General features: G+C 43.6%; 5 protein-coding genes across 7 annotated transcripts; 3 read left to right on the top strand and 2 right to left on the bottom strand.

Annotated features, from left to right (window-relative positions):
* Window positions 1-2,788: 2,788 nt before the first annotated feature.
* Window positions 2,789-7,194, top strand: TMEM247 (transmembrane protein 247). The gene is made up of 3 exons (XM_054570207.1): window positions 2,789-2,905; window positions 3,642-3,962; window positions 7,006-7,194. Exons 1-3 carry the CDS (start codon window positions 2,789-2,791, stop codon window positions 7,192-7,194), a joined length of 627 nt encoding a protein of 208 aa, XP_054426182.1.
* Window positions 7,195-30,945: 23,751 nt separating this feature from the next.
* ATP6V1E2 (ATPase H+ transporting V1 subunit E2) lies at window positions 30,946-31,672 on the bottom strand. Its single transcript, XM_054565777.1, has one exon. It carries the CDS (start codon window positions 31,624-31,626, stop codon window positions 30,946-30,948), a length of 681 nt encoding a protein of 226 aa, XP_054421752.1. The 5' UTR covers window positions 31,627-31,672.
* Window positions 31,673-47,704: 16,032 nt separating this feature from the next.
* On the top strand, window positions 47,705-89,145 carry RHOQ (ras homolog family member Q). 3 transcript variants are annotated; one of them, XM_054566985.1, is made up of 5 exons: window positions 47,705-48,085; window positions 48,662-48,720; window positions 80,578-80,742; window positions 81,053-81,148; window positions 84,463-89,145. In XM_054566985.1, the coding sequence occupies exons 1-5, from the start codon at window positions 47,944-47,946 to the stop codon at window positions 84,616-84,618; spliced, it is 618 nt and encodes a 205-aa protein (XP_054422960.1). In that variant the 5' UTR covers window positions 47,705-47,943; the 3' UTR covers window positions 84,619-89,145. The 3 variants fall into 3 exon arrangements, 2 of the variants coding, with proteins under 2 accessions (XP_054422960.1, XP_054422967.1); XR_008528616.1 differs by lacking the exons at window positions 80,578-80,742; window positions 81,053-81,148; window positions 84,463-89,145 and adding exons at window positions 49,537-49,680; window positions 70,878-71,346 and having other exon boundaries at window positions 47,878-48,085; XM_054566992.1 differs by lacking the exons at window positions 80,578-80,742; window positions 81,053-81,148; window positions 84,463-89,145 and adding an exon at window positions 49,537-53,558 and having other exon boundaries at window positions 47,878-48,085.
* PIGF (phosphatidylinositol glycan anchor biosynthesis class F) lies at window positions 85,052-106,008 on the bottom strand. The gene is made up of 5 exons (XM_054567007.1): window positions 105,762-106,008; window positions 105,038-105,129; window positions 103,726-103,842; window positions 93,718-93,826; window positions 85,052-85,165 (listed from the first exon to the last, which is right to left on the bottom strand). Exons 1-5 carry the CDS (start codon window positions 105,987-105,989, stop codon window positions 85,052-85,054), a joined length of 660 nt encoding a protein of 219 aa, XP_054422982.1. The 5' UTR covers window positions 105,990-106,008.
* Window positions 106,009-108,016: 2,008 nt separating this feature from the next.
* Window positions 108,017-115,956, top strand: CRIPT (CXXC repeat containing interactor of PDZ3 domain). Its single transcript, XM_054566974.1, has 5 exons — window positions 108,017-108,111; window positions 110,253-110,318; window positions 111,097-111,151; window positions 114,643-114,746; window positions 115,051-115,956. The coding sequence occupies exons 1-5, from the start codon at window positions 108,096-108,098 to the stop codon at window positions 115,113-115,115; spliced, it is 306 nt and encodes a 101-aa protein (XP_054422949.1). The 5' UTR covers window positions 108,017-108,095; the 3' UTR covers window positions 115,116-115,956.
* The last annotated feature ends 27,451 nt before the right edge of the window (window positions 115,957-143,407 follow it).

The following is a 143,407-nucleotide window of genomic DNA, read 5'->3' as shown; positions in this document are numbered from 1 at the left end:
GAGGTTTTTATGAGGAGTGGAAGGGAAAGCAGAACAAAGAGATCGGGGGAGGAGGTAAAAAGTTCGCTATGGGGAGACCAGCACAGTCAATCCTGATAAGGACCTTGAAACTGGTCAAGCTATGGTCTGGTGTGTGTCATCCTCATTATAGGGTTGAAGGTCAGCAAGTCTCCCGGAGTTGAAATGCCTAAGGGTCTGAGGCTGTATCTTTTGAAGTTAGTTGCTAGGATTCTTACATAAACATGCTGTCTATCTACAAGATACAGAATGGTCAGCATTTACAGAAACCATGTCAAAAGAATGGTGGGGCAGGTTACAATTCCCCACCGCTTACATCACCTCACCCAACACACTGTCCCTAGCCGCTCCGGCCCTGTCAGCACTGACATTCTTGACCATGACGACAGATTGCCTTTGGGGCGCCGACTCTTCATCCTGTCTCCTAGCCACACTTTTTGTCCTAGGTCTTCGCAGTTCCTCCCACTAAGAGAACAGAGTACATTTCACCATCCTTTGACTTTGGATTTGGGCACAAAAGCATCTTATATTATTGGCCAAAAGTGATGGCGTGCCAGTTCCAAGACCTCTTGTGCTATTTCCACGGCCGTGAAAAGACCGTGCCCAGGCTAGCCCACTGTTCCCAAAAAGAGGACAAGGGACATGGAACACAGCTGCCTTGGCCAAGTCTCCTGGATGAGCCCAGCCAAGACCAATCAGCCAACTCTCAGATGTCCGAGCTGAATAAATGTGTGTTGCTATATGCCACTGAGACTTTCTGGCTGTTGGCTATACAGCTGGCATAATTACCCATAACACTCGTTGTACATTTCTATACTTGGTTATTCAAATAGCAGTTCAGCATTTCTTTGTTTCTTTGAGCAGGTTAAAATGGCCAGAATTCATGACTGAAAATACAGGATCCCCAGCTGCATTTGAATTTCGAGTAAACAATGAATAATTTTTGTATAAGTGTGTCCCATGCAAGTTTTAGAACATACTGATACTAAGAAGTATTTATCTAGGGGCATCCTGTATTGATATGACAAGCCTACTGGTGCTTAGGGCAGGATTGACATCTTACACAGTAGCTGGGGGGTAGTTTCCATGGCCACTGTCATAGTCCTGGGAGAGGGAAGTCACGTCCAGTTAAAGATTTGCAAGAAGGTAGGTCTGGAGCACTTTCCTCTCTCCAATGACAAACCCACCCCTTATAATTATGATATGCTGGTTACCATTTTTTTAGCCCCTGTATAGACAGGTAGTGGGCAAATATACATCTTATTTTTACATCAGTGCTCTAATGGAGGGGAGTAGCTAAATCCTTATCACCTTTACAAATAAGTAGACAGCTAGAGAGAGTAGCCAAGTTAGAATTCAAATGCAGCCCTTTCTCTTTCCATAATACAACCCTGCCTCCAACTACCAAAAATATTTGAGGTCATTTTCACAAAATTGAAAGCAACAAAGTGTATTCCCCGGTCCCCCAATCTCTTTGCTGGTCCCCCTCAATCCACTCAATAGATAACAGGGGTTACATTACTTTGCTACAGCTGTCGTAACGAAGTACCACAGACTGGGTGGCTTAAACAACAGAAATTGATTTCCTGAAGTTCTAGGGGTTAGAAGTCTGAAGTCAAGGTATCAGCAAGGTTGATTCCTTCTGAGGCCATGAGGGCAGAACCTGTTGGAGGGCAGAACCTGTTCCAGGCCTGTGACAGCGAATGTGTCCACTTGGCTGGGCCATGGGGTGTCCAAACATGTGGTTAAGCATTATGTCTGTGAGGGTGCTTCTGGAAGAGATTAGCACTTCACTTGGTGGACTGAGAAAAGGAGATGGCCATCCACAGATTAGAATTTTCTAATTCTTTGAGAGCCCGCAGAGGGGGGAAAAAAAAGGAGGAGGAAAGCTGAGTTGGTTCTATCGGCCTGACTGCCTGAGCTCAATATTGGTCTGCCGCTGGCCTTGGACTGAGACCTGTACCAGCAGCCCTTCTGGTTATTAGGCTCGGACTGGGCTCAGACTGGCTTTCCTGGGTCTCCCACTTGCAGATAGCAGGTTGTGCCACTTCTCAGCCTCCAGAATCACATGAGCCCTATAGTAAAGCATATGTATCTCACACACACACACACACACACATATCCATCCAATTGGTTCTGTTTCTCTGGAGAGCCCTGGTTCATACAAAGCCTCTCTTCTTGGTTTACAGATGGGCATCTTCTCCCTTGTCCTCACCTCATGTTCCTTCTGTGCATGTCTGCACTTGAATTTCCTCTTCTTATAAGGGCATCAGACAGACTGGATTAGAACCTACCCTAATGACCTTATTTTAACTTAAACACCTCTGTACAAGCCCTAACTCCAAAAAAGGTCACACTCTAAGGTACTGGGGGTTTAGACTTCAATCTCTCTACTGGGACTAGGGGGGACACAATTCAGCTCATAGCAGGGTTCCTGGAGCTCTTTGTAACTCACCTGTGTACAGTTTGCATTTAAAAGAGGACCCTAAGGGAATGGATTTCAAATGATGGAATACTAGACTTTCAGTGGTGGAATTCTAGCTTTCAAAGCGGTCCTTAGGGGTGGCAAAGGTTCGTCCTGCGGTTCTTAATAATGGCACTTCAAAGGTGTTACAACCTCTGCCAAAGGGCCCTAGCAACCTGTAGAATGTGGGTTATTGTGAGCACAGGGGATTGTGATGGTGGCCGGGCTGTGGAATCTGGTGAGGCCAAATGTTAGTGCCTCAGGAGATGCCCTCTGGCCCCAGTTGGCAGCATCGTGGTTTTCAGGATGACAACAGAGGACAGGGAGACGATGGAAGCCCGCGGGGCAGGGGAAAGCTGCCCGCCCATCCCCAAGATGGCGCCTGGTGACCCCCTATCTGAAGGGAAGTCCAGGGCTGCCTTGGTAAGGGGAGTGCCTCATCTCACTGCCCCGCCCGTCCCCTCAGGGGAGGGAGAGTGCTGTGGGGACACGTGACAGAAGCTGAGTGCTGTGAGGATCCAGGTTGCTGGGAAGGAGACAGTGCTGTGCGTCCCATCCCCACACTGGCACCCAGCTGTACCAGGGGCCAGGGGCCCTGCGTAAGATCGCGAAGCCACTTGAGGCTGACTTTGGTCTTTCCTCTCTACCTCCCCGCGTGGGGCCCTTTCCTCCCTCTGTGGGTGGGACCCAGCTCCTCCACAGCCCTTTCTTGGTCCCCATAGCTTTAGGTTCTCTCAGCACAGACCCTATGTATCTTCCTCCCACAGTACCCACCCCCACCCTCGCCCCGGAAAACTGGGCGTGCAACTCTTTTCAAAGTTAGATGGAGTAGGGAATGGGGAAGTTACCTCCATGGAGATTTGCAAGTCATGGGAAAGAGAGCTTTCTGCCTCAACTCCACGCCATCTCCTCTTTCACCCTGAGGGTTTCATTCCTTTGCGGCAGCTCGCCCTCTCCTTCTCCTTAACTCAGTTCCTGACAATGCCTGGAAGTGCATTTCTAGTAAGAACTCAACGTAGATCTTTGCAGCTGGCAGCAAGCACTGTTCAAACACTGCAGGGCGCTGTGGCCTGGGGCTCTGGCAGTGCCCTGGGGTGGGAGTCGGGTAGCCCCACACTGAAAACTCACCACCCTTCACCTTCCCTCTTCCCCACCTCAGGACGCAGAGTCCCCTAAGCCAGACTCTTCTAATGACTCCCTGGAGGAGATGGAAACTTGTGAAGACTACTCAGGGCCACCTAAGTTGTCGTCCCCCAAGGCTGGCCCCACCGCCAAGGGCCAGGCGGGCGATGGACCTGAACTTACAGAGCAGCCTCTGGCCCCAGGAGCGGAGCGCAGTGCCGAGATGGAGCTGGAGAAAGTGCGCATGGAGTTTGAGCTCACCCGGCTCAAGTACTTGCACCAGGAGAATGAGCGCCAGCGGCAGCACGAGGAGGTGATGGAGCAGCTGCGGCTGCAGCAGCAGGCGACGCCCCACCTGGTAGGTGACAGGGAAGCGGGGAGCTCTGCAGGTCCCACCAAGGGCCAGGGACCGACTCCCAGGGGTGAAGGGGGCCTCCGTCTCTGACGCCCACCCTACCTGCTTCACTGCTGCGTCCTGCCCTGGTCCAGAGCTGGCACTCGCTGCTTTAGAGCTTCCGAGCTAAGCCAAGAGTGGACCTGCCTGGGAGGGGCTCCACATTGTCCAGCCACCAGCCCGAGGCTCCCCTTCTCAGGGAAAAGTCTTCAACATTCCCTCTAGGACTGCATTTCCACCGTTCTCCATTCCTCTCTGTAGCTCTCTCAAGAGATGCAATGCTTGGGCGAGATCCAGAACCCCTAACTGCCGTCTGGCCAGTGGATTTTGATAAAACCATCACCTCCCCTGATCAGGGCTGCATTTGCTCTGTGGGATCACTCGGCCTTGTTGTTAACTAAAACTTAGACATCTTTTGGCAAGAAATGGACCGTTCTCCCTGATCTGTACTATATGGGGATGAGAGCACCTACTTGCGATTAAATGGGATGTGAAGAGCTCAGCACTGTGACTGGGCCATCATTAGCACCAAATAGTTGAAAGCTGTTATTGTTTAAAGCAATGTCCTCTGGGCTTTGAAACCAGACAGCCTTGGGTTAAAATCCTGGCTCTACCACGTATAAATTGCGTGACATCGAGCAAGTTAGTAATCGTCTTGGAGCCTGGGTTTGCTCATCCATAAAGCAGTGCCTATCCCATAGGGCTGTTGTGAGGATTAAATGAGAGAACGCATGCAAGGCACTTTGCAGTGAGCCTGGCACATTAGGTAAGCACTCAATAAATGTTAGCTATTATCATTTTTATGTACTCATGCAATTCACTTCTTGACCCAAATGCAACAACTCATGTTCATCATTTTTCAATTTTATTGAAATATAATGTATGAGCTATGCTTCCCAGCTCTGAGTCATCCTCAATTCTGAGAAATTGGCCTTCTGTCTTTATCCAAGTCATTGCTATAACTGTTGAGGAGGATGTGACCTAAAGGAAATACCACTAAAAGATCTCCCTACAGGTTAGCAGTGTTCCATTAATCACCACCTTTGTGTTACATTTTATACAGCTCACATTTCTCTACTTTGTCCAAAAAACTACCCTGAGACACACTGTCAAATGGCTTCTCAGAATTAAGATATTATACTACCTATAGCATTTCCCCAATGGACTGGTCAATATTTTTGTAAGAAAATGGGGTTGGTTTTGCATGAGTTGTTCTCAACAAACACATGCTGGCTGCTTTGCAATTATCATTTTTTTCGTGCTCAAAAATACCTCCTTAATTACACACTAAATGGTTTTATGGAGCCAAGTCAAGCTAATTGAATGGGGATTTCCAGAATCTATCTTCCCCCCCACCCTCCGCCCCGCCACTCTTTTTAAAAATCTAGAAAAGGTTTGCCTGTCTCTAAGATTCTGGCACATTTCTTGATATTTTTGACAGATCACTAATAAGTTCCCTTTCCAAACTTGTGGTTTTATCCTCAGGATCCAGGGATAAAAATTGTTACAAGCTGAAGCCCAAAACTATTGAAAGCAGGTATATATGGCATTATGCCTTTGATCAATGTCTCTTCCTTATGATATTTATTTTCACTTCTTAGTTTGAAATTTTTTCACCTTGCCGGATGAGATGGAAACCCTTGCTGTAGAGTGCTATCTGCTTTCTGTCTTCTCCTCGAAAGATAGACCATTGAAAGTGTTTTTAAAAATCTAAGAGGTTTCACAAATGCATGTTCTGTTATCAAAATCATACATATCATCCATCGGCATTTCAGACTGAAAATGCAAAAGGTGGCAGAAAGTTAAGTCCATGGATCCAGAGCCATCCGGAGTCCAAAGAGAAACATGAGATCTGCCCAGCCCCCAACTCCCACTAGCGCACTGGGATCCTCCCTCTGGTCCCCAGCCTTCCCGGCTATTCATTCCAGGGTTGGCATCGCTGGAGTCCTTTCCTTCCCCCTCAGTTTGACTTAGTTGCCCTCACATTTTATGTAGTGGTTTCAGCAATGCTGAGTCCAAAATCCCAGTCTCTAGTAATAGTTTACAAAAGTGTTCTACTGAAAGGTGGAGAGCTGACCTGACATTTAAACTTCGCTCCACTCCCTTTTTCTGGGTGGATAGGTGGGTAGGTAAATGTCATTGTATTGAAAAATACCTCTGTGAGTGTGTTTCTAGCTAGTTTAAGGAATCACAGTCCCTGTCACCTGCCTACTTACAAAAAAAAATATGGCATGATTTTAAAAGGTATTTTAAAGAAGAAACCACAGTGGTACCTTATCAGCTATCGTCTTACGTATATGTCGATGCTTTCTACGGTTCAAATGGGCTCTGTCAAACCTCAGCTGTATAGATTCCAGAAAAGAACAACACCCAGGCAGAATCAGCCAGACAACCCAAGACGCTGTCCCCCATGCCCAAGACTCCGAGAGTTTAGGGAGGTCCCACCATCACCCAATCAGATTCCCACTGCCTGTCCTCAGGAGAGACCAAGCCTCGGCCGAAGGACTGCGGATTGACCTCATTTGACGTGAGACAGGACAAAGAGAATCAGAAACAGTCACTTGTGCCCAAGGGACACTCTCTTATTGGGCTACTGTCCAGAAAACAAGGTGTTAAGTGTCAGGGCAAAACCATCAGAGAACCCGCCAAGACCTGGCCTCCGGATCTAGGATGTCAGGGCCAGGGGAGACTGCCTACCTGTGTGACTCAGAAACAGGAGGAAACAGAGACGGGGAGGCCTAAGTCGGGGGCGGGGGGCAGGAGCAGACTCCAGAAGTAAATGCCCATGAGTGCCCTCTATGTGCCAGTGACCTGGCTAGGAATTTCTGATTTCTTGCCTCTGCCTCCTCACAATCTTGTGAGGTGAGCACCATTTCCCCTCCCTTAGGTGAGGAAGACCACCTGCGGGAGGTCACGTTCAGGAAGGCACAAGAGCAGACTGCAGCCCAGCTCTGCCTGGCGCCCATGCCCTGGTTGTGCCAGCTCCACTCTCTTCTTTCCCCCACAGTTCTCAGGAGGCCTCCAGGACCTCTTGCACCCCCAGAACCAGTTTGCCCTGTTCCTGTACTGCTTCATCTTTATACACATTATCTATGTCACCAAGGAGATGATCTTCTTTCTCTTCTCCAAGCACTACCTGTTCTGCATCGCGGCCATTTTGCTCTGTTTGATTAAAACTTTATGGTCCTACTTCTAAGTGCCTTTGTTCTCTCCGTCCCTGGGACCCTCCGTGCTACAGTGCTGTTGGGACATGACCCAGGTTAGCCTGAGCTGCCCTGTCTCCTCCCTCCCCGGCCCCTCCTGCCTTAAGGTGGTGCCTCCCTGCAATCAGAACGTGGTGTTAGAAACGGCTCGCCGTTAGCTTTTTACACTTTGGGGTGCGTGACACCACTGGCAAGGGTCTGGGAAGCACTGGGCCTGAGCGGGACCGCACGCAGTCGGTCATACAGGCCTGGAGCCTGCCCTCGGGCCACACACAGTTCACAAAGAGAAACGCTGAAGCTCGGGGAGCCCAGGACTAGCCGGTCAGAGTCGGACTGGCACACAGTGAGCAGCACACACCTGGGTGAGGCAGGGGAGCAGAATCCGGGCATCCTCCTGGGGCCCTTGGGAAGGAGGAGCTGAACGCCTGACTGGGCCCAGGGCAGGTCAGCAAGGCCGCCGCCGTAGAGGAAAAGTGGGAGGAGGAATCAAACAGGCTGCACAGCCCAGCCCCCAAGTCACACACACACACTCATGCAGAGAGGGAGAGAACACAGTAAGTACACAGTTGTCCACAATAGAGTGGCACACACCTCCCCCCACCCCAAATAAATGACAACCACAACCTAAAGAAACAGCCTTTAAGCACTAGAGGACTCATGGGAGGCACAAAATGAAGCTGCAGCCCTGACCGGTGTGGCTCAGTAGGTTGGGCCTAGTCCCACAATCCGAAAGGTCTCCAGTTGAATTCTGGGTCGGGGCACATGCCCAGATTGCAGCCAGGTCCCCCGCTGGGGGCGTGCTAGAGGCAACTGATTGATGTTTCAGACATCAATATTTTGCTCCCTCTCTTGCTCCCTCCCTCCCCCCTTTCTAAAAATAAATAAAATCTTTTTTTTTTTTAATGAAGCTGCCAGGTGCATGTGTAACAAGGAAAAAAACTTCAACTCCCCCATTGCCAGCCCCCCGCCCCACCCCTTCTCTGTCACACACGCCCTTAGGCCACTGACAGCTGCACGGACCGGCAGCCGGCCCGGGAATGATGGCTGGCAGACTGGCTAAGGTATAGGAGACATCCGGGATCAGGCAGAAAACGGAATGAGGCTGGACAGCTGTGCAATCAATCAAGTCTTTAGAAACCCCCCTCTTCCCAGGCATAGGACTCTGCCTAAAGAGGGACAAAAGAGTCAGTTTCTGTCTCGGGCTCTCTGAGTGATGCTCAGTGAAGAAAAAAGCATAAAAAAAAGACGGCCTCTCCAGGAGTCAGTGTCAGTGCGTGTTATCCTGCCATCCAAGACTATGGTGACTTCTCTTCCGCTCAACTCAAGGCAGCCGCCCCCATTTGTAAAAAATGCCAAGTGCTACTTATAGCTCCATGCACCAGCTTACTTGGAAGTAATAAAGCCATCATTTCTCATTAAATGCTCAATGGTAGGGGTTTTGCTATGGGTCACTTCTCATGACCATCTTATTTGATCTGGGTTTCTGGGGTGGGATTGGGGCAAAAGAAGGAAGTCAAGATATCAATTTAAAAAAACAAAAACAAAAACAAAAAAACACCCAGATGGATGGTTACCTTGTTATAGCAGACGGAATTGGAAGTTTGCGAAAAATACCAAGTGCTATAAGGTCATTTAGTCCATCACCTGTTGCCAGGTAAAACAGGGCTTTAATACATGCATTCGTTTTCCTTACAAATCTTCAGAGAAAGACTTAGTTAACTCTCCTGAGCAGTTAGCACCTCATCTCACCCCCAAGCAATGGGCATGAAATCTCCCCTCTATGCCTTCTGCTGTGATTAAAGAGCCAGCAGCCTAAGATCTTTCCTGTGGGAAAATAAGAACAGTTCAGACTTGGTACATGTCTCCCAGTTCAAGTGCAAAGCAGAAACTCAGGAGAGAGACAAAGGTGGAGAGAGAAGCAAAGGATAGGAAAAAGCCACAGCTGAGGGGCTACCAAGCAGGCAATGAGTGAACACACAAGCACATCTTGAACACCTCCAGTGTGAACATCTCAGGTAGCTAAATGCTTTGGGGAGGCTGTCTTCACGGGGGCCCTGGGAGGCAGGGATGTACATCGGCCCCCTTTCACAGATGACAACACTAAGGCTCAGAGAGGTTAAGTGGCACACCCAAGACCATCTTAGATCTCAAGTCTGACTCCCAAGTACATGGCCTCTCTACACTGCTATGCTCCCAAGATCCTGACTTAGAGGATCTCACAGCCTTGCTGGGGACATGAGGCCATGACCCAGGAAAACATAAAGATGCTATCAGTCAGTGGTGAAGGAGAGGTCCCTGGAGCCCAAGGGGATGGGATTTCTTCTGGAAAGAGTGGCCCACAAGGACAGGGAAGCTTGGGACAGGTGGAAAGGAGGCAGGAGAACTCACATGAACTGAGATCAGGATGGGAATGTATAAGCTGTATTCAGGAGAAAGAGAAGGCTCACGCTTGCTCTAGTGAATGGTGTAAACTAAGTGTAACAGGCCTGGAAAAGTAATTTGGAGCCCAATTTTATAGTCCTAAATGTTGGTCTGAGGAATTATGAGCTCAATCCCTTGGAAAATAGAGAATTCCTGAAAATTGTAGAAAGAGATAGTGACCCTCCCACCCAAAAAAGAGGGGAGAAACCCCCTTTCCCTCTCTCTCAGGGGACCATATTCTTGCCTGGAGCTTTTCTTCCCATTTCCAATTTAGGAATATTCTTTGGAAAGGTCCTGTGTGTGTGAGGATGCATTCACTGTAAAAGAAACCCAGCCACAGTGGCTTAACAAAATAAAGGTTTATGATTCTCACATACTGAGAAGTTCCAGGTAAGGCAGTCCATGACTGATGGAACTGCTCTAGGAAGTCAGAGAGGACTTAGGCTTCTTTCTGCTCTACTATCCTTAGCGCACAGCCTCTATCCTCCTCACCCCGGAGCTTTTCAGTCTCATGATCTCAATATGGCTGCTGCAGCTCCAGGCATCAGGTCCAAACTCCAAGTCAGAAGGAGTGGGGCTGGTGGGGGGCCGGGGGGGGGGAACCACCTTTTAAAAGCTTTTCGGAAAGACTCACCTAGAGACTTCTGCTTACATTTCACTGCCCAGACTGGTCATGTGACTGCTCCTAGCTGCAAGGCATCTGAGATGGTAAGTTTTTTGTTTGTTTGTTTGTTTTGCATGGGCACTGTTGTAGAATTGAACAAAATTAGGATTCTGATAGTATGAAAGAAGAAGGGGTGGATACTGAATAAACGACTGTGTCTCCCATACCCAGCGTTTTTTAGGCCCAGTTCCCACCCCCTTCCCCAGCACTGAGCCAGAGTCATAGTGGAGGTTGAGACAATTGGGTGGAGTGCACAATTGCAGCCAATCTGGGCCTGGCCCACTTTTGTCTTAAGGCCTCATTCACATACCACAGCATGAAGGTCACGGTTTTCTCTGGACACGTGACTGGGACAGCTTTGCCTTCATCCTCCTGACCTCTGCCTAAGGCCCTATGACCTTACACAACCAGGACAGCAGCCTTGCCTGGGGACTTAGAAGGGCCTGCCCCTCTGTGCTGGGTACCTTCAGCAAAGATGCAAGAGGAAGCAAGTTTACCCCTAGATCCCTCCCCTTCCTCAATCCCAGATCCCCTAGAACGAAGCCCAGTACCCCGACACGTCGACATCTCTCGCCTGTCAGTCCATTCACACTGAGCTGCTACAGACTGAGTGTGTAACAGGGCCACACAGAACACCCAGGGAAAAGGAAACAGGCCATGTCTGTTTCTAATCCCACTTCAGCAGACGACTGACTGCAGCAAGCCAGTTAAGTTTTCTAGGCTTCATTTGGGTGACCTATAAGTTATCTTCTAGAGTTTAACTCAGTCTTTAAAAAATTTAAAAAGAACCAAAGTCTACGTTTGGATTCAATTGATCTGTGATGGTGTCCAGGCAGGTTGGTAGACTTGAAAGTGCCCCATTGATTATAATGGGCAGCCACATAATAAAACCTAAATCCTCATTAACTCAGCTCAACGTGCCCACCTGAGGACCAGCTGCATCTGCATTGCCTGGGGCATCTTAGAAAGTCCGGGAAGCTCTCTGTTCTAAGTGATGTGCCTCAGTTCCACCAAGGCCTTGTTGTGAAGACATTGCTCTTGGCCTGGAGGGTCTGCGGAAGGGAGGTTGCAGGTGTTAAAGCAAGATGGGCAGGAGGAGGGAGAGGATAACTGAGCACGTAGGCCCAGGAAGTGCTACGCAAGCCTCCAACAGCATCCGGCACTGCGGCCCAGGGAGGCGACACATCTGGCCTCCTCTTGCGCTGCTGCTCCGAAGTCCTTGCTCTGGGCTCCTAAGGAACTAAACGATTTCCCCCAGCGCTCCAGGATTCACCAGAAACTCCCGAATCTCCCCAGGCCTGTCTCTGTCTCCGTCCCTTTTTTGATTGGCCTCTGATGTGTGTAGCTTTGGGGAAATCTTGCTAATATACATTCATTCATTATTTAAAGGCTGCCACTGTCCCTTCAGGAAGGTTAAGCATGATTAAAGGATGGGATTTTTCTACAGGGCACAGCAGAAAAGCTAGGGCTCCCGCATTTTTAAGCTGTTTTGGCCGAGCCTTGTTGCATAATTTAAAGTCTGTGACTTATTTAGACTTAATTAGCCAAAGGAGCGGCAGCTGCAGGTTCATTAGTCAGTATTTATTAAGCACCCTCAGAGGGCTTGGTCGGCTTTTAAAAGGAAAATGGGGAATCAGCTCCGGACTTGCAAATTTCCTACACTTAAGCAGGAAGGGGTTATAGATGTGTCAGGCGGTAGGCAATTTTGTTCCTCAAGGGGAACAAAGGGGTGGCATCAAAGGGCCTGGGGTCATGGGACAAATCTGCACAAATGACCTTCTCTCAGCTGGAGAGCGGGTGATGTTACTGCCTCACAGGGCTGCGGTGATAGGTGAATATGATAGGGGGGTGTGAGCTCTTAATAAATGCGAAAGTATACAAATCACTGGCGCTAGTAAGAAATGACTAAGAAAAGTGTAGGGAATGCCCCCACCCTTGATTTTAAGAACTGGGAGAAGCGGAGAGGACCCCAGCGGAAAAGGACAGTGCAGGGGTTCAAAAATTTCAAAGCAGGGACAGCGGAGCCTGAAGCCAACTGTGCCGCCCATCCCGAATGCAGGGGTTCTCTCAGCTTGGGCACCCCCCACCGCCCCAGCACCGGGGGCCTTCTGATCGCAGGGGTGGGGCCAGTACCACTGCCCTGTGGTCTGCGCATGAGGCCAGCCCCGGGGGCATATGAAGGAAAGCCCCTGAGGTAAGGGGCTTTGGTGGTGCCTCTCAATCCCCCCCGCCAAGAGACAATGTCCTTGGACACCCCATCAGTGGGAGGGAGGGGAGCAGGTGCTGTGCATTCTGAAAGGGGGGGACTGCTGGAGTAGGCCCAGGGACGAGGATGCCGAGGCCTCCCTCCCAGGCACAGTGAGCCCCTGCTTCAGCCACCGGCTCTGGAAGCAGCGTCGGAGGGAGCAGGAGGGCCCTCTCTGAGTGCAGGTCACGCCCTAGGCTTATCACAGGGCTGGCGAAGCCTCAAGTTCTCCAACGCCCTCAGGTTCCCTCCCTCCTGGCCTCTGCCCTTAGCCCCATTCAGCTGATCATTTTGCTATGGGCTAGGAAATCCAAAAATAAAAGAATAAAGCTCAACTTTTACCCCTGTGAACCTCGTTTGTATCAAATGACACAGTTACTTTGCCTCAAACTTTTCATCAAAAGGGCCTTTGTAAGGTCCTGGGACAGAAAGCAAGCCTTGGAAGCCAGCTGCCAGGAAGCTGGGCAGAAAGTGCTGAGCAAGGCAACTTTTGAGTGAGGAGGTGGGGTGGGTAGCATGGGGGTCTCCAGAGTTTTCTTCCCTCCAACCCAGCGAGGGCCAGGGCTATAGCTGCCTACCATGAGCAGCTCTTGTCCTGGCACCCAGCTCTGGTTTTGGGCCAGGAGACGCCAGAGCAGCTAACAGTGTGGCTACAAGAAGCACTGCGGGATGGGGGCTCCATCTGTGCTTGAAGAACGAATGAACAAACCCTCCAGTGCACAAAGGAATGTGGTAGGCAACCTGAGAAAGGCTCTGTGAGCTCAAGTATTCTGTGAAGGCTGCCTGGGGAGGGCCGAAGGGAGCACACAATCCCTACTGTACATCCTGCCTGTCCAATGCACTTTATGTCTCCTCATCTTAGCCCATACCCCCACCCCACCTCACCCCACCCCTCCCCCATACCGGAGAGCAGCACTAGGACCACCCTCACTTCGCAGCTGAGAAAGCAGCAGACTCAGGAAGGTTCAGGCGTTGCCTGAGCTTCCTCAGCCGGAAGGTGGCAGAGACCAAGCATGGCAAGGAGCTGAAAGTTGATATAAAGGAAACCATACAACATACAGATGATGTATTATAGAAGTGTACACCTGAAACCTATATAATTTTATTAACCAATGTCACACCAATAACTTCAATTTTAAAAATAAATAATAAAAAAGAAAAAGAAATATATGTCTTGTCGACTTGGTTTGTGGATGAAAATTCAGAGCTGCTTCGATAACACATATGAAGAGTACAGTTACTATATTTCAAATAGTACTGTGTGGCCCCACTGTGTGTCTCTCCACGTGTACACCTAGCGGTAGCAGGTCCAAAGACGTTTGACTTATAAAATGTCTCCCCTTTTATTCTACCTATTTTCTAACTGCCTCCCACCAAAAAGCCTGTGGAGGGAAGTGTATTTCAAAGGGGACAAGGATGTTAGTCCTCACTCACTGTCCCAACCCATTCCATACCCGTCTACCATTTGCTTGAAAAGTAGGTGGGAGAGCCATAGTCAAAAACCTGGATAGCTTCCTCTGGATCCCACCTGACACCCTCTGCTTCGTCCCTCAAGTCGGGTGAGTGGTCTGTGGCTGGTCTGAAGGGGTCGTCCCTCTTGGATCAGCCGTGCCTAGCTCTCTCTCTGGAGAGCAGGATACTGTGGCAGATACCCAAAAACCCCTGGGATCAGCGCTGCCCCAGTGGGTTCCTTGAAAATGATGAGCTTTGACTGGAAGACTCTGGAAGCAGAGCAAAGTGGTCAAAAGCTCACCTGCTCTTAGAAACCAAGCTGACTTCAGAGGAACTTGAGGAGACTGCCCGAAGCAAAGCACACTCCCTGGACCCGACAGAGGTCTGTGGGCCCACCGGCTCACAAACTCAGAACCTGAGCTATGATTTCCCTTATGATAAAGTCTGTTTCACTCAGAGACCTGCTGGGGGATTTCTTTAAACAGAAAACACTCCCAGTACGAAAATAGAACGTGATTCACCCGACCACAAGGTTTAAGCACAGAGGCAGCAGTAGCAGACTCTTTGCAAATTGCCTCACCTTGAGGTGTTTCAAGAGACAGATAGACCTCTTAATGCATTTCAAATCAGGTTAGAGTGGCAAAATCTAATTTTCATATACAATTTCTTGAAGAAAGATGAGAATTTGGCTCAAGCCTAGACTAGGGTTAAAGAAGAGGCCTGGAAGCCGAGAAATGAGGAGGGAGAGCACGTCGGGGTAGAGGGCAGACCTGGGTGCCCAGGCTGAGTTGTGTAGAAAGAAGCTGGCAACAGCTCTGTGAAGTTGGTCAGACAGAGCAGCAGAGCCCGGGGACCAGAAACAGCCAGAGAAGGGAACGGGAGGAGGACGCATTATTAGTTGCCATGGTGATAAAAGAGTAAGGAAAGGGGGAGAAAGAGTGAGGGGGGATATCAGAGAAGAGCTCTGTTGTGCTGCTGTCTACAAACAGCTCTCTCCTCTCTACCAGGTACCTTGTCTATGACTTGCTGGCCCCTCTGATACCTGGCCCCCCACCCCCGGACTCAGCTCTTCCCCGGCATGCCTAAATTACTGTGAAATGATGTCAAGGACATTTAGATCCTAAACATGGGTGGGCTGGATGGGTACCTACTTACTGGGCCTCTGGGTCTCAAAAGGCCTCTTGAATTCAAAAATATTTTCTCCACTCTTCTACCATAAAGCCTATAACTCCACCATTAGGGCAAAATCTCTTAAACTAAGGTTTTGTTGGTGTTCAATTACAAACCATTAGGAATGATCATATCCTGAATATCAATTTCTAGAATCTAACAAGGAAGTAATTTAATACATGTAGCAGGGATCTCACCTGCACTACCCGAGTTCAGGCATATCTGAACATATAGGATAAACTGGTGGAGCAGACTCCCAACAGGCCAGTCCATAGGACAGTTCCAATGACATCTGCTGGATGTGTCCTGCACACATTTTGCCCTTGATTTTATTTTAGGGGTACTCCTTGTTCCTCAGTCTTTGTCTATGAGGTTCAATGAACCAACTTCCAGTCAAGGGTGAGCCCAAGACCCAGAGCTGACCAATTGGAACATTCCATCTCCTGGCCAAAATATTTGGTTCTTCTGTCATCGTGTGATCCAAGCCTGACCCATGAGTCTCAGAAGTAGGACTTTTCCTGGAGAAAGTAGACTGTCTTTCCCCTGAGTAGTAAGCTGATAGACTATGTGGCCAGAGCTGCTGGTGGCCATCTTGTTCCATTTGGGGAAAGCCTGTCTGAGAATAAAAGCAATACAGAGAAAAGCAAAGCCAAGAAAACAAAAGAAGACACAGGTAGGGAAAGGAAGATGGAGAGGAGAATGTGAGCCCTTGTTGGCATGCTTTCCGCCCCTGGATCCACCTAAACTAAGAGACATCCTAAAGCATTTCTGTGGCTATTAACCTTTATTTGCCCTGGGTTTCTGCCCTGGGAACCAGGAGTTCCCAGTCATGCGGGGGCTGCCCTGTTTGGCTAACGAGGGAGGATTACAGGTTGGAAGCTGGGCTCAGCGATGCCCAATGGAGGAGGCATCACGGCATCTGTCCCCAGCCTGTGCTATGGAGAAAGCTGTGGGGATGAGACTAAACAAGGGTGTTTGGGACACATGGCAAGAACTGTAGTTCCCATGCGCCCCTCAGCAGGAGAGGGACCCACCTCCGCATTTCTCGAGGGAAAACAGCCCTGCTCTGGCACCATGAAGGGTGGAGGCGTGGATGACAGTGCCAAGGGAGATGGCAGCATGGCCTGACTGAGAGGGGACACCAAGGGGGAAACTCCACAGATGAGCATGTGCTACGCACCACCAACATTACGAAATACTACGTTCAGAAGAAGGTCCATGAAAAGACCATGAAAGGTCTGGAAACAACCCCAATGTCCATCAACTCATGGGTAGATAACTAAGATGGGGAATATCTACACAGTGGAATATTATTTGGCAATACAAAGGAATGAAGCCCTGATACATGCTACAACACGGATGAACCTTGAAAACATTACACTAAATGAAAGAAGCCAATCACAAAGGACCACATATTGGGTCATTCCTTTTACATGAAATGTCCAGAATAGGCAAATCTATAGAGACATAAAGTAGATTAGTGATTGCCTAGGACTAGAGGGATTTGGAACCGACGGCTAAAGTTCAGGGTTTCCTTTGGTGCGATAAAATGTTCTAAAATTGATCGTGGTGATGGTTACACACCTCCGACTATACTAAAAGCCATTGGATTATACATTTTAAATGGGTGAATGGGTATATATATGAATTGTATCTCCAAAAAAAAAAGGCTCTTGAGGTTCCTGCTCACCTGCAAGTGGCGGGGGTAAGGATGGCAGGGCCGAGGGGGTGGGGACAGGGTGGGCCTCCAGGAGACCCAGGGCACATCACGTAGCTGCTGCTACTCCGGAACTGCAGTTCTGCCCTTGGGTCTGATAAGAGGGTCATCAGGCTGGGCTGGCCCTTTAAGAGGGCTCCAGTGTGACTCTTCTCCAGTCTCTCTCTTTGTCCTGGGGTGAGGAGTCTGTGAGGCCAAGCGGATATGTCCAGCAGGCTCATACCTTCTTCCCAGGCCCTGGGTACACAGGACCCAGGAACTCCTTGCCCAGAAGGTCCCAAACCTGTTTCTAGAGCCTGCAGGCCTCTTCCCTGGGTCCATCCTCCCCAGGGTAGACTGACTTGGTGGTGACAATACCAGAGGTGGGATCGGAACTTGGATACGTAGGCTGGAATGCCCTCAGAGGGTGGGGCGGAGCCGGGGGAGAGAAGAAAGGGCAGGCCATGCGTCATGAGTGCCACAGGGTCAGGCGAAGTCTGGGGCCAGCTCTCCCCTCTTCGCCATGTCCCAGCATGGCAATGTAAGAAGCGTGGAAATGCTCTTTCACTTGAACTTTGGGTCTTTATAGAGATATTTTTTTTTCAAGATAGGAGGCTAGAACATTGAAAATTTGTTAGCTAGCTTTAAAGTTATAAGATATTTAAACACAGGGTTTGCAAACCCCCATTTGCCCTCTTGCACTGGACCCCCACAAATAGAAACATCTGACCTGCTGCATTTAAGAGAGGAATCTATCAGAGCTTTCCCTTCTAATGAATCCTGGTGTGGGGTTAGTCCAGCCTGCATTTGCGGATTTAGGAAACGCAGTTCATGGATTCCTCACTCCAGGCTAAAGAGAAAGCTGACACATGCCTGCTGCAGCCTTGAAGTTTAATGATTTCTCCCAATGTTTTCTCAGCTGAGCCCAGGGCTTCAGCATGTAGTGAGGGGCAGGCTGGAGACTGGGGTGGTTGTATAAGTCACACTAAGAAATTCTGTGTCTGTCCGCTGTCTTGCTTTTTATTTTGTTTTGTTAAGGTATAATGTAATAGAGTCTGGTTGGCAAGAAGTTCTAGCAGAAGCTCCTGAGAAACATCTGGGAGCAGGCTGGGCAGGCCAGAGAGTACTGTTCGTCTTTCTTCTCCATCTTTCTGACAGCCCAGATTTGTGCGGGATCCTGCGCTAGCACCCTTGAGGTCGGGATCTGCAAGACACATGGTCTCTGTCCTCCAAAAAGTCACCATCTGGTTAAGGAAGGAACACTGACACTGAAGTCATTAAAACACATTGTAAAACACACACACACACACACACACACACAATATCATTTAGGGTGTGGCATAAAGTTTTTTCAAGGCTAGAGATCATCTCATCCAGAGTTTCTCCTTGGTACTACTGACATTTTGGGGCAGACAGTTTTTTGTTGGGAGGCGTGGGAAGGGGTCCTGCCCTGTAAGATATTTAGCAGCACCTCTGGTCTCTACCCACTAGATACCAGTATCAGGCTCCCTGTCCTAGCTGTGACAAAAATACTTCCAGACACTGCCAAACATCTCCTGGGGGTCACAATTGCCCCCTGTGGAGAACCGCTGCTCTTGCGTTACCACTCCCCCCTCTTGCCCCCCCCCCCCCCCCGCCCGCCCCCCGCCACTATTTCCAGTATAATTAATGGGTATAGACTGACAGTCTTGCAGGGAGCCTGAGGCAGGGGCGATGCTTGTGGGCCCGAGGAGTCTGGTTCTTGAAGGAGGAGGTGGCAGCTGACCGGGCCTCCAAGAATGGGTAAGATTTGGCTGATTGGGCTAGAAGGCTGGATGGGGGAAACTGCGCTCAGAGACAGAGAGGCAAGACCCAGCGGAGTACCCGCCAGGACCATGCAGCTGTGCAGGGCCCAAAGGTGCCCCGCTGAGGCGACAAGTGGGAGCTGCAGTGCAGCCCACCCTCCCTGGCTAAGCCACGCCCAGGCGCTGGGCTGTGTCTGTCCGGAGGAAAGGGAGCCTTTTCCTTAGTACAGAGGTGGTTTGTGCTCCCCACCTCACAGGCTCATGATGCTGCCTCTGCCCAGAGGAGGCCTTATTCTAATGACACAAAGGCACCAAGCACAGAGGCCAGCCGAGGCCCCGTGGATGAGCATGTCTTGCGATGGGGAGGAGAGGCCAGCGAGCAAAGGGGCCAGCACTCTGTCAGGGTCTGATGGAGATTCTAGCTTCCTCTGGCCCTCGTTGGCCCCACGATGTTCCTTTCCACTGACTGGCCCATGGCCACGCCACCCTGCCCTGCAAAGGCCCCACATAGAAGAATGAGAAGGAAGTTCTTCAAGAGCTCAAAGAAGGTTGAACCAAAAGGAGAAGGCAGGCTCTGAGAGAAGAGTCTGGATCACGAGACAGACTGCATCTAAGGTACCTGGGGTTCAGATTACTGTTCCTCTGCCCCCTCAGCAGAGAGGCCCTACAGAGAGTAGTCACACCCCAGGGAGGTCCCCTCCACCCGGAGAACCTTTCCCCCTGCAAATAGACCTTCAGAACCTGTAGAAATCCCTCACCCCATTCCCTTCCCTTCCTTTGCTCATCGATCCAGCAAGGGCCCAGATCAAACTAAGGTACAGATGCTCCTGGGGATACACGAAGACTCTGCAAATGGTACGTATTTTGGTGTGGGTCTTTCAAGAGCCTCACCCTCCAAGTCCTCCACTTCCACAAGCGCTTTCTCATACAGGCGTCCTGTCTGAGCACCAGAACCAGGGCCGGTTCTCGCGCACACCTCCCCTCTCACCGGCACCTTCCTCCCCCCTCCCAAAAGAAAGGCTCACTTGTTACTCATCCTACATCTGTCTACAGTGCATTGATGGGGGGAAAAAACTTACAGTGAACAAAGGGACAGTCTAAATTCTGGTATCTATGTTGGAAAAAAGGAGGGACTAATGAATGAGCACTAAGCCAGCTGCCAATTCTCTGCTATTTTAATTCAAAATGAAGGAGAATCTATTCCACTTGTCGACTGATAGATTTTTAATGATCTACTCAGTGATCTTTGGCATACAGCACAAAAGGAGCTTGTAAAATTGAGTGACATTACTGTAACAAAACTCCTTACATGCCTTTGTACTTATGTATGTTAAAAGGTTTCTGAGCTCAGCTCCTCTGTCTAGTAAGATAAAATAAGATAAAATAAAGTAAAGTAAAATAAAATAAAATAAAAAACAGAAATAGAATGCTGAACCCTGACCTCTTCTAGCAACGAATAATAGTCATCCAAGGATATATGAACTAATTAGTGTGGGAGAAAAAAATAGCTTCATCTCATTAAGAGATGCATTTCCAATTAAGCTTTATTTTTTATGCTTTCTTAGTATCTATTAAAATTTCTAATAGCATTTGTTTTGATTAATTGTGTACTAGTTGTCATAGTACAGATCCAGGCAAAATATTCTCTAACATTTAGAGTCTATGGTCGCAGGAAATTTAAAAAATAAATTCATTTTTTATACACAGCTTTGTTGGAGAGAAGTATGATAGGATATATAAAAGATACCCAATCATAAAAATATGTTGAATGAAAATATAAATTCAAGGAAAAAAAAAAGAGAGATGACATTTTTTTCCACATTTAAGAAAGAATTTAATGTATTTTTTAAAAGGGTGATGGTGGGTACCAATCACTATAGTATTTCATTTAGAAACATTTTTCAGAGTATTAAAACAGTTTTACTTCTTAAAATGTCAATATTTGCATATACCAGAAAGCATTCCCTATGTAGGTATTTATACAATGAAAAATTTTTGAATGTTTCCTTCTAAAACTGTGCAAAGAGGTACATAGATTTTCAAAATTCTTTTAGGAGTTTGCAAGAAAAATGTTTAGAGGACCAGGGTCACCGAGTCTGGCTCCTGCCTGTACGGGGAGTGTGCCTACAGTGAATGTGAAATCAGCAGCTTTGAATATTCCCTAAATCTTGGGGGACCTGTGGGCACCCTCAGAGCGGGACTCTAACTGGTGGCCAGGTGGCGGGAAATGGGCCAAGGGGCTCCCCCTTCATCCTATCAATACCTTCCTCTGGTCTTTTTTGTGTTGTTTTATTTTAAGCATTCCTCTAAGATCCCATGCTCTCCACTACAGATGCCCCATTATCAGGCCTGTGTGAAATGCGTTCTGGGCTTTCCCAAGCTGCTTCAAATCCTTCCTTTCTTCCGGAAGCTTTCTGGGAGGACAGGGCCTCCATCCCCACCTCTAGCCTTGCGGAGACAGTCTAGTACCCCTCTTCCCACCTGGCACCCACTCTTTCCTCCAGTTTTCTGTTGCTTTCCACTAGTCCTCACTCCCAGGTTAGGCAAAAAGTTTTCTCATCTGTCTCCAAGTCTCTTTCCTCAGCAGTAAGAACAATGTGGATAATAAGACTCAAGCGAGATGAAATTTGCAGAGTCGGGCACCAAGCCTGGCCTGCAGCCAGAGCTGGGCACCCAGTGCATTCAGCAATACTTGCTAATTATACAATTAAATTTTCTCCCTGGCCAGTGATCACCAAAGTCTGGACCTTCTAGCGTCCCCCTTCTTCGCCCAGGAAACCAAGGACAGTTACCAAATCCCCACGACTCCTGTAGGTAACTTGCTAACCGAGAGTGAGGAAAACGCCCTCCCCCTCCTGGTGCCACGGCGGGGTCCGCTGGGGGTGGGGGAGGGAAGCGGAGAGCTATGAGGTCATGCTCAGATCACGTGTCCGCTGCCGCATCTGTCAACTGTGGTACAATTACTGTGACAGTCAGGGCTTGTGACATTCAAACCAGTATCTCTCCTACCTCCCTCTCCCTAGCGCTGGCCCCTTTCACACCAAGGGACCGTCTCAAAAGTCTAGAACTCTGAAGGGTATGGCTCCAAGTGCTGCTACTTAAGGTCTTGGAAAAAAAGAAGTCAGTGGAGAGGGAAAAAGAAGTCCACTGCACTTCTTGCTGCTGCAGTTTGAACACCATGCTTACGCCCAGTTTCTTTAAAAAATTTTCTGCCAACCCAATTTGACATATGTATTAAAGGGCCTTTTAAAAGTCATCGTACTCTTTAACCCATTAATTCCAGTTCTAGGATGCTTGCCTACCGGAATAATCCAAACTGGGGGAAAGGTTTAGGTACACCAAATTCACTGTCTTGTTATTGAAACTAAAAAATATATTTAATGTAACTGACTAGACTACAATATAAAAGAGCAATATAATGTTGGATGATCATTATAGATGGTGATTTCCAGGAATTTTTCATGATACGGAAAATGCATGAAAAAATAGCCATAGAGAGTATTTGTCAAGCATTTATTATATGCCAGATGTTTTGCTAAATAGTTTATATGGATTGAGTCTTAGGAGACAGATACTATTATTATCCTGCAAAAAACTGTGGCCTAGAGAAGGTAAATTTCCCTGAGGTTGGCGACTAATAAAGGATGAAAATTGAGGCTTAGAGTTTATTCAAAGGGCTTAACTAAGTAAGTGGCAGAGGCAGGATTTGAACTCATAGTGTCTAAGTCTAAAGTCCAGTCTCTTAACTACCATGCTCTCAACTGCCTGCTACAATAGTAACTAGTAGAAATCAAGATGCAACACTGTGCATGTACATCATCAGGTCAATAATGTGTATTCACATGTGTGCCCTTACGCACAACATATAAAAAGAAAAAAAGTAGAAAAACAGACTCCACATTTTCATGATGGCATCCTTCAGTTGTACCATTACCAGTGAGTTAAATTTTCTTTATACTAGTCTGGGTCTTTAAATTTTTCTACAATGTGTGTGCATGAATTTAACAAATAGACATAATGCCATATACAGGTCAATTCTACTAAAAAGCCATGTGCCAATTACAGTATTATTTATTATAATGAAAACTTGAAAGTAGCTCAAATGTCAATTACTGTTTGAATGGTTAAATAAATTACAAAACATAACAGGTGCAATAATTTGCAGGCATTGAAAATGAAAGTAACAAATGAAAATAACAAAGACCAAATAATATCATTATGTGAAAGATCAAGATATCAATTATGAATAATATGGTAGGCATATTATGCATAATTATTTGAGGATATCACTGTGAAATATGAGGGAAAATAGAAAATGGTAACTGTATCAGGATGGTAAAATTATATGAGATTTTAAAAACTTTTTGAACTTCTAAATGTTTTTCTACTTCTTGCATAACAATAAAAATATTTTCATGGAGTTACGGTTCAGTAACCAAAATGAGCATGAAACACATGGAAATCTGTTTTGCCTTTCTGTTTTATCTCATTTCATGCCAAAACACCCCAATGAGAATAGGCTTTTTCTCTCTCCTTTTACTGATAAGAAAGCTAAGGCAAAGAGGAGGTGAGTTTCTTAGAGTAAACTAAGCAAATAAATGGCAACCCTCCCACCCCAGGTCTCTGGCCTGTAAACCACGCCCATCCTTACATAAGTGGCTGCAGGGCCACCGCCTGAAGAATTCAAGCTCCTGTAATTAAGACCCCAAACTCTGAGAACCAAGTGTGGATTCTCTCCAATGAGCGAGAGCCTGGAGGCAGGAATTGTACCCAATGTACGTTCTCTGTCTCCGGGGTGGGAATGCCTAAGGCTTCTTCCAGCCACTTTCCAAACCCTCTGCCCACACCCACACACACAGCCTTGCCTTGTCCCCAAAACAGGCCCCCAGGGATATCCCATCCCAGGCTTGCCCGTGAATGAAGAGGTCAGTAGATTTCCAGTTTACTCTCCCCCACTCCATTCAGAATACAGCCCTGCTCAGAGCCCTCATAAAAGGAACTGGGACCCCATAGGCTGGCATGTGTCAAAGGCCAGTTGCAAACCAGGTGGGCACCAGAGAAGCAAGCCTGGAAAGAGAGAGCAGAAGAGGTCAAGGGTCAACAACAATGGGTAAAGCTGGCAAGTGGGGATCTGGGGAACTGAGGTGCCCAGATCAGGCCTTAGTCTCTCACCTAATGGACAAAGTATGACCTGCCAGGGTCACACAACTGCCAGAGAAGGTAGGACTGAGCCCAATGCAAAGCCCCAGGGACTTGGTCCAAGGTCAGGCCAGGACCCCACAGAACCAGGCTCCATCCTCAGTTCAACATATCTATTGCCTTTCCTGCTTACCAGATCTTTCTGTTCTCATGAGGCCAGAGCCAGTACCCTATCCCCAAATCCACCTGCCTTGGGGATCACGGGCCCCATGGTTCCAGAAGGGAAAATCTGGGAAGTCACCGTTAAGGAGCCAGCTCCCTCTCCAGGGAAAAAAACCCAAACTCCAAAGCACATGAAAAGAACCAATGGGCTGAGAGTCCAAGGATGTATCCAAGTGTGAGGATTCCAGAGCCTGGTGGGGAAAAGTTCCAAAAGGCAGGAGGAGTCAGGAAGAGGCAGGACTTAAGTGGTCCAGAAAGAGGGGCCTGCTCTAAAGAGCTAAGAGAAACCAAAAGTTTCCAAAGTTAGGGTAATGTCACAGAAAGTTAAGAGGGGCAGCTGAGCCTAGGTTTACCAATCCCAATGGCAGGGTGGGCCCCTAATAAGGAGAAAGGGAGGTGGGAGAGCTGGGATGGGGTGATTTCTGCAAGTAGTGTGTTTACGTGCCTGTTCCCACCTTGGAGTGGAAACCATGGACTACCTGAACGTTAGCAGTAACTGCTACTGGAGATAAAGCAAAGTTAATGGTACTTCCTGTAAGAAAAGGAATGCCATTGGTCCCCAATGCTATTTACAGGGGCTTTCCTCGGTGAGGGTGGAGGGGAGTGTTGCCTATAAAGAGACCTGTGCATTTGTCTGCGCTGACCGATGACTGGCTGGTTTGCTTTGCTCTTTCTGTGGGATCAGTGTGGTTCCTCTGTGTGAAGAAGAGGGTGGAGCAAGTGCTGCACTTGGGGACCTAACAGAGAAGCTGGTATATTTTACACAGTAAAATGAGGTCATGGCCCTTTCATGCTTGCAAGCTCTCAATGGCTTCCCAAGGTGCATAGAATAAATCTAAACTGCTCAAGAGCCATTCACAAGACCTGTATAAAGTGGCCCTGCCCCTTCCCTGTCTCCGTCACTCACTTAGTGAAGCTCCACTGGCCTCCTCCCTGCTCCCCAAACTGGCAGAGCTTTTTCTGTCTTGGTGCCTAAATTTGTGGTTCCTTCTGCCCAGAATGTTCTTCCCTTCTGCCCACTCCCCCCCTCCTCCTCTGCTGTCCACACGGCCGGCTCCTTCTCAGCCCTTAGGTCCACAAGGCCCTACTTGAGCAGAGGTCAGGGGAGGTCTCACTGCGCCTAGCCCTGGACTTCTCCACAGCACTGAGGGCACCCCAAATCACCAGCCGTCTACTTGTTTGGTGTCCCCTTCCCAGGCCTGACTCTTCCTGCCGCCCCCACCCCTACACAGCCACATGAGAATGTGCCTTTGCGAAAGCTGGGCCCTTTGCAGGCCTGTTCCCTGCAAGGGATGCAAAGCCTAGCAGAGTGCCTGACATTTGGTAACCACTCAATAAATATTTGTGGAATGAATGAATGAATACATGAATAAGAGGTCTGCTGAATGGAATTTAACCAAGTGAAAACCCAGGGCTCAAATGCCAAACTAGGAAAGACAAGAGTCTTGGAAATCTTTACTGTTCCCCTTCCTCCAGTTGAGCCCCAGCACATCTTGCTTCCGCTTTCTCCCCTCCGCCCTCCCTCCTCCCTTCCCTCCTCTCTTTCACAGGGCTGTGCCGGCACCTGCCCCGGGCCCGCTCTGGGCTGGGTACTGTGCCACCTTCCTACCCACTCAGCTCCCCAACATGCCCCTGTTCCCTGACCTCCCACAGGGTCCCAGTCTTTCTCTGGTTCCTCTCCAGTCGCATCCTTCGTGCGGTTACCCACTGGTACCCCTTCTCTCTGGGCCTTCATTATGACCGAGGCCGGAGACCAGAACACCCTCGGAAAAGAAAATGAAGGAGGATCCAGCCACATCCATGCATTTGCTAACAAATCTGTCCTACAGGGAGCTGAAGCTCTGGAGCTTCTATACAGTAAGTTTTTCATAAAATGAATGGCAATAACAGTCTTTTCAGGTTTTTTCCTTGCAGTCCCAAGTACCTAATTAGGTGATTATGACCCTGGACTGTGTCCTTGCTTCCTCTGAGCTTCAGATTGAAGTGAGCCTTTGGCTTTCAAGATCCCTTTGAGTTTTTAACATTCTGGAACCTCCAGAATGTGAATCCACCCAGGTCTGTAGCCGCCAGGATGCGTTAAACATCACCCTGTATGGGCTCATGTCCCAGAGACAAAAGAATGTGCTTAATTCCCTCATCCCAAGGGTATGTGGGAGGGTGTGGTGACTGGGTCAAGGGTCTGCCAGGACTGTCTGCCACAGCTGGAGATTCCCCCACTGTCTGCAGAGAGGAGCGGAGTGTCCTGCCTCCCGTGGAAGGGCTGTGTTCTGAAGGAAAAGGCCTCTGGGCGAGCTGTGTGACGGTGTGGGAAAGCATTGGCCCTATGCGAGAGGGAGGGTTTACATGCTTTGGAACCATTTAGAAAGGTGGGGGTGGGAGGACTCGATTCTTTCCAGTACTGTCAATAACAGGCATGATTTCAGGATGAGGTCATGATTTGGAAGGGATAGGAAGGGGCAGGCTTGAGCAATTTCCCCCTGAGAGCTCTGTGAGGGGCTGCACTTTGGTGCAGAGTAGATCTGCTGACCCATTTCCGGAGGTCCTGGAACCCCAGGGACAGAGAGGAAGCCTTGCTACATTTTCTGTTCTGCTGGTCTGCGCTCCCTGCCTTCTCTGGGGTTCTAGCTCATGCTCAAAGCAATCTCTTTGTTTCTAGCTCTCCAGGAAGCTCTAAATCAGAACCAACTCTACTCTCTCTCACTACCAAGGTAGCCCTGCCAACAGGTGGAGGCCTTAGGGAGGGGCCCAGCCTGGCTGCACGTGTTTTCAGATCGTTCCAGCCCTCCCCGAGGAGGGAGTGAAACTCCCAAAGCAGTCTCGCCCCAGCTGAGCACAGCCTCTGTCTGCATCAGCAGCAAACAGCTTCTCTTGCACCTCGGGAGGAGGTGTTAATGAGGAAAGTGGCAGGAGAGGGTGGTACCTGCCTGTGGCTGTAACAGTTTGCTCCTTTTAGCTCGTGGGGATTGAGGGGGTGCCTTCTCGAGACTAGGGGCAAGTAGAAAAAGCTGCTGCCAGGAAATAAAGGCAGTGCAGGAAAGGACTCAAGAGGAACTGCTGTCCCGGCAGCCAGCCCTGCAGGATGGCAGGGCTTGGTTGGCCACTAGTTTTTGTTTTGCTGAGGGGACATTAGGAGGGAGGAGACTGGAACCCATGAGTTGAGAAGGCTGAGGAGGAGAAGACTGGGGAGAAAGAGAGAGGATCTGGAAGCTTTGGGAAAGAAAAAGTCGGGAGAAAACAGAGGTGTTTAAGTGAGACTGAAGGGAAATTTTGCCTCACAGGCGCTGACTTACCTGACTATCCATGTTTTTGGAGATGAATTAATATCGGCGCTCTAATAATGGATTAGGGCCCGCTCAGGGGGCCAGAGCTGGGGTAGGCCAATGGGGTCCAGATATTCCTGGGGCACAGCAGGAAGTGGGGTTCCAGTTCCAGAAGGAACAATGGCTGGGGGCTAGGGGCTGGGTCAGCTCGGAAGAGGCTGCTTTGCTGGGTCTAGAAAGATGGCCAGGGAAGAAGGTGGAAGGCTCTGCGAATAGGGGACCCTGACAAGAAACAGTCTGTAAGATGGAAAATACTATGTGGCCAGAAAAAAGAAGGAAATTTTATCCTATGCAACTGCATGGATGGACCCGGAAAGCATTATGCTAAGTGAAGTCATCCAGTCAGAGAAAGAAAAGTACCATATGATTTTACTCATGTGTGGCATCTAATGAACCAAATGACCTTACAAGCCAAATAGAGACAAACTCATAGATAGAGAGCAGGATGACAGCTGTAGGAGGGGGAGGGAAGGGGCTGGGTGGATCGAGCAAATAAAAAAAGAGAGAAAGAACTCATGAACGTGGACAACAGTGTGGTGGTGGCCGTCGGGGGAAGGCACAGGGGGATGGAGGGGGATAAATGGTGATGGACTCGGGGCGGTAAACACACAATACAGTGTACAGCTGCTGTGTTGTAGGATTGTGCACCTGAAACCTATATAATTTTGTTAGCCAGTGTCATCCCAATAAATTCCATTAAAATATTTTAAAAAATAATAATGTGTGAAACTGTGATGGAAAGCCTCAAGTCCTGGGCAAGTGATTCATTCGGGTGGAAGGAGGGGAGGTGGGAGTGGACAGAACATACAGGTCACCGATGCTAATCTCTTCCAGTCTATGCATCCATGAATTTGACCGACCTCACAAAAGAGCTGATTAGATTATTTATCGTCTCTCACTTGGGCTGATAAATTGCCCCCAAAAGAACTTATACCTCCAGTCTCTCCCTCCCTCCGATGTGTCTTCCACGTATAGTGACACTAAAATAATCCTGAAAAGCCCCGCTCCCATGGCTTCATTCTTATCTGAAGTCCTTCAGCGACCCTTCGTCACTCACCCACCAGGGTTAGTCTGGCTCCTCAGCAGGGCAGGCAGCACCATGGAATCAGGCTCTGTCCACCTGTCCAGCCTCATCCATGGTCACCCCCCTCCCTCGCGCTCACCACAAAGAACTACACACAGTTCCGCTTACACCACTTGCCTTTCTATACCTTAGGGCCTTTGCATATGCTTTTATTCCTTTTCCTGGAGTACTTTCCTCAGCTCCATTGTAAATACCCCAGAAGCCTCCTATGACCCTCTCTTCCTGATACTGCATTCCCACAGTACCTTGTATATAGCACTAGGCTGGCATGTCCACATTGTATCATTACCATGATCATGACCTGTTCATGTGTCTGTGATTACTGAAAGGACAGGACTAGATCATATTCTTTGCAGCCCAGAGCTTAGCACAGTGCCTAGCTCATGGTTGGCAATCAGAGAACGTTCATTGAATGACAGAATTTGCAACTCAAAAGGGTCCACCTAGAAGACACCCTCTGGGGCCTCTTGTCTACCTGACAAAGACCCCCTTTTCTCTGAGAACTGCCCCCACGCACCAGCTGGACCATCAGTGGACATCTGACCAGAGCTGGGCCAAACAGACTCTCAGGGAAGTGGAACTGACTCCAAGAGAAGAACATTTGTTTCTGGAGCCACCACATGGGAACCTGGAAATATAAATATCATGGGGCATGCTTACTCCATCATTTAAACTGGACAGTAGAGAGAGCCACTCTTTAAAGAAAGAAAATGACATGGCCTGAGAGAGGATTTCAGATGACTTTCTGATTCCCAAGTCTATCTCTATCCTAAGACCATGATGGAGTCCTGTCCTTAGGTTCTGGGAGACACCCCTGTTTAGTAATAACCTGTCCTCAAATTTGTGTTGGAGCTTCACAGGATTTCTATTCCTTATACAGTCCTTACCGCACAAGCCAGCCTCCGTCCTTGGCAGAGTTACTTGGGTTTTTTCCTCTTCAAAAAACCTTTATTTTAATACATAAATTATACTCAGACATAAATTAGACTTTAAATCAACATACCCATGCAGAACTGGCCACATAATTTACAGGACCCAATGCAAAATGAAAATGTGAAATCCTTTGTTCAAAAAGTACAGTTAAAGGTACTAAAATACCAAGCTTTTTCCCTTTTTCTGCAGTCTCTCTTTTGATTAGTCATGGTGTTTATTTGCTATTTAATGTCTAAGTAAGTAAATATTAAAATTTTAAATCATTAACATGAATTTTATTACTTATCTTTATATTGTGCAATGCCCATGTGGAGAATCATCAAAATTACAGCCTGCATTTCTTGGCTCCTCCCAGAATATTCATCAAGCTGGTGGGAACAGATGACCCCAAGCCTCCCCACGCACTGACTGAGCTATTTGATGACAACCTGTCAGGCACGGGGGATAATTTACAGGGCAAGTGCAGACCCTCATGAGCTGCTGCAGTTCCCGCCCTGAGACTCAGGCCCAGAAAGCTTGACAACTGCTGCGCCCTCCCTTCCCATAGATGTGGTTGCTCTGCCCTGGCTGGGGTCAGGGAAGCCCGGTCAGGGAAGCCCAGCCAGCCGTCTCCCATTACAGCAGGCAGGCCAACGCACCCCTCAGCAGACAAGGGTACCCTGGGGTATTTACACCTCCACACTGGGATTTGCTCAGCATCCGGTGGGAGAGAGATGCACCCTCATTGACTCATCTGCTGAAGGTACCACACAGTTGCCAGCCGGGGGTGGCGGGGCGGGGGGGGGGCAGCGGCCACCATTATCATGCCCAGTCGTAAGATTCTGCAGAGCATGCGCATCTCACTCAGACCCTCCCTGCATGCACACCAGGCCCTCACCAAGGGCAGAGGGCGGCAGCAGTCACTGAATGAGGGAGGGGAAGGCTGGGGCACAGACAGCTGGGGAATGGTCACCAAGAATGCATCCCAGGGAGATGGGCAGGCTTTGGGAGTTGGCACCGCATGTGAACCGAGGCTCCAAGCCCTTGGTGCACGCTCCAAAGTCCTATGGGGCTTCACTTACAAAATACAAGTTCAAAGATAAAATTAAGCATCTCAAGGTAGTGGCTATAGAGCATTAAACCCCAAGCACTATGCTCTTCTGAGCTGGGAACCCTCTGCGACTCCACTAGTTACGTCTGTCCATTAAGCCGGCCCTGTACACACAAGGAAGATCTCCAAAGCTCACTAAACAACAGGAGTACAGGAAGGCAAAACAAAAGAAGGAAAACACTTCATATACATATTAAAGAAATTTAGAGCGCTCAGGCTCATAAGCCAAAAATACTACTCACATCTCACCTGGAGGATGAGCTAAAGAATAGGTATCTCATCTTTACTTCTTTCATCCTAGACTGCAGAACTGACCAGAAGCTGTGCTATGTATGAATGAACTGGAATTAGATTTCTGATCATTAAGCCAGGCTTTATTCCAAAGTATAATGCTTTTAGCTATTCAAAGGGGATTTCATAAAAGATAGACTACTATCAGAGCAACAGAAAGGAGGAAACATGACTAGTTTCCTTTGCCTTAGTAACTTATGCTTTTGTGGCTTAGCAGTTCATTCCCCAGAGGTTTATATGAAAAACTTCCTGTTAGGATTGGCTCCAAATAAAGCCTTTCGTATTTCTGGCATCTTTTCCTGGGCTAAGAGATCCAGTCGACTTTCCAGGGTATTGGAAACCTTTATTTTCTGATTTCCACTGTAGACCTCCACACCTCCTGCTGCGTTCATAGCCAGGTGCACCTCTCGATCCATTTGGACTTTCACGCGTTTTCTGGAAACTGTCATGTATTCAGGAATGGCTTTTTGCACTGCGTGCTCTACCAGGAAGTGGTCCTGTGGCCTGCAGCGCACGATCACCACAGGCTCTAGCAGTCGGAGCAGAGCCTGGAGCACTAGTTTATACAGCATCCCCTGGTATACTCCTGGGTCTTCCACAATCTGGCTGAGTCTCAGCTTTGCATCATTTAGCAACTCTGAGACGAGGTCATTTTGAGCTCTCAGCACCTCCAGCCTTGCTTGATTCCTTACAGTAGACATCTGGATTTTCTTCTGCTGCTCTATCTGCTTTTCCTTTTTCTCATAATACTCCATAATCTTCAGTCGCTGGGTTTGCACAAGGCGTCCTTTCTCAATGTTGAATTCTTCCTCAGCCTTGGCATCTATTTCTTCTGCCTTCTCATTGGCTTCCTGCTCAATGAAAGCCATCATGTGCTTAATCCGCTTCTGCACATCGATATCATTCAGGGCCATGGCTGCTCCTGCAAAGGGAGATGGACAGAGAGGTGGCAGACCCTCTGGTTCCTTTGATCAGGGCAGAGTTTTGGGAGAGTCTCCAGAGTTCCACTTCCTTAGATGTGGAGTGCATAAGGGGAGGAAGGAGAGAGTCAGTGTCCAAAGGGAAGGATCTTGGAGACAATCTATCCACCACTCATTTCACAGATAAGGAAACTGAGGCCCAGAGAGGGGAAGCAACCTGTCTGAGACCATACCTTAGAAGGACAGAGACTTGAACTTGGATTCGTAGAGTCCTCTTTCTACTACACTCTCCAGCTTTTTGTCATAAATCAATAATAAGAAAATTATGGTAGACATAATCTAGAAGGTTTCTAGTGAGTGATGGCTCAATACTCGAAACATTACTACTGATGCCATAGAAATAAAAAGAATTACAAGAGACTACTATGAATAATTATATGCCAACAAACTGGAAAACCTAGAAGTGGATAAATTCCTAGAAACATACAATCTACCAAGGCTGAATCATGAAGAAATAAGATATCTGAACACATCTATAACTAGTAAGGAGATTAAATCACTAATTAAAAACCTCTCAACAAACAAGAGCCCAGGACCAGATGGCTTCACTGGATAATTCTACCAACTATTTTTTTTTTTAATTAATGCAAATCCCTCTCAAACTCCTTCCCCCAAAAACTAAGAGGAGGAAACATTTTTATGAGGCCCACATTACCTTGACACCAAAGACAAAGGCACTACAAGAAAACTACAAGACAATATCCCTGATGATCATAGATGTGAAAATCCTCAACACAATACTAGCACACGGAATTCTACAGTGCATTAAAAGGTTCATACATCAGGAACAAGCGGGATTTACTCCTGGGGAGCAGGGATAGTTCAAATATAAGTATCAATCAATGTGATACACTACATTAACAGAATGAAGGATAAAATTACATGACCATCTCAATAGATGCAGAAAAAGCATTTGAGAAAATTCAACACCCTTTCATGATTAAAAAAAATAAAGACTTAACAAACTAGGAGTAAAAGAAAATTATATCACACTCAACAATGAAAAACTGAAAGCTTTACCTCTAAGATCAGGAACAAAGCAAGGATGCCCACTCTTACCACTTTTGTTAACATGGCATTAAAAATCCTAGCTATAGCAATTAGGTGAGAGAAAGAAATAAAGAGCATCCAATTTGAAAAGAAGGAAATAAAATAATCTCTATTCTTAGCTGACATGGTGTTATATCTAGAAAACGCTATCAATTCCACATACACACATACACACACACACATACACACACAAATGTTAGAACTAATAAACAAAATCAGCAGTTGCAAGATGCAAAGTTGACATATAAACATCAGTTGTGTTTCTATACATTAAAAATGAATAACCGAAAAAGGAAATTAAGAAAACAATCCGATTTACAATATCATCCAAAGAACCCAAAATCGTAGGAATAAACTCAACCACGAAAGCTAAATACTTGTATACTAAAAACTACAAAACACTGCTGAAAGAAATTAAATAAGACAAATAAATGGAGACACTCCATGTTAATGGATTAGAAGACAATACTGTTAAGATGTTCATACTGCCCAAAGCTATCTACCAATTCAATACAATCTCTAGCAAAATCCTAATGACATCCTTTGAAGAAATAGAAAAACAATCCTAGAAATTCATATGGACTCACAAAGGACCCTGAATAATCTTGAAAAAGAACAAAACCGGAGGCCTCACACTCCTGACTTCAAAACATATTACAAATCTACAGTAATCAAAATAGTATGGTACTGGAATGAAGACAGGCATATAGACCAACAGAAGAGAATGGAGAGCCCAGAAATAAGCCCACACATATACAGTGAAGTGATTTTTGACAAGGATATCAAGACAACACAATGGAGGAAGAGTAGTGTTCTCAACAAATTGTGTTGGGAAAATTGAATATCTACATACATAAAAATCAACTGGAATGGTTTAAATACTTAAACATAAGACCTAAAATTATAAAACTTCTAGAATAAAACATTGGGAAAATCTTCATAATAGTATTATTGGTCTTGGCATGATGCCAAAAGCATAGACAACTACCGCAAATGGGACTATAGCAAACCCAAAATCTGTGCAGCAGAGAAAACAATCAGCAAAGTGATAAGATAACCTATGGAATAGAAGAAAATATTTGCAAACCATATACCTAATAAGGGATCAATATCCAAAATATTTAAGAAACTCCTATAACTCATAGAAAAATAAAAAGAAAGGGAAAAAAATTAAAGAATAGACATTTCTCCAAAGAAAATGAACAAATGCCCAAAAAGTATATGAGAAAATGTTCAATATCACTAATCATCAGGGAATTGCAAATCAAACCACAATGATATGCCACCTTAAATTTTTTAGGATGACCATTATTCCACCCCCTCCACCTCCACCAAAAAAGCAGAAAATAAGTGAGTTCAGGAGGATGTGGGGAAATTGAAACCCTTGTGCAGTCTTGGTGGGAAGGTAAAATGGTGTAGCAACTATGGGAAACAGCATGGAGGATCCTTTAAAAGTCAAAAATAGAACTACCATACAATCCAGCAATCCCTCTCTGTGTATTTACCCTCAAGAGATATTTGCCACCCTTCCCCATGTTCACCGCAGCCTATTCATGAAAGCTAAGAGGCGGAAACAACCTAAGTGCCTTTGAGAGTTAAATGGATAAAGAAAATGTTGTCTATACATACAATGGGATATTATTTTGCCTTCAAATATGACAAGGATATCCTGTCACATGCTACATCATGGATGAATCTTGACAGCAAGTGAGAAAAGCTAGTCAGAGGACAAATATTGCGTGTTTCCACCTAAATGAGGTATCTAAGTAAACAAATGTATAAAAGCAGAAGCTGGAAGGGTGGTTGCCCGGGGCAAACTGGAGACAGAGTTGGAGAGTTGATGTCAATGGGTGTAGAGTTTCAGTCATGCAAGGTGAAAAAGTCCTGGAGATGCTCTGGTTAGTAATGTGCATATAGCGTACAATACTAACAATAGTGTATTGTAACTTAGAAATTTGATAAGAGGATAGATTTCATGTTATGTGTTTTTTAACACAATAAGAAAATAAAATGCTGTCCCAGGAAGATGCACCACTCACCACGTTTGGTGGAAAACGACCCAGCAATGGTGACAAAGACCAAGACTTTGGGCTCAACCTTACAAAATGTTATTGGAAGTTCAAGAGAAAATCACCCCCCTAATTTAGAATGTAATTTTTTTAAAAACTTCACTTTTGTAAACAGAGCAAAACATTCTCTGCTCCTAAGTAAGACAGGTCAATGAAATGGTTAGGAAAAAATGGCTCCCTGGGTGACCCTACTAAGTCACCAACTTTGGGAGCCACCGTCAATAAAAGCAGAGAGAGTAAGAGATCCAGGAGGCCCCAGGTTATGTGTGCAGAAGAAAAAAATACACGAGATGAGCCCTCACCAGTCCGCTGCCAAGGGCCAGCCTCTGCTCCGGCGCCGGGAGTCTGCAGGCGGAACGTGGAACTTGGAACGCGCCCTGGAACCTGGCACTGTTTCCGCCTTCTTTCTGCAGACGACCCTCGCCGTCTGCCCAGGCAGCTCGATCCAAAGAGCCAGGCTGTCACTGAGGAAGGCTGGCCACGTCTGCGGGAGGAGGCCAAGCGGGATTTCCCTGGCACAGAGGCCGTGCGGGGGGCTCCCCCTGCCTGCTTGGAATCTCGATTAAGTTGGCATTTCGTGGGCTTCAGGTCTAGGGTGGGCCCACCTTAACCAAGCCATCAGAAATGGATGTGTATGTGAATTGAGCAGCCAGTTTATTAATTTACTAATGAAAAAAACAGCTGTCGTCTTGGCAGATCCCGGCCTTTTTTCCCTGTATGTGAGTCGCACGGGAAGGCGATCCAAAAGCAGTTTAGTGAGAAACCAGAGCAAGCAAAACGTGCCCAGTGGTCTTTAAGGGGCCACCCCCACCACAGGGGCTGGTCTGCTCCAGTGGCTGAGGGAGGCCGTCCCCTCCCAGTCCAGACAGCGCTGATCTGGGCATCGCCGGCTTCCAGGGGTGGGGCTCCGGAGTCATACTGTAGGAATTCAGATCCAAGCGCTGTACATACCATTTTGTACGACTTTGGCAAAGCAGCTCACCCCCTGAGGCCTTAGTTTCTTCATCCATATAATGGAAATAATAGCATCCCCATCATAGGATTATTGTGAGGATGAAATATAAGAAACGAATGTTTACTATACTGCTAAGCATAGAGTTGCCATGCTTGGTAGTTACTGTCATCATTATTGCTACTGTTACGAACACCTCTTTTCCTTTGCTTCAGGCCGCACTTCTGCTCAGAATTACTCTGTGTGTACAGAGTACCTGCGACTGATTTGGTTTCCACTCCCTAAAGGAAGTGGTAACATAGTCTAGTCTTGCATCCTTGTATTAAACTTAGTAGCCCTGCCTGGAGTTTGGGAAGCTCCCAGCATGTCATGGCATCTTTACCCACAGTCTCAGGTGGCCCAGCCACATCCTTGGTGATGGTGGCTGAAGTCCTACATTCCAGGGCTCTGTGGCTTGGGTGGAGTCACCTCATAGCCTGGTACACGTCCCACATTCCCGCTTCCAAACAGCTCATCAGCGTAGGGACCTGAAGGCAGCTGCAAGGTGGGGCAGGGTTAAAAGTCAGGATTGAGCAAGTGTCTCTGCAGGCATGTGGTGCCTGTGTAATGGGTCTGGCAGGTGTAACTTTCAGTCTGTCTGGGATGGGGATTAGGAGGCCACATGTGCTTGTGGCTTGAGCAAATCAACAAAGCAAACTGAGAAATGTGAAATCGCACATGTCTGCTCTTGCTTGAGAGCCCATTCCCCTCCATTCTGATAAGGCAAGGCTTGCGCTGTAAGTGGCATCAGCCTTGCCCATGTCTGAGAACCTGGGCAGCGAGCGCCTAGGGCCCTTCAATGCATCCTCACCCCCATGAACTATTCAGCACCAGGGTCTTTCCATCCCCCTCCCTCCAAACACATCAGGCTCCGCGCCACCTAACAGCTTCTGCTCATACTGTTCTCTCAGCTAAAATGCCCTCCTCTGTTACTCTTCACTTACCTAAATCCCGCCTGTATTTTCTGGCCCAGTTTGAGCCCCGCCACCTCCTTTGACCTCTGGACTCTTCAAAATAGTGACAGCATGGCTATTTCCCAGATATAATTCGGAGCTGGATTCAGTGTCTTTTTGTTTTGTTTTGTTTTGTTTTGTTGTTTGTTTTTGGTTTTTCCCAGTTACTTTGTTTCTTCCAGGAAATTCCTTGAAGACAAGAATCTCCTTCTTTAGCAGGGGCTGGGTGCAGATAGGCGTAGGTTAAAAAATGGATTGATCAGGTTAAGGGCTGGGGAAGGAGGAAGACTTTTTTTTTATTGTGAAATATAATACATATACAGAAAAGTGTACAGAACATAAATGTATGGCTTAATGACTTATCCTACACAAATATCCTGTGACCACCACCTGGGTCAAGAAGTAGAACATTGCTAGCTCCAGAAGCCCCTCTTTATGACATGAGGGAGACATTTCAAAACAGATGATTTTGCATTTGTGGGCATAGGAGGGTCCTTCGAGGAAGTGTAAGCTTGGAAATCTCTCTTCACCAGCCCTCATCCTTGCCTGGTGAGCCAGCGTGGGCCCTCTGGAAGGAAGTGTGGAACCCACAGCTCCATGAGACGGGGCGGGGGGTGGGGCGGGGGGCTGGCAGGGACTACAGGGTGGGCAAAATGTGTCTGTCAGCCTGGAGCCCTGCCAGGCCCTGAGGCAACTGTTCTTCATTCCAGCTAGGATTTGTAAGCAATCGAAGGGCAGGCGTCTGGGTGTGGGCTATCCCTGGCCAAAAGAGAGGCAGCCCAATCTGGGCCTCCAGACTCGTAGAGATTGCAGAGTGAGAAAGGGAAAGGGCTTTCCAGAGGCTGGGGCATGTTGCAATTTACAGAGCCCAGGGAGTGTGTGAGGAAGTCTAGAGAAATACTTCCTGCTTTGGGGATTTTCAAATGCTAAATATGTGGGAAGGGGCCATCCCCTTTATTGTCTCTCAACAAATGCTTGACGACTGTATATCACAGGCCAGGCACTGCGTAGCCACTGGAGATAGAGGAGAGAACAAGTGAGACACCAGCCTGCCTCTCCAGCCCACAATGCAGTGGGGGAGAAGAACTAGCAAGCGGGCAATCACCTGACAGTGTGGGGTGTAAGGAACCAGAGGTTTCACGAAAGTTCAGGGTATGCAGGGATCCAGTTTCTAAGTCCCCTTCCAAGTTCACCATGGGCTCTTTTATAATGCATTGCCCTACAGGCAAGGCAAATCCTGTAGTGGGTGGTTCGAGACATACCATCACTGACAACAGATGCCTTCACTTGGAGGCAAGTCACTTGGCAAATATAACAAGTTGGCAGTATTCATGAAGGAGAATTTATCCAAATAGACAAGAATCAATTGAGTCCTCACAGACACCTGACTCCATGCAGTACTTTAGAGTTTCCAGAGAGAACCTTGGTTCAGAAATGGGGAAAGGTATTTCACACCTAAAACGGGATGGGATAAGAGCCAGGAAAGAACACAGGGGGAGTGGCTGCAGGCTTCAGCTGGAGGAGCGGTCCTGCGGGCAAGGGGGAGAGAAGGGCACTGAGGGCCCGATCATTGCGATAAGCAGAAAGGGGGTGAGACCGGCGAGCTGTGGGGTAGGCTGTGGGCCACGGCACAGTGGCGGCAACACGTAGAAGGTCTGAGTGCAGAGAACAGAGCGGTTTGGCGGCAGCAAGCAGGCCTGCAGTGGCTGTGGGAGCGAGCAGTGTCCAGAGAGACAGTTGGAGTGTAGCTGGGGAAGGTTGGAAATGTCAGACTGATTGGGGCATCAGGCAAAAGAGACCCATCAAAGGCTTTTGAGCAGGGCTGGAAGTTGGCCAAGCCTGGGTTTAGGAAGATTAGCAGAGGCAGGAGAACCTGGCCAGACGCCAGATGCCAGGTGGAGACTGCGCATGGATGAGAGCTTGGGCAGGAACACAAGGACAGAGCTTTGGGGTGGAAGGAGCTGTGGGACAGAGCCAGCTGGCAGGTTTGATGAGTCAGGGTCAGCCCTGGCGGCCCGCGGTGGCTCACAGGGCCCAGCGGCTCTGGGTGAGGATGTGGGAAAGCAGACACTCTGTACCCTGCTGCCTCCCTGCAGGCTGAGGGAGGGAAGCATGAGCCAGGGAGTTCATTTGGTCTGGAAGTAAATGGGGACACCCTGAGAAAAAAAATCAAAAGTGCCCAGAAAGCTCCCTCTGTTTTTCAGTGCTGATGAGTAAGGGGACGCATGCCATTTTATTCCAAGAACTCCACCCCCCAGTGGCAAAGCCAGCTTTGATCAGGACAGGAGGAGCTAATGCCTGCAGGGGCCAGAACCCAGCGGGGTGAGGAACATTTTCTCCTCAAACAATTTACATACAGAATTCACCCCTTAATTTCTCCTTTTCAAACACCTGGAGGAAGCTTGCTTGAAAGCAGTCGGGTTCTCTCTAGGGGCAATTTGCTTCTCGGCTAAAAGGTTTTCAGATTATGGTTTCCCCCTCAAAAAAAGGGCCCAGACTTCTGCCACCATAAGAAATGTGGACTTCGGGGTCATAAGATCTGATATTTTAGAGAAACTAAAATTCCATTTTAAAAGAAAAATGCATCTTTTTTTCTACGTTTTATTGTGGTAAAAAATCTTTGCCATAAATTTGAACCACTTTAACCACTAAGTAACGTTCAGTGGCATTAAGTACATTCACATCATTGTGCAACCACCGTCACTCTCCAGCTCCAGAACCTTCTTATCTTCCCAAACTGAAACTCTGTCCCCATTAAACGTTAACTCTCCATCCCTCCAGCCCCCAGCCCCCGGCAACCACCATTCTACTTTGTGTCTCTACGAATTTGGCTATTCTAGGAACCTCCTAAAAGTGGAACTTTCAATATCTGTCCTTTGTGACTGGCTGATTTCATTAATGTACTGTTTTCAAGATTCATCCATGTTGTAGCAGGTTTCTCAATAAGGCTGAATAGCGTTCTCTCGAATGCACCTATCACATTTTATTCATCCACCTATTGACATTTGGGGTGGTTTCAGCTTTTCACTGTTGTGAATAATGCTGCCAGGAACGTGCATGTACAAGTGTCTGTTCCGACCCTTTGCTCATTTTTATGTAAATCAGGTTGTTTTTGTTGTTGTTGCACTATAGGAGTTCTTCATCCCTCTGTGGTCCTGAGCGTTGGCCTCCGGCTGCGAGCCAGGGAGCACTCCAGCAGAGCCCTAGGTGGGGGTTTTTCAAAATGTGAACACGCAACCAAATGGAACACAAAATTTAAAGCTTATCACAGAGTAAGGTTAAATATTGTGTAGTCAAACTTTTATATGTCATATATGTCTAGATGTATATGTGTATATATACATATAACATGTATGTATGCATATATTCTGACTCATAGTGAACAATATATTTGTTACTGCATTTTCAGTACAAAATGTTTGAGAAACCCAGCCTTCAGGTTAACTGAATCTGCCCTCCTCAGGAAGCAGTTAAGCAACCCTCTATTGTTACTCAGGTAGACCCTTGGAAGGCCTCACCTAATCCCCTATCGAAGTATTCACCCCCTGAAACAGGCCTCTTCTAAAGTGGGGATGGGAGTGGTCTGAGATCCTGGCTACATGAGTATAAGCAGTTTATATGGCTAATGTTTACTGATCATGCCCCATGTGTTGAGTGCTCATGGGACATCATGGGATAGTAATTTTTCCAAGGCAGGGCCCTCTTCTCTCTCTTCATACCAGGGGGCCTCTGAGGGTAGGAACCAGGTGGTCCCTAAAATAAGAAGTCCTTCTTTTGGCCTCAGGTGCTTCCATAGGCCGGAGCTTGGTGTGGTGAGAAGTGCGCAGGACTCTGTTCAGGTTTCGGTCCTGTTGTCACTAACAGGCTAGGGGACGTCAGTAAGGTTCGAAAGTCTGCCTGAATGCCCTCCAGCCCAGACATAAAAGCCTCACCTGTAAAATAAGGATGTTAATGAGGGATTCTGCTGCCCTCTCAATGGAGCTGCGAAAGCCAAACAATATAAGAAGTGAACAAGCTTTGTGAAGTGCTACGTAAATGTCGAATGCCATGCACAAAGCATGCTGCCCCTTATCCTGGACCCAGAGTCCTCCGGCTGCCTGTGGGGAGGGAGGCCTGGGCCTCAGCTCCCGGAAGTCTCCAGAAGGCTGGGAGTAGGTATGAGGTCAGCAAGGAGCCCCAGGACAAGTCTCCAGCCTGGGAGCTGTGGGCAGGAACAGCCCCAAGGGAGCGCAGATGCTCTGCTTGCTCAGAAACAGTCCTCAGCTGGGGACGTACTCAAATGCCAAACACTGCTTGAATGTTGACTTAATTCTCACTGTGATAGGTCCTGGCTGATCTCACTTCTGCTAACAGACACAGGTCAACCTCTGACACAGGGAAGGATCTGGTTTGCAAGGAAGAGAGTGTATTCATCCAAATCTGTCCCTCACCATGGGCAGGGATTTCTGCGATGACCTTACTGGGGAAAGTACTATTTCTGACTCATCTTAATACTTACCACAGAATCCAGCACACAGCAATCACTTAATAATAATTATTAGTTGAAACTATAGATGAAGAGATGTGTGGTGAGGGAATAGTCTCCCCTATAGATTGCCACAACTTTAGGGATTTGCAACTCTCTTTCAGTAGAAAGAGAGAGGAATGGGAAAGTGGGAAGAGTGCCGCAGTGGCCTGCCCCAGAGGGACACCTCCTGCTGTCCTGACCAATTCCTAGAACACAAGGCTCAGTGAGAACTTTAAGCCGTGACTGGTGTGGCTCAGTTGGTTGGGCGTCGTCCTGCAGAACGAAGGGACTCTGGTTTGACTCCCGGTCAGGGCACATGCCTGGGTTGCGGGTTTGGTCCCTGTGTGCGGGAGGCAGCTGATCTGTGTTTCTGTCTCACATTGATGTTTCTTTCTTTCTCCCTCCCTGCCCCCCTCTCTAAAATTAAATAAATAAAATCTTTTAAAAAAACCCTTTAAATATGTAAGTTATTTAAATGAACTTCTCAGGGTCCTCTAGTTGAGTCTATTCTACTCGGAAAAGCGAGCTGAAATCCCAGGTAGGTTCCCACAATCGTAATATGTCCCATGATCAGAGATGACACTCAACATAACAGCTAACCAACCAGCTGTCCTGCCTGACTTGCAGCAGCATCCTCAAGGCCCCTGCTCTGCCAGGCACTAGCCACTTATACTGAATCAGGTCAGCAGGAGCCAGGGGAAGGCCTGGGGGGACTGGGGCAGCTGAGGTGGTGGATTCAGGGCCAGGAGCATTTATTAACCAACATGAAATTATTTCTTATTTTTTAAAAAATTTTTATTTTTGACACTGTTACAGATGTCTCCATCCCCCAACTTTGCCCACCTCCACCCATCATCCCCCACCCCCTCTTCCCTCTGGCCACCGCACTGTTGGCTGTATCTGTGAATTATGAACATATGCTCTTTGGCTAATCCCTTCACCTTCTTCCATCTAGTGCCCAGCTGTCAGCCTGTTCCATGCGTCCATGCCTCTGTTTCTTTCTTGTTCATCAGTTTATTTTGTTCATTAGATTCCATATATAAGTGAGATCATATGGTATTTGTCTTTCTCCGACTGGCTTATTTCACTTAGCATCATTATCTCCAGGTCCATCCAGGCTGTCACAAAAGGTAAGATTTCCTTTTTTATGGCTGTGTAGTAGTCCATTGTGTAAATGCATCATCACAGCTTTTTTAGGCTGTTTCCAGATCTTGGCTGTTGTAAATAACACTGCTATGAACATAGGGGTGCATATATTCTTTTGAATTAGTGTTTCAGGTTTCTTAGGATATATTCCCAGGAGTAGGATCACTGGGTCAAAAAGGCAGTTCCATTTTTAATTTTTTTAGTGGATACTCCATACTGTTTTCCACAGTGGCTGCACCACGTTGCATTCCCACCAACAGTGTACAAGGGTTTCCTTTTCTCCATATGCTTGCCAGCACTTGTTTGTTGATTTATTGATGGTAGTCATTTTGAGAGATGTGAAGTGATATCTCATTGCGGTTTTAAATAGCATCTCTCTGATGATTAATGACATTGAGCATTTTTTCATGTCTACTGGCCATCTGTATGTCCTTTTTGGGGAAGTGCCTATTCAGGTTCTTTGCCCATTTTTTAATTAGGTTGTTTGAATTCCTGGTGTTAAGTTGTGTAAGTTCTGTATATATTCTGGAAATTAACTCCTTATCAGATGTATCATTGGCGAATACGTTCTCCTTTTCAGTGGGTTCCTTTACCTGTTCTACTACATTGTTGTAAAGGGGTTAAAGGTTAGCCCTGCCCCTATGGAATCTTTTGGAAATTTCTACCTTTACTAAAGGCCTTAGAAATGCACAGTTTAGGACACTGCTATTGTGTTTTTTGTTTTCTATTCTTAGTCTTTCTCACTGTGTGTTTTAGTTTCGGTAGGTTCTATTGTTTTGTCTTCAGTGCCATAGATTTTTTCTCCTACAATGTCCAATCTTCTGTTAAAAATAGCTAGTGAATTTTTTCCTTTCAGGTAGTGTATTCTTCAATTCTAGAATTCGATTTGGTTCTTCGGTATATCTTCCATTCCCCTCTTCCTCATCTTCACATTTTTCTTTAAATCCTTGTGTATATTTCTAATACCTTTTTAAATATTCATCTGCTAATTCCATTCTCTCTCATTTCTGGGTTTGTTTCTATTGATTTTTTTTTCTCATTACATTTTCTTATTTGCGTATCTACTAATTCTTTGGGTTTTTTTATTGTATTTTTTCTATTACCATTTATCCTCCTTATACGCTCTTCCACCTATACCCACTCCCTCTACTAATTCTTGAATTTTATGTTGTTGAATATCTCTATTTTGTTGCTATCATTTAAAAACTGATGAAATATATTGTGCCTGGCAGTTATGGTAATAGTGAATGAAGCTGTTCTTTTTGAGGCTTGTTGATAAACTTTCTTGGGGAAATATTTACAGGTACTTTTACTCTGGGGCTAATTTAGTCCTTCTACAAATGCATAACTTTTATGGAGTTTCTACTGAATCCTCTGGACATTCTACAAGGTCTCTTCCTAATGACTGGTTGAAACTCAAACATCTCCCAACTCTGTGTGAGACCTGGGAACCAACCAGTTCACATTCCCTGGCAGCTCTTTGCCTAGCATTGTGGAGTCTCACTCTCTGCATGTAAAATTCAGAATCAGTTGTAAACTCAAGAGAATCACAGTGGTACTCCATCTTGAAAAGTCTCTTCAGCTTTCTTCTCAACTCAGCAAAGCCACTGTGGGCTACTTCGGTTCCCCCTCACTGGGCTGCAATTCAGAAAGTACTTCCGGCAAAAAGTTAGGGCGATAGTAGAGCTTGCCTCATGTTCTCCTCTTTCAGGGATCACGGCCCCATGCTATGTGTTGTCCAATCTCTGAACACAGTGGCTTCATATATTTTTGTGCAATTTTCTACAGTTACCTACATCAGGAAGGTATTATAGGTTGAACGTGTGCCCTGCAAATGTGAATGTTAAAACCTAAAGTCCAAAGTGTTGGTATGAGTAGGAGGGCCCTTCTAAAGATGACTGGGTCACCAGGGCAGAGCCTTCATGAACGGGATTAGTGCCTTTGTAAAGAAACTCAACAGAACTCACTAATCCCTTCTGCAATGTGAGGATACACCAAGAAGTCTGCAACCCAGAAGAGGGCCCTCAACAAACCACACTGGTACCCTGACCCTGGACTTCCAGCCCCCAGCAATATGAGAAATACATTACTGTTTTTTATAAACATAAACTACCCAGTCTGTGGGATATTGTTACAGCAGTTGAACACACTAAGACAGAAGGTAGATACAATACCAGGTACTTGGGTGTAGCAGAAATGGGAACCTCTGCATGAAGCACAATCAACATTATAGTTCCCATTTAAATACACATCAGCTCCCCTGTACCACTAATTCTGCACTCTGTCCACCCTAGATGGTTCACCGTTCCCAAGAAGTTGTGTGTTGTTCTTTCTTGCCCTGGTTTGTGGCTGTCTTTTCCAGGTACTCTTATCTTGCTCCTCTTACTGTCTTAAACCCCAGGCCAATGACACTGTTCGGCAAATCCTGCCTCAGAACACCCAGAGCTAGTCAGGGAATAACAGCCTCCCCTGCACTTCCAGAAGCCTGTTCTTTAACCTCTGCTACGGCACTGATCACATTATATAGCAATTATCTATTGCTCATCAGTTCCTTTCCACCCCCTCCAGAAATTGTGGCTTTCTAGCTCTTTGTCCCCTGCCCTGGAATAAAGCCTGGCATCTAGTAAAGCCTGATAAAGGCTTGTTAAATAAAACACTGGTTGAGTCAATAAAGAGTAGGAACTACAAGAAAAAGAAGAGGCTAAGGAGATATTCGCTGTTGTCACACAGACCACTGTTTCGATATTTGCAGTTGACACAAAAGGAGAAAAGCAAGCACAGACCCTATAGAATGCTTAGACACAAAGTTGATTTCTCTCTCTCAAATCTCTGAAATTTGAGAATTGTTGTTGTTGTTTTTACCACTTGAAGCATTATCCTCTTTGCCCATAGGAAAGTGAGGTTTCTGTTAAGATCGGTTTGATCCTTCCAGCTAACCCATCTGTGGGCTGATCTGGGTCATCCAGGATAATTCCCGCCTCCCACTCCACATACAAACTAGTGGAATCAGCCAGAGCTCTAAGTATTCCTGGCAGACAGTTTTGGTTTCTGTGGGCCAAAGGGATGAGGTCACCTCATCCAATGAAGTCACCTCTGCATGATTCATCTGACATCAGTTCCCCACGTGAAGTGCTCTGACACTTTCAGAGCCTGTCCCAGACGATCTAGAAGCTGGGGTCTCTGACATTTTTCAAGGTTCTGATGCTGATCCTGCAGCCCCCTGGACCCCTAGTAAATGCCTGCCCCAATACGAACTGGGAGGCCAGAGTCCTGAACTGGGGCCTCCTGTTCAGGAGCCTCCATCCTCCAGTTCTGGGACAGACTTATCCCTCATAAAGGCCTTCACCATGTCTCCAGCAACTGCTTATCCCCTTGCCTCGAGGCTGTTGTTACCAGGAGCTCTCAGGACACATTTTAAAGCACCCTCGAGCTCTCAAGGCTGGGATCCGATCTCACTTTTATGGATGCTCCCACATTCACAGATGAGAAAGCTGAGGCCCAGGAAGTGGACCTCTAACTAGCATCACAGCTGGGACCCAATGCCCTCTCCCGGCTGAGTACGCTCCAGTAGATCCTGACCTCTTCTCACAGAGCTTCCTTTCAGAAAACAAATCCCCGAAAATGCTGCCTTAAGAAATGGTCCTGTAAGCAAAGGGAGCAAGTCCTTTCTTCCCCTCTAAGAAGTGGCAGAAAATGGCCTTGAACCAAGATCTGACCTCAAGGCTGTCCTTCTTGTCATTCATACAAAGTATCTTCCCAATTCATTGCATAATCCAAAGCAACAGGCAGTGCGAATGCCCACCCACACTTAGACACATTCGGAAGGGTCTGGTGAGATCTTGAGTGCGATTCCCCAGAATCTACCAATAAATAATCCAGGAAGTCCTCCTGGGATGATGGAAATCAGATTTGGCGTTTGAGAGTTGAGGCCTCGGAAGTGAGGCACAGGGACATCATAGTGAGCATTTCCCAAACTGAAATGTCCTTAAATGCTGGAATTAGCTGGAAGCTTTTGGGATAACCACTTCACCTCTCTAGGTCTGTTTGCTTACCTACAACCTAAGGGGGTTAAGGAAGATGGTCAGGTTGACCTCTGGGCTGCCTCTCAATGCAAATAAATGAAAGGAAGTGGGTTATCTTACATCAGCAGAGGTGGGGTAGAGTGCTAGCGTGGAGCGTACCCACTCTCCTCCACCTCTCTCCCCCAATACCTAATGTTCAAAGCAGCACTATTGGTCTGAAGGGGACCTGGTGGTTCCAATCTTTGCCCAGACAGCGGGACAGTGGTTGCTGCCTGGATCACAGGCCAAGGGTGTATCACTCCTCAGGGACCACAACCTAACACCCCCGAGGAGGGCACTGGGGACTGCAAGGGGGCCTCAGATAAAGTCTCCTCCAGGGGGAACAAAGGTACATTTGTCGTGTCCACAGCCGGCGGTGTCTTCTTTTTCTGGCTATTGTGGGGTGCTTCAGTGATTCAAGATGCTGTAACTCCCTTAGTCACCAGTGTCATAGTAGATGATTCAAGCTGCTGCGGTGAACAGCATGGTGGCTGTGGGAAGGTGGCCGAGCAATAAGCCAGGAGTCCCTGCTTTCCAGCCCAGGGAGCACCACCCTCCTCCCCATCACTTCACGCACCTTAAAAATTTTTTTGTTTGACCATCCTGGTCTTTCTTCCTTTCCGATTTCTAGTTCTGTTGTGCACTTAGAGGCCCATGGGATGGCTCCTGCCCTCCGGGTGGAGTTTAAATCTATATGTATAATTTTGCAAGACTATTGCGTCATCGTTGGAGTCGTCGTAGCTCCCCAAGAGGCCTCCTTGTCTTCTCCCAGCATTAGGGCCTTTGGACGCTTCCGGGCGCTGCGGGCACTTTCGCGAGGAGCCCTCGGCTCCTCCCAAGCGCTTCTCTCCCGGCCCCCTCCCCCAGCCTTACCTTTCTCCCCTCCCTGCTCCTCGGCTCCTCCTCCTCGCCCCCTCTCCGCGGCCCTAGCGGGGAGTCAAGCTAGGGTGAGGCGGAGAGACCGAGAGGCGGCCGCGGGCGGGGCGCCTGAGCCGGTCGGCGGGCGCTGGCGGGCGACCCGCACTCGGGGGAGGCGCCTCGGCCCGCCCTCCTCCAAGGCCGGGCGCGGAGGGGGCCCGGACCCGCGCTGGGCGGGGAAAGCCGCCTGGCCCCTCCCCTGTCTGCCCTCCCCAAAGTTGCGGTCTCCCCCGGGGCCCGACAGTCTTATGATCCAGCGGATCCTCCCGGGGAAGCCGGGCCGGGGAGAGGGCGCGGGCATCAAGCGGCGGGGGCAGCAGGCGGGCGCGGCGACCGGGGCCCGGGCGGGGATCCGGGCAGTGACCGAGGCGGCGGCAGCGCCCCGGGCCCGCCGCCCCCTCCCCTTGGGCGGGGGGAGCCGCTGCATGGGGCCGGGGGGACGGCCCTGCTGCGCGGAGCGGCGGCGGCGGCGGACCCCCCAGGCGGGCTGGGGTTGAGCCCGGTGCCGGGGCGGGGGCTCCGGGGGGACCATGCCCGGAGGCCGGCCGGCCGCAGCATGGCTCACGGGCCCGGCGCGCTGATGCTCAAGTGTGTGGTGGTCGGCGACGGGGCGGTGGGCAAGACGTGCCTACTCATGAGCTATGCCAACGACGCCTTCCCGGAGGAGTACGTGCCCACCGTCTTCGACCACTACGCAGGTAAGCCTCGGAACTGCTGACTAAGGGGCTGCTCCCCGGGCTGGGAACTTTGGAGCAACTTTGGCTGAGCCCCCTCGCTGCCTCCCCTGAGCGCTCTCCCCACCCCTCCCCCGCCGCACCCTCCGCGGGGCTGCCGGCCCCACCCCCGGGCTTTGCCTCTCACCATCCCCTTTGCTGGCAGATTGGACCCCTCTTCCTATCCCCACTCGGCGCCCAGTGCCAGCTCCCCGCACTTCCCAATCCCCTTGGCGCGCTAGGGCGACCTCCTTGACCTTCCCACAACCGCCTCTTCTACTGCCCCAAGCTACCGGGGAAACATTTGGGGGGCCCGGCAAGGGAGACGTGGCTAAGGGACTTGGGAGAAGGGAGTAGGCTGTAGCTGTGGGCCACCTCGTACCCCGACCTCACGCCACTTCACTGTGAGCCAGGCACAAGGGAAAAGGGGTAGCATCTCCCTGCAGCGCCCTCATGCCTCCAGCTGGGTTGGAAGAGGAAGGTCCTGGTGGGGAGCGAAATTGCCCCAGAGTCTTAAGTAATTGTGAGCTTTTCTCCCTGCCTCCACTTCTGCCCTTGCAGTCAGCGTCACCGTAGGGGGCAAGCAGTACCTCCTGGGACTCTATGACACGGCCGGACAGGTGAGTGTCTTGGCCCCTGGCCTACACCCCCTTCCCTTTCCAGATTCAGGGTGCCTGCGAAGGGCCGTCGGAAATTGAGGTGTCTAAGGAGGGGCGTGACTTCGAGGGGCTGCTCTGAATCAAGTCTTTATTTCTTTTTTAAAGTCAGCAAATTAGGAAAAGGGAAAAAAAGCCAACAGCAACCCCAGACCAGCCCATCCCATGTGAACCCCTGGGCTTTAAAAGTTTTTGTCTGTGTGTGCCTTCCGTATGGTGCTTGGTGTGTGGGTCCCAAACTCCTGTTGCATAGTGGCAGCGGCCAATCGTGAAGCGCCCTTATTTTTGGTTGCAGATGACCAGGTCTCCCCCTCACAGCTTCTGTCTGGTCCCTCATTGGCGAGTGGTCTGCCTGCCCGAGGAGCCTGATTGGTGGAAAATGGCATCATCTAATACGATGGGAAGGCATTTGGTCCTGGTTATGTTTATTACAACATCACTGCACTCTGGGACTGGAGTCCCTGAAAACATAATTTGTGGTGTTACCAGGGGACCACAGGGAAAAAGAAAAGAAACAACAACCATTCAGCCACTCCCTGGGGCAGGGAGGGGCAGGAAGGGTTAAGAGTTCAGTGTGAATCTTGGAAGAAGGGCTTTATTTATTTATTTTCCCTTGGAAGGCCAGGTGACTGTCTTTTCTTTTTTCTTTTTTTTTCCCCCTGGGAGAGATTACTGTGCAGAAAGAAAATGCACACTTCTCCCGGCAGCCTCTGACCATTATTTGCAAATTAGAGGTGGCTCCTAAAGGATTAAAGTCTCTTCTCTCTCCCTCTGTCCCAGCACCACCCTTTTCCCAGACCCCTGTTTGCTGTGGAGCTAAGATGATTGTGTCATGAAGTTTTGCAGAATCCAGCCCTGTGATTAGATCTGAAGACTCGGGCAGAAGTTTCCACATGTCATGCAGACTTGAGTCCTTGAGGACATGTGAGCGGCTGAAGGGCTTATTGAGTGACTTTGGGGGCTGTCCAGTTGTAGCTTCCTTATCTGTTAAATGGGGCTTAGCACTGAGTCAGGCGCATACTGGGTAGGTGCTCAATAAAGGGGAGTTGTTCTTTGTGGCTTTTCTGGTTTTGGATTTCAGAATTATGGTACCAGGTGAGATTCTGAAAAATGTCTTGTTTGGGAGGTGCGTTAATGTGGCCTCCGGGTTCTAAACCCTTAAGTTAGAGCAGCATGTGATGATTGAGAATCTGTTGCAGTGGGAGGTGCCTGAGGCAACCCCCTTTCTCCAGACTGACCCAAGGCAGCTCCAGCAGTCTTTCCAGGGCCCCTTTTGGTTGCCTGCCTTACAATTGTTGTTCCTTCCAGCTATCAGGATGCATGGAGACCACCTTTTAAGCTGTACAGTTAACTTTTAAACAACAGGTTGAAATCATCGGTTGAAAGGAGACAGGTTTTAAAATGTGGTCTCTATTTTTAACTTCTGTTACTACCCCTTCTCTCCTTTTCTCCTTTCCTTGTCACCGTGACCAGGTTTTGACCATGAGCCCCACTGAGCAGGACATGTAAATGTCAGAACTGTTCTGTGCACATTCAGAGCCAACTCATATTTACTGAGTTTCTATTGTATATCAGGCATGGGGCAACCACATGCAATTATTATATTTTCTCCACAAAACAACCTTATGAGATAGGTGATATTTCATCTTTGCAGATGAGGAAACGGGCTCAGAGAGGCGAGGCTGCTGACCTAAGGTCCCAGCTACTGAGAGGTATTGCCGGATATAGGGCATGGGTCTGAATCGGCCCCACTGGAGGTGGTTATGTACACAGGAAGCTGTGGGAGGTGCTGAGATACCAACTGGGTTGATTGAATTGCTTGTGTGTCTGTTGATATGGTATTTGGAATCTTCACAGCCATTCTCTGAGTGGGAGTTGTATGCCACCTTTATAGAGTAGAGAGTCCAGATCCAAAGAGTCACCCAAAATTAGGGCCTTCTCCCAAAACCAAGGCTTTCCATATGTCATCAGAATTGCTGTTTCCCATAGAGATTGTAAGATATATACCAAGTGGGATCAACCTATTAGTGAGGTTCAGATATTAGTTGTTGGCCGGTGGTGGGATACCTCCTCTGTTGGCTGAGATGTGTATTAGACCCCCTTGTTTAGGCTCCCAGTGTCTAAAACTTGTTTTTGGAACAAAGTTAGTGATAATTCATCTTTCAGCACTTGAGGGTTTATAACTAATAAGCAATCTTAGCAAAATAGTCATCAGTGAGATTAAATGGTAAGTGCCTACCTTGTACCTAGCTCTGTGCTAAGCACCTGGGAGGTCAAAAGAATAGATTTTAAGGTCGGGATCTGCCATGGCTGATGACAGCATAGGTGGAAGTGTCTGCATTAGATGCCTGTTCATGCATGTTACGTAGGACATTTCTGTTGTGTTTGGTCATTAAAGACTCCGTGCTTCTATGAATCGGTATCAGATTAATCTTACAATAACAATATTGATAAACACATGCGCAACACGAGAATTTTTAAGCCTGATGGTCAGTAGAGCCATGTGCTTTGGAACCAAACAGGCTTGGCTCAGATCGCTCCCTTGCTGGTCATGTGACTCTAGCTAAGTTATTTACCTTCTTTGTGATCTCATAAAAATGTGGATAATTTGACTCTCTAGTGTTTTAGGCCAGCTTGTATTGTTTAATATATGTAAAAGCATGGACACTGTTCTTGATGCATAGTAGGTGTTTAATATATTATAAGAAATTATTGTGCTCTACCCTGGGCAGCTTTGTGGGGGAAGGGATGCAGATGGAAGAGGACAGCGTATTAGGTCTGGAGCTGATAGCAATGCTACTAGGATTCTGGATCCTATATACTGTTCTCTGGAGAGATATGGGGCCAGCTTTGTACTTTATAATTCGCACAGTCCCCATCATAGACCCATGGATACAGCCAAGTGTTCCCCGCTCTAAGTGCCCTGTTGTGTCATGTGATTTTCTTTCTGAATCAGAACCTGCATCCTCCGTGATGAAATGCTTAGAAAAACTAAGAGTGCAATGTAGACTTTGAGAAACAAGTGGGGTGTGTAGGTTTCAGCTGATTCTACTTTGGGAGGCAAAATGGGATGAGGAGGAAGCTCAAAGCACTGGAAAGCAGTTACTTTCTCCAAAAAGTTCCTTCATGCACATGGGCACTCACTATATTTGAATAACAGCAACAGTACCTCCTTCTGGTCGGAACTTCTAGCCTACGTGCTTATTCTGCTCTGTGTCTGACCCCAGTAAAGGTCAAAGCCGTAAGCAAACATTCACCCAATTTAAATATTAGGGCACTGAAGAGATGACGATACAGCCAAACCTCGTTGCACTTTGCTTTACTGCACCTCACAGATGTTGCCTTTTTTTTTTTCTTTACAAATAGAAGGCAAGACCCTCCGCTGGCAAAAAGATTACAACTCGCTTTATTGCGGTGGTCTGGAACAGAACCTGCAATATCTCCAAAGTCTGCCTGTAGTCGATGACCGTTTGCCTCCCAGAGCAGGCTGCTCCCACGCTGACCTCTGTTGCTATTGAGGGAGAGAGAGAGAAGAGAAAGGGAGTGAGAGGGAGAGGAAGAAATACGAATGTGTGTGTTGGCCAGTGTCAGTGTCCATCACATGTTCTGCCTGGGGACATCCCTCAACACCCCAACACACTCACTAGCATTACTGCCAAAGGGAAGTCCCCTTCCTGGCCAAGCCCCTGGGTGGTCCAGGAGCGGCTGACATTTTGACTGCTAAGCATTTTGCAGTGGAAACTGAAGGCAGTGCCTTCCTCCTCACTGGGGCTTTCTGCAGGGGTCTGGCTTCCGGCCTGGCCCTCTGGAGCTTCTCCTTTCTGCTCAGCTTTCAGGACTTTGGCTGTCAGGACTTCGGCGTAGGCTCTGCAGCAGCCTCACTGTCTGCTCAGGGAGGGACTGGAGAGACAAGATTTCCCTCCTGCCTCTGCACTGTTTGGAAGCACATGGAAGGTGGGAAGAGCGCTCGCTCCTCTATGTGCAGATGAGCGGTGGAGAGCTGCCTGCTCCTGAGCTGCTGGCTCCAGGCTGATCTCTTAATCCTTGGCAGCGAGGCAGAACTTGATACCCCAAAGAGAGAGAACTGACGCCCAGTTTTATCCCAGGTCCCAGAATACCCACACTCAGGAGGGTGTGTTGGGGGTGAGTTTGGGTTCCCTAGAGTTCCAGATTTAGCCACTGCCTCGGTGTGTAGAAGTCCATATGTGTGCTTTTGGGCGTGCTGTTGCTATGTCTGTTAACTTAAACGCACTCAAGTTCAAGGGCGCATACATGAGCGCTATAAATACCCTTTACTCAGGTGTCCCTTGTGGTTGCTTTTTTAGTGACAAGCAAGATCTGTTTCTCACTTGACATAGCCCAGCAGCTGTGTCCGCCCTGCAAGCCCTCCAGGCTCTCAGGGAAGCACTTCCTCCCCAGAAGGGAATCTCCATGGGAGGCAGCCTCCGGAGCAGCCTCAGAATTCCCCGCCCTGTGCCACGTGCGCCGCTTTCGGCACTTCCCGGGCAGCACCCTGGGCCTGGTACTGGCCCAGTACTGGGAAGGGAAAGGGGAAAAGTGGAGGGCCAGGGCGAGCTCCTCCCACCTGCAAGCAGGGCTCCTCACGATACCTTCCCAAGTGGACTGTTCCCAGATGAGGAAATTGGGAGTGAGTGGGCTTATGGAAAACAGACAGAGATGTGATGAGGAAAAAAGTTCACTTTGGTTGGGGGACATCAGTAGGGCTTAGGAAGTGCCAACTCACTTCACCCAGGCCTCACTCAGGTCCCTGCAGCCCCACGTTATATCCATTAGGGGCCCAGGGAGCAGAGTTTAGGAGGAGCTGCGGTGTTCCTTCCAGACATCAGCTGCAACAGGTGAGATGCTGGCACTAAGCATCCTGGTTTCCCTTAGTAACCTACTATAGATTTGTTATCTGTGCATTTTGCTAATCTTTTAAGAAGCTATTTATATCTCCAGCCTGCACCACAGTGCTTGGAATGCTGGCTGCCTCCTCTGTGTTGGGAAGGCGGACGGCCTTCGTTGGCTCCAGAGCCTTTGCAGTGACTGAATGCCCTGTGTTTCCCTCCCTTGGGACTCTGACATGGGTTTGGGATGTGCCAGCTCAGACAGGAAGACAGGGATCCAGGGCTGGGAATGGCCTCCATCAGCACTGATTGGTTTTTCTTCATGCTTCAGATGGGTCTGTCCCCTTCCTGACTCTTTGATCCATCTGGCTTCTCCGCTTCTGTCATGATTCTCTTGAGGTTTTGTGACATTTACAACTCGGCACCAAACCTTTCCAGCAGGTGTATCAGGAATGGGTGTTAGTGGCGTACTGCGGGGTGGGCGCAGCGGGCAGCCCCAAGGGAGCTGAGCATATGTCGCCATTTTCTGGGTGTGCTGGGGAAAAGGCAGGAAGCATGGCTTTAAAGCTCACAGGTCAGAGGCCTCATGGAGAGCTGGGTTTTTGCAGTTTCATTGTGGAATTTGGGGTTTCAGGAGGTGGGACCTAATGGCATTAAATAAAGTAGCTCTCCGTGGGGGAATCAGTGTCTAGCAATGACACCTGTGTTGCCAGCAGCAGGTCCTACCAAGAGGCCTCAGATGCAGAAGAGCAATACTGCGAGGAGGAGGCAAGAGAAGCAGTGACGAAGACACAAAACCAAGGACCACATATGTCTTTTTAAGAAAACAAAAATTCATGATCCTCCGCTGAATTTCCTTTCACTGGGAGGGGCTTGGTTTTGCCCTAATTTGGCATGGTAGGGTCAAGGAGCAGCTTTCCTGGCCCTCAACAGTTTGTTCTTCCTCTTTTAGTTTCAGGCAGGCAGCTGCTTTGCATGAGGAAGCAATGGGGCACCCAGCAAGGGACCCTGCGTAGGGTGGCAGGACAGCCATGGCTGGGTCATCGGAGCTCCCACGGGTCTCTTGGCTCCCCCAGTAGAGATCTCCCAGATCCGCTGCCTGCCAGCACCGTCGGGCCGGTTCTTGCTCTCCCTAAGCTCCGCGAGGACAGACCGCTGTGTCTGTGTTTTTCTCCACCACATTTCTAGCAGTTAGCCTGCATCCTGGTGCATGGAAGGCATCCATCAAATATTTCTTGGATGGAGTTGACTTTCCCTTGGTTCTAACATCATTTTTGCTAAAAGATTAACCAGAAACTAAAGTTTTACCTATTAGACAATAGCTTCAAGCACGACCCCTTTCTTGGAAAATATAAATAAATAAAGCTTTGTTAATCCAGTGGAAGTCTCCAAGGCTAAAAGGAGTGATGGTATGGAGGTGTGCAGCAGGCCCTCAGTTTGTCCCCACCTAGAACCTGAGGCACGTTGGTCACCAGTGGGCTCCGTCCCCCAGAACCGCCTCTCAGGCTCATGCCTTTGTAACTTACCGGAGACCTCTCTCTCTCAGACCTCGTTAGGAGCAGGCCTCTTGGCAGTGAAAGTGGGGGGTTTTAGATTCTCCAGACCAACTTTGATCCCAGCTCCTCCTCCTTGTAGCTGTGAGACCGTGGGCCAGCCAGCTCACCTCTGCGAGCCCTGTTCCCTCCCTGTAAACCGGAGATAATGTCTACCTTGCTCTGTTGCTGTGAGGGTTAGAGATGAGGTGCAGTTGCCTCATTTGGCCTGGTGCTCAGCCTGTGGTTACTGAGAGTGATGGCCCAGACGAGCTTTGGGGCCTCCACACCATTTTAGTTCAGTCGGTGTTGATTCAGTACCTGCTGTGTTTCCACCTTCTGTGAGGGAAGGAGGGGGGATTGGATCGCAGAAAGGTCCACCTATGCGACTGGGAAAGCTCATGTCAGGAAACCGAGTGGTGCACGGTTCCAACTAGGAGGGGATGGCAGGGGTGAGCTTTCTGGGAGATCCAGACTTTCAGCAAGAGATGAGAAGCAGTAGCATATCCTGGTTCCCTCTGTGGGCTCCCACCCTGAACTGCCAGGGCCCACTTCCCAGCAAGGCGCTCGACCTCTCAGTTTCCTTACTTGTATAATGGGGATTATATTGTAGAGTCACTGAATCAAATCAGAGCTTCTCAGCTGCCAGATAACGGATTTTCTCAGGCTTAAGGTTGCTGCGTAGGGCCTGGGACAGACAGCCCTGGACTGAGGTGGTTTCTTCTGACTTGAGCAGTCCAGCCTCGGTCGCTTAACCCATGGCTCATCCATCCTCCCCACTGTGTGCTGAACACATATGTCTTTTCTCTGTATCATGGAGTGAAAGCTTGGGATGCATTGGACTAAATGAGGTCACACCAGGCAGAGATTCTGGGGAGCTCACGCTCTGGGTGAGGAGGAACAGTGTGGGGAGTGCAGGCATGGGGTGTCCCAAATGTGTCTTTTATGAATCCCAGATCTCTGCTATCCATGTCAACATGTGCTGTAGGGTTGATAACTAAATTATGGAGTTTTTCACCCAGTAACTGCCAACTTAGTAATTAAGAGATATTAATCTGGTGCTCTGTTGCTTGTTGATTTTAATAGAAAGAACAAAAAGTGAGGGAAGGGGCCTTCTATTTTTTGTTGCTGTTTTCTTTCAAGTGCCCGGTGGGAGTAGCGAACCAGCCTATCCCCAGACCTGCCCGCCCTTCCTGGGCTCAGGTTGGAATTTGGGGTTTAATGCTAACACACTGGTCCTCGAGCAGGATTTTTTGGAGTACAAAGCATGTGCACTGGAGGCTTCTCACCTGCTCCAAAAGTAAAGGAAGCAAATGGTTGCCTCCTTTTCTAGGTTTTGCGAGATTTCGTGACTTGCTCCAGGCCATGCTGCTGGTAAAGGGCAACACCAAGATTACAGGGCAGGCTGTCCAACCCACGTCCTGGCTTCTTTATGTTAGATTACTCATGCCAAGCCGCTTGACAGTGTTAAGTGTCTCATTTAATCACATATATTCTGTTGTTGAATATTTCATGTGAAAAGTACATTGCTTTTCTGGACAAAAGAGTTGGTAGAGTGGTGTCTGTTGATGGGACTGTGGGGGCTGCTTCTAAAATGGCTCTGAAAAAACGGGCACACCCCCCGCCCCGCCCCCGGCCCTACACACATGGGAGAATGTAAGGGTGTTTTGTCAGTTTGTTCACTAACCTTGACTCCTGCTTAAAAAGAGACAGGCCTGGGTGGCCGCTTTGCTGGTGAGGGTGTGGGAGGAGCTCCGCGCTGTGTGTGTGCAGGAGCCTCTTCCCAGGCAGGGGGAACAGGGACTCTTCTGCGTTGAGGGGAGTTCACTCTCCTCAGGCCCAGGAGACAGGGCCCCTCCCTGCCCCTGACCCCAGCTCTGCCTGCCAGCCTTGACTTGACATTCGTTTGTTTTTGGGGGGCTGTGGTGAGGACTGCTTTGGCCTGCAAATGGCAGGTGTCTTTGCTGTCCCAGGCAGATGCCCCAAGCCTTTCTTTTCTCCAAGAATTTTCTTATTCAGGTGAACGCTACCGCTTCAAATCTGTTCGTCTCTCTTTCATTTGAATATGCCCTGAATACACACAAAACTTTTTCTGTCGCCTTGGGCTGTCCCCGTCTGGCACCTCCTCTGCATGAGCGCCCGTGTCCTCCTGCCTGGGCTGGCCGACGGGACTAGATGAAAACATGCATGCAGTCAGTCAGCAGACGTACCCCAAGCGCCACATCCGGGCTGAGACCTGTGCCAGCTGGGCTTGCAAGACAGGTCGGGCACAGGCCCTGCCCCCAGGGCCCCACAGTTCAGTGGAGGGGCCGACAGTGAGTGATGGGAGGGGAGCAGGCGGTGCCTGTTCACTGGGGATACAGAGAAGGCCCTTTTCTGTCCTTCCAAGGAAATGAACTACTTCTAACAACTAAGGTGACCAAGGGGTTCTCCAGGTCGAATTTTGATGGAGAAACTTGCCCAGATTGGATTCTTACATGCACCAGATGCTTAAGAAGGGTTTGATTTACTACACTGGCTGCTTGTCAGATGTGCAACTCAAACCAGCTTGTATTTCCAGAAAACTTAGAAATCTGAATTCCCAGGCTCCACCGCAGACTGGAATGAGAAACTCTGGAACATCTCTGTTACAGTCAGCCCTGCAGGTGGTTCTTACGCAGGCGGAAATGTCAGAGCCACAGAGAGAGGGTTTGATGACTATTTGTGGACATAATTATGTGCCTCCTCTTAGCAAGCCACCTTCCCTCCCCCCTCCTCCAACACACACACGCGCGTGCGCACACACGCACACGCACTCTTACTGGACACACTGTCCCTGGAGTGCATAATTTACTCATTTTTAACCCCCGCTCCACCAAGCACACCCCCTTTCTGGTTCTTTATACATGGTTGTGACTGTCCCTATGTGTTGCAGTGAGTCGAAGCACTCAGCCCCTGGTGCTGCCTTCCTCTCCCTCCTGGTAGAGGTGGGGCCAAGACACTCTCAGGAAAAAACAGAAGCAGAATTTTCTAAACCTCCCTTAGCTCCACTGGGCTGCTGTCTGGCCCAGGGCTGTGCACACAGTAGGCTCCGCGGGCCTCTTCGGTGAGCCATCTTCTCTCTGGTACGTGAAGTGGCCCGGGCCCTGCCCTGTTCTCTGTCGCTGAGGTTGGCACCCTGGATGGTGACAGACCGGCCCCTGAGGAGGATGCCAGTGTGGTTTGTGCTAAATTAGTTCCAAAGCAACAAATGGGCGATGAGGCCCTTTTGTGCTAAAACTCCCCAGGCAGGTCACCAGGAACGGTCGGAGGAAGGGCTGTAGCTCAGGCACCCACCTTGGCAGCAATTACTTCTCTGGCTGAGCTAAGCTTTCCATGTAAGTGTCCTCCTCCTTCACTCCTCCAGCCTCCTGCGTGCGCATGCACACACACACGCACCTCAGTTAAAATTTTTTTCTTCCTTCCAGCCTCCTCTCTCCCTCTCTTCCTCCCTCTCTCCCTTCTTCTCTCTGTCTCTCCCCCTACTCCCCCCGCCACCCACCACCACCAAAACTGTTCCGGTGTAGAAAAGCCTTCCTCTTTCAAATAGCATAATGGTTGGGATTACAAATGAGTTGGCTCCAAGTATGCTCCCTTTAAGAGCCACCGCTGAGAAAGAGCATTTCATTCTGATTGTCCAGTTCAATTAAAAGTCCAATTATCCCAGCTTAATTTTCAAAGGGCAGTCTTCCCCAGCAAACTGGTTTGGGGCTCACATTTCCTCCCTTAAGGTGTTATCAGGGGGGTCCTTGGCCTGAAGGGATGGGGAAGGGGCTTTGTCTGGCGGGAGGTAGCTTGTGGACTTCATCCAGATGCAAAAGTGAGAAGATCCTTTTGAGGCGGAGGCACCAGTGACGCCAGTCCTCTTGGGGTTGAACTCTTTCTTTCGATTTCAACTGGGCAAATTGTCTGTTGGCTGTAGTCTAAGCATTTGGTTCTATTCACATGTAAATCTTTTCTCAGTGCCCGGATGTAATGTGGCACCAAGCACTTAGCACAAGGCTTGGGACACCCCAGTAAGGAAGCACGTATGTGTTGGATTTAGGGGATGTTTCATAAAAATTATTATGGAAAGAACTTTGGCCATGACTACAGCACTCCCACATTGGCTTTCTTGTCAGCTCTCTTTGAAGGGACTTTGGGTCTGTCTGGACTTTACCGAAGGTCTTTAAGATCAGGTTACAGGTGGTTGTTTTAATGCATTGCTCGTTTAAGCACAATAGAACTGATTTCTTAGAAAGGCCGCCAGGTCTATTTGGATAAAATATTGGCCAGAGTGTGTATTGTTCTCTAGCACGTCCTGGTCTTTAGGAATCCTTCCGTGTGTTTGATGTCAGGTGTCCCTCCAGGGTGGCCTGTCGCCTCTGCTGGAAGCAAGGGAAAGAGGGAGCGGAGAATGGGCCGCCCTGCTCAGCTCTGTCTGGACAGGAGGGGGGACCTGACTGCTGCCCGCTGCCCGGGGCGGGGTGGGGGGGGTGGGGCGGGTTGGGGGCGGCAGGAGAGCCCTGCCATCCTGCTGCCCGACCTGCCAGCACAGCGTGGAAGCAGCCGTGCCTCGGCAGGCTGTTGTTAGTGAAGAAAGAGATTCCTCAGAATTCCTGGTGGACCAAGCTGCTTAATGTACAGCTTGGTAAAAAGGAAAAAAATTTCTTTTTTAAAAATATTGAGATAGAGTTCACACTCAATGGATTTTATGTATTCACAGAGTTGCACAGCCATCAGCACTATTTAATACTGGAACATTCTCATTACCCCCTAAAGAAACCCTGTACCTTGTTAGCAATCATTATATTTTCCCTTCCCCCCAACTCCTAGCAACCACTAATCTATTCTCTGTCTCTCTGGATTTGTCTGCTCTGGACATTTCATATAGGTGGAATCATGCAATAAGTGACCTTTTGTGTCTGGCTTCTTTCACTTAGCATAATGTTTTCAAGGTTCATCTGCGTTGTAGGATGTATCATACTTCATTTCTATTAATGGCTAAATAATCCTTGTCTTTCGCTTTTATTCACTTTTGTCAGTCTGTATTACATGGGCATTTTGCCCCAGGCTCTGGGAACCAGTTTCCATTTTGTGAGGCAGAGAGTGAGGTCCTGCTGGCCATGCACAGCTGCTGCTGTCTTCACCTGGGCCTTAGGTGGGGGTGGGCGTGGTCTCTCCTCCCCCCTCCCAGTGTCCTGGTTTTCTCTGTGCCTCTGTTCGTAGTCTCCTACCTCTGCCCCCATCCTTATGTCTTTATCAAATACATGAGTATCGGGTGAAGTGAGCGAGGAACGTAAAGATTCATCAGATAGGGTTCTTCCTTCCATCAGGTAGGAGTTTCGAGTCCCGTGGGAGGCGAAGGTATATACAGATGACCAAAATGCAGGTAGAAGATGGGACGGGCCATGAGAAGGTGAAAATGGTGAAGTGTGAGGACAGTCCTGAAGGTGCCCAACTTAGGCCACTTGCCCAGAGCCTCACAGATCGGCAGAGTCCCTGTGGGGCCATCCAGATGCAGAAACTTGGTTTTACTGAGGCACTCCCGGGCCATTCGGTCCGCAGGTCTGATCTGTGTTCATTCACAAAGATCCAAAATATAAGCGAGATTGCCAAAGGATTAGTTTACCATGTGGTCTTGGTAGAAAAGTGAACACAAGAGACAAATCAAAAGCTCACAAAAGAAGAAAAGCAAATAGCCAGTGAACACATGATATACAGAAACATGCAAATAAAAACTTTTCTTTTTACCTGTCAGATTGGACAAGATGGGAAAAAATTGTTACCCAGGAGTCAGGGAAGTGGATGATCTGTGCACCATTGTTGAGAGTAAAATCGGAGGTGCTTTTAGTATTGTAAGACAAGTTTCAGTCTGTGTATGTTGTGGGGCGGGGGCGGTTCCCCACCCATACAACAAGCAAACGCCAGCAGGGTTGTCCAAGAATTCCTCTCAGTTCTGACACTACCTACCCAGAGAAAGCATCAGATTCCACAGGTTAAGGGGTCAGTCAAGATTCTCCCTACAATCCTCCCCACCCCTTCCACTTCAGACACCAGCTTCTAGCCCAGGTTGTTTACCTGTGCTTCCGACCAACCAGTTACAGATTGGAGGTTCCAAAGACGCCTGCCAGCTCAGAATGCCAACTGCAAGTCCATGTCGTTACCTATACTTCTGACCAACTGGCTATAAATCAGTTTCCCATGATTCCCTCTTCAAGGGATTCAATTAATGTACTAGAGCAGCTCACTGAACTCAGAGAAGCATGTTACTTACTAGATCACAGGTTTACTGTAAAAGGACATAGCTCAGGAACAGCCGGATGCAGAGCTGTATAGGGCAAGGTACGCGGGAAGGGGCACAGAGCTTTCAGGTCCTCTGTGAGTATGCCACTCTCCCAGCACCTCCACGAGTTTGCCAACCCAGATGTCTCCAGACCGTGACCTTTTGGGTTTCTGTGGAGACTTCATTGCATAGGCACGATTGAGTAAATCATTGGCCATTGGTAATTGATTCAACCTCAGCCCCTCTTCCTTCTCCCTCCCTAGAAGTGGTGGGGAGGGTTGGGACTTCAAGTTCCAACCCTCTAATCACAAGGTTGTGTCTCCTGGAACAGACCCCCACCCTTAGGTGGGGTCCAAAAGCTGCCTCATTAACATAACAGGAGACAACTTTCTGCTCTGTCGCTTAGGAAATTCCAAGGGTTTTAGGAGCTTTGTGCTGGAAAAGGGGATCCAGACCAAATACATATTTCTTACAAAACACAATTATCACAGAGGTTAATTTAGCAAAAACACTTATATTTCGATGATCCATTTCTTTGAATTTATGCCAAAACATTCAGAGTATACAAATATTTACATAAAGTGATAGTCCTCACAGCAATATTTATAATTGTGATAAATTATAAACATTAATGCATAGTAGAAAGGGATTTGTTAAATGATAGCATGATGTGTATTAGAATAATCACAGTCATTAAAAACTGCTTTCAACAAATATTTAAAGATACGTCAAAAGGCTAAAGATGTGTTTAGAGTGAAAAAATCAGGAATCAAAACTATATATAGCATGATTACAACTTTAAAGAATATGTATATGGATAATGTTCAAGGAAAAAATTGGAACAAAATTGTCAAAATATTAAAGTGGTTAGCTTTAGGTGGTGATATTGAATATTTATAGTAATTTACTTCTTTATACTCTATTCTGTTTTCCCCCAATTTTATTTTATTTATTTACTTATTATTTTTTTAATCCTCACCCGAGGACTTTTTTTTCCATTGTTTCTTAGAGAGAGAAGAAGGGAGAGAGAGCGACATAGGTGCAAGAGAGACGCATCCGTTGGTTGCCTCCTGTACCGGCCCTTATGGGCATCTCTGAGCGTCTGGACCAGGGATTGATCTGCAACCTAGGTCTGTGCTCCAACCGGGAATCTAACCTGCAACCCTTGGGTCATGGGAAGACTCTCCAACCAACTGAGCCACACCAGCTAGGGCCCTCCAATATTAAAAAAAAATAAATAAAAATTATTTTAGTTCTGGCCGGTGTGGCTCAGTTGGTTGGAGCATTGTCCAGTAAATCAAAGGGTCATGGGTTTAATTCCCAGTTAGGGCACATACCTAGGTTGTGGGTTTGGTCCCTGGTCAGGGCACAAATGAGAGGCAAACGACCTATGTGTCTCTCGCATCAGTGTTTCCCTCCCTCTCTCCCTCCTCTGTCCCTTCCCCTCTCTCTAAAATCAATAAGCATGTCCTCGGGTGAGGATAAAAAAAAAGTTACTTTTATTAAAGTTATACATGCAGATGGCTTAAAGAGTCAACAATTTTATAAGATCCTGTTATGAAGAAACAAAAGATCCCGCTACACTTCCCCTACAGTAAAGCCATTTCCCACTCCTCTGAGGCAACCACTTTTAATTCTTAGCTGTTTATTTTGGTAAAAAAAGAAAAAGAAAAAAAATCCTCTATTGACTTTAAACCATATAAGGTAGGGTTCCAGCTCTTTCACACATCCTTACCTCTTCCTGTCCACTCTTTCCCAGCAGCTGTGTTGTAATGTGATCACTGGTGAGTGGTTATATATATGTGTATATATATATATTTTTTCCTCTGCTGCCATTTGCTTTTTAAAAAAATGTATCCTTTCTATGCGACCCAACATATAGGTAGGTATTCTGTCAGTTTCTCCTTGAGACACCCCTCCTGAGCAGATCTGCTCCGTGGGGGCTGATGTCATCCTGGGATTCCCCTTCTTCCTTATTGGGGTTCCCTTCGGCTCTCTCCCTCATGCGCGAGCCCAGTTTTGAACATTTTTATGTCGTCTTGGTTTATTCCCTCATTTTAATAAAGTATATGGTGGAGCATATACTTTATTAATTTCCTGAGTAAACGTGCATTGTAGACCAAACTTTTTGGGACTTACTATGTTTGAAGATGTTTTTATTTCCTTCATACCTCATTAACAGTTTGAAAATAGATCAGAAATCACTGTTTTCCTTCAGAACTTTGAAGGAAAAAGTCTCCATTGTCTTCTAGCTTCAATTTCTGCTGTTACAAGGTCTGATGTCATACTGATCCTTGACTCATTGTCAGGAGCCTGGCTGTCCTCACTGGAAACTTGGAGGATCTGCCATTTCACCCTCCTGAAATTTCGCAGTTATGGACTTTGGGGGAGCTTGTCTGCTGCTGTGGGCCCTGTCAAACTAGAAACTCATGTCCTTCAGTTCTGAGATATTTTCTTGGCTTATTTCTTTGATTTCTTCACTTCCTGTTAATCTCTTCTATTACACTATAACACACAGTATTTAGATGTTGCAATTCTTGGGATGGTCCTCTCATTTCCTTATATAGGGTGGGGCAAAAAGTAGGTTTACAGTTGTTCATATGGAAAATAATAGAATAATTAATAAATAATAATTTAAGAATAAATTGTTTCATGCACTCACCACTGTAAACCTACACTTGCCACGCTTTGTATTTCTTTGTTCTCTGTGTCTTTCTGCTCTATTTTGGGGAGAATTCCTTAATTTTATCATCTACTAGTATTTTTTTTTTTAGGATGATTCTATTTTTTATTTTCAAAAGGCTTTTTCTGTTCTCAGAATATTTCTTTTTTTCTTTAGCATCTTCTCAATTTGGCTTGCTCCTTGATTGTCTTCTCTAATTTCCCTGGAGATACTGATGACGGTTTCTTGAAGCTTATGTTTCCCTGTGTAGGCTTTCATTTTGATCTCTGTCTTTCATGGCGGATCCTTGCATGTTTACTCATATTTACGAGAGTGTCACTGGATCATGTGGGAGGCTTGGTGTATGAGTGGGGCTGGCTGACTCTGACCTAGACCGTAGGCGGGGGTTTCTCAGCCTCAGCGTCATTGATATTTTGGGCTGGATGACTCTTTGTTGTGGGGGTGGTCCTGTGCATTGTAGGATGTTTAGTAGCATCCCCAGCCTCTGTCCACTAGATGCCTGTAGCAGCCCAGTCATGACAATCAAAAATATCTCCCAACATTGCCAGATGTTCCTTTGGTCGACATCCCCCATCGCTCTCTCGACTGAGAACCACTGCTGTAGGATGATCTGTCTGGGCCTTGTGTTGGAGAAGCTATAATGTCTGACTTTGGTCTTTCCTCTTGGGCTGGTTATATTGCCCTGAAAAGAATCCTCCACTGTCCTGCCTGGGAGGTTCCTGCTGGGCTGGCAGTGCTCTGGGAAGTGACTGAAAGAAGCGGTTTTCAATGTGTACCCTGACCTTTTGTGTTTGGCATGTTAGCTGGGCCTCATGTCCTCCTATATTTGTCCTCTCCCCTTCATCAGGGCTGGGGAAGGCGTTCACGATGATAGAGAAAGAAGTCTGGGATTAAACTGCATCTTGTCAGTCCACCTTTTGTGTGTGGCTCCACCTTCAGTACAATTACAGAACACACCACTCCAGTTCCGACACCTTTGGGGTTCGGTTGTACAGAAAGAGGTGCTTCTTAACTTCCCCCCTCTTGGCTGGCCCAGGATTTGGTTTCCTGCGTCTGCTAAATCACTTCCAACTTGGCCTTTTGCCTTTGAGCTTCTAAAATCATGTTGCTGTCGTCTCCTTTCCTGTTTGCTTTGTCCTTATGACTTCATGCCTTTTTTTTTTTTTTTAATTATTGTATTGTTAGGGAATTTTGGAGACATTAGAGGTAAGTGCATGTGTTGAGTCAGATGAGATTTAACTGAAGTCTTTCCACTTTTTTAAATAATTAGAAACCACAGATATGAAAAACAAAGTTACAGTGATATTTTTTCTAGTGTCTGCTATCTTGTGTACCTTTCCTTAGGATCAGGGGACCCCCCCAAAAAAATGCATTCATAAGACACTTGTTTGGGATTGAGGCTTTGCAGCAAAAGGGATTAGAAATCTCAGAGGGGATGTATATTTCTTCTGGGTCCTAAAACAACCGGGCGAACTTTCCATTTCTAGCACGGCTTTCTAGAGACCAGGATGTGTGTGCCTACCAGGCCCAGCATCTTAACATGGGGCAGAGCCGGGTAGACACTAATATTCTAATTATGCAATTTCTCCTTTGCTAGACTCTGTATAGAGGCTGTACAGACCATGGCTTTTTAGTTAATATTTTTCAGACAGGCCAAAACATACTCTATTAGGTTACAGCTCTCTTAGGTCAAGGCAACCTTTAGTTGCCTTGATTGACTTGGGTGTTTTCAAATGTCTCAGTCATCTCAGTATGACCTGTACTACAGATGACTAATAACTATTATGGTTTGCTTTTCATTCATTTAATTCTCAAAATGTAGCCTTATGTCAAATTATTAGGCTGTCTTACTCTAGTTCTCCTAGACCTGTTAGCTATACCTACAGGCATCAATGACATTGGGAGGCTGGAAGGAGCGCTTTCAGCTCTAGCGATGGTAGGGGAGGGTCCAGACAGTTTTCCTGGGTAAAGAGACGGCCTGTGTGTTTAGGTTCTGGATGGGGAGGGGCCTGAGGTAGGACAGGGTACTTCATGCAGCCTTTTCTAGTCTTCAGAGGTGGACTAGAATTCCTGTGGCATTTAGCGTTGTGTCACTTGTCATTAATTTTGTGCCTACCTTTGAGGTCTTCTCTGGACCTGTTTATCCCACTTAATCCTAATGGCAACCTTATGAGGTAGGAGATCGTATCCTACCGTTTTCTGTCCATTTTTTTTAATGGGTGAGGAGACAGACTCAGAGACTCTTACATGCACAGCCCATGAGGGGCAACACTGGTCCTCCGACCAGGCCCTCTGGCTCTAGATCTAGAATTCATCATCCCAGGGGCTGCTGCCTGCTGCCAGTGTCTTACCCGGCTGCTTACCTAAGCTGGTGGCTCTCTGAAGGGAGCTGTGTGCTGGTTGATTTTCCTGGCAGCACATAACAGAGACGCAGTAAAGGGGTCGACATGACAACAGGACTTGCCTTAGGGGGTGACACAGGGCAGGGCTAAGAGCTGGAACCCCGCAGGTTCCTGTGCAAAATGACCAGATCATGGGGTCCACACCTTGGAGTTTGAAAACGGCTTCTGCTCTTCTCCTGACCCATCCACCTGCTCCAGGGACAGTTTTGCCACCGTTTCACCTCGTGCCCTGGGCTCGGCTGCGGCCCGCGCTGTGCTGGGGGCGGAATGACTGCGCCTGTCCCTACGCTGCCTCCGAGGTTTTTATGAGGATGCAGAAAAGAGAACGGGCTCTTGGAACCACTGAAATGACCTTCGTTAGGTGCTTTTGTTGTAAAATGTTGTTGTTATTGCCAGTTTTCTCGTCTGCCTGTAGTGTTGCTTCTCTTTGATTTTGTTGCCCTGGCACTTGGTTCGCTTCGTAAATGTCATGCTTCCCTAGCCAGGTTCTTTACAGCGTGAAGTCCGCATCCTGGACTGGCTGAGCTTCGAACACAGAGGGTGTTGGTGTGGACGTGCATTAACTAACACTGTCCAGTCAGCCGCCGAACACTGCTTGTGGCCGTCTGCCACGCGAGCACGCGAGGGCTCAGTGGCCACATTACAGTCCACTTACACCTTGACTGTCAAACTTCCTACGTCTCGTTAACCAACTTTTTTTTAAAAACATATTTGAGCTCTATTGGTTTAGTTATGTTCAGTTATTTTAATAAAATACCTGACTTCAGTCCTTCCCTACCATGTAAACATAAGCACTTAATAAGCCAGCAAAACTCGGTGTATTTTTCACAAAATTGATTTTACCCTCAATCTTCATTTTCTGCCCATTTATTCCTCTGCCCCAAATCTGCTGAACTCAGTGGAGGACAGCTAGTGGGTGTGGTTATAAGCTAGCAGCCACCACCATATGCTAAGTGCCTTTCCTACTTTAGCTCATTTAATCTTGCCAATAGAAGAGGAGCATCAATTAGTAATTCATTTTATAGATAAAGGAAACAGAAAAGACAAAGTGACACAGGTAGTAAGCCTGTGATTCAGAGATTTAAAAGACCTTTGTCTGAAAGGCTAGGTCTACTGCCTGTTTAAAACAAAGGGGCCAGGAGGGCCCGTCACTAGTTGTTAAGAGAACTATATTCCCACCTTACTTCTGCCCTCCGCTCCTGTGACTTTGGACAAGTGGTGAGCTTCTTTGAGCCTCGGTTTCTTCATCAGGAACATGGGAGCTGCCCCATCTCATAGGCTGATGGTGAAGGTTCCGTGGGATAGTTGGGATTCGTGTGGAAGCAGGAGCAGGGTGCTTGTCTCGGAGCTAGGAAGTCAATAAGGCTATAGTGTGAGATGCAGTTGCCTGTTTGAGGCCTGGAGGAGCTCTGTGGGGAGCTTCCTGCAGTACAAGAGGGCCAGCTGGTGGGGAAAAGATGAAGGAAGAAATGCGGAACAGGCAGAAGGGGGTATAACACAAGCACAAAGGAGGATAAGCTGAGCTCAAGTGCCCAGCGCCGGGGAAGTATACCTTGGAGATTAATGCAGGCCCGGAGGAACAGAGTGCTGCGTTCTGGGGACTTCCTGCGGGCATTTCTGTTGTGTGCTGCTCCTCTCTGAATTTCAAAGAAATCTGTTATTCTGTGTGTGTGTGTGTGTGTGTGTGTGTGTGTGTGTGTGTGCGCGCGCGCCTGTGTGTGAGTACTTGCAAGGTTCCAGCTTTGCACACTTGGGTACCTGTATTTTTCTTAAATTAAGGTGAAATTCACACAATGTAAAATTAATCATTTTAAAGTGTACAATTCAGTGACATTTAGAATGTTCACAATGTTGCACAACCTCCCCCTTGATGCAGTTCCAAAACATTTTCATCACCCCAGCAAAAACTATTTTTTGAGGGACCTGTTCTGTGAAAGTGCATTTGTGAACTACATGAGGTCATCCTCATTTTGCCTGCCTGCTAAGAAGCCTTCCTCATCCTCAGATGGAAGATTTTACTGTATGTTTGCCTAAGGAGCGTGGTTTAAATACTCAGATTCCAAATGGGGTTTGTTCTCACGATTTAACTCCTGCACGCAGGTTGGCCGCCTCATCTGGGCACGAGGAAAACCAGCATTTCAGGCTTAATCAGAGTGTAGTTCTTTTCTTCTCTTACTGCTTGGCTGCTTACCTTCTTGGTATATCAAAAGGCCAATGGGAGACTTTAGTCTTCTCAGGCCTCTTCCCCAGCCTCAAAGACAGAGATGGGCAGGTGTTAGTTCATAGTCAAGAAGAATGTTGTCACCTTTGGATCTGGCCCATCCATTATTTATGGTTCCGTGTTGACTGTTCCCCTTCCCTGGCCCCACCCTTGCCCCCACCAGGGGAAGCCCAGGTGATCTGCGTTCACCATGACCTGAGGTCCTCTGTAGCCCAAGTGTTGGAAAGGCTGAGAGGGCTGCTCCCGTGGAAGTGTGAGGCCTGGTTATTATACATGCCTCCCTCTAAATAACTAGTCCTGGGTAGTCCCTACTCCAGTGTGATGCAGGGACTATAGCAACAGCTGTTAGAGAGGGGGCCTCTGAACGGTCTTCATGAGCTGCAGAGACGGGGCCCAGTGAATAGGAACTGTATGCTGAGTGAGAGAAGGAGGGAGGAAGGAAGGGAGAGAGAGAAAGCAGAGGAATAGCAGGAAAAAGGGGTGAGTGAGGAGCCACCTTGGATAATCAGAACTGATTGGACTTACTTAGGTCACTGAGAACCAGTGACTTTGGCCAGGGGATGGGGAATGAAACTCCATGATTGGATTAATCCAAGCAGGACTTCTTTTAGCTAAAGATGGGATCAGGATCCCCGTGGGCAAGTGAAGGAGAGGTGGGTCCTGAACAAAGTCAGTTTGGGGAAGAAGGAAAGGAGAAGGATGCCCTTCATACCTGGGTAAAAGAAATGTCAAGACAATGAATAAAAGGCAGTGGTGGAAATACTGGCAGGAACTAAAATGCTGAAAGTGAAACCAGGAAAGTTGGAGTTTGTGCTGCCTGTCACTACCAGAACCAGTAAGTAGAGACAAGGACTGAATCTTTATGGGTGCTTTCCTCTAAAGTCAGCGATCTGAGAAGGTGGTGTGATATGCATCCTAAGGACTGTCTTAACGTCTCAAGCTGACCTTTTTATAAGGGGAAGAAAAGGGTAGGTAAGGGTTTTGGGAAAAGGCTAATCAGATAAGTGTTGCAGTCTACAGAGATTTTCCTAGTATTTCTTTATCTACTGATCAACAATACTTTACCTGCCCTCCCTCCCTGGAACACAATGCCTCAGATACCATCTCAATCTCTTGCAGACTCTTGGGGAACAAAGGTTGAATTCCTTGTCACATAGGTCACTTACTTCAGTTCTTGGAACAACAGCTTTCCACAAGCATTAATCACTTAAGCCTATCAACTATAACTACAGCTAAAATCTTTAACTCTTGAGTTCCTCTGTTAAAAGTATCGTCTAGTGGGAGGCTCTTCTCTGTGGAGCTGTCATTTATGCAGGGAGGAGGGTCGGACACAGAGGTGCAGCACAGAATAGCCCTGATCACAGGAGGCAGTTCTATTTTTGGCTGAGTGTGGTGACGGCACCCTGAGAAATTAGACTGTTATTGGAACAGTCAGGTAGTCGATTCACCTTCTCCAGCTTTGTAGCTGGTGAAGGAGGTGCAGGCCAGCACCGCGCAAGCCCTCCGTGACCTGGCTGCAGTTTGCCTTTTTGATTTCACCTTTCCACATGCTACCCACATTCACTCAGGTAATAAGATAGTAAGCAGTTACTATAAGCCAGACTTTGAAGAATAGTCCCCTGCTTTCAGGGAGTCCTGTGGAGACTACAGATAAGAAAAGGGGCAATCTTATTACAGGATGAGAAAGGGAATGATAGCAAAAGGCCCAGGTGCTGCAGAAGTACCTAGTACCGCTTACTCAGAATGGATTTGTTGAACGAAGAGATTTCTAGACCAAAGCCTGAAAGATGAACAGGAGCTGCCCAGGAATGGGAGTGCAGAGAGGGAAAGGACAGTGAGGATGGCTGGGCAGTGGACTGATTTGCCAGGCTTCGATGGATATTGAGGAGCTTGAGCCTGATATCCTTTACTGAGGTGGTGAGCACAGGAGGAGTTGCAGAGCTGAGGGGGAATAAATGAGTTTTGCTCAGAAATGTTGAATTTGAGATGCTTCTGGTTTAGACCAAAGGAGGCGTCTGGAGCAGGGTCTGGAACTCAAGAGGCAGAGGGCTCCTCCAAATACACTTTTCTGACAGCTTTCTTGACATCTCAAGCTTAACATGTCTAAAATTGGCTTCTTGAATTTTCTCCCTAATGTGCTTCTCTACCCTCAGTCTTCCTCATCTTCCTGTGAAGACATTTCCTATGCAGCTGCACAAGCTGAACCCTGGATTATTCCAGAGACCTCCCTGACCTCTAGCCACACAGCCAGCCCATCATGCAAGCCTGAGTTTACTTCCAGAATATATCCAGAATCTACCATTTCTCTAGCTGTCAACTGCTACCACTCAATCCAAGCCACTATCTTCTCTCACCCGAATTATTGTAATACTCTCCCTCCTTGTGCTGCTCCCCACTTCTGATTCATTCTCCACAAAGCAGCCTGAATGGCCATTAAAAAAAAAAATTGTATGACTTGCTTTTCTCAACTTTTTATTGACTTTCCATTGCAGTAGGCTCTGATGACATAGGATGGCTAGTTCCCCAACCCCGCCTTGACACCTGGCCTTTTCCCGGTACTTGTCAGGGCTTTCTGCCTCAGGGCTATTGCACACACTGTCCTGTACCTGGCTCCATAAACCTTCCCTCAGATCTCAGGTTAGATGTCACTCCCTCTGAGAGGTCATCCTAGTGGTTCTCTCTCCTAACACCTGGCTCTTTTCCTTCCTTGTACATATCCCAATTTGTATTTATGGTCATTTTTGTCCCAGTTTGTTGAATGCCTAGCTCAGTGCCTCAACCAAACCAGACTCATTCCCCCTTTTATGACAAATGTTTCTCCTTTACCTATCCTCAAATGAATTCTACAGGAAATATAACTTCTCTATATACATAATTTAAAATCAATATAACATCCTACCCGTAATGTGAAGTAGAAAAAAAAGGAAAGTGATTCATCATAAAAATATTTATTTCAGTATTAAATTCCTGACTTCTCAGAGCTGAGTTCTCCAGAAATCATAATGAAGTAGTCAGGTACCCACACCAAGAGGCAGAATTACCAGGAATATAACAGCTTACAGGTGGCGACTAACGTAGTTGTGGTTTATTGGGGATTCAGACACTAAGAGCAATATTGCCAGTGGTGTACATTTTCTACAACGGTAAGCAATTCCTGTAATGTTTGGAACAAAATAAAGTACAGTCTACTTTTCTCCCCCAGTTTGCACTGAAATTACCTTCCTAGAAAATTCATTAAAACTGTGCAAAAAAAACACTTTGTGCTTTTCTCTACACCGGAGTCAGGCCCTGGATTTGGGTAATCATAAAAGTGCTTTTCATGATTATCACCCGCCAGCCATGCCGTGGGTTATTTAGCACCCTGGCTCCCAGAACGCTAGTGGGGGATGCTATCTATACCACTTCACAGCTGAGCTGAGATTATGGGGAGGGGGGGGGAACCAAATTTTTAAAAGTTTTTGAAAAACAATTCCCTCCTAGGAATTTATAACTCTTAAACAAATTCTTTTTCCTCCCCCATTTATGTTAACAATCAAAAACACCTTCCACATTTTCAAAACAGCCCCCGGAGACTTCCAGTCAAGATGGAGACATAGATAAACACGGCTCACCTCCTGACACAATCACATCATAATTACAACTAAACTAAAGAACAACCATCACTCAGAACCATTGCAGTTGGAGCTGAATGAAGTCTGACAACTACAGAATTAAAGAAACGACATCCACTAGACTGGTAGGAGGGGTGGAGACACAGAGATACGGAGACACGAGTGGGCTGGTTCCACACCCACATGTGGTGGATAAAAAGTCAGGAAGGATCTCTGGGGAGCAAGGAGTCCCAGCCCCACACCAGGCCCTCCCAGTTCAGGGTTCCAGTGCCCGGAGGATAAGTCCTCACAGCTTCTGGATGCAGTGGGGGACTGAAAGTGGAAGAAACTGCTGGAATCCCAAGCGGTTCCTCTTAAAGAACCTACATGTGGACTTACCCAGACTCCCTCTGAGCTCTAGCACTGGGATAGCAGTTTGAAAGGTACCAGTGGCATACGGGGAGGAACTGAAGTGTCTGGCATCAAGGTGAGGGCTGGGGGACAGCCTTTTCCCAGACAGAAATGTGGGCAGAGACCATCATTCCTTTTCTGCGCCCTCCCCCTGTAGAGCCACAGAGCCTGCAGGGGGCGCCATATCTGAGACTCCATCAACCTAGCTAACACTGTGTGCCCCACCTTGGAGATCCCAGATACTCCATCCAACCCAATTTATGGGCCCACCCAAGCTGTTAACAGTGGCTTTTGCATACGAATGGCTGGTCGTGTCTCTTACTTCACAACTTCCTAAATTCTCAAACAGCAACAGCTTGTTCAAAAGCCATGAACAATAAAATGGCAATAAATGTGTATCTATCAACAATTGAATCTAAAAAACAAACTAAGCAAAGAAGAGCAGAGACAGAATCATGGATACAGAGAGGGTTTTGATGGCTGCCAGATGGGAGAGGGGTGAGGGGGAGTGGGTGAGGGGATCAAGAAGTAGAAATAGGTGGTTACAGGCAGCCATGGGGATGTAAGTACAGTAGAGGAAATGCAGTAGCCAAAGAACTTAGACGCATGACCCGTGGGCATGAACAATAGTGAGAGGATTGCCTGAGGGAGTGGGGGGTGCTGGGTGGAGGGGGGCAATTGAGGAAAAATCAGGACAATTGTTACAGCATAATCAATAAAATATAATTGAAAAAAAAAAAAACAACCCAGCCCCGGGCACAGTAGCACTGCCCTTGTTGAGAGGCACTTGCCACAGCCACTGACACTGTGAACTCCCTTGAGGCAGGGCCCTGTCTTTCACCAGCGCACTGACCATGCTCAGCCCTGTTACTTGTTTGAATAAGTGAATGAATGAATATTCTATCACCATGAAATTTGTGCCAAGAAAGTTAGAAAAGGAATAGACCCTGTGGGAGTGTGACCTGACAGTTTACCTTTTCTCTGCATGCCTTAGGCCAGCTGACCTCTGTTTTAGTGGAAGAAACTTGTCATCATAGCTCCAGACAGTGTAGAATTTCAGCGCTAAATCCTCTACCGCGAGGGAAGCCATCTCACCAGGCACAAAAGAGGCTGCACTGGCTCCAAAGTTGTGGTTTGTCTTTTTTTGGAAAGTCAGCCTTGTCTGTTGAAGAGCTCAAAACACTTGACCATTTATCTTAGCGTGTGTATGCTATATTTATCCTCCCCTCACAGATGGGGAACTACAGCTTGCCCGAGGGCCATATTTAGCTAAGTCTTGATCTTCTTGCCTTGTGGGGTCAGCTTAGATAAAACAGAATTTTAAAGCTTGATTTTTTACCCACTCGGTTAAATCTCCTCCCACATTAAATCTGTTACGAGGGCTGCTCACCAGGGTAAAAAGAGTTCTTTTGAGCATTTTTAACCATGAAGTGTGGTGATCTAGTTCAGCCCCTCCTTTTAGAGAAGAGGAAGTGCTGGTTCATAATGACACAGTTAGATAAGGGCAGGGCCCAGTTCCCTGGCGGTTTGTCTGCTGCAGCACATTGCAACTTTCCTTTTTCTCCAGCCAACCTAAGCAGGAGTTGTGATCAGTCAGCAGTCACAAAGGAAGGTAGTGATGGGAAAGAAGCCACAGATCTGCTTCACTAGCTCCTAAATAATTGGTAAATCAATTGGGAGCCTGACTTATTATAAATCAAAATATATGAAGATGACAGATGCTGCAACTGAGAAGCTAAACCTTCAATTTCAAGAATTCTTTTAATAAGAACTAATGAGGACACACACACACACACACCCCACCCCCACCCCCCCACCACCTTTCACAACTGAACTGAAGATGGGGAAAAAGCCAAAGGTTTGAAAAGTCTTTGAAACACAGTTACCGCTTAGGAATTTATAGCACTTTAAAAAAATTCCATTTCTTCCACAAATTTTCTTTAGTTCAGCTGTAGTAGGAGGTGGTAGACAAATGCAATAAGTCTTCAATCAGTGATGTGTTTTGAACCAAACTTAATCAAATGTTCCCAAAAGAGACCCAACCAGCTTCTGTGGAAAACACAATCGTTGTTAAGGCAGTGAAAAGTGATATTTTCATTTCACAAAGTTAAATACAAAATGAACTCAAAAGTGACAGAAAGAACTACACAAAGGAACTAAGTTTCATAGACTACAAAGAATTATTGTAGGAATGTTCATAATCTGTATTAGATTTATGACAAAGCGTTTTTCATCTTCGGAAGGGAGCTTCAGTCCATGCCGCCCCTTGACTTCAGTACAAACCCCCTTGGGGGTTCCAGTGTTTCCAAGAGCCATGCCTGGCACCTATTTCGGGCTCCTCATCAGAGGCAGATGTTTCAGATGGAGATTGCTACTGTGCTTTGGAAGTGACAGAGTTGTTCATTCATATACCACGAGCCACCAGCTGTCAGGAGCATTCTCTGTTGTCTTACCTTGTATGCGTTCTCTTAAAGTAGTTAGAAGCTGTTACAGACTTGAGAAGTCTGGAGCTTGTCTGTTAAAGGATTAGTCACATTGTAATCCCACTTTTTATCTTTCAAGGTTGTTACAGAGGAAAACTCTTGTAGGTTTGTATAAATGACTATTTCTTAAAGTAACATGCTAGATTATTTGGGAATATAATATGTTCTTATAGCACCTTATAGTCTTCAAAGCATTTGTTACTGACGTTCTCCAATTTTACGGACAGAGAAACTAAGCCTCTAAGAAGTAAGTGGTTTGGCCAAGACCATACCACTAGTATGTTATGTACGTGCCAGTCCTCTCCATTCTTTAAGGCCATCTCCTCTAAGAAGTCTTTCCGTGTCCACTAATTTCCACTCTTGGTATTTACCATATTCTGACGTATAATACAGTGTTCACATACATATGTCTCCCTTACTGTGCACTCCCTAAGAGCAGGTACTCTTGTAAATGTGTGTGTGCCTCTCCACCTATCAAATTCTCCCTCCTCGGTGCTACCCTTATGCAGGCTCCCACACCAGCTCTGCAGTTTCTTCTTTGCTTCTGGGGTGTGGCTTTGAGGTCTGCAGAGCTCTACTGAGGTGCACGAGTACATGGCGGGTACTGACTCTTAGTGCTCATTTCAGCTTGCTGCCTTGTTTATAACTTACAGAATCTTATGACACAGCTTTGCAAATGTTTATAAGGTGTTATGTAAATTAAATGTGATCTGAGTCTTGTCCTTTCTGCATTTCCCTAAAGATTGCCCTTCACACCCTTCTGGACATACAGTAGGTACTTATTAATGTTTCTTTAGATTAAGCATTTTTATATACACCTGCCCAGTTTACCCTCTTCTTTCTCCCATTATTGTATATGACTGTGTCTTTATATGTGTATGTCTTGAACTTCCAACTAAACTATAAGCTCCAGAGAAGACAATTATTTCTTGTATTGATGTCTGTGTATCCTGAGAACATCTTCCATGCAGTACAATCTCAGTGAATCTTTGCTAATTGATTCGAAGTGACCAGTGTGTGACAGCTTACCAGTTAACAAAGCATGACAAGACCTGTGCTATCCAACGTGAGTGGTTTTGCTTAAAGTTCATATTTCAGATACGTATTTTAAATAGGCGTACGCATGCTAAAAAATACGTATTTTAACGAGAATTCACTAAAGTAGGAGGGAGCGCCAGGTCCACATGAAGAGGACAAAAGTCGTTTAGAAGTGGGGATGGTCATGGGCACTGCTGGCTGAGCTGTGTATAAAAGGGGGTCTCCCACCCGAAGGCCCTGCTGTAGTTCTGTACACCTGAAGGTCTTCTGCTTCCTCTCACAGCACATGCATTCAGTCTCTTTTTGTCTGTGGAGCCTTGTCAGGTTGTAAATGCATAATATTTTTCAAAGGTTAAGATTGTCGTTGCAGATAAGAGACTCTTGACAGGAGTGGAGAGCTTAATCACTAAGCTACCAGAAAAATGGATAAGTTCTAAAAAAATGGATACTTCTGGAACTTAGCCAGTTGGTCAGAAACTAAAGCTTTTACTAAGCAGTCCAATAATCCTGTTGATCGAACTCATGATTGTTTTTCATGGTTCTGATGTAAGACAGTTGTCTTTAATACAGTTTTCTCTACTGGGAAAGTTCCGGTTACCAATGCTGAAATGTCTAAAAACCTACCTTTTTTTAAAGAACTAAAATATAATTGATCTGTTAATTAAGAGGACACTAGAGAGTTGGTATCATCCTACAAAGCAAAACGTTGTGGGGGTGGAGGAGGCTGGGGGTGGAGGGATTGAGCAAAAAGGAAAAAGGGCTCATGGGTATGGACAACAGTGTGGTGATTGCAGGGGGCAAGGGGAATAAAGGGACTAAATGGTAATGAAAAAATACAATAAAGATTAATTTCTGAAAAGGGAAAAAAGAGAGAAGTTCTGACTTTGATAAGTGGCTACTTAAAATCAAGGGCAGTTGCTCCACATTCGACTTTCTTTGTGTTGTCAAATTTACACTATATAGCTGGAGATGAAATTTCTTTATCCTCAAATCCAGAATTTCACATTAAGTTCACTCAAGATACTGCATAGTGGATATACGTATATTTTATATGATGCAGGGTACAGTACGCATAGAGGATAATTTATTTTTTTAATGTGCTCTCTATTATTAGACTTCTAATTACTTAGGCTGGATGGAAGCAGAAAGGTCTCATTCTTATAATAACTGCCAATTATTTAGCTGGAGATTACTGGCAGAAGGAGTTCATTTTAGGTAGTTCAGACTTCAGAGGTAACATTTGTTTTTAAGGAGTTCTAAACATACTTATCTTTGCTTTATTTTTTATAACCCAAATCCTTCACATTTTTAAAATTTATTAAAGATTTTATTTATTTATTTTTAGAGAGAGGAGAAGGGAGGGAGAAAGAGACACACATCAATATGGGAGAGAAACATTGATCAGTTGCCTCTTGCACATGCCCCAACTGGGGACCAAACCTGCAACCCAGTCATGTGCCCAGACTGGGAATTGAACCGGCAACCTTTTGCTTTGCAGGATGATGCCCAACCAACTGAGTCACAGAGGTCAGGGCAAATTCACCTTTTAATTATTTCAGCAAAATCTGCAATTTAACAGATATCTAGAAATGATTAGTCTAATTCCTTTTCTTTGTGCTCTCATGTCCCTCTTTGAGGAAAGTCATTATATAGTATGGTTATGAAAGCAATCCATACAACCCTTACGTTCTATAGAATATTTGCATTAATATTATCAAACATTTCTAGGGAATTTTGCATTCACTTTTTATTCTTTGTAATACCTTCTAGAGAAAGAATGCATGTTCTATTTCCCTGATGAGGTAAACTTGCTTGCAATGTAAAATTTCATTTAAAAATCTCATTTGGCTTTCTTAGAAATACTATATTCAATAGTCTTAAGGCTCATGAGTCCCCAACCTACTAATTAGTATAGTCATAGTATTCTCTTTTATTAATCTGAAAATTATACTGCCCTCAAGAGACCTCCGTTTGATTTGTGTGTTTTGATGCCAGTGTAGAAAATTTTATTTCTCGCTATAAAGGAGTTTCTCCTCTGTGGTTGGAGAGAGAGGCAAACCCAGGCCGGGGGTGGGGCTGCTGGGACCCTGCGGGGGTTTACGGAAGGACTTGAGAGTCAGTTTCCTGTGGGATGAAGAATTTACGTGAAAGCATTGGAGCGTTTTACGTGCCTGACACTATGCCGAGGGATTTAGTTGCATAATTTCATTAATTCCTCATAATCCTATGAGATAGTAACCCCATTTCTAGTTCTGTGAAAACTGGAAATCTAAAAATGAATGTGGAGAGATTTCTTTTTAAATTAAAGATTTTATTTGTTTATTTTTAGAAAGAGGGGAAGGGAGGGAGAAAGAGAGGGACAGAAACATCGATTGATTGCCTCTTGTATGCTCTTTGACTGGGGACTGAACCGACAGCCTCGGCATGTGCCCTCACTGGGAATCAAACCGGTGACCTTTTGGCTTACAGGATGACACCCAACCCACTGAGCCCCGCCAACCAGGGCAACGAAGGGAGATTTTTAACAAGAGCACCCCATTCCCTGACCATGCCAAATTTTCCCTCTGGAATATAGAGTTGCTAGGTAGATGCTACGATTAAATGCTGCCCCTTCCCTCCCCCTGCCTTAATGACATGCAGTTTGAAATAGGCAGCAGAGAGCAGAAAGTATATATTTAATGCTGTATCATTTTACACTGAAATTGATTTTTAAAGACATGTTCTATTTTTGATAAGAGTCCACTGATACTGACTGACCGGGATACAACATGTTTCATACCCACATTACTTGATTTCTTTATTAATTTCTTAATTGCAGAGCACTCCTTTATTCAAAACCAATTAGAAGCCTCTGCTTTTAACAACAAAGGGTAAAGAAGTTTGGGGGTGGCTCTTCCTTCTTGTCCTCTAATAGCCAACACCTGAGAAACCTTTCAGTGCCCGCAGCTCCAGACTGTGGGTGTGTTCTTTGGAAGCATCACTGAGGAACAGAAGGGTTAACTCCAAAGTCAAGACTTTGAGCCGTAATATGCTTGCGTTGAACATTACACTGAGAAAAATATTAGATGATGACATGCAAGAAAAATTGTTCCACGAGGGAAATACTACTGCTGAAAATCCGAGTGGAAGATGTTCTTCATATTTGCTCCTTCACTTCCATGTGCATTGCAGTTCCAGTAGTGAAGTGGGTCATTTAAGAGGGGTGGTGGCCTCGGCTCAAAATAAAGTTTCCTTGAAACCAGACGATAGGCTTGCCTCGACAAAAATAGAATCCTAACTCTGTTCACTCCCTAGAATGTAAATAAGCAGAATTTTGTGTCGTAGAAAATAGTCTAAGCAAGACAGAATCTTCATTGCCTTTTGTGAAAGGTGCTAAAGCTGTCAGTAGTACCGCCCTTCCGTGGAATACAAAGCAGTGGTTTAAAATTACATATCAGTCTAATGAATTCTGATCTGGAAAGACCCACAAGACATGCCAAAGGGTGCAGAACAACATGGATTGTGCGGTCTCTTCTAGTACACAGGTGTTTGAATGTGTACAGTTGTAGGTATATACATGCATGAAAAAAGTTCTGGAAAGATACATGTGAAAACATCTCCATTTCAGTATGGAAATTGGAGAGGAAAGAGTTTTATTGTGAATTCCCTTTATATATATTTCTATCTATGTATTTTCACACACATGCATGCACGCTCGCACACATGCATGCGCGTGCACACACATGATTTTAAAAAATCTATACAAACAGGAAAGCAAAGATTTAAGGTCTCCTTGAAGAAGGCATAAACCTGCCAGGGTCTAAATCTCACCTCTTCTACCTGGTGGCTATACATCCTTACACAACTTATTTAACTTCTGTGCCTCAGTTACTCAAAAGGAAAACGGAGATATGGTACTTATGTTGTCATGTAGTTGTTGTGAGAATTACATAAGTAATACCTGGGAGAGCATGTGGCTCCATACCTGACACAGTACACTTTCAGTACGTGTTAGTGATTGTAAATGATAACACTTGGACAAAATCTGGCTAGCAATTCTTTGTGCGAAAAAATTGTTTCCAGTGACAACTTTAGTAATCACAGTATATTTTCTCTAAGTTTCATTCCAGTTGACAACGATCTTGTCATATTCTCGCCCCACTGGTGTTCAGACCTTCAAAAGGAAAAGTAACAAAACAAATGGGATTACCTTGTTTGATGTAGAATGCTATATATTTCACTTGCAGAATACTCCTGGCTTTGTTTCCTTGACTATGTTAATCTAATGTACGTGTTATTAGTAAACTAAAGAAATGAAAATGGAAATAATGAGGTGTTTCTTTCTTCTTTAGGAAGACTATGATCGTCTGAGGCCTTTATCTTATCCAATGACTGATGTCTTCCTTATATGCTTCTCTGTGGTAAATCCAGCCTCATTTCAAAATGTGAAAGAGGAGTGGGTACCAGAACTTAAGGAATATGCACCAAATGTACCCTTTTTATTAATAGGAACTCAGGTATGTCTGCTTTGATTTTACTCATTAAAGAAGACTCTCTGGCCTAGCTTGTGGTGTTGCCTTGAGACAAATGGTCCTAAGGATTAGCAAATGGTATACCTGTTTAAGCTCTGTTGTAAGTTATGATGAATTCTATCACAGTTTTGGAAAAAGTAGTGCTGAAAGAAAGCAATTATATTAGCTGGTTTTAAAAATTAAGTTCCTTTGTGTAATCTTTTACTGGTGTGTGGGGATGAAGTGGGACTATATGCTTTGAAACATTTTTAAAGACTTGTAATATTATGGGACATTATTGACCTTTCTTAATTAGATTGATCTCCGAGATGACCCCAAAACTTTAGCAAGACTGAATGATATGAAAGAAAAACCTATATGTGTGGAACAAGGACAGAAACTAGCAAAAGAGGTAATGGAACCTTTACAGAATTTATGAATAAGTGTAAAAGCAGCTAAAGTAATACTAGAAGCTAGCATTTATTGTGCACTTACTGTATGCCAGGCACTGTGCTGAGTGCTTTCCGTGTCTTATTTCATCCGCACCGACTCTGAGGCAGGTCTGACTAGTTCCCTTTTACTGAACAGAAAAGGAAGGCGTGGTGATAGCATTAACTTGTAAGGTCCTCAGGTGATAAATGGCAGAGCTGGGTTTCAGGCCAGGCCTGTCTCCAGAGCCCAGACTGGGATACCACTAACAGTATTTTCCTGTTAAGTCATGTGTAGAAAGAGGCATCAGAAAACATGCTGCTCTTTAAGACCTTCGTAATCACTTAGACATTTGTGCCAAATCAGGCTCTGTCTTCAGTTAACACTCATAGAGTAGGTAGTGGAGGGGCATAGGGCCACAGATTAAATCTGCATTTAAAAGCAAAACATCATGGCTAGGTTTGAAAAGAAATTAGTTGAATTTTCCTCCAGTCTTTTTATGAAAGATAGGAAACTGGCATTCCAAAAAAATATGAAATGGTGATGTGCATAATGTGTTTTAACTTGTATTTTTCCTCACCCCAGAGCTATGCTTACTTTTTTCTCTGTTGGGCCTTAACATTATTGGATTCTATTTTTTAGATGTGACTTTAATAGGTCTTTGGTGGAAACAGATTCTAATAAGGTTCTTTAAAATGTACTATCAGGAGGCAGGAGCAGAGCAGGAAAACTTGTGAGAGGACAGTTTTTCGTAAAGCAAAAGACAAATAGCTTTACTAACAAATCACGTTAGAAATTCCACATATTCAATTTTGTAATCTTGGGGAGAGGAGGAATTTCTAAATGCCATAAAGGTAAAAATCATAAATGAAAATATTGATGATTTAACTACATAAAAATTTAATACATCAAATGCCAGAAATAAAATTAAAAGTCATATAACAAACTTGACACGTATGGCAGAAAAATGGATTAATATCCTTAGTACACAGGAGCCCTTTGCATATGAATTGATTGGAAAAGGACATATATCCCCAATAGAAAAATGGGGTAAGGAACATTGATGGGAAATCCACCAAAAAAAAAAAAAAAATGCAGATTGCCATTGAAGATAGGAAATATTTTTAAACTCCTTAGTACTCAAGTGTAAGTTCAATTTCCACCTGTAAAGTTGGCAAAAAAAAAAAAAAAAAAGAGAGAGAGAGAGAAATGAATGATAATAGCCCCTCTTTCAGGGCTGCAAGGAAATGGATGTTTTGTTATCTTGGTCATTGAGTAAAAGCAGTCTTGACAATATGCAGAAGCCTTAAAGTCATGCACGCTTTTGATCAAGCAATTCCATATGTAGGAATTTGTCCTAAGAAAACTCTTTGGATGTGCTTAGAGAGATGGCTACAAAGTTGCTACATTGTTTATAAAGTCCCCCCACCCGCCCCCAAAAATCCCTGCATCTATTTCCATTGAGATGTTCACGTTTATTATGTAGTTTAAGGAAAAAAAGTGGTTGTGAAACAACGTGATCCCATTTTTAGGCCTCTCAACAGCATTTGGCAGTTGGGTCCTCTGTGAAATACTTTCACGTGGCTTCCTTGAATGTCCTCTCTTTGGTTTTTCTCACTTCTTGGTGGCCTTTCCTGTATCTCCTCATCTCCTTGTCTCTGAAGGATGGCGGGACCCAGGATCAGCACTCAGCTTCTTGGACTCTTTTTCTTCTATATCCACACTCATTCTCTAGGCCCAGGTGAGCTTCTGTCAGCCTTGTGGTTTGAACAGCCTTCTACTGAAGATTCCCAAATTTCTACCTCCAGCTGGACCTCTTCCCTAAACTCTAGACTTGGTTATCCAGCCATGCACTTGACAAGTCCATCTTGGTGGATAAGCATCTCAAAATTAACATGTCCAAAGCAATTCCTAATTTAATCCTCCAAGACCCTCCTCCCAGTCACGCAGGTCAAAAATCTTGAAGTCACACTTGACCTTGCTGTTCTTATATGATATAGACAACTCTGTAGCGAAACATATTGCTTTACCTTCATAATATATCCAGAATTCAAATGTTCCACACGATTCCCTCCTATCAGTCAAGTTCAGGCCCCTTCCATCTCTAGCCTGGGTTATGGGGACAGATAACACCTTTCCTCTCCTGTCTGTGCTCAACACAACATCCCAAGTGAGTCTTTTAAAATATAAGCTCCATCAGGTCACTGCTCTGCTCAGAATTCTCCAGTGGCTCTTAGCTCATGCAGAGCCAAGGCCAAAGCCCTCAACATAGCCCCTGCTACTTCTCTGCCCTGGTCACATGGCCTCCTTGCTGTTCCCCAAAGTCTTCTACCTCAGGACTTTGAACTTCTGTTGCTCCCTCTGCCTAGAATCTCCTGCCCTCTGGAACATTATTCATTCTTTAGCTTCTTTCAGGTCTCTGCTCCCATATCACTTTGTCAATGAAACCTTGCCGGATCTTGTTCCCATGCCTCACGTATCTTGTGTCTCTATTTTTCTGCAGACCACATTCTACCCTCTGACATTTCTACCTCTGTATTTATTAGCTCATGGTCTTCTCCCTCTGAAGTGTAAGCTTCATGAGTAGACTTGCTTTTGTTCCTTGCTGTATTCTCTCATTTGGCAAATAGCAGTGCTCAGTACATTTTCAATGAATGAATGATCCATCAGTTCTCAGAGCTGAGGTCTTTCGAGTGCCCTCCAGGCCCTCCCTGACCTCATCTCTCGCCATTCCCCACTCACTGTCTCCTGCCACTCTGGCTTCCTTCCCGTTCCTGGAATGCTCCAAGCAAACTCTTGCATCAGGACATTTAAACCAGTGGCTCTGTCTGCCTAGAATTCTTCCCCTAGAGATTCCTCACTGCTCAAACGCCACCCTGTAGAGCTTTCCCCGGCCACCACCCATGTCCTCTGCTCTCCGCCTCTTCCGCACTCTGCTCTTTCTCCAGAGCAGGTACCAGCACCCCTCCTGTGTCCCTCCCCCAGAATTTAAGCAAATGTAAGCCTCATACAGCGGCGACTTTGTTCTGTTGTTCAGTTCAGTGACATTATCCCCGGCACCTAAAGCAGTGCTTGGCATATAGGAGGTACCCAGTAAATATTTGAAGAGCTTTTCACAAAAAAGTCTGGAAGGATATACACTAGTAATTTAACAGTTAGCTATCTCTGGGTATTATGATGATTTCATTCTTTTTGCATAGCTGTATTCTATAATGTTCCTTATAATGGTGTTTTTAGTCATACCTGTTGTATAAAAAAGATTTTATGTATTTGTGATTTTCTTTTTCTCCCTCCCAGATAGGAGCGTGCTGCTATGTGGAATGTTCAGCTTTAACCCAGAAGGGATTGAAGACTGTTTTTGATGAGGCTATCATAGCCATTTTAACTCCAAAGAAACACACAGTAAAAAAAAGAATAGGATCAAGATGTATAAACTGTTGTTTGATTACGTGAGAAACATCTTCAGTGGCCAAGGAAACTCTCTATTTCTCTCTAAGAAAGCATATGAAATGCTACAGCTATCCCTAGACCTCTTACAAATGCTGAAACAGTTCAAAACTTGAAAGAAAAAACAACCCTGTCCTCAGAATTCTATCGAGTTCATTAAGAATGTTTCTTAAAGGTCCAAGAAGCAGCAAACAGCACCTGAAGTCACAATCTATTATAAATACTTTATTTCAACTAGAAGGTACAATCTCTCAGGGGTTTCATAGTTTAAAAAGCTACAATCATGTAATACATAAAAAACAGTGCTATAAATGGAACTGCCTGGCTTAGACCATATACATTTCTGCACAGTCTTTATGGAATCTGCACAAAAAAAAAAAAAAAAAACCCAAAAAAACAAAACAAAAAACAAAAAAACAAACTTCTTCCTTTGTTCCAATTAATTGTTCTTGTAAGTAAGTTGCTTTCTATTCCAGTATATCCAGAGTGGTGAAATAACAAGGCCAGCCACATAGCCAAAGGTCGCTCCGAGCGTACAGGAGATGGGCCATACCTGAGGAGACAATGTATGAGATCAAAAGAGAACAAACGTTTTATTATTACTTGAGCACAAATTAAGTGTAACCTAAATATTTCTATATTAAAGCTTAATGTGCTTTCTTAAAGAATGCCAAAAGTGTAATAAGGTCATAACTGCATTTATCATGAACACTAAAAAATGTACACGTTTTAGTTAATGTGCATTCAATTGTAACAAGGCTTCTGGCAACTGTAGATTTAGTTTGATGCTCCCCAAAATGCATGAGAGACATGCTAAAGTTACAAATTAAAATTTTGGGTCAGACTTTGCCATAATCTTGGACTCAATTTAGCTCTTTGAAGTTGGTAATTTTGTTTTTGAATTTCCACATTGGCTTGTTTTGTATATCAAATGAAATGAGAAGTGTCTATGATGATCAAACCACAAGAAACTTTAAATTGTGTTGAAAGACCTAGAATTCAAGCATGTCATATGAAGTTTATAACAAAGCAACTGCTTCCATTATAAAACTGATGTCACCTCTCAGATACAGATATTGGAACCATCACAGAAGTTGTAGAACTACCAACTTAAGTGTAAGTTAAACAAAATACTGGCTTCCAGATGCTCATTTTTTTCCAGCCAAATTGTAATATCTCACAATAGTACACTAAGCCAGAAGTAAATGTTGATTTATTCCATCCAAAGCAGTGCATGTTGGTCCCTAGGTGCAAGGCCCTGTATTAAAAAAAAAGTTTTCATGTCATCTGTGAAGTATGCTAGAGCCATTTCTAATCTTTCTCTGGGGGAACAGGCCATAGAACTGTGTTAGAGGTGAACCATCTTAATTGCTAGCTCTGCTACCTAACTAAGCTTCCTTGGTTGGTCTGCTGTGGACCTGCCTTATTCCAAATGCCATCAACAGACAATATGTTAGGCAAAGTTTCAGTGTAAACAAACCAATGCAGTTCAGAGAGAAGCATAATCAAATCCATACATTTTTTTTCCCCAGCCTTTTCTACATTTAAACTCACAGTTGCCTAAATTATGATTTTATGTCTTTGGTGAGTTCCTGTTAATTTCCATGACTTGAGCTTATAGCTATGTCTATTGCACAGATTGGGTAATGAACACTAATCTTTTATACTTGAAAATGACAGCCTTAAATACTCATCATCAGTCACAAATCTAGGATGGACTGTATTGTATGTGAGCTTTGTAGAGATTTTTTAAAACAGAAGCATCATCTTCCCCATTGAAGAGTGGAGAGTCTACTGGATAAACTAGTCAGGAGCATTCTCTCTGAACCGGACAGTGGATCTCTTCTTTCTCCCAAGAAGTTGTGGTTCACACTAAGTACCATGGCCTTATGAATGCTCAAATGGAATCTTATGTAATGTGCTCATTTAATTTTGGTCTGCTATTTTTAGATAGAGTTGAAAGGAATTGTGTAAATCAATTCATATATTAGCTAAAGTGTCCAATACATGGTATAAAGGAATTAAGACAGTAAAGTATTATACATTTCCACCTTGTCTTTGGGGATTTAATGGGAATTTATTTTTTCTCAAATTCACATTTCTGAAACTTTTCTTCACATTTGGTTTCACTAGCCAGTGGAAATTAAAACCTAGAATTTGTCCAATCTAACAGAAAGGGACTAGGACTCTGGAAACACAGCTCTGGTATCACCTGTTTCAAGAATGGGCCTCAGTTTCCTCATCTATAAATATGGAAGATAGATGATTTCCATACCACTCTCATTTATCAACTCTCATGATCTCTTCTTTTTCATAATAATCATAGTTGGACATTACCCTTTCAGCTTCACATTTTAAGGTGGTAAAAATCCTGTACATAGATTATTGGAACTCAAAGCAAAGATGATTGTTTCATCTGAACCTGAGGTGCCTTAGGTGCTCTGTTGACCTTGATGGGGGTTGGAGTTTCCCATTGCTTATTAAGAGCCTTTTCATTGCTTTGGCTCTGTAGTATTTCTTTTTGCAAAATCTTTCCTGCCACTTTAACAAAAAACCAAAGATTTGTTTTCTATTCATACGCAGATTGTAGAAAATTGCCTTATTTTCAGAAATGCATCTTCATTAAAGGCTTAGGTCTCAACAGAAATTCAGACTAGTCACTGGAACAACTAGTTCAAAGTAGTGAAATATCTGGGAAATAAAATACTTCAAAAATATCTTACTGACGTGAATTTTGCTAGTGAGTGCAAATACACTGCTTCAAATAAGGTCATGTATGAATGAACTTACACTTATAGTTAATATTTTTTATATATACATATATATAAATCAGTTCTGAAGTTCTTCAAAGTAATTTTAGAGGCTCCCTGAAATCTTATTTAACACTTTGCTAATTTATACCTTCATTCTATCTCTACAGGTACATTTTAGGTTAGACCACTTTGAGTTATCATATTTCCAATAAGTAGAGCCTGAGTTACGGTTTTTATTGTGAATTATTTTACTTATTTTAGACATTGCTTTCATTTGATTTTTAGTTATTTTTAAGTACAAAAATTAAATACTGGTTTGTTGGTTGTTGCTTTTTAAGTGATTGTTACTTTAACAGTGTCCCATCTTAACACATGGGATTAAAAATAAAATACCATGTATAGTTTACTATCTATGTAAAGCATTGCACTTCTTACCTTAGTAGTTTTTATTTAACACCCTGTAAACATTTGGGATAATATTCTTTCCTCTGTTCCTCATGCTGCGAGCCTTTTCATCGGCCAAGTGTTAAGCATCTGCACTTTGTTATAAAGCACGCTGTCCAAGAGTAGGGAGAATAATAAACCCTTGGGAATCCCAACCAAATTCCAGTTTGAGTTACTAAATTCTATTTTAATCACTTGTAATTTCAATGTGGCTCTTTGTTACTAAACACATGCGTACATTCACACATAGCTGCTGTATTTCACCTCCCATGGAATGCCAAAAATGAAATAAATATTGGTTAAAAAGTTTTGTCTAATGAGGGGTTAAGTCTTCTTGGAATATTTGTTATTATTAAACATCTCAAGAAATCCGTGCTGTCAGCAAATTAAAATGTTGGACTGTCTTTGAAGATTGTTTCCTAGTGATGGCTGAGGCTTTCCAAAGTGGTCCTCAATTGTAATGTGGTCATTTTTTAAAGAGAATTTCTCTATACAACGGTAACTTCCTGATTTGTGTGGACCAAGAGAGGGAATGGTGAAGGGAGTAGTTGAAGGGGGTTGGGGGAGGTTGCCCACTAATCATTTTTCCTTAAGCAATTTCTTACTAACCTTGTAATTGTTTAAAAAAATTAAATCGATAGTATGGCAACAGAATTTATACTGACTTAAGCAATCCTAGCTTAACCATGTACATTCATAATTAGATCTTGAAGTTTATATTTAAAACTACGTACTTTTCTTATATACAGAAATGTTTCTATTTAACATTCTTCATGTCTAGAAGGATTTTGTTTTTAAAAAAACATGGTATTATCTATTGAACAGACAATTCAACTGCATTGCTACAAACACTGGGTTCTCCAAATTATAGTAATCTGCAATGGCTATATATAATTACCTTGTTTTGTTTAAGGAAAATGAAAAACTCAAAGACATCCATGTAAAGGAAGTCCTTCAGAAGTCTTTGCCACCAAAACAATGGTCATCTTTTTATCCAATTTTTATGAATTAAAAAAATTTTTAAATCACAAAATAGAAGAAAAAACCCTGTTGAGTAACAAAAGATAATAAAGTACAAGAGGGTAAAACTGAAAATTACTGTTAAAAAGGAAAACATTTAAAAAAATGAACAGCTACATCATGTGAAGGAAGTATCTTGCTTAGTGTGTTATTACCCTTTCTCTGTATCAAATTACTCCTTATATTCTCATCACATAAAAAAGGGCAGTGTTCTCAAGTTAATCAGCATTAACAAAGGCCTAATATTATAGGTTCTGGGTACATGGTATCCAGAAAAAAGGTATTTCTCAGAAATAAAATAATTGCATCCTAATAAGTTGAAAAAGTTTCTTAATAAATAATAGTTATAACTTTGTGTTTTGTCTGTTAAATATATTGACGTTACTTCTGGCTGAAAGGCATGTCAAAATTGCACAAGCTTGCTTCTACCTGAAAACCACACTGCTCTCTTCTGATAGAACCCTGCTTACATTTTAGGAAATGAAAATGTACTGATACGAGTATTTCTATGTAGAGTTCGATTTTTTCAAAGCATGTTCTGAGTAGTACAGAATAGGGAACACTGATTTTCATATTGGGCTGGATGAATCTCAGCTCTGCCATTTGTTAAATACGTGACTCTGGGCATGTCACCTTGCCTTTGGTTGCCTTGGTTTCTCATCTGCAAAATGAGCGTCATTATAAAACTCACCTCCTGGGGTTGCTGTAGTGACTAAATGATATAATGCACTATGTTCAAGGTACAGCCATACCTGTAATAGTATCTGGTACATAGTACAAGTGACCAATACGTGTGAGCTATACTTGGTGATAATCTTTAGTTCACATTCCTAATGAGTATACAGGGTGGAGCAAAAGTAGGTTTACAGGTGTTCTATGGAACAATAATAAATACAAGAATAAACTTTTGCATATGCACAACTATAAATCTACTTTCCCCCCACCCTGTATAAGTTGTTACAATACAGAAAACCATCATTCCCCAAATGTGTGTAGTTGAGATTTCTAAAGCTGCTCCTATTTTAAAAAACTGAAGTCCTGCCCAAATTTTAAGTACTTTAAAAAATAATTTTTAAAAACTACATCTAACAGAATTCATGTTTCCTTGTCAAACACAATCCATATATGTTATATGTATAAAGTGCATATAATTTCAGGAGTTCACAGACCTCTGAAGCCCAACTATGGACTCTGGTTAAGAGTCCCTTCACTCTAACAAGTATATTTATTAACTTCTAGTTTGTCCAAGAAATATTTTTCAGTGATGTAGATGGCATTTGTTAATCTGCGACTTGAGAGTAAATACATTTTACTTAATTATGACATGCACACCATTATGTAGGTCCCTTTAGTATAAAGTACAAGTAGACATTTAATCTTATGTCGCTAAAATGGTAACCACATGTTTTAACGACTAGTAACAGCTAGTTTGGCCTGTTGCTATGGCAGTATATAAGCTGCTGCAGATTTCCTAAAATGATGATTTGGTATGTATTAGATATACAATTAGATAATTATATAATTATGATTTTTGTTGAAATTAGTTAAAATACTCAAAGTTTTAAAATAATTATACAAAAACATTAGCTACTTTTAAAAATAGTTCATATTTTTACTTGGGAACTTTGCCTTTCTGGGAGGGAGCATGGGACAGGGGAGTAAGGAGGATCTGAGTGTGCAAGGCCAGGTCACCGAACATCTGAGCCTCAGTTTTCCAATGTGCAGAACAAGAATAATAGCACCTCTTGTATTTAAAACATGGGGACACTGTATTAAATGAAATCATGAAAGCTGTAAAGTGCCATGCATCAGTATCATTTTGTATATTACATGTTCTAACTTGAAAAAACTTACATGATCACTAATGTAACCTACTAATGTTAGGTTACTAATGTTAGTTCTTAGGTAACTGGCACTGCTAGGTAATAATTAGAACCAGCAGTTTAGGACAAATAAAACTGTTCCGGAGTAATGTTATACCCTGCTGTAGGAACCATTCCCTTGCCCTTATAATGTAATAACTTTTAATACATGCTATTCTTCACATGAAATGTCTAGGGAGTGTAAACTTTGTAAGAGAATACACACCTCATTGTATTAACCACATGCATGTCCCCACAGGAACAGAAGGGGACTCCTGCTCCTAGCTGTCGTTTCACATTAAGAAGCATTAAGTACAGAAATGAGTTCTAAACTAGCCACTGGTAGACATTTGTGTCATTCTTAAGAGTCTCATATGAATGACTCCATTCTTAACTATTTATGGAGCCTCTACTATAAGCCAAGCAGTTGGGGTACAAACAAATATTATTTAATTTGGAATATATATTTTAATAAATTCATAAAATACATGTTACAATAATTTTTGGAGATATGAGATCACAGATGTCACGGGAAACTGACCTATCTGCAGATTAGAACACTTAGAACACTCTGAACATCTCAACAACCATTAGGATTACTGGCTCTTTCAGATAAAAATGGAAGATAAAACCCAGGCAGCCATTTCTAAATTTCTCACAAGCTACTTTTTGTTTGTTTTGTTATTGTGCTTATCACAAATTTGCATTTGCAGGACAGAACTCATCTTTCAGAGCCTGCTGACACTTCTACTGGTTTTAAATGACCATTTATATTTTCCTCTGGATTTGGCTGTGATTTTTTCCAGATGCTCTTAAAGCAAATGCTACCGCCTGATGGAGGAGTACAAGTATAGATGATCTACTCATCTGGACACATTGTTCTAGTTGTAAATCTGTGCTGATCTGTGCATACACTACCACTCTCACATGCCTAACAGTACACATGTCTGGGAAGAGCCACTTGTGGTGAGATGTGTAGTCTCCAGCCTGAACTTCTTGTCAAAGTGCCGCTAAATGGTTTTTACCATTATCATGCAAATGAGTTAATTTGGCCAGCACTATTCTCTCACGTTGGAACTTCTAGCAGAGCACTATGAACATGATGACTTTAGAATGAGCCCACCTGTTAAATCCAAAACAATTTTCTGTCAGTTGAGTATTGTTTTTTTTCCCCATGCTTGGAACATCTCCTAGTCATATAAATTAGTATTTGGTCTGTCTAAAACATTGTACAATACCTTTGGTAACAAATACCAAGTAACCTAAAAAGAGCTACTCTTCAATAGTTAAATCCATAATCTTAGTTTTATCCCTCACTCAAGCATTATGTATAGTGATTCATTTAGTTATAATCCTTATTATCCCTAGCTTAAATTTATGGAAGAATTATCTGTGGTATCTGTGACTTTAGGAAATAGATGTTTTTCAAATATTAAATTTTTAACCTAATAAGACCAGAGAAAGCAAAGGATTTTCAAATATAACAATGCTTCACTCATCTAGTGTCTGATGGGAATAAGTACAAATATTTTAAAGTAATTTTAAATTGTTTTAAAGAAAATTGATTTTTGCTTAAGAAATAAGTATGCTCAGAAGAGACTTGATTATCTTGTTTAATTCCATTTTGTAGATAGTAGCATTAAGGTCCAAAGTTTAAAGGCATCTAGGAGGTTGGATATTTGATAATTTTTACTTTCTTCTTTATAATTAATATTTAAATTTTCTAAATAAAATGTACAGTCTTTGTAATCAGAACAAAAAAATTCTCTTCATGTCAGTAAAACAATATTTTTAAATAACACAATTCCATTTGGGGGAAATTGTCTTAAAATAATTGGAAAAAATCTGTGAAGACAGATTGAAAGATGTTTATGATAGCACTGTTTGTAATAGTAAAATATTGGCAATAACCTAAATGATCAATAGTATATTTCTTAAATAAATTTTGGAATAGCTAAATAATAGCATACTACTAAGCTATTAGAAATTAAGACAATGATATATGCATTACTAGCTCAGTGAACTTTAAAATGTTATACATTTTCCTTGTATCATCTTCCTCACCTGTAGCACAGGGATAAAAAGAACGCTTACCTCTTAGTGCTTCACCTAGCCTATCAGCTATATCCTATTGTGACAGGAACAAAAGACCTGATGTTCACGAGCGTCCATCTCGATCAGGGGGTCCAACCCCCAGCCTGCAGGCCACAGGCCAGAATGGCTATGAATGCGGCCCAACACAAAATTGTAAATTTACTTAAAACACTACTTAGTTTTATTACTAAGTTTTATACTAAATTTTATTACTTAGTTATGTAAATTTTCTATATTAGTAATCACAAACTTGGGACCTGCTCCACGATTTTAGATTATCAGAAGGACCACTGTATAATTAGGGTTATTATGTGAGGACTTTTTTGCTTATCTGTGGTGACAGCTATTATGAAAATCATGCACAGACTTTTTTTGTGCTCATCAGTTTTCATTAGTGTTTGTGTATTTAATGTATGGCCCAAGACAACTCTTCTTCCTCCAGTGTGGCCCAGAGAGGCCAGAAGGTTCGACACCCCTGACTAGATCATGCATCCCTTTTAAAAACCTAATTTGCTACACACTTTAAAAAATTGTTCAAGCTCAACTTTCCATGTGGCCATCAATCACATTAACAAAAACATGACTCTAAGACCACAAGGCAATGAACACCAAAGGTGAAAACAGGGAATTCCTGCAACTTCTGCCCAATTTAAAAACAAAAAATCCAAACTCCTATACATATCCACAAATGAACCTTGTTATTCACCTCTATCTGAAGAACAAACTGCTGGAAGATGGAACCGGGCTGACGCGGATGCCTGTGGCACCAACACCCGGTCCCAGAAGAAATCGCCTAGATTACAGTGACAGAGGGAACGGGCATCCCTACCTAACTGAACAACAAAACAATTTGTGCACATATATATGTATGCTTAATCAGCTTTATTATTGTACAAACATTAATTTTGTTGCTTTAAGTAGCTGAAACCAACCTGCCATGGTCTTTCCCAATCAAGTGGAATAGGAAAGGCTCCAAGCCATGATCCTACAAAACTAGAAATTGTAGTGATCTGGAGACTATTCTCCCAAATGGATGTAACTCTGTAAGACACAAATATGTAAATCACTGGAGGTATATATCTTAGCTGCTGCAGAATCAAAACAGAAGCACAAACTAACACAACACATACATATTCTATTCATTTAAAATGATACCTCAAATTGACGTATATTTACCAAGAACTATCAACAATTAATTAGCAAGAAGATGTATTTTTCAGTTGGAGATCTAACATATGCACAAAGTAAAAGACAATATGGAAGAACATTCGCAGTGGAATCTAAGTCTTTCTCATTACCTTATCACTGCTAATTCCTTTTCTAAGTTGGTAACAGAAGCAACTGCTATGACCAACTTACCAATATATCCTTCCAGAAATATTTTATACATGCAAATACGCTTTTGTTTAGAATGATATGCATATTTACATATATGCACACATCCATGTATATATCTTTGAAAACAAAATTCAAAGCATCATGTTATAAACCCAGTTTTCCTGTTGTTTTCCCTAACAGTTACAACAGTATTCGATGGTATGGAAGGAGTTTCATTTATTCAACAAGTCCTTCTTATGGCACATTTTGTTTAAACAAATTAACTCTATGTGGTGGAGGATTAGAGAACAACAAAATATTTCAAAGATTCAGTGATTCTGCCTACCATTGTTATTAAGTGTAAAGGTAGAAAGACAGAACTGCCATTCTCTTAGTAGGTCTTGATTTCAGCCTACCATGGAACATCAGTCTGGTCACAGCAGAGAAAAAGCCCACCACAATGCAGTAAGTGGGGTCCAGATTCAGTTGTTTAAAATGCAGGGTTATTATGAAGTTTATGAAAAGCAGTTTCTTTCAGTTAGTGTGGTATAAGGGAAAAACATTTGTTAGATGATTTCTTTCATTAGAAATAAGCCAATTTTTACACCAAAATATACACTGAATTAAAGAAGACTCAAATGACAAGTCAGTTCATAAACCAATTGATCACCTGCCCATCTTATTAACCCCCCTCCCTCAACTAAACAAGAGCTTGTTTCTATTAAAAATGGGCTGGAAGAAGGTTGGTGCCAATCATCATATATGCAAGTTGTTAGTATTGTCCTTTATTTTATGTACACCTATAAATACAAGTCAATTTTTTCAACGAGCATTCAACAGAGCGGAGATCTGTTCCAAGCTTGGAAAAAAACTGGCAAGTTAAATGTAAGGAGAATTGCACTGTTCAGGCAATTTAAAGGATTTTCTTGGGTAACTTGACTACAGGTGGCTGATGAATGTTGACTAGCTGCCACTTAGCATGCAACCCCTCTATGTTGCAATACATTAAAGTTATATGCCCAGAGACACACAGTCTGGTAGAGGTTGAGAAGAGAGTTTACTTTTTCCATTTTATGCAAGTATAAGAGGAGGAAGTTTAGCTGGATTTGGAAGGATGGGTAGCATTTGGTCTTGAGGAACTGGAGAAAGGGTTGCATTGCAGGGTAAAAGAACATAAGTAAAACTGGTTGAGGCCAAGTGAAAGAATGGGAATAAGACCGGGAAAGTAGGTTAGAGTTAGGATTTTTTAAAATAACAGCTCTATTGAGTATTGTAAACATTTGCCTCCAGATAATCCTTTTCTGGCCACACAATTCACTCTTTTAAAGTACACAATTCAATGGGATTTGTTTTGGGGTTTTGTTTTTTTTTTACAGATTTTGTAACCATCACTCCAAAATGAAACTTCACCCATTAGAAGGAACTCTCATTGCCCCTTTTCCCAAGCCCTATACAACCATTAATCTACTTTCTGTCTCCATGGATTTGTCTATTTTGAGCATCTCATATGAATGGAATCATGTAATATGTGGTCTTTTGTGGCTTTCTTTCATTTAGCATAATGTTTCCAAGTTTCCTCCATTTTACAGCACTGTAAAAATACTTAATTGCCAAATATTTTGTTGTAGGGATATACCGCATTTTTTAAAAAGATTTTATTTTTTTATTTTTAGAGGGGAAGAGAGAAAGAGAAGAAAGATCAATGTGTGGTTGCCTCTCATGCGCCCCCTACCGGGGACCTGGCCTGCAACCCAGGCATGTGCCCTGACTGGGAATTGAACGGGCGACCCTTTGCTTTGCAGCCTGGTGCTCAGTCCACTGAGCTGCGCCAGCCAAGGCGGGATATACCACATTTTATTTTTTCCCATCATCAGTAGATGGACATTCCAGTTGTTTGTCTATTTTACATAATGCTAAACATTCTTGTACAGTTTTTGTGAGGACACGTGATCTCACTTTTCTTGGGGGTATACTAAGGAACAGAATTGCTGGGTCATATGGTATCTGTTTAACCTTTCGAGGAAGTACGGCGTGTTTTCCAAAGCAGCTGAGCCATCTTCTATTCCTATCCGTACTGTATGAGGGTTCCGATTTTCCTGCCTCCTTGCTAACACTTGTTAGTATCGGTTACAGCCTTCGTAGTGGGTGTGAAGTGTTATCTCATTGTGGTAGACTTAGGGTAAGGATTTTAGAAAAGCCTCCAAAGTCAAACTAAAGGAGTCACTGAAGGTTTTACATCAAGGTAGCAATATGATCAGAGCCATGTTTCAATAAGATGTATGTACCTGTCTAAGCTAATATAAGCTCCAGTTTCCTTGGGCTAAGGGGCAAGATCCATGTCTTCACAGTTTTCATTGTTACAGCACACCTGTGGCCACCTTATAATTATTAAGATTAAAAAGTGCAAACATCCAAGAGGCTGTCCTCTATTTTGTTCGAGGTGTCCAAGAGTGCTTATGATCTTACATATAGTAAGTGCATAAATAATGAAACCAAGACGAAGTGTAATAGAAAAACTCAATAGCCTATCTTTTTAAAATTAAAATCTCATATCTCTCAAACTAATAAATACCTTTAAAGTAAAAGATTACAATTAGACTATTAATAAAAATCCCTCCCTCAGTAGACTTTCAGCTCTTCACTGATCCTTCTATGTACCTTGAATTTAAAAGAATACACATTATGTATGATGTTTAAAGACTTAGTTACTTTCTGCTTTCTACAGTGGAAGAAGAGGATTTAGCATTCTTTACCCACAAGCCTCCCACACCCACATTCACATTTCTGACTCACATCTTCTCGCTGACTGTAACATCTCCTTCTCTTGGCTGAATCCCTAGCACCGTATGTACAGTTTATCATTATGAAAATATTCATCACAGCTGAAGCACACAGTGGTTCTTACAGTAAATATAATTTTTAATTTTCCTTAGATGTTTAAAACTGCCTCTTTTTCCCCTTCTATCTGCTTACGTACCTGTCACTAAATCATCCTTAAATATTCCACCAAAACCAAGCATCGTTTCAAAATGCTTGCTTGCGCTTTCTCGCTCTGTCTTTTGTGGGGACACCTCACCTGCTCCAAGTAACTGTCCACACTGACTCCACCAAAATTCATTACGTCAAATATTAATTGAAATAAATAGAACATTTTGAATGCCAACTATGTGTCAAACACTATCAAGTACCTGAGGTAGTTCACACTAAACACTGTGGCTTAGACAGATCGTCATCAAAACAGGGCTTGTGGTGATGGAGTTGATATTTTTAACTGTTCATCTCTTCATCTAAAAAGGAGACACCACGCCACTCCTCCTAGTGGCAGAAGATATTTTACAGAATTCTTATATAAACTTTCCCCATTGCCCCTGAATTAGTATTAAAACGAATCTGTTTTTGCCACTAAATTTTTGTGCCCACATTAAAGCTAAACTACCTGTTTTTTTTATATGTACACATTTTTCACCATTCGTATCTTTTTACTCTTAATGTCCACAGTGGTTTTTTCAAAATAACACCCACTTCAATCCAAAGGTGACAAAAAGAGGCCTGTTGTCTTTGTCTACACAAATAGGCCTTACAGTCTTTACCTTGGCAAGATGACCAAAGGTTTAAGAACCTATTCAGAAATTCAACTTTTTTCATTTCACCAAAAGTGATCAGATTCTCACTTAAACATTTACATAACCACATAAAAGAATTAGCCAAAAGCAAACCTCAATGAGAAGTATAAGTTTAAGGTAGTCAGATTATTTTCCTTTAGAAGAGAGTCTGCAAATGGAAAAAAGAAACCCACAATAATTGTAATACAAAGGCAACAAACTGAATTAAAGTAGTACAAATTGAGTATATTCATTCAGTAATAAGCATACCAAAAATTGGCAGAACTTTAAAGAAACCAAATGACTTTTTTATATTCAAGTCTCTTTAAAATAGTATTTTTTAAAAAATCTGGAATAACGTTACATTTACTTTAAGGGAAAGTCTTGTTAAAGCGTCATTTATTATGTATTAAATCTCGACAGTAAAGTCTGTTACGTTTACTTTAAGGGAAAGTCTTGTTAAAGTGTCATTTATTATGTATTAAATCTCGACAGTAAAGTCCTTTACTCTTGGGATATAATTCCAACACAGTTCTCACAATTAAAGCTTTTGTCTTTCTCAGTCTTCAAGTTATTATCATCCACTCAATTTAAACAAGCAAATAAATACATTAAAATTAGGATGTAATACTTATTTCACTTCAAAGTAGTATAAACATTTATATTGAGTCAATACTAAGTGAGATGTCAGCCTAATTCAAAATTGGCCTGTTCATACTGAATATCTGAATTATCATATTTCAATAATACTGGAAGGGCTGGCTTTATACAAATAAGACAAAAACTCTACCATGTTTTATACACTAAACACAGCGTGAATGATAAAAATATTGTAAGCTCTAAAATCTTCAATCAGTACTTTAAGATATTTTAAATACTTTTAATTAATTAGAACTATAGCATAAGAACTTCAAATCTGAACTTTAATTTCTGTTGTAAATAATTATTGGGTAGGAAAAAACATATTCATGTTTTGTATAACCTATTTAAATAGAATTCTTTGAAATTAAAGTTGTGACTCGATATAAATAATGCTAACTGTATATTAAGACAATTTAAAAATAACACAAAAGTAATTGGTTTTTTGTGGGTAGTTCATATTTTACTGCAGAACCACCAGATCTTTGAATTTTAAAAATATTTTTGCCTAACACTGAACATTTAAGAAGGCCTATTCTATCATTAAACAAGTTAATCTACTGAATTAATAATTATTTCTTAAGTCATTCAAAATTTGACATGCTTTTTATTCTAAGTGTGATAAAAGTTAGGGAAAAAGGTGAACAATCACTAATGTATGGTGGAGACATGAAGACTTAAGTTCCCCTCTCATAGAAAAGTTCAAATTACTTTTACATTCAATGAACTGAAAAGAACGGTTCCTCCTTCTCCGTGACTGCCTGTGCCCTGCACTCCTTGGTCTGTTGCCTGAACCAGGAAGAGGTACGAAGGCAAACAGATTGGAAGTATGAAATATAAAAACGCTCCATGGCATTTGCTAGTCCATTGAACGAACATTTCTTGAGCACTTACTATTTGATTTTACTCATCATTTCACTCAGTTCTGACAATAATCCTGTGAAGTACAGATTAGTATTATTCTAACAACATTACCTATGAGGATCTGTTAAGTTAAATAGCTTGTCTAATATCATTGGCCACTAAGTGGTGAAGAAAGGGCAGGAGCTTGTTTTCTGACCCTTGATTAGTGGCGTCTTTTAAAAAAAATTTCTATACCATCAGATGATCTGCATTCAAAAAATGTCTATACCATCAGATGATCTGGCTATTGGGCTTCAGTAAATCACTTAACCTGTCAGCTTTCCAACATCTTCATCTAGAAAATGTGAAAACAGGAGTATCTCACCAAATTGCTGAAAATTAAATATATAACATTATGAAAATGCTTTAAAAAATACTGAAATATTTTTTACATATTACTACTTCATGCCATGCCCAATGTGATGTTAAATAAAATGTTTTATAACTGGTTATTTTTAGCCATAGTTTTCTAGCAAATGAATTGTCCTCTGATTGTATGTTAGAAATTTTAGGATATTTTTATAGTCTACTAAAACTTAGGTGGCATGAGAGAAATCTAACAGATTCTTTACACAGGTCTTACTTTCAATAACCAAAAGTAAGTTTAAACTAAGTATTGGCAAAATCTAACTAATTTAAAATTTTCCTTTTGACTACATAGTACATTAAAATGGTCAAATACCAAAGATACCAAAGGGCAGTCAGTGGAAAGTCTCCTTAGTCTGTCTTCTAGCTTCTCAGATCCCCTCTCCAGGGCCGACCACTGTTTTAGCTGTTTTTTAGGTGTTCTCCCAACGACGTACAGGTATATCTATTCTCTCCTGCAGCTTTATACATAAATGGTAGCATTCTACACACATTTCTCCACCTTGTTTTTCTCTACTTAACAGCATTTCAGTAAATAAAGACTTGACTGGGTTTGTTTTTCTGTGGGTTTTTTTTTTTTAAACAACTGAATAGCATTCCACGGTGTAGATTAAATTTAATTTAATCCTTCCTTTATGAAAGGACATTTAGGCTATTTTTAAAGTTTCAGTGAATAATCTTCTCTAATCAATATTTTGTTGGTATGCCAATATACTTAAGATGAAATCCTATTAGAAGTGCTGGGTCAAAGATGGGTATTTGTAATTATAGGTATTATCAAACTGCCCTTCATAGAGTTTGAACCAATTTATATTCTCACTGGCACTATCAAAGGACACTATCAAGAGAGTGAAAAGACAACACACAGAAAGGGAGAAAATATTTGCAAATCACGTAGCTGATAAGGGACTTGTATCTAGGGTATATAAAGAATTCTTACAACTTAATATTAAAAAAACAAATAACTCAGTAAAAAAATGAACATAGGATCTAAAGGGATATTTCTCCAAGGAAAACATACAATGGCCAATAGGGCACATGAGAAGAGGCTTGACATCATTAGTCAGTAGGGAAATGCCAATAAATCACAATGAAATGACACTTCACACCCACTAGGATGGTGATAATAAAAAAAAAAAGATCAGGTGAACAACTGTTGGCAAGAATGTAGGGAAACTGGAGCCCTCATACACTGCTGTGGGAATGTAACTTTGGAAAAGAGACTGGCAGTTCCTCAAATAATCAAACATGGAGTTACTATATGACCCAGAAATTCCACTCCTAGGAGTCTGCTCAAGAGAAATGAAAACATACGTCCATACAAACACCTGTACACAAATGTTCATAGCAGCTTAGTCATAGTAGCGAAAAGTGGAAACAACCCAGACGTCCATCAATTGATGAATCGTGGTATGCGAGGTCTGTGCAGAAAAAGTCCAGCCATTGTTAATACAACAAGAATGGCTTGCACATCGCTGTAACCTGGCAGCCAAGGAGAGTGGACTAGAATGTGCATCCGTGAACAATGATGTCTTCACCATACTAGTCAGGGGGGCAGCAGATGCCGCTGAGTATGTGTACTGTGTGGCCATCACATTCAAAATGACTGAGTGAACAGAGCAACTAATCTGCATCAAATTTTGTGTTAAGCTTGAATATTCCTCCATGGAAACAATTCAGATGATTCAGAAGGCCGCAGCTATGGGCAGCTTCATCACAATGCGCCCACTCATGCATCACGTTTTGTTCAGAGTTTTTTGGCAAAACATCAAATTACCCAGGTGACTGAGCCTCCCACAGTCCAGATTTGGGGCCCTGCAACTCTGGCTTTTCCCAAAATTAAAATGACTTTTGAAAGGGAAGAGATTTTTCAGACAGTTGGTGAGATACAGGAAAATATGGCAGTGCAGCTACTAACAATCGTGAGAACTGCATGAGGTGCCAAGGTGCCTGCTGTGAAGGGGACTGAGGTGTCACTGCCCTATATACAATGTTTCTTGTATCTTGTATCTTCTTCAATAAATGTCTCTATTTTTAATATTACATGGCTGGATACCTTCTGGACAGACTTCCTATGTCCATACAATGGAATGTTATTCGGCCATAAAAAGGATTCAGTACATGCTACAACATCGATGAATCTTGAAAACATTAAGCTAAGGGAAAGAAAGCCAATCACAAAAGATTACATATTATATGATTTCATTTTTATGATGTGTCCAGACCAGGCAAATCTATAGAGACAGTAAATAGTGGTCACCTATGGCTGGAGAAAAGGGGATAAGGGAGTGATGGCAAAAGGGTACAGTTTCTTTTTAAGGTGATGAACATGTCCTAAAATTGACTGTGGTGATTGCTGCATATATCTGTGAATATACTAAAAACTATTTAATTGTATACTTTCAGTAAATGAAGTATATTACATTTGAATTATATCTAAATACTGTTTGAAAAGCTCATCTCCCAGTTACCTCGGTTTCCTTTTTGTGTATGAACCACACCCTCCACAGCTGCCCTTAACTTTGTCAGATTCCCAACAACTCTCCTTTACCACTTTATAAGAACTTATTTGTGGCAACCCTTCCCATACCTACTCCCAAAAGCAAATTTCAGGTTTTTCCCAAGGAAAAGGGCCAAATTTATCATAATACTTATGTACTTCTTTAACATGTTTAACATGTATAAAACTGTCCTACCATTTTTATTAAGTTCCCACCTTGTTTTTGATTGGCCAAGTTTGCATAGTGCAGGGATTTTTAGAACTGTGTATGCCACATTACGGCAGGACTAACAACGGAATCAGATATCTCCCCCAAATTCACGATTATCAGAAACGGAATTCAAAGCTGGATAAATCACCAATCCAAACCAATAAGGTTTCAACCAATTTTCACTGTTTAAAAATTTCAAACTAAAATGCTAAAAGAAATTAATGCCATTTGGAATACTGTTGTGATAATGTGGGAAAAAGTGTTCAATAATTACACTTTTGTTTTCTAGAGACTTGAGCACGAGAAGATGGTTCTGAAGGGGAACAAACAATATTCATTCCAAAAAGAAAAAGTCAGTAATTTATGGAGCCTTGTTCCCCTCAGGCATCCTCTGCTCTGATTGGGCCGTTCCCTTCCAAATCTCACAATGATACCATGCTCATTTCAGTTTCTATGGTGTCAGTTCAGTCCCCTAGCATGAGGTACCTGTCCCTTTCCCCTGGGTCTCACCAAATAGCGTACTCCTGATCCAAATCCCTCACAGATCATCCCTCCTCCAGCTCATTCTTCAGTGATCTCCTGCCCCTTTGGGCTCCTACAGTACTTATTGTCTGATTTACATGATTTTAGCCTCACGTTGTTTGCTCATTTCATTCTTGTGCCTTGAACATCAGGCTCCCTGGGGAGAGAATCATGGCTAGCACTTCAGAGTCCCCATGCACAACATGGCACGCAGAGTAAGAGCTCAGGAGTTTTTGCTGCTAGGTGATAAACAGGACAAAATTATGGGCAGCAAGTAACTTTCTAGTTTCATTAGTTACAACTCAACCATTTCTGTTAGAAATAATCTCAATGCCTTTCAAGAAGCTAAAACTTTAATTTAGCTACGTTGAAAATATATATGGCTGCTAAGGAAATAAAATCCTGTAAAACTTACACTCAGATGTCATTATCACAGTAGAGGCTAAACAAAAAATGGTAGCTGTTACACTAAACATTTTTAGATTGTCGACCCCAATTCTACACTGTAAGATATATGGAAGCAATTTTATCACAGTGCACAAATTATTCCTGAGGAGTGGCTTTCAGAGCTTTACTTTGGTAGCAGAAACTTTTTCAAACAAAAGGCCTAGTGGAAATCTACCACACAGAAAAATGCACAGCTAATCTTGCTAAAGTAGAGGGAGGGACCTGTGCTACTGCCTGCTTGGATCCCCCCTCAAATGCATACCGCTCCCTCCCTCTCTCCAGTCCCCAAATGCAGTGGGCTTTTAAGGCACCTCCGAGAACCACACAGTGCTGAGAAACACTCAAGGAACAATCAGCCAGCTGCCATGAATAGAAAAATACATTACTGTTTTTAAAACTTCAAACATCATTAAAATATGAAATTAAAACTTACCCATTTCTACTGAAAACTCTTAGCCATGCTTTGATGTTTGGTCCTAACAAACACAAACAAGGTACAGTAGTAAAAGTAGACAAAATAACTGCAAATAAAAATGTTTCCAACACCAACCTATAAAAAGAAAACTTCATTAATTTTTTAAAAAGTGTTAAAGGAACAAATATACACGCTTACATGATCTTTGGTACTTAAATAAACTTAATATAAAAATATCTTCTTGTATTTTACTTTGAAAGGTAAACATGAGTCCTACCAAAATGATGACGATAAAAAAAAATGTAAGCTATAAAAAAAATCTAGCAAATATCTGGCTTTAATGGTAAGAGTTCCAAAGTGTTGAATATCTTCTGATCCATTCTGTCCAAGGCAAGAAACCTCATTTCTGGATCATTAACTTTCTTCCTCAATAGTCTCTGGAACTTTAGCTTTTATCAGAGCCACTTACAAACCTGGATAAACTAAAGACTGGGGGACCCCGCCTCTAGAGTTTCTGACTGAGGTCTGAGAATCTGCACTTCAATAAAGTGCTCCTGCTGGTTTTAGAACCACTTTGAGAGCCATTGCTCTGGACATTTATTCTACTCTAAAATGGACTAAATAGACATCCATTTACCATTACAAAGGTCTTGTCTTCCCTTCTCTAGAAAAGAATTACCTGTTAACTTAATATGTACATATAAGAAACTATATATAAATAGATACCTATATACATAGCTATATGTGTGTGTATATATACCACTCATTTCACCATGATCATTAATCACCACTAAACTAGTTTCCCAAACTGTAATAAACGTTATATAAAAAATAGTCATGAATTTAATTTTCACTAACTTAAAATTGGTGTTTTAAAAAAGCGTTACCTTTATCTTTAAATTATGAACATTAGCTTATTAAGTATTTAAATACACAAGTCTATTGACTTTTCTTAAGAAAATAAACGCTTTTTCAAGCACTTCAGAATCACATTTACTAAGAACTGATACGATCACCATCGTAAGTTCCCTTAGAGGTTCTAAGGGTCACACATTGTTTGGCTTTAATATAGTTTCTCATCTACACCTCCCACCCCCACCCCAACAGGCGATTGCGTATTAGAAGGCTGGATAATAGGAGCCTTTGATGAATTAAGTTATTGCTGTTTTTAAAAGAATAACACTGCTAAGGAAGGGCAATGGCAGTATCCTTTCATGATCCAATAATCAAACACACCAGTCTTTCTCTAACCATCAACAGAATTAGCCCTTTCTTTAGTAAACAAGAGTTTTAAAATATAATGGCCTTAAGGTAGGAATTTCAGACTTACTCTATTAATGGTGCTCCATATAGAACAAAAATCACATGAAAGAGGAAACAAGACATAAGGAAGTAGATACAGCATTTCAAAAATCTGGTTACCTAAAAAAGAAATGAATAATTTAAAGACTCAAGAGAATGCCTAAAGGACATTAAATGTTTCCATTGTATGTTTAAACATAACATACTCATGTATGAACAGTTAAATGTTCTTTGGATTTGGGGATTCTGAATTCAGATCATGTCTTGTGCACAGTCAGCACATCCCTGAACACAGCCCTATCAGAAAAGCTAAAGGCAAGTATCACCCACTTCCCACTTCATTCTACCTACCGAACCACATTACAGGCAAAAAGCAGTTGTTTCTATGGTATGTATTGATGTGTATTGGTATCTATGGTATGTATGTTGTTAATCAGTATTTATGAACTATTTACAAAAAACAGACTGCTAGAATACACAAAAACACAAACAGTCCTTATTATGTGATGATACATGAAATATTTGCTATATTTACTGAAGATACCCTAATTCCACAATTAATGCATGGCAAGGATCTATCAAATATTGTGGGCAGCCTTCCAGCAAGTAACAGGAAAAAAAATTTGAAAAAAAAAATCAGATTCTCTTTAGTCACTGTAAATAATCCGATTGAGTTCTTGACAACGGCTTTATTTTTCCATTAAAAGACACTCCCACTATCTAAAAATCAGTAAACTAGAAATAGGCCTTACCTTGTATGATGATGAACTTCTTTTAGTGGATGTATTTGGTTTAACCACTAAATATAATACTAGATTGACAGCAGTTACAAAAACAGAACAGATGCATAACCACGTCAAGTGTGTTTCCAATACTGAGAAGTTCTCCAGGAAGAATGATGGAACGAAGATGCTTAGGATAATTGAGAATATGCATAAAAGATGGGTATACAGTAGTCTCTTGATATCGGTATTTTTCATGGTGTATTCTTGAGTGGTTGTCTAATGAAAAACAAATTAAGAAGAGCATAGACAATAATTTTTCCATTGTTCTAAACACCTAAAAATAAGTAATGACCCAAACTATTAGTTTCAGAATATAGGAAGATGCATAATGCAAATGCACATGTGGACTAATATGGTAAACAGCTCTCAGAAACTATAGAGGACAAATTTCTTAATCCTAATTTCTTATATATTTGTCACTCATTCCTGCAAAATGGTCATGTGCTAGGACCAATTAAACGATTCCTTTTCCTTTATTTATTTTTTTTTTTTTTGCCAAAATCTGATGTGAAAACAAACTGCAGGGATTAATGATTTCCCCGGGTTGGAAATATACCTATGCATTCTAAAAACTCCATGAATACAGTTTGGTTAAATTGTTGGCATTTTTTACCAGTGTGGATCCTTGTCTAACATTACAGTAATTTACATCTTCTTAGCAAATGCCAAGTGACACCACCAAGTGCACACTTAAATACAACAGTGGCCAGTGTAACCAAGAGAGTTCAAAAAACATTACGCTAAACTAAGGGATTCCAGCGCTCCAGAAATACCAAAATGACAATGTTTGTTACAGGTGCTAGATTACAATCAAAAGTAAAGCATAAATGGAAGGAAGAATCCACCTATATATAAAACACACACACACACCCCTTTATAAATTACCTAGCAGAGAGCTTATCCATAGCACTAATGTTAAGTAAGGATCTTATTAATTTAAACAGTCCACAGGTGACTGTGGTTATTCCAGAATATATATATTTTACATACACACACACACTCACACATACACACACACACACACACACACACACACACACACGGGGTGGCATCCATTAGCATACAAATTTGCACTATAATTTTCAAAGGCAAATATTTTACTGATAAGGAAACAGGCTAAAACAGGTTAGGGAACATGTCCAAGGCCCCAAGCCTCCAAGTGCTTAAAGCCATTTCAGATAAAAACACACACCAAGGGTCAAGAAGAGTATGAAGGAAAAGGGAGGAAGGAAAAATTTCTGAGGTCCTAGTCTCAGTCTAGGGCCCGGAAAGCAGATCTACAATACACTGTATGGACACCCCTTCGCATTTTTTTCTGGACCACTCTGAGAACTCCAACTGACATGACCAGCCTGGGATGTAATACAGTGAGCAATACCCAAACTCAAACTCTTACTGAATCAATGAATGAAGGAATGAAATGAACAAGGGAACAAAGGAGAGCAGGTTAAGTGTTAGCCCCTCTTGAGAGACCAGCCCTGTGTTAGGCCCCGACGAGCAATCTTACGAGGACACCCATCAGGCGCCCCCTAGAGGGGCTATGGCCCTGACGTCTGACGTCTGCGGTCCGACCCTGGTCCGGGTCCGCAGATCTTGTGGGGTGAAAGGCCCTTGGGAGCAGCTCCCGGCGAGATTTCGCGGGAATCGCCGGGCCTTTATCTGCAGCCCCACCATAAACTGGGTCAGTCCAGGACTCTGGCCGAGCCTCAGCCGACCGGAGTGCGGGCAAAGGGGGACTAGCTGAGAGGCACAAGCAAAGAGCACAGGCGTGGAGACCAGGAGAAAGGGAGAGACAGACACTGAAAGTCCAACGGCCGGCTGGCCCATCAAGGCAGCTCCTGGGTCACACCGAAAGGAGGCGCGGGGAGGGGCCGGGGGCACAGAGGCTTGCGGTCATCTGGGAAGTTGGCGAGGCTAGTTTGCATCCCCAGGAGGCCCGCGTACCGGAATGCTCTGCTGGGCTTACCTAACTCTCCCGCCCGCAGAAGGGAAGGGGGAGCTACTACCTCCCACCACCAGGTGTGACTCGCCCCCGGAACCTTCGCGCACGCTCAGGCTTGTGGGGCGGAGACCCAAGGACTCACAGCCAATCACAGAAATGGGGGGGCGGGCAAAAGAAACAGCCCCGCCTCCCTGCTCGTGTTTATTCTTCCCTCGGCTTTCCAGGTGTAGAGTAGGCGGGGCGGAGTGAGGGACCGGAAGTGGATTTTTGTAACCCGGAAGGGGAATTCTTCCTTGCTTGTATTGATGTTTTCAAGTTGCTTTTGGTACTGCTGCTGCTAAGGGAACCGTCGCAGAAGGATGGTGTGCGAAAAATGTGAGTTAAGGGGCCGCTTCTGCGGCAGGAAAGTAGGAGAACCTAACTGGAGTTCTCTGGAAATTTTGTCTTGTCTTTTTTCCTTTTTCACTTCTGTCGCGGTCTCTCGTTTTAGCCTCTACCCTCTTACCCTGTCCTGGATCGTTCCTGCGCCGCCCCAAAACATACTGCTTTGTGTTTTGTATTTCGGGTGGTCTCAGGTTTTTCACCTCTTTGTATATTTCCGTTGCTTTCCCCGACCCCGGATCTCATCCCATACAGCTTCTTGACTGGCTTCCTCAACCCACAGACCCTTAAGTTTGGAATAGATCTTAAGTCACTTCTATATTTTCCATATTTAAACAATTAAAAATGCCGACACCCAGTTAAATTTGAATTTCAGGTAAACAACGAATAATTTTTTTGTATAAGTATATCCTATGCAATATTTGTGACTTGGTTCAGTTTGCTGCGCCTTACTGCTGTAAGGGGTGCTTTGTCCCGGAGCACTTACTTTTAGGACATTATTTCAGAACAAAAAAAAAACAACAACAACACACAACTATTTCTTTGTGTATCTGAAATACAAAGTTTACTGAGCATCCTATCTGACAACCCGCAATTAGTATCCCTCCCAATGGCTTCAGGGCTTTTTTCATGAAAGCCTGCAAGACGAGTCTTTCCTTCCCATGTATCCAAAGATTCTTTTTAAAAAGATTTTATTTATTTTTAGAGAGATGGGAAGAGAGGGAGGACGGAAGGGGAAGAAACATCGGGTTGCCTCTCTCACGCCCCCAACTGGGGACCTGGCCACACCACTGAGCCACACCAGCCAGGGTGCCATCTAGTGATTCTAATGCCAATCTAAAAGATAGCTTATGGGTTTTGGACCTCACAAACTGTCTATATATTTAAAAATATCTGTCATATGCCCAAGTCTCTTTTTCCCCAAGCTAGAATTATCTGGCTTTTCTGTGACAAGGTATCAAGTCCTCTTACCTTGATTACTGTCTAGTTAACATAATCCCTTTTTTTAATATACCCCCAATAGATAAAACTTTGAACACAGACACCCATAAGTTTGAATCACAGATCTTATATTAGGTAAAAGAATGGCTTTGGGCAAGTTAATTTAATAAACTTACAGTCTACAGGAAATACTTTTGGGTTTCTATGTTTGGAGCCTGGCATTTAGGACTGTCCTCAACTGTAAGACCTCAGCTTATCTTTCCATCTTTATTTTCACTAACCCTTATCCTTTCTACACTTCAGTCGAACCAAACTATTTTGCGTGTCTGTGTGCACTCTGAGCTTTCTATGCCTTTCCTTAGGGTGTGTCCTTCTTTTAGTTTGTCTTCATTCTCTCTCCTCCTCTTCCTTCACAGCTACCTTGCCACATAACCTCTCTATTGTTCTTAACTTACTGTTCTTATCTGTTCTGTTTCCCATAGAACTTTCCTGGATTTCTCTAGCTAAGGTTGTCCTTTCTCCATGGAATTTCTCCTAGAATGAATGTTAGCTCTCAATTATTATTTTCTATTTTACTTTTTATTTTCTAGCTTAAATTTCAGTTGAATGGGTCTTAACTTTTTTTTTTTTTTTTTGGTTCTCTGAATCCCTTGTAAATCTGATGAAAACTGTAGACTCTTACCAGAGTCTATTTTAAAAAAGGAATATACAAAAAGTTTGTGTACAATTTCATCTAGATCACATGTCTCCTAAGGTCTACCCATAAAGCCCAAGTTAAGGATTACTGTGAGAGAAATCAGAAAGCTCCTTGTAATTTGGAATTTCCCCTAACTAATTGGGTTTCGTTTTCTCTGTATTTTGTACAATGGCTCATACATGATGTAAATAGTATATACCTGCTTAGTAAATATTCACGAAATTAATAGATTTATCAGATTTGTTTACCCGATTTGTTCAAAGTGTACAGAGGAAGCCTATTATAAGCCTATTATACTGCAGATTTTACTGAGAGTCAGCTATCGATTTCCCACAGTTATTATCTTAAGTTTCAGTTCACTGACCTCAACCTCAGCATTAACAGTCTCCTACTATAATATGACTGTTGATACCATTGTGAACTTTAGGCACAATATAGTGTATTTATTAAATAGTAAGTACTACTTCCCCTTACTTTTATTATCTTGTTGTAACAGGTGAAAAGAAACTTGGTACTGTTATCACTCCAGATACATGGAAAGATGGTGCAAGGAATACCACAGGTATTTTTCCTTTTAGAACACAGAGGTTGGATCAGATACTTCCTGTGAATAATATTTTAGTTTTTAGGTTATTCGTAAAATGAAATGTTATGTGTACAAAATATTTCATCTATTAAACATTAACTTATACCGGATCTCCCAACAATTTAGTATCTTACTTAGTTCTCTTAGTTACATGTTGGAGTTCCTAATTTGCTAGACAGGAGATAGTAAAATAATTAAATGATTTTCAAACAATGAGTATATCATAGTAATTGATTTAATTCAACTTAATTACACTTGGTATCTAATCCCCTTTTCCTCACCTGATCTTTATGTTCTTAAATCATTTAAATGTTTTCACCTTCTTAATCATTTTTTGTTGTAAGGTAATTTATTACAGACTAGCTCATATCATCTTCCTATTCATTAAATACAGTGCAAATGTCAAAGGGAAAGAAAAGAAACACTTCCACTGTGTTCAAGGTCCATGGCACTGAAATAGTGGTTTCTAGATTTTACAGTGGAAAAATTAAATGTAGACCCATTTCTAAATTCCTACTTTGAGTCTGAGAAATAAAATGATTGTTTTATCTAATTTTTATTGTTTTTTATTGTTTTTCTAATAAGTAATTGTTTTCTATTAAGTAATAGCCTAAGAACCTTTAAGAAATGAGGATTTTCAAAAATTTTGATATAGGCTAGTCTGTTGTAGATCAAAAAATGAACTTTTTAACTAATTGTGTATTGTGAAATGTATAGAAATAACTAACTGAAATACATGTTTGTTTTGATATAGAAAGTGGTGGGAGAAAGCTGAATGAAAATAAAGCTTTGACCTCAAAAAAAGCAAGGTAGGTAGGTATAGGAGCATCTATAGAGCAGTAATACATTAAATTACCACTCTTTCTAATTTTACGCATACTGACATGAATTTGGTGTGCGCCATTCTCTTGTGATAATACAGTTGGGTAGTTTCTAGCATTGCAAAACCAAGCTATCTGTTACAGCCTGCTTCCTCACTGTATCAATATATGATGATATTAATGCTACTGTCTTTTTATAATTTCACCAGAAAACATAACTTTTATTATTTCTAGACTTTTTTTTTAATCACCAGAGAGCATTTTTCCATTGTTTTTAGAGAGAAAGAGAGGGAGAGAGAGAAACATCAATGTGAGAGGGAAACATTATTGGCTGCCTCCAGTACAGGCCAGTATCGGGGATTTACATGTGTCTGGACTGGAGATCAAACCCTCAATCCAGGCATGCACCCTGACTGAGAATTGAACCTGTAACCCTTTGGTCATAGAATGACACTCCAACCAAGCCACAGCAGCCAGGGCTTTCTAATTCTTAATTATCCTGCAAATCAGAGGTAACAGAGAAATATGGAAATAGCCTAAGTTCTGGAGTCAGATTTCAATTTGAATCTAAGCTCTGTCACTGTCTAGCTCTGTGACATTACACAAGTTAAGCTAGTTTCTTAACTTTTCTGAACTTTACTTTTTCATCTGCTAATGGGAATAAAAATACCTCCCACCTTAAAAACAATTACTGGCACTGTTTTATTATGGTCAATCTTAAAAATCCCATGAACCTTTCCAGCTGACACCTCATTTTCGTGCTTCCCTTCACAGCGGAAGTTTTCAAAAACCCTGTCTAGATACTTTCACGGTGTCCTTAAGTTCCATTCTCTCCTTCAGCCGTTCTAGTCAGGCCTCTGTCCCAACCACACCCCTGAAACTGCTCTAGTCGGGATCACACGTGACCTTTAAAACTGATGTCTACTACTTTATTTTTACCTTGCTTAACGTTTTAACAACTCTTTATTTTTGGACCCCTTTATTCTTTTGACTCTGGGACACCACATTCTTCGTCCCTCCCACCTCACTGGCTGTTCCTTTTCAATCAGGTGCCTCTGGACCCAATCCTAGACTTTTTCTTTTTTATATATTTATACATTTATAATTCCTCAATTGACTTTGGTCCAATAGCTTTGAGTTCAAACTGTCTGTTAATTACTCCCAAATGTATATCCTTAGTCCTGACTTCTCTGAGCCCCAAACATACATCGAACTGTCTACTTGACTTATCCAGTTGGATGTCTTAACAGACAACCTCTTTTTCTTTTGGTCTTCTAATCATAGTCTTCTCGTCATTGCATCACCGTCCAAGCCTAAAGCTAGAATTCCTCACTGGTTCCCTCCTTTGCCTCACTTCTCACACCCATCAGCAAGAGCTTTGGTTCTGCTACCAAAGTGTAACCTGAATCCACCTGCTTTTGTCCATGTCACTGCTACTGCCTTGTTCCAAACTACTTATTTCTAACATGGATACCTTAGTAACTTTCTCTCTCTCTGTTTCCTCTCTATTTCCTTATAGTTAAGTTTATAGGGCATGTAACTTCTTTGCTCACAACCTCCATTGGTGTTCTTTTTACGTTGACTAAATTCCAGGTGCCCTACTATGTTGCTACAAGGTCCTCTGAGATCTGGCCCCTCTCACCTCTGACTTGCTGTGGTAGCAACCCCTGCATCAGCTATGCCAACCCCACTCTGTCTGGAGGAGGTTTGTGCTTAGTGCTCCCTTCTTCTAGAGCTCACCAGTCAGAGCTCACATAGCTCCTCTTCTTTGTTACTTGGGTCCCAGCTGAAAGGTCACCGTCTCAGAGAGGGTCTGTAACCGGCATCTAAACTAATGTCTTCCCTCGTCCCTTTATGGCTGCCAGTGTCCTGTTTGAATTTCCTCTTCAGCAGGCATTACTATCTGAAGAATGTATTTGTTTCATTACTCATTGTCCATCTCCTCTCCCTAGAATGTCAGCTTGACAAGGGCAGAGGCTTTGCCTGTCAAGTTTATCTTTTGTATGTAAAGCAGTAGCAGGCATGTAGTAGGCACCCAGTGTGTATTTGCTGAATAAATAAATACCTGTTTGATGATATCATCGCAAGGATTAGAAATAATAGTAAAAATAAAACTTTTACCATATCCAGTGCCTGGCACATAAATAGCACAGTAGACTTAATCTTTTAAGTGATGAGTAGTGTCATATTATATACTGTTGACTGACTTATTGATGTCTTAAGAACATGCAGTTAAGACCATTATTGAGTGAGTTGTTATTTTTACATATTGTAGAATTTAGATACTTCTAGTTCCTTTATGCTCCCAAAGTTACCCTGATATCATTAAAAAGCAGTTATTTTTGGATTCTCTAAACATTTCACTTTGGAAAATGCACTACTGTGTTGCATTGAATCTAAGATACCATCATTTATAAGATACGTCATTACTTTAAGAAAGAAAAAGCTCTGCCAATTAATACTTTTAAGATTTCAGAGATATTAAAATGTACATCTTAGAATGATAGAATATGATTTTAAGAAAAAGTAATCTCCAGACGTGCAGGTTGAAACAATTGGGCATATTGAAAAGAATAATGCCTATCTTGTGGGGAGTAAAGTGATACTCTTCTGGGTTTGGAAAAATTAACCCCTGAAAATGAGTTGTTGTATTATGTACCCAAAGAGAAGAAAGTGCTGGTATTTGCTATATGAGTATTGTTAGAAAAAGTTACTGCCAGCTTAAGGGAAAGTATTTCCTTTAAGGGTACTTTGCACTTCAGTCCCTATAATGTGGCATTTTTATATAGTAGGATCTTTTTTATCCAAGAGATTATATCAGTTAATTGAAGAAATTAGTGAAAGTAAGCAATCTTTAAAAATACACATACTTTATTTTAAATTAAAACATAATACTCTCTATATATTTATCAGTCATTTGGTATTAAGACAAAACCTTTTGAGTATGAGTTCTTCATCATTTTCTTCATATAATTTATAAACAAGAATATATATTTCCAGTGTCTTTAAAGTGGAGCAAGAACTGACAGATGCAAAGTGCCAAATCCTCCCACTTTCGATTTTTCCTCAACTTTTAACAGTTGTCTTACCCACACCTAAATCAACAGCAGTTCTAATGATTCACATTTAACTAGTCATCCTAAAACAGTCACTTAGTTTTTAATAGACTCAACCACTCTGTACCCATATTTCATCAGTTTCCATAATATTATACCAGACAGATAGATTGACAAATACATTGGCTATAAACACATTTGGGATTAAGAACTGGCTCTGTATAAGCACACAGCCTGCATGAAAGGGCTTGAAGTGTAGAGCGTCTTGCAGTATCACCAGCTGCAAGAGCTCTGTCCCTGTCGGCTGTAGAGCTTATAGCGGGAAGGGAGGGTGTGGATCAGCCCCATTTGTGGCTTAAGTGAGGTTGTCTAAGAGTGTTTCCGTGATGTTATACATTTTTCTTTCTTTTGAAAAATCTCTAGATTTGATCCATATGGAAAGAATAAGTTCTCCACTTGCAGAATTTGTAAAAGCTCTGTGCACCAACCAGGTTCTAATTACTGCCAGGGCTGTGCCTACAAAAAGGGTAAGTTTAATACCATTTTTATTCATGTCAAATCTATTTTATTTGGTGCTGATTTGGATAATATAAAAAAGGAATAGCCTTTATACATTCTATTATAATCAAATTCTATTTTTTCTAAGGCAAAATAGAACTTGTTCATCCTTTAAAGTATATATTTTCTTTTTCTCTTTTCTGATACTGTAAAATTATGTTTTTAGCTTCAGAATTGACTTAAATTAACCAAACCATTGGTTTTAGATACTTGTTGGTATTAGATATTAGTTGGTATTATTATCTGATGTGCACATGTTTTCTTTTGTTTTAGGCATCTGTGCAATGTGTGGAAAAAAGGTTTTGGATACAAAAAACTACAAGCAAACGTCTGTCTAGATGTATTGATGAAGTTTCTGGCTTCCTATATGATTTTTCTTTCTGCTTTAAATTTTTGAGGCATATCAGAGATGTGCAAGTTAAAAAAAATAACATGTTTTAAGATAATTAAGTTTAAACCAGGGAAGTTGATTGGTATTCATTTTTTTTGCTCTCAAGAAGCTCTGAGTAGCTACAGTATAATTAGTCTGCCTTACATGCATCTGATTAAACTAGAATAAGTGGCAGATTTAACAACAACAACAAAAAATATTGGCCCAGTTCTGTATGCACTTTTTATTTAACATTATTCATGTAATTCTTACTATCCTCTCCCTCTACTTATATATATTGCAGAAGTGAAAAGGAGATCATTGTTATTTGCTCAGAGCTTGGCATCCAAACGTATACTCTTCAGACCCTTATTCCCTTGTTGGTTGCCTAGTTCTTAGAATCAGCAGTACCTTAAATATTGCAGCTTCACAGGGTATTTAAGTATCTGAAACCATTATAGCTGAATGGTTCCTTAGAAATTAGCCCAGACCCAATCAAACACAAAAGTTGCATATATGATTTTTTTTAAATTTGTTCTTGAGGCCATAGTGCTAATACCTTTCTTATGAGAATAAGAACACAAGAGACCCCACATATATATCCAAATGAATACACTGGATTTCAGGAAAACACATGACTGTGAATCCACATTATTATGAAAGCCAAGAGAGCAGCGTTTGTTATGATGATGTACCATGGAAGTGAGTTACCACTCTTTGGGAAAGCTCTTTGAAGCAAAATGAAGCTTCTTTAATTCTCTCCCCAACCTTCCCCCCCAACCAAAAATAAATAAATAGAACAAAGCAAACATTCTGATTCTTAAAATATGTGTATATATCTTCAAAGAAAGATTTTTGTTTTACTACTTAAGAGGTTCGGGACTTCTGCTTTGGAAAACTGCATCCTACTGAGGGAAACAAAGTGTTCCCTAATGTCAAGTACAGTTTGTATAAATACCATTATCAAATATGTAGAATAGATAACATGATATCAATAATATAGATATTGCATTTTTATTTTAAAATTATGGTAAATAAAGTTTTAACTTTATTAAGTTTTGAAACTAGTGTTTCTGAGATACATTGTTACTAATATCCAGAATGATCACAAGAATAATGTAAAATATAATAAAAAACAATAGTGAAGGCAGGAAATATCTCCTCCTGCTTTAAACAGTTTGGGACTTTTTGTTAAAATCAGCAAAAGGGACTCATAATAAGACCCAGTTAGAGAGTGGGCCAGACACGTTAAAGGTTGGGGTGGCCAGCTTTGGGAAAGGCATATTTCTCAGGTATTAACTGGAACCTGGACTCACACCACTCAATTTCATACGTAGGCCCTGAGCAGCCTCCTTCTACAAATGATCCAGTTGCCAGACTCAGGTTCTCCTATGATGATTTTCATTAGTGTTAGAAGGGAATATATTATAAATCTTCATTTTGTTGAAATAAAGATATGACTGCCATACATCGAATAGAATTTATTTGATGAGAAGGAAAATCCCAAACAAAACATGAACATAAAATATTTTTTTTAAAAGAAGGAACATAAACAGAAACTATAACGTGAAATAAGATGACAGATTATGGCCAAACATAGATTTAAAGTAAATGTAAAAGTGATGAAATAAGGTAATTTTTAAAATCTCAGACATTTAAATGTATCTATTAGAAACAATATAGATACCAATAGAACACTTCTTCAATACATTGATTAGAATATGTAGCCATCAAAATGGTGTAAGAATTACATATACTATATGTGCAGAAGTTTGATCCAAAAGCTATTAATTACTGTTTTTACCCCCCTGTGGACTGGCATTGAGGGTTGAGAAAAGAGAGACTTAACTCTTTACAGCCTCATGCCAACCACCTAATACTTTTTAGCTCCCAGCTTCCTTAGCTGGAGGAGCTGGAGAGTACTAATAATTTTAGTATCCTAGAAATAACATTTACATACACATGTGTATTTGTTTTGAGAATTTTAAAAAGGAAAAATTCTTACATTCTGCATTTTGACTTTTTTTTTTAATGTTTCTCATATTGCTTTACCATTTTCTGTCTCTTGTTACACATTTTACCCTTGACCCATTTGAGAGTATATTGCAGACATCATATCCTTTACTGTTCAGTACTATATCTGTACTTCGTAAGAATGACCATACTAAATACAGCGATCAGATTCAGCAATTTAACATTGATAACAATACTTTAACCCGCACTCCCTCTTCCAGTTGTATTTGTTCATATTTTTCTGTTTCAGTATCTTATCCAGGATCATAGGTTACTTTGTCGTTACTCTTTAGCTCCTCCTTGTTTTTTGTGATATTGATGTATTTGAAGAATATAGGACAGTTAAATCATAGGACATCCCTCACTGTGGGTTTTTCCAAGTTTCTTTGTGTTTAAATTTAAGCTGTGCAGTGTGGGTTGAAATACTGTGAGAGATGTGTCCTCCAGGGTCACACCCAGACTCACAGAACACCCCTTTGTACCTTATTGGTAATGTTCACTGTGGTCACTTAGGAGAGATGTTGCCAGTCACTGTAATTACTATTTTTCCTTTGCTATTAGTGCTTAATTTGTGAGGAGACATTTTTGAGACCACGTTGATATTCTATTCCTCATCAAATCTGCCCCTCCTAGATTAGCACCCTTTGATGATTCTTATTTGGAAAAAAATGTTACTGTGATGTTTACAAAATTGTGATTTTATTAGTTGTCATTTTGTTCTAAGGACATGGTTTCCCTTTATTAATATAGAATAAATGCTTTTTTTCCTGACCATTTGCATGTTAGTTACAGAGATGATGCCTCTTTACCTCAAATATTGTATATTTCCTAAGAACAAGGATATTTCCTAACATAACCGTAGCACGAATGGCCTTTGTAGTAAAAAAATAAAAATAAAAATGGGTCAGGATCTAATCCAGGATAACACATTATATTTAGCTGCCAAGCCGCTAGTCTCCTAGAACAGTTGTTCAGTGTCTTTCAAAAATGTCAAAGTCATGAAACATATAGGCCAAGTTATTTTTTAGAATGTCTCTTAATCTTGGTTTTTAAAATTTGTTTTGCTAAAGGATTAGATTGAGTGGATGCATTTTGGGCAGGAATGTCGTAGAAGTGATGTGTCCCTTTTCAGTGCGTCACCATGGTGTGGGTTGTCCCATTTCAAGGTGTTTTATTTCAGTCACTTGCTTTAGGTGGCATCTGCTGGATTTCTCCACTGTTTCTGTTTTTTTCTATTAAGCATTTTGTGTGGAGATACTTTGAGATTGTAAATATTCTATTTCTCAGCAAACTTTCACACCCTAATTTAGCACCCAGTGATGTTCCTTGGCTGAATTAGTTGTTACTCCGATGGTTGCCAAATGGTGGTTTTCCAGTTATATCATTCCTTGTTCACTTATTAGTTGGCACTCTATTGTAAGGAAAAGCTTTTTCTTTTTATCACTGATGCTAGTATGAACTCAAAGATTCCTATTTTATTCCTTCTGTTACTCCCCATTTGTTTTGATGTCAAATTGTCCTGGATTTGGCCAGCAGGAGACCTTTTAAGCTGGCTCGTGGGTCTTTTTGGCACGTTCTTACCATTTATTGAGAAATTTCTTATTTTCCAGCACAATTGTTCCAAGTTTATTTTACCAATTTTTATTTTCCCACCCAGCCCTGGAATCAGCCATTCCTCTGAAGTTTCTTTGAGTGGTGAGTTGTGTTTAAACCCTCAGATCTGGGCCTGTTGTCATTGCCTCTAGGCCTCTTCAACAGAAAGAGCAAGAAAACACATATTAAAAATTGCAAGTGTTACTGATATCTCCAGTTCCAATTCAGCCCCAGTGGGTTCTTCCTTGCCTTTCCCCATTCCGTATTTGTATCTTCTTCCACAGTAAGAACCTTAGCTCTCGACAGCATCAATATAATTACTCATTTTTCATATCGGTCATATATTTTGTAATTAAAAATAATTTTAAGTTTAAGAAAAACTAGGTAAGCCCACAGGAGAATAACACATGTGAATGTCATTCATCAATCTGTTATTACAGAAAACACTTGGAAACTTATGTACGTTCCTCTGCCTCCTAGATAAATCTGGCAAATGAACAAATGGTACTAAATACTTTTTTTCAATTAATCTAACATTTATTGGACCTCTACTTTGTGTTCATCCCTAGTCAGACTGCTATTATTGGTTCTAAAACTTATAAGCAAGCAATTGATAGGCAACCCATTCAATTAATGTAAAATTATAAAAGTAATGTGTGACAATAGCAATAAGGTAAATATATATTTTAAAGATTTTATTTATTTTTAGAGGGGTCGGGGAGAAAGAAACATCAATGTGTGGTTGCCTCTTGTGCACTGCCTGCTGGGAACCTGGTCTGTGACCCAGGCATGTGTCCTGACTGGGAATCAAACCTGCAATCTTTGGGTTCACAGGCCGGCACTCAGTCTCCTGAGCCACAGCAGCCAGGGTACAGCAAGGAGAATATGTTGAAAGAGTGACTAAAGAAGGACTGATTCAAAAGCAATTCTAGCAAAACAAAACAAACTAAAACTACAAATAATACTAAAGTGCTACTAGGAAAATGGAGATGAAGGGAGATTTAGAGAGACCTGATAAATGAAGATTTGACAGGATTTGTTGATCAAATGTGGGGGAATGAGATGGTGATAGTGGGTCTCATTTAGAGATGGGAATAGTACGTTTCTCCACTAGATGGCAATGGTGTTCTTTCTTGGTTTTCCATCTTGCTAAAAGATTTACAGTTTTAACAACTTAAGATCAAATAAATAGGTAGCCCTGACTGGTATGGCTCAGTTGTTTGGGCATCATTCCAAGAGGCAAAAGGTCACCAGTTTGATTCCTGGTCAGGGCACATGCCTGTTTTGCTGGTTCAGTCCCCAGTTGGGGCACAGGTCGGGCCATGTATGGAAGGCAATCAATGTTTTTCTCCCTCTCTCTCCCCCTCTCTTCTGCTCTCTCTAAAAACTAATAAGTAAAACCTTTTTTTAAAAAAGGCAAACTAGATGGACTTAAGTTTCCAAAGACTGTCAACAAACTAGCCAGAGAAACTTGTGGGATACAGCTGAAGTAGAATTTAGAAGGAAATAAATAGCTTTAAATGCTTATGCTGTATAGGAAAAGGAAAAAAAGTCTGACAGTTATTGAGCTAAGAATTGAACTTGTTAGGAAAGCAAGTGCAAAGATTGTAGGAAAAGGGAATTAATAAAAATAAGATAAGTGAATCACAAAAATACAATAGAAAAAATAAAGCTCAACAGAGCAAAAAAGCAATGCTTTTAAAAACTAGTAAAATTCCAAAACTTCTAACAACTAATAAAAAAAAGTCAGGAATAGTCCATTTTAGATATAAGTAAAGGAACAGAATTTTAGATGCAGCAAAGTTTTTTTTAAAAATATATTGTACAATCTTACGCCAATATAGTTGAAAAATGTTAGCTGAAATAGTTTCCTATAAAAATAATAAGGGTTAAAATTGACTCACGAATAAATCAAAAGTCTGAAAGGACCTATAATCATTAAATAAATTTTATCAGGAGTTAAAGAAACACCAGATTGAGATGTTTTAATAGCTGACTTATACCAAAATTCAAATAACAAGTGCTTCCAAACTTACACAAACTTTTTCAAACAATAGAAGAAAATGAGAATATTCCTCAGCTCACTTATAAAGCTAGTATATCCTTGTTGCCCAAACCAGGCAAGTATTGTAAAGGAAAATTACAGGGCATTATCAATTGTGAGCAAAGCTGGAAATATTAGAAATATTAGAAAATGAATCCAACAGTGCATAACAGTTAATATTATTTTGTGACCAATGTGAATTAAACCCAGGAGTGCAAGATTGCCTAACATTAGAAAAAAGCTATTAATTTAATACATTAACAAATGAGTGGGAAAAAATTATGACCATTTTTTATAAAATCCAACAACCAATCATAATAAAAATGGTTAGTAAATTAGAATATGAATTCCTTAACCTAGTGAAGGGTAGTATCAAAAAGTCTACAGCAAATATATCAAGCGTTAAATGCATTGGCTTTAAAATCAGTAACAAGACAAAAATGCCCGCTCTTACCACTTCTATTCAACATACTGAAGACCCTAGCCAGTGCAATAAAACAAGACAAAGGGTGGAAAGAGTAGAGAGATCAGAAGGAAGAAATAGAACTGTCATTATTTGTGGTATTCCAGTATTTTATAGATTCAAAAAGAATCCAGCGCAAATTATTAGGATGAATAAACTTAGTTTATCCAATTTACCATAAAGAAGATCAATACACAAAAGTAAAGTGCATCTCTGCATAACAGCAGAAACAGAAATATATTTTAAACATATACTTTATGTAATAAAAACCAAAAATATAAGAATACAATAGGTGTCCAAGTCCTTTATATAGAAAGTTATAAAATTTTATTGAACAAGCTAGAGCTCAACAAGCTGATCATAAAATTTATATGGAGGAGCAAAGGGCCAAAAGGCGCTTTTAAAGAATAACAAGTTGGAAGGATTTGCTGTACCAAGTATAAATGTTTATTATAAAACTTAAGTATTAAGACATTATGGTTCCTAACAGACAGAGAGACCAGGTGTAGATGAATACGTATATGATACAGGTGGCATTGTAAGTCAGTGGGGAAATTCTTCAGTAAATTCAAACTGGATCTCTATACACAAAAGTCAAATCCAGGACTCAGATGTGAAAGGCGGGCCTGCTCTGCCTGTTATCCAATATCAGAGAACAGTGAATGTCCACTTTTCCCGTTGTTCAGAGCAGAAAGGTAAATCTGGTCCCCTGCAGTCCATCACGGTCATACGTGAAAGTCAAGCACAGTTCTTTAGAGTTCTTTCCTTCCTGCAGATTGTTTTTCCTCCTCATTGGTTTTCTCTATTTGTCTAGTCTCTATCTGCCTTGTTAGAAGCTTTCTTCAGATGTCTCGTCGTACTTGGTTTTCTGCTTAGTCTTAATGGAGTAGGGACACCAAGGCAGCGCGTATCAGTAGTGACACTACTGACATTTTGGGCCTGATAATTTGTTGTTGTGGTCGGCTTTTCTTGTGCATTGTAGGGTATTTAACATCATCTCTGGCCTCTACTCACTAGATGCCAATAGCACTCCCCTGAGGTTTGTAACAATCAAAAATGTCCCCAGACATCCCCATATGCTGCTAGTTGAGAATCACTAATGTAGGATGGTCTATCTGAGCCACTTGTGAGGGCACTGTTGAAGTCAGTATCTTTAGATATTTCCTCTTGAGATTATCATGTTCTCCACAAAATAGCCCTCTAATTCCTCTTGCCTGCAGGATGAAGTAGAGGAGGAAAGCAGGGAGCCTTAGTGTTCAATATCCTTTCATTCACATATACTTCCTAAGTACTTCACACCCAGCCTCACCTGTGCCTGGCGTTCCTCCAATCCAGAAATCATCTGTTTCCCTGTCTCCTGAGCCTAAACCTCTAGACTTTGGCCAGAGTGTGGGAGGGGCAATCACCCAGTGGTGTGCTGTGGGGGGAGGGGTGAAATCCAGGAATCCACCCGATCCTCAAACAGCCTTTATTTAACCAAGCTCCCTTAATTCAGCATCTCAATTCACCGCACTTCCAAAGATGCCACCGATCTTGAGTCTTTGGAGGACTCCGGAGTGCATGTTGAGTTTATTTTTTATCTTTATTTAATGTCAGTTTACAATTTGGTCCCTCAAGTGTGCCAAGACAAATACCATGTGTCCGTGTGCTTGCCACCTTCCAGAAATGTGCTTCTGTTGGCATCCTCTTTCACTCTCTTTATCCTTAGGATTTATGCCAACCCCAAAAATACCTTTAAGGTAGTTTTATGTGAGGAGGATGAAAAGGATAAAAATTAGATGTGAGTTTCACTTCGCCCTCTTTATCCAGAAGCTTCAATTTCATGTATTTGTGATAGTTTCATCATGTTTCTAATGGTCACCAGACTTTGAGTGTTTGGAATGCGGACTGTCCAGTGGAAGGGGACAGATATTGCCTTCATTTCCTTTTCACCGTACTCTATCTTATAAATCATGTTATAATTATATTTTGACCCGGGAAGAAGATTTTCTAATTAAGAGAAGTAGTGGGGAGAAAAAATAAGCAAAGACATGGAAGAATGAAGAGTGAGATATTAATGGAGGATATGGGAGATTAACCTGGTTGAAACTGAAGTTCATGTTGAAGGGTCATGAGAGATCTGAATACAATAAATTGATACGGTGAGATCAGATTAAGAAGCTTAAAATATTGCTTTTAATAGGTCAGGTTGGATCCAGGAGGCAATAGAAAAGCACTATGGACTTTTCATCTGAGAAGTGATTTGATGAAAGTAGGTTTATAGAATTAATCGAACAGATCTGATAACAGATGAACAAGAATAGGGAATGAACAAATGCAAAGGAGCTTCCTAGGAGATTTGGCTGAAATCCAGGTAGGAGTGATCAAGTACTAGGTTGCAGAAGGAGGGATGGGAGTACAAAGGACAGGTTGTAAAGTCACTGACAAGGAAAACTTGATAGTATTTGTTACCAATGCCCGTTTTAGAAGTTAAAAAGATCATGGTTGAAGCTATTGAATCTTATATCTGGATTCCAGATCTAAAACACATTAAATAAAAGGTTGGTTGTGGCAAGAAATATGCCCAGTCAAATACCACATGACTTAGTTATTGAGGGAAAAAAAAACCCCAATCAAGACAATGCAAGAAAAGAGAAAAGGAAGCTATTACAAACCCACAGAGTGGTGTCACGGAACATAACAATTCCTGAGGACCAACCAGCCTCCTCGGATCATGGAACTGGAAAGACACTGAAGTGCTGCTCTATTTTATTTTTGCTTTTCCAGGGAACACATCCTGCACAAGGCCTACAAGGTGCTTTTCTAACCCTGAGGCCACATGAGCTTTCTGGCTACATCCCTGCCACCAGCTGCATCTTTCCTCTAGGCTTTTGGTTCAAATTCCTTAAAGAAAATTAGGGCCCAGCTCTACCTTTCGAGCCAGGCCCCTGAGCAGCCATCTGTGGCAGGGGATGGGTTGAGGAGAGACTGGTTCCACAGGGATGTCCATTCAGCAGCGACCATGAATACGACAGGACAGGTGACCTGCCCAGTCCCAAAGGACACTATTGTTCTCATGAAACTGAGTTAGAAAGGAAACTGGCACAGTTTGGTGTACAGTCTCACCTTTTGTAGTGCTATCAGATACAGAATCCCCAGGCTCCCTCACAAAGCCACTGGGAGGGAGAGGTAAATGTGTAAAGTCTATGAGGTTGGCACAGTGTGCTTATTCCATCTATGATAGTAGTTTGTACCTTGACCTAATGACTCCCCCTGAATTCAGCCTATGAGTCATCTGGCCTCTTTGACAGCACCAGCCAATCTTCGTCCGGCCTTTCTCTGTAATGTTTATAGATAAAGGACGGTTTGTTTGCCAGTGGACCAATGCGCCTTCACCACACAACCCCATGGAAATTGGTCTGCTGCGGAGTTCCAAGGAACTCATAATTTTTCCAAAAGAACTTACAATTTTTCTACATCTATGCAATTGTTTAAAGGTCAGCAAACAATGGCCCACAGACCAGTCGCCTATTTTTAAATACAAAGTATTTCAAGACACAACCATAGCCATTCATTAACAGATTGTCTATGGTCACTTTTGTGTATAATGGCAGAGTTGCAAAGCCTGAAATATTTACCACCTGGCCCTTGAACAAAAAGTTTGCCAACCCATGTTCTAGATAGTTCTAGAAATGATCAGTATTTTTGGAAAAACCTTGGGTTGATGTAAAAGATAGTGGCTGCACAGCAGTGGTACAATGTTTTCCCAGGCTATTTTTATTGGTTCTTAATTCCTTAGTCACTTAATGGACTAAATTTAGGGGAAGAAGTCATGCAGACATCTCTAAAGCTTGTCTTACTGGCCCTAGCTAAAGCATATATTATTCTATATTGATAACTAAACCCCTAAGTAATTTGACCTAGATGATTGTTTACAGTTTAACCCAAATGCCTTTAGTTTGTTCTGCTTATTTACCCAAGGAATATATCTTCTTGCTATGTTCACTCAAGAATAATAGTATGTAATTTATATCCTGTGTGATCCAGAATGTTGGGGCCTTTCTCCAAATGTACCTTTGATTTGTTTCCACGACACAAAGTTGGCCTTTCAGCATGTGGTTGAGGTTCCCCAAACAGGATATCAGTTTTCACCCTTCACAGGGGGAGACACATAATCCTACCTCATGATTTAGTGGGCCGAGAGCCTCCTACCTTCTTGCACTATCTTTTTTAAAAAAATTAAATAAATGTTAATTTGGGGGTTTTTTGGTGGAGTATTTGCAACAAACTTGTGTTTTCAAGGAGCTCACCCCATACTAGGTGAGCATACTCAGCTAAGGCAGCCCAGTGGGAGCTTTTGCCAAGAGTTTAATGATAAAAATACATTGCTTGCAAAAGCTCTGATTTAGCACTCTGCTGTCTCCTGTGTGGTTTTGCCAACAAACTCTTCTTTGCCTGCAGTATAGGATCTTTTAAGTCGTCTGTCACTCTCCAACAAGCAAGGAGGAGAGACTTGGGGGTTTTGCTTTGGGAAGGGCCCTCCACCCCCATATTCTCCCCTAGGCTTCCGATTCAAAAAGCACAAGTTGAGAAACACGAAATAGAAACTTCTTGCCTAGAAATGAAGCAGTTAGTTCTTTGAGAAAAATGTGTGTTCATAATTATCAAATTTGAAATGTGTAGCCATCATTGCTACTGGAAATTTGTGGCTGTTTCAGGGTCAGATCAGCTGCTCCCTGATCCCTCTCCCACTTCGGAGGTATCAAGCCTGTAGCCTGCCTGACCTGTCAGAGCTTGTCCTGCCCCAGAATCCTGGTGTTTCTTCTCTCAGATTCCATCTGTTCCTTCTTGTCCTACCCAGGAAGCCTCCTCTGACACCTCAAGGCTCAGCTAGGTGTCCTGCCTCAGTGTCCCACTGCGACCTGCAACCTGCAGCCGTAATTATCCCTCCTTCACTGGTCTTTGCAGGGGCTCCTCCGCCCTCCAACTGAACTATAAGATCCTTAAATCCAGAGATGATGTCTTTTTCTGTTCAACAAGACTCTAAAGGTTCGCCAAGACCAAAAGCGGGTTACTCCTTCTCCAGTATATAGTCCCACATGGAAATTCAATGGTTTTGAATGAAAGAATAAGTGAATGAATGAGGGGACTTTAGATCTGCTGGGGATGGGGGCCAGGAAAAGGGAGCAGAAACTTTGGAGGTAGAGGCAGGTGACTTTTGAGCAGCCCCAGGGACAGGGAAGTTCCAGAGAGGATCTGCGTGAGAGGAGAGCCTCCAGGCGGAGCGGGGCAGCATGCAGCTGCCTCCCCTTCTCGTCCCCCATCCCTCTCAGCACCCTGGTCTAACTTGCTGAGGAACCTTGTGTACCACGGATGGAGCTTTCATCGCTCACCCAACCCTTAGAAAGGATACCCTTATTTCAGCGTTGTATCTAAAAGTCCCTTTGCTCTAGATGCCACACTCAGAAAATGTGGAGAGCAGGTAGGAAAACCATACCAGTGCTGGGGGCTCTTATTTTAATCATTCTGTAAAAGTTCACTTTTTGCTCAGTAATTTCATTCTAGGTTGACTTCCTCTTCTGCAGTCATGAAATCTACATTAATTTGTATACGAATGATACATAATGTCAACAGATTCTTTCCCCATATTGACCCTCCTCCTTCTTTCACCTCATTCAGGCCTATTGTGTGCTTCTTGTCTCCGAGGGACATGATAGCAAGGGACAGAGGAATAAGAGTGTCTTCCTGGTTTTCTGTTTCAGAAGGAGGAGGAGAAGGAGAAAAAATTAACAGCACAGACAAAATGTTTAGGAGAAAAAACTATTAGAGTAGAAAACGTTCCCTCTTCCTGGGGATGAGGGGGAAAATGAAGTAAATTCATGGGAAAATACCAGGCAGAGATGCTGTGAGGTCCTGTGCACCACTCTGCAGGCTCACCCTGGGAAGAGGGAACAATCCCCATGTGCTTGTAGAGTCTAGGCATAAAGAAGACGTGTTTCTTGTATCTTCAAAAGAGCCCCAGGAAGGTTACAAGACCTTGGAGAAGAAAAGGGGTCTTCCTGGGTTCACCCCCAGCAAGACACGGAAGCAGGTCCCCAGTGCTCAAGAGGACACTGGAGAAATGGAGGCTGCTCCTGCACATGCACACAGGGGGAAGGGTGGGTCACTAAACACCAGTGTGGAAGGGTGCCCTTCAGGACCAGATTTCTCACTCCCTCCACAGGCCACCCCCCTACGGCATACCTTGGCGCCTCATGAGCCGCTCCCAGAAACTAGACAGTTTTAGGGAAGGGGGAGGCTGAAATCAAGTTCACAAAAATCAGGTTTCTGACAGTGCAAAGAAATGGAAGCTTGAAATAAAAATTAGGTTCTATTTCTTTATATCAATTTGTGGACTAAGAAATGTATCTACTACTTACAGCTATTATTCCAGGATGACTTTCTCATAGAGGAGCAGAGCTCAACTAGCCACTTAAATGTCTTCCTAACAGGTTTTAAGGTTCTAGAAACCAAATAATAATCTACTACCCAACATGTGTTGTGAAAGTGGGAGCCAATAACTAGGGGGGAAGCTTCTCCCCTGATGGGAAGGTATGCGTCGTCCCTAAGCTAAGAATGAAGTCAAATGATAACAAGTGTGAACACTGTGTTTGGACACAAAAAAAATTTTTTTCTTAAACTCAAGCATGATATTAACTTTACTTTTAGTATCAGTTGATTGACAAAATACATAACTAACAGCTATGATATATTCAGTAGCATTGTAAGTTAATTTCTTTTATTCATCACAAGGTCTCTGCATATTTGAGAAGTAGTGCATATGAATGAGCACACCTTCCACCCAGTCTGCAGCAGAACGTGCCCACGGGCTTCCAGGTCTCTTGAGGTACACAGCTCCCAGGGGTCGGGCACCCACAAGTTGCGGCCCATTGGGCCAATTAATTTGAGACTGGCCTTAGTTGGAAAATTCAATATGTATGCAAAATATGTATTCAAAGTCTTGCATAAATATTTCTTTCCATATTCCACTCTGTGGGCTCTGGCAGAAATAATAGTTTGCTGCCAAATGGATCACTCTTTTTTTTTGTTTGCAAAGTCTTCAGACCAGCTGAATCACAGCTTGCTTTTCGCTTCTCATAACACCTTGCAACATCGTAAAATATTTGCTGAAGTTTGGGAAGGGCGGCTGCAGAATCCGTAAACTGAAGGAAGGCCTGCCTTCACTCCCACCCCGGTCAGCACCTTCGGTTCTCGCGGACCGACAGGCAGCTTGAGAACTCTGACTGCCTCTCCAGATGGGGACAGCTCTTGGCACCGTGGCCTGGAGCAAGAATGGAAGCAAAGGAAACAGAGAGTTTTGCAGGTGCCAGTACGTAATATTGTCACTTTACAGAATTGAATTTATAAATGACTTCATGGAGGTAAATTGTTATGAAAACCAGCCGTCTCCGCTTCTATGTAAGTAAGGACAGTGTGGGCCATTGGGAGCTGGGAGTGTATAATCTGGGTTTAATAACTACCTACTCATGCTCCAACTCCTAGTTAACTGGGCTCATATAATGCTGGACCAGAAAGGAACCTTAGCAAGTATCTACTTCCAACTCCCAGGCATATAGATGGGGAACTGGGGTTTGCAGAAGGGATGCCACACGGCCACCATGTGTCAGACCCGAGCCCATGTTCCCTCACTTAGTTTTCTAGTGCTCTTTTCTGTTTACTACACTGCCTTTCTGAATGGACTCAACTTCCGTGAGTGGATAAGAGAAATGGGAACACAGACACAGGGCCACCGTCACTTCTTATTCAGATGTTACATGAAGTTTTACTGATATGCTGGGGTATAAGTATATAACTTTCTCCATCTGAGTTTTCATAGATTCCACATTCCAACTTTCATTCACTGAGAATGATGGACGGAAGGGCAGTGTGGGGAGGTAGGATCATAGAACACTTGGTCACGGTTCCATCATAAGCTATATGCAGATGAGCAGTTTGCAAAGAATTACAATTGACCAAAACCATATTGAACAAAGGTAAACTTACTTTAGTGATTCAAACTCTGAGAGGGTATGTGGTGATCAAGGGGAGCGCTATGTAAAGTGTATGATTGTCTAACCAATAAACTGTACAGCTGAAGCCAATACAAAATAAAATTGAAAGGAAAAAAAAACAGCACTCAGCTGTGGAGGGGAGTGGATGAAGCGACCTGTCACAGCAAGGAGCATGCTATTGGTTGCACTAGACCACCAAAGTGGAAACACTGGGGTATGCTGGAAAGAGCACAGGCTTGGAGGCCGGCAGACCCAGGTTCAGAGCCATATACACTATCGACAGGTTGTGTGTGCTGCAGAAAAGTTCCTTAAAATTACTAGGAATTTATTTCTTCATCTGTAAAATGGGATCGCTTCTCCTGTGCTTGTTGTAAAAACTATAGAAAATGTAGAAAATGCATTGTAAGTTGCCTACCAAGGTGCTCAGTAAGGGATCGATGTTATAATAATATTGGCAGAATTGCTTAGTACTGGAAATTGAGTCCCTTTTAGGAGGCCCCTGGATAGTTTACACGCAGGGCTAACCTCCCCTGTCTATTTTGTACCTACCATTTATGCTTTTTGTTCCCTCTACCTTTTCCTCCATTCTCCCCACCCCGACCCCTGCTCCTCCCCACTGATAACCCATGTGATCTCCATTTCTGTGATTCTGTTCCTGTTCTAGTTGTTTGCTTAGTTTGCTTTTGTTTTTGTTTTAGGTTCAGTTGTTGATTGTTGTGAGTTTGTTGTCATTTTACTGTTCAGAGTTTTGATCTTCTTTTTCTCAGATAAGTCCCTTTAACATTTCATATAGTAAGGGCTTGGTGATGATGAACTCTTTAACTTTACCTTATCTGGGAAGCACTTTATCTGCCCTCCCATTCTAAATGATAGTTTTGCTGGATAGAGTAATCTTGGGTGTAGGTCCTTGCCTTTCATGACTTTGAATACTTCTTTCCAGCTCCTTCTTGCCTTAAGGTTTCAGCTGAAACCTTATCAGCTGATAGTCTTATGGGAACTCCTTTGTAGGTAACTGTCTCCTTTTCTCTTGCTGCTTTTAAGATTCTCTCCTTATCTTTAATGATTGATTGATTGATTTCATTCAACAAGCATTTACTGAATGCCTCCTGCATTCAGGGCACTAATTTGGCTGCTGAAGCTGCAACAGTGAAAGAGACAGACATGGTCCCTCCATTAGGGAGTTTATGAGCAGGTGGGAAAGACAGAGATTAAGTAGTTTCTCAAGTAAATTTTGAATTCAAATTCTGAAAAGCAGTATGAAGGAGTACATGATCCCAGGAGTTTGTATTGTAATAAGACTGCCCTCAGGAAGTGACGGTGAAGTAAGAAGAGAAGTTGGCCAAGAGGCCTTATCAGGCTTGCATCAGCCACCCAGCAGCATCTCTCTGGAAACCTCACCTCCCACTTAGGATCAGGGTCCTGCCTGTCCCTCGGGCACTTCAATCTTAAACTGTGGCCTCTTTCATCAGTTATTTAGTATCTATCACATTCTCCTTTGTGCAAGTCACTGTGCATACATCGTCACAGATCTCCTTTCACAGAAGGAATTCAGAGAGGTTAAGTAACTAACACAAAAGGACATGTCAAAGGTAGGATTCACAGCCATGTGTTTCTGCCTTCAAAGTCCACGTTCCTTCTTCTACTCGTGCCGTCTCCCCGGTGCCAAGCCCTGATAGCTGGGAGTGCATAATCTGGGTTGTGCTGCTTGCATTGCTTGCATTGCTTGCTTGATTGTGCTGCTTGCATTTGGCTGAAAGGAAACCATTAGGAGATGTGTGAGGAGAGAATGAAAATGTGAAGGGAAAATAATAGCTTCATAGGTCATCGGTGAAGGGCAGAGAGGGAACTGCTGATTTGGCTAGTTATGCCTCATCAGCGTGTGTTAGAAAAGTAAACCCGATAGATCTCCTCCGTCAGGAAAGTTAAGTCTCCCTAATAATCTTCTTTATGCTCTGTGACTTAAAATCTGATGCAGATTAGCCAAAGAGCATGTATGCATAAGCCATAGATACAGACAACGGCGAGGCAGTGGCCAAGGGAAAGGGCTGGGGGCTGGGTGGGGGCAGGCACGGCGGGCGGGAGTGTCAACAACAAAAATAAAATGAAATAAAACGTGATGCCGTTGTTGCTCAATTAAAATGATTTGAGGGATCACTTGGAGAAGAGAGATTATTCTATGGAGATCTCCGAGAAGATGGAAGGATCACCAAGCACCAAGAACAAAACTTTACTAGGTCAGAAAATGGCCGCAGGCTAGTGCAGTGGGTAGGGTGACCAGCTGCCCTGGTTTTCTCAGGGCTGAGAGATTTCTCATAACACAGGACTTTCAGCTTTAAAACTGGGACATTCCTGGGCAAACCAAGATGATTGGATACCCTAGAAATGGGTCAGACTAGGAGAGTCTGATACACCCATGGAAGTTAAGCTGCTGCAGTTTTTGAAACCTGAGGTCCAGTTAGGGGCTCGGTCAGGGACCGAAGCAGAAAAAAGTAAATATATGTAAGATACCTTCCCGCTGAGTCCCTGGATTACTGTCTCAGACCTCCTGCTCTAGACCTGAGGGAGGGCTTAGGTGGAGGACAGAGAGGACAGCAGAGTCAGGCTCGTCTGTGCCTTCGTTTCCTGTAACCTGGGATAACAGTACCTGCCTCCTAAGACCGCAGGTGAACTGTATGAGTTAATATTGTAAAGTGCTCAGAGCGGTGCCTGGCCCAGAAGATTACATAAAGTGTCACCATGTAATTCTCAGGAAGAGAAACTTGTGTGGTGTTGTGAACCAATCACCTTGTATAGCTGTTTCCCTGTCTTTTTAAAGTGGAAATCAAAGGCTCTGCCAAAGCTTTTAGAAGCAACAGAACAGGACACAATCAACAAGGAAATGGAGAGTGGTTATGAATGGATGCTCTGGAATCAAAGCATTTGGGTTACATCCAGCGCTGCCATTTAGATATTCATTTATTATTTAGCAAACACGCACAGGCCAGGCACTGTTCTGAGCACTTGACACATATTAGCTCATTCAGTTCTCATAGCAATCTTACCAGGTGGGTATTTTTATTATTCATCCCATTTACAGATGAGGCGCAGAGAGGTTATAACTTGTTCAACTCTCTCAAAGAGCCCGAATTTTCGGCAAGTTTGATGATATCTTTGTTCCCTAGCTCCCCTAGAAAAGTGGGTATATAATTATGATACCTACTGCATCGGGGTTGCTATGTGGGTTAGATGACATAATCTATATAAAGCCCTTAGCTTTATCTATATAGAGAGATTTATATAGATTTAGATAAGCTGGATACTTAAACACAAAGTACCTTACTTAATTAGAATAATACATATATTGTTTGCTATAGTTATCAAAACTACAACTGACAATTTAAGGAAGTGGCCAGATGACTAAAGCAGTAGAAGTCCAGGGTGGGGCAGCATACATAAAATACCCTGCACTTAGGAACAGGAGACTAGGCCTAAAGATCCTATTTGCATGAGAGTCCTTGTAGGCCTTTGGGGAGAAATGGTGAAGAGGACTTGGAGGGTTGACTGTTGGTCCCCAAAACTCCAGGCTTTGCTTTTCTGAACTAAGACAGACAATAAACAAGCCCTCCCCTCTGGGAAAAAGCCCTCAGAAGCCCCAGATAGCAAGGCTGAGGCACCTGGAGAGGCCTTGCCGGGAAAGGCCCATGCCAGGGCCGGGCGGCCTGCGAGTGCTGTCTGTTCCTGCCTCCCGCTGCAGAAGCCTGGGCAGGGCGAGCTCCGGCCCGGGTTCCGGGCTTCTACCGTGACCACCCTCCACTTGCCAACTCGAAACCACTGCTTTCCTGGCGTTACCTCTCTGGCTTCTTCCATTGAGACGCTCATCTCTGACTCACTAAACTCAGCCCTCTTCCTTCTCTGTTCTATTTCTGATTGTGCCCTCTGATTCCAGACAAGATGCATTACTCTATGTGCCCTAAGGGGAGGGACCTCGAGGGCAAAGAGGATTGGCCAGAGACCAGTGAGGGGAGAGGAATCCCTCTGATAAGAGAGGCGGTAATGATACTCACAAGCGGCTGTAGACTCCTGGCCAAGTCCTGAGAACTCATCCCAAGTTCTTCGTCAGAGGGGGCATTAAGCTACATTTTGGGAACCTAGTAAGAGCTGTAATTAGGAGCCGGAAGAGAATAAGAACTCTTCTCCAGGGTGAGTTACAAGAGCAGAAAACATTGAATGGACACTGGTTATCCAGCCACGTCACAACCTCTTTCCTCTTCTCTCTTAAAAAGTGGAGGGATCTGTGCTCTCAGGCTCAGGTAATCATTTCAGGTTGCACTGCTTTGCCTCCACATGGATTCGTTACCTCTCCTAAGACCTTCAAATAGATGGTTGGATTGAAAGGTGCTTGATTTGCATCTCTGTTTCTCCCCTGGATGCTGCCTTCCTCATATCATTGGCGTCCAGTATTGGCAAATGCCATTTCTCCCCTTTGAGTGGATGCTACACTCAATGTGTCCTGAGGCCTCTTGTCTTTGTGGAGGATTTGGATGGTGGCTGCAGCAACCTTGCTGCCTGGCATTTCAACCCTTGTTGCAAGGGTCTTCGGGGGTGGGTGGATTGCTGCACAGTGGAGCCACCATGTGGCAGAGGGGGGCACAACAACGGAGAGGTTCCCCTGTAATGGTAAGGGGGTTTCTGCAGGAGGGAATGGGGACCTGGGAACCCTGGTGGTCAAAGGCTATTGAATTGTTTCCACAGATTGACGTTTTTGGGGAGAACTCAGCTGAAGGTCATCATGTTTCTCTAAGGCTCTGCTAAGAAAGTTTCCAAGAAGATACTGGAATTGGGCTCCAAGTGGGTTTGAATGGTGATTCACCCACACTGTGCATTCGGTCTGCCTTTCTGCTCGAAGTGATTTTTCAGTCCAGTCTTACATTTTGGTAACACTTTTCCACAAATGGTCTGTTTCGTTCTACAGATCCTACAGGACATAGCATGATAATAAAAACTTTGTGCTCCCTATTGCTGTTACGAAAAGACCAGATTGATATTTTTATGACACTTTTGTTTTAATGTATGCTATATGTGAAAATACTATACAAATCAAGCAGCCTGCGTTCCATTGTCAAGCATCTATGACAGAGGAGCTTTAAGAAGCAGCATAGTACATGAAACAGTTTTGAGAATCACCAATTTGGTGGCTGGGATATGAAGCTGGCAAACCCCTCCCTGCCCATGCTGCCTAAGACTGACCCGTTGGGCCTGTCCTTGCTTGGCTCAAGGTGCTGCAGAGGAGGGAGTGTCTTTCCTTGGCCCTCACGCCCAGGCAGCCCTCACCTCTCTGCGCTCCCATGCCTACCCTGGGGACCGATATTGAGCGCCCCGCTTGCAGCCCTCCTGCGATCTGTGGGCCGCTCGGTCGTCGCTGGCCTCCTTGCTTAATCCAACTCCCACAGATGGCGTTCCAAGTACTCACCAGGGAAGGGAGCATCATTAGTCATCTCCTGCGGTCACTGTCACCCTCCCTTCCCTCTCTGAGGCCTCTCCTCCTTTAGCACATTTGTTTATTTTAACTGTGAAGAGAGCCTCTTCTGACCTTCCATCTGGAGGCCTTTCCTCCTCAGTAAATCCACACCCACCCCACCCCTCGGCCCTTGCTCCCAGTGTCCTTCCCACAAATCCATGGAGTTATCTGGGTTGGCTGGGACATTTCTGTTTACACGTCATTACAACAGGGATGTGAGGCAAACCTATTGAAGAAATAAGGTGTGAGCTTATTTTATTTTTGTTTATTGTGAGTTTAAAGGGCAGGGAGGAGAAAACCATTCTAAGGGAAGAAAAAGGGAACTAGCATTTATTGGGCCCTTGGTGAACTCAGGATAGATGCCTCACACACAGTAACTGATCCCTCCTCCCAGTGGTCTTGGGAGATGTCATTTATCCTATTTTACAGAGGAAGAAACAGAGAGGAAATAACTTGCACAAAGTACTGTTAGCGTAGGTAGCTAGAGGTTAATAAAAGAGAAGGGAGCAAAAGTATATAAGCTTAATTAGGCTGGAAGCTACAGCTTCACACACTCCAGGAGATAGCTGCATTGCCACTCCAAAGGGATTAGCTACCCTCCATCCCACCCAGGTAGGGAGGGACACCCAGCTGTCCATTCTCCCCAGGGTAAAACTGGCCCTGTAGCAGGGTTATGGGGGGGAGGGCAGGAAGAGCAGGGGAAGTTCCTCTGCTGGGGTCTGTGCAGTGGGAGCGAAGATGGTGGCCCTAAAGGGGAAGTGTCTAATCTGGGAAAAGATTGATAAAGGGGAGGGCCAAGCACAAAGCCCAGGAAGGGCTGGGAAGGAGTTTGGTCAGTTTGAAAGCCCAAGATAATATATCAAAGCTTAACAAAGTCCTCTCCCCTTCTCTTTCTCTCTCTGTCATGTAGCATTTTTGTTCCCAAGTTCTCCCTCTGTAGCAGCCATATGAACCTAGCAGACCCCACAGCTGGGAATAGAGACTAAGCTAGCTGGACAGGGATGGAAACAACCAGACTAAGCTTTGGCATGGACTGAACCTATGGCACAGAATTTCTGGACTCTGGCCCTTCTTCTGGGCTTGATGAAGACAAGGCTGGACTTTTCCACAGCAGGAAGGTGGGAGATTAGACACTGGACCCCTGGGGGTTGGCTTTTATTTCTGCCCCAGTAACTCTTACCACTACAGCTCACCCCCCCATGTATGGGTCCCCAGAAATGCTTTCCCCGTGACTCTGCAGAAGGACCCCATGTCCACCAGCAACAGTCCCAGGGTCAGTAAACAGAGAAGCCAGTTGCTGATTTGCTCTCATTTTGTAGAAAAACTAATGAACATTTCCTAGATGATTCAATCCTTTAAAAAAGGCTGGACTCATGAAGTGTGCCGTCAAATGCACTGGGTGACCTGGGGCAAGTCAACGAAGTTCTCTGGGCTACAGTTTGAACATCTACGAAATCAGGGATGCGCCATCTCAGAGCTTCAGACCCAATCATGAATTACACTGATTCTCAAAGGACTCCCTTCTGCGCAGCCCAATCTCTCAAGGACCTAAGTCACACTAACAGGAAATAAGTGATCAGTACTCACGGAGTGTTCATCAGAGGTACACCAGGACACTCCATCCTTCTCCCAGCGGGCAGCAGTTGTCCAGACAGCCATGCTAACTCTCCTAAATCAGGACCCATGAGTGGGCAGAGGGATGGGAAAACACCATGAGCGTTGAAGAGTTTCTACATCACCTAGTTTTCTGCATCACGACTCTACGCCTGCTGCCCCAGCAAGTGCCGCCAGCGTGCCTTGACCTGCCGTCCTTCCCTCTGCGGCCTGGGGGCTCCCTGACCGCTGCCTTCAGCACCACGGGAAGGGCCAGTGCTACCGAGACAAAGAGTCTGGACCTGCGTGGCCTCCCCTGCACCCTGGGAGAGCACTGCTCATGTCGGGGGAGTGAGATCATATTTCTGAGAAATAATAAAATCTAGAGCAGCATGTGCACCTTGAAATTCCAGGAACCATGAACTGGAAGGCCACTTCCTGACTCCCCGTGTAATTTGTGCTCACCTAGCTTAGGTGGGAGGAAGGGCCACACACATACACATGCACATATATGTATGCACAGACACATATGTATGTATATGCATGTACATATACTGATGGTCTCTTTGGGCTTTGCTAAGCCTCTCCTATGAAGCATCAACAGCCCAAGGAAACTGTACTTATGAACTCTGAATTCCACTAGAGCTTGCCAGCATTCCAGAGGCAAGGCAAGAACTTTTAAATAGCTGTGGACTAGATTCTGACCTCGGAGCACAAATCAAAGATGCCAAGGGAGCTGAGTTTAGGAGAGAAGCTGCTCCTGCCCCTCTAACTGTCCACGTCCCTCTCTCCTTCCCAGCCTCCCAACACCTACACCAAAAAAGCATTAAGTCCCAGAATGAGCAACCGGGTAAGAGTGCTTGAAGCTGCATGTGCCATGTAGCTGTGCCCAGTGCTTGATCCGGGACGACCGCCGGAGGCAGTGTTAAAATAATTTCAGTGAAGTTCTCTTTGGCACCCTCCTGCATCTCACAACCTATCCTCTGTGTTCCCATCCCAGCCCTGCTCGGGCACCCATCCAGGCGGCTCTGTGCAGTTCAACTGAATTTACAGAGCACTCCTCCACTCGGCACCGCGCTGAGGAATACAAAGTCATCTGGTACCGGGTCTATGGCAAGCCCTGTGGCCTTGGGCTTTTCAAGTGAGTGTGTTCTTGCTCCACCTTACAGGAACTGGAACGATGTAAAAAAGATCATGAGGAATTCATTCTTAAATGAAAAACTTAGGCTTCACATCGAAACACTGGCAAGTAAACCCATTTGCCAGCATTTTTAAGTTAAAATAAGACACTTAAGCCTGATGTTTCATTGTCTTATCAGCTCTAACCAATTTTTCAAGTAACTGATCAACAATAGTCCCAACTACATTTGATGAGAACTTCTATGATAATATCTTAATTCCTATATTCATTAATGTGCACAATTTGTAAAGGTCTAAGAAAACACTGTGCTCGAGTCAAAGGGAGACCATCCTGGAGGGGTGGGGCTTGGGGCGGGGCTTGAGCCAGGCTGATTGACATGAGATTGGAAGACCAGACTGAGGAAGGACACAGGGAATGCACCAATGTCTGTACATAGGGCCATGGGCCGGGTCAGGGAAGAGATCGGGTTGGCTAAAGCACAGAAACTTGTGAGAAAGTAAATAATAGGACAGAGAATTGTATAGGTAGCAAAGGGAAGAGGCAAAATTGTTTTATTATGCACCAGTTAGTGTACCACATGATTTCACACACTATATATGATTTTACTTAATGGTAACATCCCTGAGAGGAGGTCGGGTGGGGTTCCTCAGCCTCTAACAGAGTTCATTAAAGCAGCTAACTTATTTGTTTAATCTCAAACAGCTAGTTGGTGGCAAAACCTAGGTTCTAATTCTCCTTTTCTGTTTCTGGACCCAATGATTGCTTCTTTTTTATTTTACCTTTCCTTCTAGTAACTACCATGTTACCTTTTTAAAAAATGTTATATGAAATGGCTTATATATGTAAATGAATATAAATAATCTCCATGTATTGTTAAAGAAGAATACAATAAGCACTTGTGAACCCAGCCCCCAACGGAAGTCATAGGATATTACCGATATTATTGAAGACATATATGCCCCTCCCTTCCTGGCCCCAGAAGTAACCATAATCCTACAATGTGTGCCAGTAACTCCTTTGTCCCTTAGGTTTTGCCACACGTATTTGCTGTGTACTTTCTGTTTGCCCCTTCAGATCCACTCTCCTCTCCTCCGCCCTGCGCTGTGCCCTTCCAGGGCCCTCTTGATCACTGGCTTCCTGATGGGTTTGGCCAAAGTGAAGCACTGACCGGAGATCTGAGGGTGAGGAGAATGAGGTCAGGGTGTTTGCGCCTGTGCCCCCTCCCTGCTGAGTCACCCGTGGTAAATTGGTTGCGATCCTCTACCAAAGGCAGGAGTTCCTCCCTACGGCTCCTCCCTTCCTCCCGTGGTCCCCTTGCTCCTCAGGCCTGGGGTGGGAAAGCGTCCCGACTGTTTTATTGGCCCTAGGGCACTGTCCATTCTTTGTTGGTTTCCCAAACCTAGTGTTTCTCCATCTTCTATTTTTCATTATCACCTCCCACTGAGTAGCCTTTTCATATTTTTTCCCTAATTGTATTCCCCACCATGAAATTCGGCATATGGCACCTCTGTTTATGTACAGCACATCTCTTCTGCACTTTGTACGTGAAAAGAATTTATTTGCCCCCGAGAACCAATTTGCTCTCCCTTGCAGGTGATACTGCCCTCACAGAGAATTCATGCCCTAGCTAACCTCACATTTTTCTGCAGAGTCCCTTTAATAAGCTATCACAACCACCCAGTTTTTGGGTGCCATCTCTTCCTTGCCAGAGCACCAACTGATACATACATATCTCTGTCTCTGACAATATAGTTTTTCTGGGTTTTGATCTTCATATAAATGAAACAACGCAGTGTATTTTTTGTCTCGTTTTTCTCACGCAATATTGTTTTGTGAGATTCGCCCATATTAATGTGTGTAGCAATTGTTAATTTTCACTGCTGTATAGTATTGCATTGACTCAACATATCAAAATATACATGTTTATTTAATGTTGATGGACATTTGGGTTGGTCATTCTGAACATGTGGCATGAAACAGTCTTGTACGTGTCTTCAGGTGTGGATAGGGATATAGATATGAATATAGATAATCTAGGGTACATATCTGGGTGTAGAATAGCTGGATCGTAGGGTGTGCCTATTTTGCCCCTTACCAGGAAGTGCTAAATTGTTCTCCTATACCTGTACTCATTTATACTAACACTGATAAGGCATGAGAGTTCTGGTTTCTCCACATTCTATCCAGCATTTGTTACTGTTAGACTTTTTAAATGTTTGCTGATCTGTTGGGTATGAACTAGGTATCTCATTGCAAAGCAAATGAAACATTGAGCGTCCTTTCACTCATTTACGGCCATTTGTGTTTCCTTTCTGTGAATGCCTGTTTATGTATTTTGTCTAGTTTTCTACTGGGGTGTTCCTCTTTATTATTGATTCTTTGGTGTCCTTTTTATATTCTGGACACTAATCCTTTACCAGTTATTTGTGTCACAAATATTTCTCTAAATTGGTTTGTCTTCTTGCTTTCTTTAAGGGGAATTCTGATGAATAAAAGTTTAACTTTTAATGTAGAAAATGTATTAATCATTTCCTTTATGATGTGTACTTTTTGTGACTTACTTGAGTTACTATTTCCTATCTTGAGTTGATCAGATAGGAAATAGTAGTTTCTTTGAAAAGATTTTTAAAATTGTGCCTTTCATATTCAAATTTTTATTCTATCAGAAGCTATTTCTTTTCTACACAGTAGGGATCCATTTTTCTCCCATATTACTTGAAACCAATTTTCCACTGCCATTTATTGAATAGATCCTCATCTCCCTTGCTACCTTTAGTGCTTTCTCTGTCATATTTTTATAACTATAAGTCTCTTTCTGGATTCCTTATTGTATCCCATTGGTCTATTAATATATAACCCACTGATAACACAGTTCTACTTTTTATGACTTATTAATCTCTTGCTATCTGGTAAAGCAAGTCTCTCTTCCTTTATAACAGTGTCTTGCTTATTCTCTGCTCTCGGCTCTTTCCTGTACAACTTTTTAAATGGTGTGTCATGTTTCAGAGAGAACCCCAGCAGGCAGCGCCGTGTGCGAACAGCAGGAGCGGGAGGAGCATCTACGGCAGAGCAGTGAGGGCGCTGGGGGCAGAGCAGGTGATGGAGGGCGGTGCCAGTGCCCGGAGCATATCTGCGGGCCAGGGGCCAAGGCCTCTGGGAGCCAGAACAAGTCCACCTGGTGTGGGGAAGCTCAGCCAATGTCAGAAAGTGATGTGAGGCTGTCTCTGCTTGTTTTTATTAGCCCAGTGGCTAATAAAAACAAGCAGAGATATCATAGAGGGACATCATATACGTACTAAACATAAAGGGACATCATAAAGGTACTAAACCTCTATCATAAGCCTCCTTTGGGGAAGTTTATTTAGGAACTGGAATTATTTATTCTGAAAAAGAGAAAAACTAGCAGTGACTTAATTGTTGAGTGCTATTCTAGGCTAAGGCGATAAGTGAAAATGTAAAAACAGGCCCAAGTTGGGGATTCAGACTCAGAAGAATCTATTAGTGTCACAGAGAGACAAACTTAGATGAACCTGTAGCACCAGCCAGTCTTCTCTCAGAGAGAATGCAGATGGTTCCAGTACAAGTCCATGTCCATCACTAGTATTTTGGTTTGTTTAGTTGACACTTATTAAGCATTTACAATGGACCTGACTCTCTTCTAGGCACTTACCATGTATGATTAATTTATTTAAATTCTGCCCTCCCAATCCAAATTCACTCAGAGAATGTATCCAACTGATGAGTGATCAGTCGATTGGCCTGCTGCCATGAGAAATAGATTACTGGGGGAAGCTGACCTCATGGATAAGCCTTGGCAACCACTCCTCAAACTGGGCTTTTGAGCCTTTTCCTAGTGGATCTTGTTTATTTGTTCTGAATGGGAGAACGTAAGGCCAGGAGTCAGGTTATGCGGCTTAAAAATAAAAAGAAAGGGGATCGCGGTGACCACACTTTCTCTGTTGGGGGCAGGCAGAAGCAAGGGGTGAGCAGGTAGAGGCGTGCTGTGGAACAGACTGCCTGGAGTGCCCTCCGCAGAGGCCATGAGAACAAAACCGGGCCCCTTGCTCCTGGCCAGGAAGCCCACATGCCCAGGTGCCAAGTATTGGCATCAGGGGTTTTCCAACAAGAAGGCAGTGCCTCAAATCCTTTGTGGAGCAAGACAGGTTATAAATAGATTATAACTTTTTTAACTAGAAGGCAACAGGCTTAGCACAGCTATTCTTCCCTTTTGGTTCTCCTCCCTGCACCGCTTTGCCTATTATATCCCTGCTACCAGGCAGACCCACCTGCCTCATAGCCAATCCGCTGCAGCAGCCTCAGGAGAGCCAGGATGGAAACTGGCTTCTATTACGACTCCAGATTGTGACCTTGCTTGTGGAAAAGAGTAAATCTTCCTGTCTTATCTTGGCTAATTGGGCAGGAGGTAGGGGAGACAAGAATTTATTATACAATTTGCCACCTGCTGACTAGAACACTAATGTATCCGTTTCGGAGGCAAGCTCTGATTTTAGTGACAGGCTAAGGAGAAAAAGGACATGGGTTTCTGGGACCTGTGATAAAGGTCTGCTTTTGGGGCTTTTAACTGCAAGATGAGAAGACTGGTACCTTACGGGCGGACAAGTTATACCTGGCTTGGATGTGTGTGTGTGTGTGTGTGTGTGTGTGTGTGTGTGTGTGAGAGAGAGAGAGAGAGAGAGAGAGAGGGAGGGAGGGAGAGAGAGAGAAAGAGAGAGACCGAGAGGTTGATTTCATCTCTCCTAACTGACCTGAAGGCATTTGAGCACACAAGGACTTAGAAACTAGTTAGCCCAGTGCTTCTCAAACCTCCTTGGCCGTCAGAATTGCCTGGGGGCTTGCTACCACACTCAGTGCTCGGTCAGCTCCCAGAGCTTCTGATTCAGTAGTTCCGGGGTGGGGCCTGAGAATGTGCGTTTCTCATAAGTTACCAAGGGATGCTGGCGCTGCCAGTCTGAGGGCCACACTTTGAGAACCACCGATGTGGGCCGTGTCCTGATGTCACAGACGAGGAAACTGAAGCCCAACAGTTAATGAAAGCATGCACCCGAGGAGCCACAGCCGGTTACTGGATACAGCCAGACTAGAACAGGGATTCCTGACCCCTAATCTGGTGTTCTTCCTACCACTTCAGGCTGGTGCATGGCCAGAGTGCCAGGGAGGTGCTATTCTAATAATAAACATGTTATCCTTCATGGCTGAAGATTACCAGTCTCCACATTGTTTTTTCTTCCTCTGCCTCCCCCAGTCCAACATCGCTGGCCCTGCTGGCTCAGTACATAAATAGCTCAGCTCAGCCCACTCGCCCCATTATCCAGTGGGTCTTAGAATCCGGTCCTATTCCAACAACCAGGTGCCCACTCCCAAAGGCCTAGTGCCTATTAACTCCCTCCATATCCTTGCTGGTAAATGAACTGGAGGTCCAGGGCCTCTTCAGTGACCACTGGTCATGTGTATTGGCCATGAGGCATAGTTCTTTGTACATGTATGTTCACCAGAGCCTTGACCTTCGTGTCTGCTATGTATCCTGCCTAACACCTAAGTCCTCTTTTGAGGCCAGAGCACCACTCTGAATGATCGTTCAGTGGTGGGGAACTAGGCTTCTGTTGGTCTCATTCCTGGGCTGGAGTATTGGCTTACACCCATACCTGATGGCTGGGTCCGGCAGCCTACGGGCAAACCTCCTACACAGTGTCTGCCCATCCAGAGGCTTTCTGTGCACTGACTGCCTTTTGAATTCTCGAAGGCCGCATTCTGGCTGCCAAATTAAAAACCCCACGCTTGACCTGGTAAGAAATCAAAGCTGAGATTTCCATGGCCCTGGGACGCTTGTCTACCCATCACTGGCACTCCCAGAGCCACTTCTGCATT

Source organism: Pteronotus mesoamericanus, unplaced genomic scaffold, assembly GCF_021234165.1.
Source record: "Pteronotus mesoamericanus isolate MK-2021 breed Mesoamerican mustached bat unplaced genomic scaffold, CSHL_Meso_final contig_101, whole genome shotgun sequence".
Taxonomy (NCBI): Eukaryota; Metazoa; Chordata; class Mammalia; order Chiroptera; family Mormoopidae; genus Pteronotus; species Pteronotus mesoamericanus.
The sequence above is the reverse complement of the archived record's forward strand: the minus strand, read 5'-3'. Positions and strand labels throughout refer to the sequence as shown.

Excerpts from the sequence above, each read along its gene's own strand:
- TMEM247 (XM_054570207.1), top strand. The coding sequence starts at position 2,789 with ATGACAACAGAGGACAGGGAGACGATGGAAGCCCGCGGGGCAGGGGAA. Across the intron at positions 2,906-3,641 it reads GGAAGTCCAGGGCTGCCTTG|GACGCAGAGTCCCCTAAGCC; the intron begins GTAAGGGGAGTG and ends TCCCCACCTCAG. Across the intron at positions 3,963-7,005 it reads AGCAGGCGACGCCCCACCTG|TTCTCAGGAGGCCTCCAGGA; the intron begins GTAGGTGACAGG and ends TTTCCCCCACAG.
- ATP6V1E2 (XM_054565777.1), bottom strand. The coding sequence starts at position 31,626 with ATGGCCCTGAATGATATCGATGTGCAGAAGCGGATTAAGCACATGATG.
- RHOQ (XM_054566985.1), top strand. The coding sequence starts at position 47,944 with ATGGCTCACGGGCCCGGCGCGCTGATGCTCAAGTGTGTGGTGGTCGGC. Across the intron at positions 80,743-81,052 it reads TTTTATTAATAGGAACTCAG|ATTGATCTCCGAGATGACCC; the intron begins GTATGTCTGCTT and ends TTTCTTAATTAG. Across the intron at positions 81,149-84,462 it reads GACAGAAACTAGCAAAAGAG|ATAGGAGCGTGCTGCTATGT; the intron begins GTAATGGAACCT and ends TCTCCCTCCCAG.
- PIGF (XM_054567007.1), bottom strand. The coding sequence starts at position 105,989 with ATGAAAAATACCGATATCAAGAGACTACTGTATACCCATCTTTTATGC. Across the intron at positions 105,130-105,761 it reads GAAGTTCATCATCATACAAG|GTAACCAGATTTTTGAAATG; the intron begins GTAAGGCCTATT and ends TTTCTTTTTTAG. Across the intron at positions 103,843-105,037 it reads TATGGAGCACCATTAATAGA|GTTGGTGTTGGAAACATTTT; the intron begins GTAAGTCTGAAA and ends TTCTTTTTATAG.
- CRIPT (XM_054566974.1), top strand. Across the intron at positions 111,152-114,642 it reads TTGACCTCAAAAAAAGCAAG|ATTTGATCCATATGGAAAGA; the intron begins GTAGGTAGGTAT and ends AAAAATCTCTAG. Across the intron at positions 114,747-115,050 it reads GGGCTGTGCCTACAAAAAGG|GCATCTGTGCAATGTGTGGA; the intron begins GTAAGTTTAATA and ends CTTTTGTTTTAG.